Source organism: Melanaphis sacchari, unplaced genomic scaffold (genome assembly GCF_002803265.2).
Source record: "Melanaphis sacchari strain LSU unplaced genomic scaffold, SCAv2.0 Contig21_pilon_pilon, whole genome shotgun sequence".
Lineage (NCBI taxonomy): Eukaryota > Metazoa > Arthropoda > Insecta > Hemiptera > Aphididae > Melanaphis > Melanaphis sacchari.
Genome location: NW_020271096.1, coordinates 1,451,539 through 1,595,717, shown reverse-complemented (window position 1 = coordinate 1,595,717; position 144,179 = coordinate 1,451,539). Strand labels below are relative to the sequence as shown.

At 25.5% G+C, this 144,179-nt stretch overlaps 5 protein-coding genes across 7 annotated transcripts; 1 reads left to right on the top strand and 4 right to left on the bottom strand.

Moving 5' to 3' along the window:
- Positions 1-37,191: 37,191 nt before the first annotated feature.
- On the bottom strand, positions 37,192-52,883 carry LOC112594024 (delta-1-pyrroline-5-carboxylate synthase). Of its 3 annotated transcripts, none has more exons than XM_025338613.1 (14): positions 52,793-52,883; positions 50,100-50,234; positions 49,840-50,028; positions 48,602-49,018; positions 48,201-48,416; positions 47,754-47,919; positions 46,593-46,802; positions 46,371-46,522; positions 44,704-44,841; positions 43,445-43,640; positions 43,253-43,374; positions 42,038-42,224; positions 41,872-41,967; positions 37,325-37,494 (listed from the first exon to the last, which is right to left on the bottom strand). In XM_025338613.1, exons 2-14 carry the CDS (start codon positions 50,226-50,228, stop codon positions 37,325-37,327), a joined length of 2,388 nt encoding a protein of 795 aa, XP_025194398.1. In that variant the 5' UTR covers positions 50,229-50,234; positions 52,793-52,883. The 3 variants fall into 3 exon arrangements, with proteins under 3 accessions (XP_025194399.1, XP_025194398.1, XP_025194397.1); XM_025338612.1 differs by lacking the exon at positions 52,793-52,883 and adding an exon at positions 52,651-52,759; XM_025338614.1 differs by lacking the exon at positions 52,793-52,883 and having other exon boundaries at positions 37,192-37,494; positions 50,100-50,228.
- Positions 52,884-73,067: 20,184 nt separating this feature from the next.
- Positions 73,068-74,828, bottom strand: LOC112594000 (tubulin alpha-2 chain-like). Its single transcript, XM_025338588.1, has 6 exons — positions 74,819-74,828; positions 74,446-74,761; positions 74,071-74,372; positions 73,828-73,998; positions 73,420-73,773; positions 73,068-73,352 (listed from the first exon to the last, which is right to left on the bottom strand). The coding sequence occupies exons 1-6, from the start codon at positions 74,825-74,827 to the stop codon at positions 73,068-73,070; spliced, it is 1,437 nt and encodes a 478-aa protein (XP_025194373.1). The 5' UTR covers position 74,828.
- A 490-nt stretch (positions 74,829-75,318) lies between these two features.
- On the bottom strand, positions 75,319-79,857 carry LOC112594025 (cytochrome c oxidase assembly protein COX15 homolog). The gene is made up of 8 exons (XM_025338615.1): positions 79,598-79,857; positions 79,438-79,518; positions 78,986-79,233; positions 78,743-78,929; positions 76,152-76,398; positions 75,756-75,910; positions 75,572-75,685; positions 75,319-75,495 (listed from the first exon to the last, which is right to left on the bottom strand). The coding sequence occupies exons 1-8, from the start codon at positions 79,664-79,666 to the stop codon at positions 75,361-75,363; spliced, it is 1,236 nt and encodes a 411-aa protein (XP_025194400.1). The 5' UTR covers positions 79,667-79,857; the 3' UTR covers positions 75,319-75,360.
- Positions 79,858-80,000: 143 nt separating this feature from the next.
- Positions 80,001-88,180, top strand: LOC112594018 (RAB6A-GEF complex partner protein 2). The gene is made up of 7 exons (XM_025338608.1): positions 80,001-80,287; positions 80,548-80,780; positions 81,694-81,843; positions 81,914-82,026; positions 82,158-82,310; positions 87,066-87,255; positions 87,826-88,180. Exons 1-7 carry the CDS (start codon positions 80,166-80,168, stop codon positions 88,038-88,040), a joined length of 1,176 nt encoding a protein of 391 aa, XP_025194393.1. The 5' UTR covers positions 80,001-80,165; the 3' UTR covers positions 88,041-88,180.
- A 23,097-nt stretch (positions 88,181-111,277) lies between these two features.
- Positions 111,278-122,663, bottom strand: LOC112594040 (homeobox protein engrailed-like ceh-16). The gene is given in 4 exon segments (XM_025338642.1): positions 111,278-111,500; positions 111,987-112,162; positions 121,628-121,643; positions 121,645-122,663. Coding segments are annotated over 4 exon segments (828 nt in total). The 5' UTR covers positions 122,110-122,663; the 3' UTR covers positions 111,278-111,329.
- Between the last annotated feature and the right edge of the window lie 21,516 nt (positions 122,664-144,179).

Below are 144,179 nucleotides of genomic sequence, written 5' to 3'. Positions count from 1 at the left end.
TGATCTTTTACTTGTTGTTCCATTTTAATTTGTCATTATTTATTTTGTATAAGTACATTTGTGTTATAAAAACATGTTTTTTTATGATATAAAGTACTAAACAAATAAAAATGATATTATTACTAAATGTTCGGTAATTATTTTAATACCTACATTATAGTAATTTTTAAATACACATGTGCCTATATTGGGTGCTATTGGTAATTTTTTAGATATTATATAGTATAATTATAAATATAAATATCACTGATATCATTTTTATTCTTATGATACTGTATATGAATATGATTATTTACTTAAGCATTAAGATAAATGATGAATAATATGATATTTAATTATGAAGCTTTGTGGCGTAATAATGTGAATATTATTACACAATAGTTCAATATTTTTAGATCTCTAGTCAAATAGTTTTATACGTTATTTTTCCTCATTTCTATATAAAATTAATATCTAAGATAGGATACAATATTATTTTTCAATCAAAATATGATTCACGAAATTGTTAAATCATATAAAGTAATATTACTCTCCAAATCTGAAATTTTACTTTTTAAAACCATATCGTGTTCCTTAAGTTTACGAAATTTGTCTTTTAAGTTCACTACGTTACCTGGTGGTACTCAATCTCACTCTATCAGTCATTGAAAGTCTACGACTACTGTATTCTTAGAAATATCATCTTAATTTTTCTAAAGTCTAAAAAAAAAGTAAATTATATTATTATTTATAACACTGTATGTGTCAATGCATAATAATCATATTAAACATAAAATTATACTAGCCTTTTAATTTGTTCAAATTATAACACTATACTTCTCCATTGATTAAAACCTGCAATCTGTATCCTCGAAATAAAGTTTTGAAAAATATCATAATATTGCATAGTATAGTTTAAACGAAATTAGAAAATGTATATAATTATAACTGTAATTGAAACCCTAATGATAAGACTGACACGCATATTCATAATTTAATTTACGCAATGTATAGGTATAACATTATAATTGCAATAAATCGTGTACTAAAAAAAAAAAACGTTTCATAGTGATTAATGTGTATATTATATTTGTTTTTAGCTACTAATTATATTGTTATGATTTTTTTTTTTTTTATTCAAAACGGAAAACTAAAAATTTTCATAAACATTATTATTGTGATGGTATAATTATGAATGGGATTATTATGTTTGGATCCTTTTGTTAACAGTTTACTCATTTGACAATAATTACCAACATGTTTTGGTATAATTACATTATTCCATTCACGTGTACGTATGAGAAACAACAGAATTTCCAAGAATAATATAACTTAATCTTATATTTACTGCCTTCGTCTCCACTGCACACTCTAAAATTGAATCGAATCACAGCTTTTTTGTCCGAAAATATTTTGTTTGTGTTTCTGTAACTTTGTTCTGAAATTTAAGCTCCTGTTACTTGAACCGGAATAGCTATTATTATTCGTTCACCTTCACACCAACAAAACTAGTTGAACTCTTCTACTATGTCTGTTTAGTATTTATTTATACATGGCTTGCAAATAAATGTAATATAATGTCGTATTGTGCCTTTTTTCCCATGTGAATTTTCACAGTTAGATGAACTATATCGTACTTTGTGCGAAAAATTGGACTTCAACAATCGAATGTTATTATCGTAAGTTTCATCGAATCTGTGATGTGCGCATATACTTAAACTGTTATAGGTGCTTGAATTATGCCTACTTCACAAATATACTCAAAATAGTGCATTTGCAAATTTTTTCCAATCATTTATTTAAATTATTCAATTATATTATACATTTACACAAACTTTTTTTTATTTTTTTTCTGTTATTTTAAATATATTGCATAGTAATATAGTTCCACTTGAGACAATTTTTTTAGTCGTGTTGTCGATATATATTTCCAGGACATATTTTGTTTTTATAATTTTTATAATACAATACTTATCGATTATCGTGACTGTTTATAATATTTTTAAGTTAACTCAGTTCTGTTATTGTCACTACTAAAGGTTAAAAATGCCTTACCTATATTTTTTTTTTAAAACACTTTGTACTCAGTGAAAAATAATAATATAAAATATATTTCTGCCTAGCAAAATTGAATGTTTATAGCGAGTTAAAGACTCTAGTAAAAGCATACTTTTTTCTATCTCTTCGATAAAATATTATGGTCAAAACAAAAATATGTATAAAATTATAACCACCTTTTGTCAATCTTAAATTTATTTGCATATAATATATAAATATATTTTTTCTTTGTGATGGAAGTTTCATTTTTTTTTTAAGACATTGCTTATAGTCTACCTATTTCATCTTATTTTTCATGAATTTTGAATTATCTTATATAATATACTTATTATATTTATTTTTTAGTTATTTTGTACTACATTGTTTTTTTTCTTTGTAAACATCAACAGGTATTTTATAAACGCGTATCTACGCATGTAACATTGAAACTTATATTATAACATCGCAGAATAAGAAACCACAAAGTGTTATTCATTTCATTAAGTATCTTTTGACGAACAAAAATAATTTTATAAAACGTCTTAAAGTCTTAAAGTGTTGGAAAATAGACGTTTTATTTGCAGAAGTAATTTTCTGATTTTTAGGATGATGGATTTTTCAAGTGCAAACAAAACAATAATAATACAACCCATCAAAAACTATTGAAGAAATGCAAGCAAATGTAATTTGGCTTCGCTTAAATTCTGTTTACAACACATTAATTTATTATCGATCACTAATTAATCGTCACAACACACTAAACAAATAATATGTTATCCTACACTGTGAGCAAAGTATGACGAGAACCTTATATGTCCTATGTTATCCTTATTCGTTCAGTTTTTCATCACATTACCTTAAATTTTTCGAGCATTATAATATTTACATTGTTAGAAATCTTACACTGTTAGACTGTTTTTCCTTAAAAACTAAGCTAGAATATATTTAAAAAATTCTGCGCGGTAATTATATAAAACATATATATATATATATTATAAGTTAAAATTTTTTGTCCCAAGAGATATTTTCAAATCATTTAATAAATCACAACACAAAATAATATATTGGTAGTTAAAATTGCACTTAGTTACACATGATATAATCAAACTGGTGCACATTATGTACAAAAAGTATATTCTTGCAATATATGATAAATGTATATTATAATTGCGTTTTAAAATATCCACTTATAAAAATCGGTAAGTATGTAATTATAAAAAAATGAATGCGTTAATAAAAAACTTAAATTATAATGTTAGCGCTCAATACACAGACTTTAATTATTGACAGCCATTATTTTAACATTAAAAAAAAATGAGTAGAACACATTTAACTCAACTGCTAACAGTAATAATAGTACAAGCATATTATAGTTTTTGGGGCAGTTGAGTAAAAAAAAAAACAACCTCTCATAAAATAGATGGGATGAATTGGTGATAATTAAAAATTAGTTAGGTACATAAATATTTTATTAAAATTAAATAATTATTTATTAATTTTAAACGGCTCAGATAAATATAAAACGAATAATAAACTAAAAAAGCTGTGGTTTACGGTCAATTCACTATATTATATATAATTATTCGTTAAAATTAGCTTCAAGCTTGTATAAAAAAAGTTAATTTTTGTTATACATACCGAAGCATATGTAAATATTTAAAATGTATCAACAAAAAAAATAGGTCATTTAAAATACAAAACTTTATTTTATTTTTTTTTATCGAGATTCATATTTTTTATTTCATATATTAAAAAAAAAAAAAACAACACAGCGCTCAAGAATAAGAAATACTATATACATTAGTACATGTAAAACATTTGTATCAATTAGTTTTGTTAAATAGTTAAAATTCAACTAAAAAACCATATTATTTCATTTTTGTGATTTATTTATACAATTAAAATGAGCATGAGACTTTATATTATTTTATTTTAATTTAAATTTAAATTTATAATATAAAATTTAATTAATTCCATTTCAAAATAGAGATAATTTTAATTATTTTTTCTCCTTCTGCAAATTTTAAATAATTTTAAAAATGTTTTGTTTATAAAATTCATCACATTTCATCAAAGCAGCAAGATGGTTAAGAATGTGCTTTGTTTCGTCTATAATTGATGTGAATTTTTTACTTAAAAAAGATGAATGATACTGATGACTGATGGTATAACACAGACAATGCCAAATAAACTATAATTAAATATTAACTAAATACTAAATTGAAGTTTTTACTAATTTTTGCAATAATTATTTCAAGTTATTTTTATGTTAATTAAAAATTTTAATATAAATTTAAAGATTCATAATTTCTATGTATATTATAGATTTATATTTATATTTATGATTGATACTCTACTATAATTATCTAAACATTTTCGTCCCGTAAGTTTAAATATATAAAATTGTGACCTGTTAAAATAAATAACTTTATTTTCTGTATTATAACCAGTGTATGAAAACTGGTTCTATAATAAAATACCAGTTTTATCAAATGTTGTTTTGTATTGGTTATAATAATTAATTATCATTACAAAAGCAAAAGAGTAACTTTACTTTTAAATGTGCTCTTTGAATAACTTATAGTAAAATAATACCCAAATATATAAAATTATTCATCAAATCAAAACTCGCTTGTTTTATGCAACTACATTCAACATTTCGAAATGTATGACATTATGATGCAAGGTTTTGGTAAAATTATAGCTAATTCAGTTTAAGTCACTTCATTATATCGATTAATATCCAAATCATAATTAACTTTAATAACAAAATACATTTTTTTACTCATATTTTCAACAAAACTACAATGATACTTCCTTGTTCTAAACAGAAGTACACTATGATTAAATATATGATTGAATATATTTTTTGCAATATATGTACGAGAACTAAACAATTTAGGAGAATATTAAAAATAAATTTCGTTTGTCATGAGCGTAAGAATAAACTCCATTTTATTAAACCTTTGAAATTCCTGAACAAGGTATAAATATTAACTTCAGTCATAACGACAGTACTTAGGTATACATTTTATGTGAGCGTGAAATATGAATATTATTCTATTACCAGCATACTTACTTTTAACCTTTTATTTTTACTTTGTTGTTTTATTAGTTTGACTTTTTTTCTACGTTTTAATATGATACTAAAACTGTTAAATTACATTCAAAAACTGTACAGTGATTATATTCAATAATAAATTTAAATTAAATACTTTAAAAGTAACTACAAAATTTAAATGTTAACTTAATATTATTAGAGATTACAAAGACCTGAAAATATTTAAATACCTAAAACATTAAAATTTGTAATTATTTTTCTTAAAGCATAAATTATTTTATGGTTGTTAAACATTTATGCAATTCCGTCACCATAATCGAGCCAAACAATTAAATAATAATATGTGTAATAAAAATAGACTACTTTAATATGCGTATTTATATTATATTATATTTTAATAAATTAAAACAAATAGGACTATTGAATACCCAAACATAGATATCAACTAGTTTAAAAGTTAAAAGTAATTTGCACAATTATATACTTTTTAACTTTATTGATTTGTATTTGTATTTATTATTTTTTTTTTTTTTTTAAATAACTTAATAACTTTACTAGATTAGGTAAGTATCTCAATATTTAAATAATGTAAAAAAACTACGAGTACACGTTAAATTAAAATCATAATTAAAATTTATTCATGTCCTTAATTTAAAATTAATTAAATTATTATTTTCTAGTGTTATCCAAACTTTATACGATAAAGTTCAATACAATTAATAGACAAATTAATTGTCCTAGATCTACTAATTTATTTTACATAGATGTGTAATTATTTAAACCTACTACAACTAATAAACAATAAATAAAAATAGTAAAATGAAATATTGACGAAATAATTAGTTGTTGTTTTAATATTTTAAAGATGCATAAATGACCTAGGTAGTTGATATTTGAGAAATAAAACTAATTTTTTTAAGTAAAAATTATTAAGTTTATACATTTATCAACATAATTTAATATTTTGAAGTTAAATCTATTGTTTGTTAACTATTAACTTACAACTTAACTTAATTAACTACTATAATTTTGTTCAATTAATTTATCTACCTTTGAGAAGATAAATTATTTAATGTATTTAGATATCTTCAGTAGGTATAATTGTAGCTAAGGAATTGTACATAGTACGCTATGTTATTAAAAACTTCATAAAGTTAGATATTATAAAAGTATAAACATAATATTATGTTTTCGATGTTATAATGGGATCCATAGATTACATAACAATTATTTTTAAATCAAGTTATTTATGTGTGCTTAAAAATTATTAACTTGACAAACTTGTAAAGTGAATTCGTGATAATTTTATCAACAGCATAAACCTACATCGTAATGATTCTTACGATCGATATCTACAGAAAGTAAGTTTCATAGGTAGTAATACTAAAATTTATATTGTACACATCATTCTGGTAAAATTATATTATGTTAGAACTAGATGTTTAAATCAAAAAGTTTTGACAATACTTTTTTAATGGTTCTCGCATCACGTGCTAAATAAGTGTGAAACTCCGTACCTGTTCTTTTTTTTTTTTTAAATAGTCAACGCATTTTCAGCAAGTAATTTAAAAGTGAGTGTTTAAGGCTCCCGTGAGTATTCTAATAATTTTAATTCAAAAAATCGATTTTCTCTTCCGCAGTTACGCGCATTCAATATTCATTTTTATTTTTCAACTCTATTTTTCTCAACTACTATGTATGAAATAATATATTAATAATTTTAAAGGCATTTTCAATCGATAATAATTAAGATACCACAGTATCTATTTAATATTTGCAATAGTCAATGGAAAACGTGATCTTTGTAAAACCTTGTTCTTGCACTATACGTAATCGCTTGAATAGCTATACTGTATAATTACTTTATTTACTAAGTTTAGAAAAAATCGATGACCAATATAACAATAATATATTGTATTTATATAAAATAAGATAAAAGCTAAATTATTAAAAATAAAAATAAATGATGGTACAAATATTTATAAATTCAAATTAATCACATTAATCACAAGAGGATAAGAATTTTACAAAAATGTGAGTAAAGAACAGTTTTTAAATACATATTTTTAATTAAAAATGAAGGATTATCTCTTAACAGCATATTATTGAGATTAATTTCAGAAAAAAATGTATGTTATTATTTTAAAATAACAAAAATTAATTTTAGACATCACACCGTTGTGTTTTTACGGTATATAGATATATTTATTGTTTATAATTATAGACTTATTTACTTAATAAAGAAAAAATATCTTAAATGCCCTGAAAAAAATAATTATCTTATCCTATTTTTATAAAAAGAAAGTACAACAGACAAAAAATAAGCAGATTTTGTTTTACGACGATTTACTTCAATAAAATCCTTTAAAAAAAAAAAAACACTAACGCTATGAATTACCAGTTTAGATATATCGGTATAGATGTGCCTAATAGTATATCGTGGCGAGTATATTATTTATCTGATTAGTTTCCCCGATTAGTGCACTTGAATCGAATTTATCTGAAAAATCTTCGTTTTTCATGTAAAGAGTAAAAAAACGGATTAAAGGAATTAATGGTTTCAAGCTTTTTCCGAATTGTCGATTTAAGGCATTTAAGTTGTGTAGAAGTCGTAGTAATTCCGTTAAAGTTTCTTTATCAGACATGGCTATAAAATTATTACATTTGATGATTTTAATTGGATATTCAGTATTAAAATATCAATATAAGCATCAGCTGATGTGCGCATAGTAATAGTATGATAAACTAATATGTCTACCTAAAGTTACTGCTATCTGCTGATAATGTACAATGATTATTGTACCTAACCATTTTAATATAGTCTGGTAAAATCAAAGTAAATAAATAAATAGAATTGGATATTTTAACGCAGTTTTTATGTACAGGCACTAATTCAAGAAAGAAAAAATTATCTGTGAGGCGTCCATAAAAATAACTATAAATAATTTGATTATCTTAAACATTTTTTTCTGAAATTCAAAACAAATTGGTTATATTATTATAGTGAAGTATTCGTAGAATTTAAAAAATTCGTCACCAAATATTTATTTCTACTTTTCTTATAGTATATAAGACCTTTTATTCGGTTTCTTAAAAATTTTCATAGCGTACATAGATTTCGGGCCAAATGTAAAAGCCGTATTAAAAATCAACGTTACCGCCTTGGACGGTGACAAACATTGCAACAGCGATTGACAAGAAACGAGAATACTGCTATAATACACACTATATTATATTATACCTATAGCACTGGCATCTGAAATTTGTAATTTGACGTTACGCTATTTTGCTTTTACTCGGTGACTGTTACAACTGGACTTATTTTCCAATTCTGGTTGACGATGGTTATCGAACTTGACGTGTAATAGTAGAAGGCACATAGCGAACAATGTGTCACGATATCCATAATTCACGAACCACCTACTTAAAAAAAAATAAAAATTATAATTGTTGTTATTATTTCAATTCCCAACTCATGACGTTAATTTTTACTGCAAGTCTATGATTTAATATATTCGTTAACGGATACCGGCGAATAATTAAAATAATAATATGAAAACAAAACACGCATAATGGTTTAGAACCGTTCTTTCAACTATATAATAAATACTATTATTTGTATACGTGAAAACAAATGGATTTTCTTTTGCGATTTTTAGCAATTTCCTACTAAATGTAAAATCTCATTTTATTATCTTAATCTCAATATAAAAGTGCTGAATTCTGTTGCCATTTGTTTTCCGAATTAGCTTTAAAGGCATTATTTTCGTTATAGCCCGAGAACTATTATTTTCTGTGGAAATAAAAATATATTTTAGTATTCACTCCGTAATTGTGAAAACAGTACTTGAATTGTGTGAAAGAGCGCAATATGGTTGCCATTCAACATTTTTAATTTTAGTTTGTAAGACACCAAAACTAATTCAATTTATTTTGATATAGAGACAGTAAATACTACCGTTAGATAACTATCGTTTATTTTAAGAAAAACTCAGAGAGGTCTACAAATATAATTCATAAAATTTGTAAATAATATAATAAAATATATTTATTTTTAGTATAATAATAGTGTTTTAAAAAAAGTTTTTTTGAACTGGTCAACTCTTGACGCTAATCGCAATTTATTTTAACTGTGTAGCATACAAGGTGTGCAAAATATTCCATATGCACATTGTGTCAAAAAATGTAGTGAAATGGCACATTACTTAGGTTTGTTATTTAATAAATATTAAGAAATTGAAATATTTTATTTTAGCGGTATCCGATCATATTTTTTTTTTATATTTATAAGTTCGTCAATATTTTCGAGGATATTAAACTTTTGTTGAACTCGAACACGTTTACCAAAGTTTCAAAGCGTGTGACGATTATATCGGTCTCTTTATGATAATATAATAATATTATTATAGTACCTGTATAACTATTGTAGTTGTTCCTACACCGCAGCAGCGTGTTTTGCGCCAGTGGACAAAAACCAATTTTGGTAGACTTCCGATAATATATATATATATATTATATACACGTTATACACTATCAACTAACTCGTTCGACGTTATATCTATATACTATTATATTATTCTATAAGCACTTCTGAAACTTACATCGACGATGATTTATTTAGTGACCCTGTCATTTAGAACATGATGCAAACCACCGTCTACTTTCTTTCTATTAAAACACACTTTGATACCATAAACTATATTAGGTATAAATATTTATCAGAAATTATTTTACCAAATAACGATGTCGTACTATAAAATAATAATGTACTGTGTTATACCATAATAATTTTGACCATATCGGCTGCACCGGCCAGTATATGATATAAATACCGTTATTTAAAAACTTAATACTATTTAAAATGCCCATCATTTGCATTTATACACTCCTTCAAACGATTAAGCCACTCGTCTATAATAGCACGTACAATTTTAACGGTACTGAGGCAGCTGATTTTACCAAATCCGCTTTTAATGATTCAATAACTCGATGGCGCTTAGAGTAGACCTTTTCTTCTAAAATACTCCACAGTCTGTAGTTCAACGTATTGAAGTCTGGACTTCCTGAGGGCTAATCTTGAGCGGCACCAAATCCAGGTAAGTTGACCTCCAACCAGCATTATGTCGTTTTTGTTTTGTGTGCAAACGCTGAATCCTACTAAAAAGTCCAGTTCTTTCATACAAACAAAATATTACTTAAATGCTTCACAAATTGCTCTAAAATAACTTTTTGACAATTAATCGCGCGTGTTTTAATTTTTTGCTCAATGAAATTCAGTTGAGTAATGTCCTTATAGCTACTCATCAAACCATAACTAAGGCTGGATGATGACATATTTCTACTCTTTAAATTTTTTCAGCAGCTTCCTGAGAGTTGCAAATATAAACTCTATCATTTTGATGACTTAATTTTTCTTCAACAGTAAATATTTTTTCGCCTGTAAACAGTATCTGTCTGTGATCATTTTTCGCGTATCTAGTTATTTTTCCTAAGTGCTTTTTCAATAAGCACCAAGGCCAAGGTCTTTTTTAATTATACGTGGCGTAGTTTTTGGTGGTATTTTCATTACTTTAGCCATGATTTTTTGCTTGCGGAGTAGATTTCTGCAACAACTTTGAATCTTTGTTTCACTTGAACGTCTACTTCCTAATTTGCCATATTTATTCTTCAACTCTTCAAACCGTTAAATGGTCTAATAAACAGATTTTTGGGCTATTTTCAATAATTTTGATAAATTTAAAATCTCTAATAGTGTTTTATTACACTTAAATACAATTTTTTACCCTTTTCCGTGCTTGCTTAATACATTATGTGAACTATCGCACTAATCAAAATTAGTAAATATAACACTTATTGAAAATCATATTATAAAACAAAAACATTAGTGTTATTATAAAATATTTATAGAACAACTGATAATAGGGATAGAAATTTATTATAGTTCTTGAACAGCTAATAGATGCAATTAACACATAGTATTATTACATTATATTATTATTAATATCACATAATCCGTATAAGAAAAATATTTTAAGTGACAATTTCGTGTGATATTTTTGCTGTATCTGCAGAATTTTCAAGGGAATTTACGAAATGTGACAAAATATTTATAAACATATTGTCTGACTGGATTAAACACCCAACAACTAATCAAAATCGAACGTGGTGTAATTTGAAATTTTAATAAGCAATATATATGCATAATAAATTAAAGTTTTGTGTATCAAATTTTTAAATTTAAAACAACACAACCTCCCATTCGAAAAAAAGTTGATAAAAATCGCTATTACGAACGATTACGATACATAAGTGTACTTAAATCAGCGATAAATAACAGAAAACCTCACGGACGGACTAATAGTTGAATTAAAACAACTACGGTTGACAATTTCAATTAAACATGTTTCAAAAAATAAAAATAAAAAATAAAAAAATATCCATTTATTATAATATCTTAGTACACGTAAACACACACATGGTTGTCCTCTTTTAGTCGCAAACGCGAATATAAAGCACTCGAGAAGCCAATGCGGACGGTGATTTATTAAAGATAAACGTATAGGCAATTCGTCTTATTCGTTATCTAGCGACGGATCTTCCAGCGAAAAGTAAATTAATGTCGACGTGCGCCTTTAGTCGTATCCAAACTATATACAGAGCAATTCAATTAACTTAGCACGATCACGTTTTAATATTCAATTAACATTTAATATTGATTTATTTTAATAGTTTTTAATTTTAGGTTATTAATTTTTTAAACTAAATGGGTACTTGTATTTTAATTTAAACATTCAACTCGTTATCTCATTTAGTCATTATTCTATATGAAATGACAGTTACAAGATGTCTAATAAAACATCACATCTTAAATATGTAAAACATTTAATTTACCATCGTAATTCCTTGATTTTCGAACTATCCACCAACTTTATTCTTGGTGAATCCAAAAGGCGACTTAAACGTATCTGATGTCGTGACCTACTAAATTAAAATATGATTGTATCATTGTTTCACACTAACGTCCGAAAAATAAATTCTTGCCAATAAGTACCTCCAATGGATGGCTTCTTATCTCTTGTGACTCAAGCCATGTTACTTCCATCACATAGGCTTATTGTAAAATATAATTACAAATTGTGTATTTAATAATAAATGTTAAAAAAAAAAAATTAATTTTAAAACCATGCTTCTTTCAAACCACTCACAATCAGAAAATTGTTTTATTAACCAATATCTTTTATTCAACAAAATCCATGCATTATAATCATACAATAATCAACTTATTCAGAATACTTAAATTTAAGATTACAAATTTTAATTTAAATAATTACAAAACCAATATAATAACTAGGTATAACAAACAAATATAAAAATTTATTTTATTTTGAAAAATATAAAGGACTTCTAAGACGCATGAATACCTAATTCATATAAATTAAAAATAAATTCAAGTAAAAACAATTTTGAAATAACAAAAAAATGATTAAAATAAGCGAAGTTATTACACCATATTAAAAACATTATTTTATAATTTGAATAGATATAAAATAAATTATGTATTTTTATTGTTTATATTTTTTCCATTCTTGCTATTATTTTTTCAGGCCACCACTTTTTAAAACAATAAAAATGTTTAAATTATCAACTTTAAAAATAGATTTTAGTAGTAAATTGATTTTAGTTAAAAATTTGACAAATCGAAAATTCTCTAATAAATTTTTAAATAACAGGAAATTAAAAAAGAAATAATAATAATAAAAGACCTGAATTGATTTGTATTTTTGCTATTTTATGTATTTTTAAGCATTTCAATTTCAATGTTTCATGTAATTTCTCAAAATCGAGTAAATGTTCATAGAAACTTGAGAGACTTCATTGTCACTTACATTATTGTTTACTAAATTACTTAATGAAATTTATTAAAATATTTGGTTTCATTTTAACTATTTATTGGTATTTTATAATTTTTTTCAAAATGTTAATAAAAATGTATATGCTAAGTAAAAAAACATTAAAATTATAAACAAGTGTCCACATAAGTTGTTCTTAAAGCTTTATAAAAAATATTATACTTAAGCACATTTTTTTTTTTTGTTACATCTTTAAAGTTGAAATGTTTACAAGATTAAATATTTAAGCTATGGATAACAATTTTAATTATTTATTTGTAATTAAAAAATATTGTTTGATAGTGACTACTAACTTTTATTTATAATAGTATTATATTCTATATACGAGTATACAAATACACAGTGAGTTTCTTTTAAATATTTAAATTAATTTTGTAGTTATTACTTACTTATACTACGGGCTTATTTACTTTATTCTATGATAAGCTAATGTTGACTCAAAATGTAATAACGATGATATTCATACATAATAAGGATATTACAAATATGATAATTAGAAATAAAATAAACTTGAAGTTTTTGACACGAATACCGTATAACTAAATAAATAAATGGCTGCAATATTAGTTTGTTTTTTTTTATTATTATTATTATTTATTTATTCGTTTTTTTTTTTAGAGATGTTACATTGTACATGTGAATCTTGTTTATGACGTTTTAAATCAATAACTTTAAAACTATATTTTCATTTTCCCCAAACTATAAACTACGACAAATCCTATATCAAAAAAGTAAAAACAAGACATACGAATGACTGTCATGATTATTTAGGAAGAATGTACAGTCAAAGAAATTGAATCAATAAAAGCTTTTTTACTTTTGAAAACTACACTGCAAATTTAATACAAAAAGCTCAATAAATGTTTCATTACTTTATAAACGTTTTTAGAGCTGTACATAGTTATATCAAATATTTAAAAAAAAACCCAATATGTCATGATAAACAGTTCAAATAACAACTTAGTACGCCCAATACTGCTATCTATATTTTATTTTATCACTCAATACTGAGGTAATATTCTTAGTTAAAATATTTTTAGCTTTTTTATACTTTAAGAAAAATTCGATCTTAATAAATTTATAACATATTTAGTATACGTTATTAGTTAAATTTTTTCTTTTGTAAATCTACAATAACTATACAACAAAAAAACAATAACTACGGTATACAATAAATGGTATAGGTAATTGTTAAATTTATTTAAAATTGTGGTTTTAGAAAGTAAATTGACTCGTTTCAATTCTCATTAAGTGTTTTCTCCTAAATTTTACAATTCGAATAATTTTGAAATTAAAAAATATATATATATGTTACGGTAAATGATGTTAAATGGAAATTAACGTTATTCACCGGTTATTAACGTTATTTACCAAATATACAGGTAATTATCGTTATAAACTGGATAATCACGTTAATGACCAAATACACAGGTAATTGATGTTATAAATCAGATAATCGCATGAATCTCAAATACTACAATTTGAAAAATTATGTAAGTACCCAGATATTTTTAAAAATAGAATAAATGCATTATTATTTTTTATTTATTTTTACAAGTTTTACTCCCATGACATTTAATATAACATAATTTTTCAGCCCCAAGGTAGGCACAATGCTTATTATTATTACAACTAGTCTTGCAATGACAACGCTGGTACCTTCGAGGGCTCGCAACCGAATTATTACTAGCTACTTCCCTCAGTGTCAACTGTCTACCATCTGCTAATTTTATCACATTGTCCATGTCTAATAGATTTTATTTGCAAACAGCTATTTTTGGCACGTGAAATAATATTTAAGAAAACTATATTCCGTACTTATAAAATAATAAAACAAATTTTAATTTTAATAGCATATTTTTTCATTAAGAATTAACTTACAGAGTTTGTATAAATCATGTTCAACTTGAGTGACAACTGATAGTATATTTTGCATAGAACCACGAGCTCTATCAACGTTTGGTATAAATACACATACAGTTAAGCCTATTTCAAGCTGAGGAAACTTTTCTTTAGAAAATTTCATCATTTCCTCTCCTTGTTTTTCTAAATTTTTTTTTGAATTTTTACATGCAATACAAATATTTTCTTGACAATCATCAAAAAAATATTTAAAATAATTTTCAAATATTTATATTTTAGTTTTATTTTTGTTATATTTAAAATTCGGAAATTTATCGTTAAATAATTAAAAAATATTTAAGTACCAAGTTCCGAATTTTTTTCTGCGATTTCTATGATTTAATTTCCGATTTTGTCTTCTTTGATGATTGGTTCTTTGGTTATTTTTTTAAATCTTTCGCAATAACCTCTTTTATTTTATAATCAGATCAAAATTTCCCAAATCATACGGTTATTAACGTTATTCACTAGAAAATAACGATAATTCCCACATTCGTAGGTAAATAACGTTAATAACCGGCGAATAACGTTAATTTCTGATATAACATCATTTACCGTAACATATATATATATAATTTATTACATATCTACTTTTATTAAACAGAGTTATTCTATACGTAAGAAGTTAAAGTAATTTTTATTTCCAACGTTAAAATAATATACTTCAATATCTATAAAATTAAATAATTGAATAAATTGTCTACTCACGTAATAGAACGTTATTGATTTAATTTGTAAGTCCGTGGTAAGTAGTTCAGTATACATTAAATTCAACTTAAATTACAAGGTTCGTAATTTTCTATTTTTAGAAGATACTCATTTTGAATAACCCAGATATAGTCAAAACGCAAATATTCAACATAACATTTTACAATGATCTGTGACTCCTATTGTTATGTAAAGTAGGCTCCACGAGCAAGAATTCCGGCATTTTTCTACAGCAGAATGTAAAAATTGATCAAAATAGAGGCATACAAATAAATAATTCATTTGTATTTACATATTCCATTACTGTCAAGTCCGCCCAATGTGTTTTTATTTTATGACATTCAGCCAAGTGAAAAATTGTTCCAGGTGTTATTTGTCACAGTTCAAAATTGACTATAATTTTTTTATTGTTGTAAAACAATGACTATTTCCATTAGCTGATCTTTTTTCTTGATTTGTTCATTCATATATCATTATCAATATTCGATTCCTGCAAACTGTCATACTTAATTTAATGTTAAATACAATAATTAATATTATCAATAAGAATACAGAAAAATAAGAAACTACAATAATAATAATAATAACTACAATAAATAACTGTATTAATAATAAAAAAAAAATCGGTTTCGTAGAAAAATAGGTATTAATCCTGTAAATCTTGAAAATTATGTTCGCATTATTATTTGTGTGATATATTACAAGGAATTTATTTACAGTCATAATTTTTTTAACATTTTTTTATTTTTTATTAATCTTTTTTGAGCTTGGCAACTAAGACCATTAGCTGTGGATAAGAACAGTAAGTTTTTTTGTAGAGGTTTTTTGTAAGGTTGGAAAACGTATATGCATGTGTGTGCGCTATGGATTTGTCACAAAGAACCCTGGTGGTCACCCATCCGAAAACTAGCGACGCCAGCCTTTAGTCGACCTCAGAACACATTTGTAACTGAGGCCAACTACCGCGCCCTATCAGACCACTAATAATTTTTATTCAACACTATTATAAGTAAAATTAGTCTTAAAAATAGTCTTATTGTGTAGCATACCTACAAATCAGAAATTTATATGTTATTACTTATTAATTACATAGTGTATTTTTTTTTATTTTCTTAATTTTTCAATTTTATCGATTAATAATCTATAATCGTAAGAAAAATTACGGATTAATCTAAAAAAATGACATAATAACCTGTGATATCATCCGATCTTTAAACAAAATTGTTTTATATAAACGCTGTAATTTTAGGATTTAAGTGTGATATCACAACTCAGTCGTTTGGTAAAACTAACATACAAGAATACCTTCAAATATTAACACTTATAGATCTTTATATTGAGCATGATCACCTACAATTTTACATTTAGTAATGAATTAAATCCAATTTTGATTTTTAAAATTTAAAGATATCCTTATAGTCCATGTTTTCAAATTCTTAAGATCTTTTTGAACTTAAAAAATGTTTTAAACTTTTGTTTTTTGAAGTATGAATTTTTCTTTTTTATTGTAAGTTATTTAATACCTGTTTTTATTTTTTAAAAATGTTGTTATAAATACTCAATCCAAAATTCGAAGACTAAAAATGTCTTTAAATACGTTTAAAAATTCTAAAAATTGTGTTTTTACGTAGGCACAGTTTAAAAATAAAAGGGAAGAGGTTTGATCATACTTGATGATTTATTTTATTTATTGTTTATATTTGATTTACCATAAGTTGAAAGAAACAATTAAATCATTGTTATGTCTGCGATAAGCCGATTTTAATTTTCTACTATAATATAAAAGCAAATCATATTATAATCAAAATGATAAATATACGTTATCTTATAATAAACAAACAAAGCTCTTCATAAAACATTGATAGCATATTAATGATATTACTTTTGGAACAATTTTTTGTTTAATTTTTATTTTTGTGGGTAACTATACAACTGTTTACAGGCGCGTGGTTATAATAGCACCGTTGAAACCTTGTAGATTCCGGCAAATCCATTTCAATATGTATTATTATCATTTAGTGTTCTGTGCAATAAATGTAGTGGACGTTTTACTTTCCATTTCTTGAAAACTAATTAAAAAAAGTCAACTCTAAGTAAATAAGAAAGGCTGCAATTCAATTATTTTTTACCCCTATATAAATTAATTTAAAAAAAAAAAAAAATTTGGTTTTAATTAACAAATTCTTTAACTAAAATATGAAAACTTTATCGAGGATAATTCAAATAAAATTGTAGATTATACTACTCATGTTGTTGTCATAAAAAGCACAAGAATTCGTTATTATTTATGTATTAAAACTTATAACTTAATATTCTAAATGAATAATATTATTTATTAGAATAATAAGTTGCAATCACAAAAGATCCTAACACATCATACGCTAAAAAATATATGTATGTAAATTTTGAAATAAAATAAGTTGATGAAACTAAAAAATATTTATTGTAAAGCTTGATTATAAAAAGTGTTTTTTTTTCTTAATATATAATTCTATTTATTTATATTTTAATTCTATAGCTTATGTCTTGATAATTAAACTATTATCAAAAATGATTAAAAATATTTTTATAACGCCTTCAAGTCATTTTTTATATTAAAAAAAAAAATAACTATATATAAAACACAGATGTAAATAGATTTTTTTTTTTTGATTTTTTGATATTCTATTTAATACTATATGTTGTATAAAATATTAACTACGATATAATAATATATCTATGATATTTTTAATTTAATTTTTTTTTTTTTTTTTTTAATATACCTAATAAAAAAAATAATCAAAGTTTTTCTTCGTGATAAAGCAACTTAAATAATTAAAGACACATAATTGTAGGTATCATATTTCATTAGCCAATAAAAATAGAGAGCAATTTCCACAAATATAAATATATGTTATTAAAAATTAATATATGACTTATTTAATGTAATAAACAATATTAAAATTATATAGTAATAATATTTAAAAATGTATTAATATTTTGAACAGAAAGTTGTTTAAAATATATATGTATAATAAATGATACATACAGGATTTAGAATAATTATAAATTATTATTAATGAAGGAAGAAAAACTATGTAAAGCTAATAAATTAAGATAGTCATTAATAATTTAATTATTTTATTCTAATATCAATATAAATGCCATCACTAATAAACATAATTACACTAGCTCTAAGAAATTATAAGAGTTGTAACATTAAGCTAATTTTTAATATATTAAGTAGATAAATCATCAGAATTATTTAAATTATCTAATAAATACGTCTTTTTTTCTTCTGTAAACGTTTAAATTTTAAAATTAAAAGGCATTTTTGTCTAAAATTAATATATCATTTAAAACAACTAAGACTAAATCTATACTGAATCATTTCTAATATTCCTAATAAATTGTTAAAATTATAAACTATTTAATATTAATTGTAGAAATTGAAAGGCTATTATTAGAAATTATGTTATTTTCCAACCCCTCTATTTAAATTATATTCATAATACTTATATAATTTATATTATTCATAATATTACTAAATATATTTTCCATACATATTGACGAAACAATAAACATTCTGTAAAAAGTTATAAAATTGATGTAGTTTAATTAAGCCAATTAATTTATATTTTTTTTTAATTTCTTAAACTTCCAAAGTCATTCGATAATTTATATTTTAATTGGTTTGACTGTATCATCTTCTTTGATAAAAAAATCCCAAACTATTTGCCCGTAAGTATTAAAAATTATATTCCTTAGTTGAATGTTTAGATATTCACAGTATTTTTTTAATTTTATTTTGTGACCATGGAATTTATATAGACAACAATATTTTTGAGATACTAGTATAAATTTTATTAGTCATAAGGTAACATTTATCCTTAAACAATTATTCAATATTATAAATAAATCCAAGCTTTTATTAAATAGTTATGCAAAAGTTTTATGATCAAATTTATTCTTAATCAATTTTTTTAATTAACTTATTTTTAAATATAACATATATTGAAATCAACTTTAAATTTTTATTGGTACGATTAATAATTATCGATAGTTTTTCATCGGTTTTTAATAAAAGTATTTAGTATGTATTACATTTCTATAAAGTATTAAAGTCTATCTAGCATATCAACACTTCTTTGATAGTACAGTATCAGCTATTTACAAAACATTATTTTAACTTCTAAATCATTATTCAAACTTTTATCAAAACACGCAAATCAGTAAAAGTTTTTAGTATATTTTATTATATTTTCTAATATTAAATTAAATTATGAATAAATAGGTAAATTAGTATTAAATTGGTAGATTATAATTACATTTATAAAACACCATCAAATATTAATTGCTTATATCTTAATTTGTTCTATAACTTATAAGTACCAACAGGGGCAGACTGGGTATCGAGGGATCCGGAGGGTTAATCAACTGGACCTATTATTATCACATTTTAATTAATAAATATTTTTAGTTAATAGTACTCAAGTAATTTTTATTCATTTGAAAATAAATGGTGTTTTACTATTATATTTTATACTTAAATATGTATAATTTTTATTAATTGACACTATCAAGAATCCGGGAGATGATTGCTCCTTTGCCTCCTTAGCCATTCCACCCCTGAGTACTAGCTATTACATACTAGATTACCGAGAAGAAATTTTTATCTTTTTTCAATGTGCAAAATGACAAGACAAAATGTATAACCTTTTAAATGTTCATATTTTGCAATCAATATAATTAAACTTTTAAATTTAAACTACAAAATAATATAAATATTTGTGCAATGGAGCATAAGGTATTATATTCTGTTAAAATATACATTATAATATTAATTATTCGTTTCTTAAATGTTTGAGTTATTAAATTGTATAGTATATTATAAAGCGAAATTTTTAGAAAGTATACTATATATTTTATATATATATATATATATATATATATATATATATATATATATTTACATATATACACATAAAATATCATTGTATTTTTATATTTTAAGAGAAAAGTACTACATGAGTCCAATTCACTTTCGACAAAGAATATTTAAGTAACTTTTGAAAGAACAAAAGGCTACTATTAGTGCACTGTAGCTTAATTAGAAAGACCCATTCTTCAATCCACATAGAGCCGTAGCTATAGAGCTTAGCGAGACTAGCTTAAACCAGGAGCACAGAAAAATAGAAACATAAAGATTAAGAAAATAAATCGTGATTTAGGTTTTAATAAAATAATTTTATATGAAAATTAAAATATCCGTAGATATTTAAAATGTCGCTATTACCATTTTTTTAATTTTTATTGGCCAAATTTGAATTCAAATAATATAAAATTATTAGTTTGTAAGCACATTTAAAAAAACAATAATTAAAAAAAAAAACTTAATTTAATATTCAAACATCAATATATTATTCGAAACCAGACAAAAATGAGTTGTGGAAAGAGGAGGGGTTAAAATATAAAAGGTTGCGAATATTTTAAATGACTTCTAGTCATTTAAACTAACCTAACACTGATGGACCTCACTAAAACTATGTCCACCATCTATCAATTTATTATTTTATTATTATACTAAGGAATTTACTTAAAATAAAAATCAAGTAGATGAATTACGAAACAATGTATTTACGTGTTACATGTATAAGCGGTAAAAACATAATTTTTTTTCTATTGTAGGTTGTTTATTTTTTTGTACGCATATGGATATCGTGTTGATCTTAAGAGTTACAGTCGCAATTAAATATACCCATTAGGTAATCTGAAGAAAACTCGGTAAAGTTCACCATCATGATATTCACGGGTCATTAAAAATGGGAGTGTTTAAGATTTCTGTAAATACATTATTTTATTTGATACACATAATAGCGCAATCCGTATACAAAATGTATAATCTGATACACAAACTATTTAAAAGATAAAGTTTAGAAATCTAACAAAATCTATGCATTATAAATGCATACATACATACATACATGCATACATATACAAGCATAACACACATTTAATACAACTAATTTCTTAATTAAAAAAATAAATAAAATATAGGCAATATTGTAAGTTATTCATTTAAACAAAATTTTACATTAGAATATAAATTATAAAAATACAATATTGTTAGTAAAATAATCTTAACGACTACAAGCCTTCTATTACTAATAAAAAATATAATCAATTATGATCAACACTTATTTCTTCAAAAAAAAAAAACTATAGCAAAACATTGGTAATCAACTTAAAATCATACTTAAAAATTTAAAAAAAAAACCTTGTTCATTTAAAAAAATTCTTCTTAATATACATTAAAGCCAATTTTTTTTTTAGAAATATAACGTAATTAATTCTATTAAGTCTTTTTGAATAAGTTAAAATAATTATAAACATAATATGATATTTATAATATTCTTTTAGTTAATATATATTAGGGTGGTCCTAAAATTTCAACTGTAAAAATTTGATGCTAGGACCCCCCTATTTTGTTTGATATCACATAAAAATAATTTAGGTTAAATTTGGTGATGGTGACTCACCCCCTTCCCGTGCCTCAAGAGGGTTGGAAATGGCTAAATAGGGTAGTTTTACGGTTTTCTGTATTTTACTCTAAAACAGTTACAGTTATAATAAAATTACAAAAGAGCTTTATTAAAAAAAAAACAATTTTCTATAAATAACTATATCACAACATTTTACCGAAATATATCGTTTTCTCTGAAAATAAAAATAAAACAAAATAATTTAATTAATAGGCAAAAATATCTGATTTACGATTTTTTTAATTTATTTTATGAACGGTTGAAGATATGAAAAAAGTGTTTGATATACTAATTAAATAAAATCGAATTTTCTACAAATAATGTTATGAGTAAGAATACTATATAAATTATAATTAATAAAATTAATATTCAAAATTTTTTTTTAAAACTTCACGACTGCAGCCGGAAAATGTTTGCGATATTCTTGAACGACCTGAAAAATATATTAAATTATGAGCATTTTTGATTGAAGATTCGATTGATTTTTTATATTTACTTGTAAAGTAAATTGTTTCTGTTCTTCATTTTTGAAAATTTTTGATTATATTCCTCCATCAACTTAACACCTCTCTCTGCTGCATCGTTAACAATTTTTAATTATAAAAAATTATATTATATATATATATAATTAACTTTATGTAATTCATGAACAGATATTAAATGATCTTATATTTAAACTTGTACAAGAGCCAAGGGGACTTGAGTTACAGTTATGATCAATACATAATGGGACGCAACCTGAGAATATACGTACGTCTTTTGATTTTTTTCTGCAAGTACTTCTTCCAAATTTCTGTACATTTTAAATTAATATCTAGAAAATCAATCGAAAATCACAAGTTTTAATCAATACAAAATTTATAATTATCGGCTAAAAATAATTATCTATCATAGAACAAAATAAAGTGCATATTTTTTGTTTAATATTGATTAAATAAAACTCAATTTATGACAAAATCATCGATTATACTATACTTTCAATAAATGAAAATATTGTTTTATATATTCCTCTTTAATAAAATAATGTAACTGGATTTGAATTTTAAAGTGAATATTAAAGATTTATTTAAAATTCAGTATCACTCTTGAAAAATAAAATTGATATCAAAATAAATATTATATTATGATGTATGACGTGCATTCACATTTTATATCACAGTTCGAAAAATAGCATTTAGAAAAAATATACGTATATGAGTAAATATATGCAAATATTTCGTAAACCGTGGTGATAATATATTGTTGAATTCAAAGTCGTATGACAAAAAAAAAACTAATTTCCATAAGTGTACCGTGTACCTTTTATCCAAAAATATGCTAACACCAGATTTCAACGAATATTTTCTTCATTATTCTGTACTTGTGCTGTCGGCTGTCATATGATAGCGTCGTATTTATTCAACATTTTAGGATTTCATTTCATCAAGTATCATGAATCGAGAAATTCTCTTTTTTTTCTAGTTATATAGAGTCATAACCTTTTTTCGGATAAGAACAATTTTTGTGCACCTCCATATAATAATGATAATATTATATTAATACATCATTATATAATAATAAATATAAAACATAATTATATATAATATTGAATCTAATGTTAATAATACCACAAGGATAATTTTTAAAAATTATAAAAGTCGATATTTTAATATTAATTCATACAATTTTCAACTTACTATTTTCCCTATATCTTCCAAATCCAATGCCGTCATGGACCTATTTTTTTAGTACTACTTGTTTAAATTTTTATTTTGACACGCCAAAATTTTGTAAAAAATTATCCATAAATAATTTAAAGTAGAAAAAAAAAGTTCTTAAAAAGTGTAAAAAACTTAAGAATTTAAAATATGGTTTAAAAGTATTTTCATAAATTCCAAAAATCATATTTTTAATAATTAACGTTATTAAAGAAAAATGGGGTGTGAATGAGCTTGGTGAGTAATTCTGTATATATAATTCATAAATAAATAAATAAAATATAACCTTTTTGGTTTTAATATATCATTACCATATTCACACATACCATGATTAATTAACGCATATTATACATACACAAATATGTATGTGTTATAAATATAACAGTCAAAGCAATATTTTATTAACACCCAATGGCCTGTGTTGCCAAGGATTTATTTAATAATAACCAAAAAAATAATTTACAGTGTTATTTTGTCATTATAAAATAAAATAATAAATATATCATTCCATATACAACAAAATAAATGTTAACAAGTTGCAATTATAAAAAAAACTACCCCGTTTAGTATCGTTGTTTTTTTCCCAATCTAAATCAAGTTTTGCATACTTAAGTTATAAGCAATTAAAGACAGTAAAGCTATTTAACATAAACGTACATTTCTAAAAACAATTATGTTGCTTTAAAAGGACCCTTGGAGAGTGATAAATATTGTTACTCAACAAAAACTCTCTAAATTGTCAGTGGCCACATTAACTCTATGTAGCGTATTTCAACCAGATAATCTGTAAAATATACAAACTTTAACTTCAGTATAACTGTATAAGTAATATATATCGTTTTAAGTTTTTAGAGAAATGAATGTTTTATAAAACAGTATGATCGTTTCATTTTTAATGACACGTATCTATGTTAAAAATATGATTTTTTAAATACTTGAAAAAATTATTTTGTGAAACATAATATTATTCAAACTTCTATGTGCAACACTGCTGCGAGGTATAAATGTGTTATATGAATTAAAATTACATTCTCCACTTTTGGACCAAAATACTTTTTAAATAATAGCGTGAAATTAAATTTATCAGACAAAGAATAAAATAAATTGCGTTCGACTTTTAAAGTATACTATTAATACTCATTACATTTAATGTATTAATCTGCAAATGTAGTGCAAATGACATTTTTTGACCCGTTATATTACACGTATTAATAATAGCGAAATATTTTATAGATCGCAGATACAATGTGTAATGACTTGATGTGTATTGATACGTTTTTTATATAAATGCATTACACGAAGCTGTGTTAAATATTTTGTGTAGTTAGCTTTATTATACAAAGATAATATGTCAAACAATTAATACTATTAAGTAGTTGATTGAATGTAAGATTTGTATTGTTTTAAAATATTTTGTATTTTACTCCTTAGTAATTATTTGTTTAATTTTTTAAAATTTAAAATAAATAATTTATGATTCAAAATTCACTATGTAAGAAAAAAACTCTCATAAGAATTTAAGGTTTAAGTTATAAACCTAAATTTAATTTGACTTATATAAAAATAATAATAATAACCATTGAATTTTTAAAGTGTTTTATATTATGTATTTTTATCTGAATATTGCATTTTTTATTTAGTTTATGGCAGTTTATATAGAACGAAAAAAAGACGAAATCTACTTAGAAAAATAATAGGTATCAATTATAAAAAATTAATATTCACAACATTTATGATAAATATTATTTTGTTACCTAATCTAAAACATAACAGTAAACAAAAAAAAAAAAAAAAACAAAAGAAATTAATTATTAATTGAATAATATATAAAATTATAAATATACTTCATTCATTTTATTGTTCTTAAAGTTTTTGAAATGATAATAAATTAGTCAAAACAACACAGTTAGGTATATGAAATTATTCATAATCAGAAGAAATAACTTTGATGTTTTGTGAAGGAATTTTTTGACTGAATAACAAAGATGCCTTTAAATAAAGTAGAATTCCTTCAAGTGTTTTATTTTCAACTTGCCTTTGATAAAATGCATGTACCATTATACCAACCACAACTCATTCAATAAATTAATCATCATGTAACTCATAACAAGACTTTTGACTTTGTTATAACTAGTGGATTTGTATGTGTATAATAATTTAATTATTCAAATAATAATATTTTCAAAATATTTGTATATATAGACTATTTTTATCCATATGCATTTTATTACAAACATTTATTTTAACACGAAATATTTAAATTATATTGAATTGATATATTATGATAGAATTTGAATTATTTTATTACATGGTTATACAATATGATAAATTATTGGTTAATAATAAATAAAGTTAACTCATGACAAATGATCGATCGATTGTCTCCGTATTGACTTAATCATCGGGACTAATAATTACATTAAGTTTAAAAAATAAATAAAACTATCTCCGTCAGTGAAAAATTATTTCATATTTATTTTTATAACTAACTCTATATTGGTACATAATTAATTCTTTAAAATAAAAAAAAAAAAATGTTTAGACCCATAATAGGACTGTTTTATCATAATCTTTAAAGTAAAACTTAAAATATGGATTAAAAATTATTTAAAAATAAACATTATAAGTTTGATTTAATATACAAATTAATTTTTTTTTTTTATGTTAATTACGTAACAACATTTTGTTAAAAATAAAGAAAAATAGCAATTTAAAATTCATTAAATCATTACGAGATAAAAATATTTTATTAATCTTAGAGATTAAATATTAAAACCATGCAAATTCGTTTAAAATGTCTATCAATTTAATTTATTTCACTAAATTTACTACTTAAGCTATTTATAAATCTCTTTACTCTGTAATTATTACCATCCAATATAAATAGGATTTGTGCCTAATACATTAAAAAAAAAAAAACAACTTTTCGAGATTTTTATATTTTATATCAAAATTAAACCCAAATCAAACAGTATACATTTCAATAATTTTAATCAATGTATATCATTCATTGGTTGAAAATTCATTAATACGAATCAAAACTAAAAAGAATTTATCGAATCAAAATACGTTTTCTACATTCATCAATAATAATGGTTTTAAAATAACGAACTAATTCAATCATAAATGCTTTGAAAAATTAAGCCTTTGGAGATCAAAATGTTCATTTGCACAGTAATTAAACTGTGTGATGTTATATTAAAGTGCAATAATCTCACATACACATGACGCATCCACCGCAGTACAATAATTTAAGTATCTTAAATATTTTCTTTTTAACTGCACATTGAGAAAGAGAAAAATATTAAACGGTTTATTTCATTCAAATAAACACTTTAATGAGAAGGTTTGTAAAATTTCTAAATTAAAATCATGTTATAAAATATCAGCTATAATATAAAAGGGTACTTAATGAGTATATTCAAAATATTTTATTGAAAAATTTTATTTTGAATACAGTGGATGCTTGGTTGTTTTGTGGATCAGAATAATAGTTGCTCTTCATATAATTATTAGTCGATAAACTATATTTTACTTTCAATAAATTTACAGGCATAAATTATTTGGCCATGTGTTTTAATACAAAAATTATACAATTTTTGTGATTTTAGTTTTTATTTATTCTACAGACTTTAAATATATTTCACAAGTTATAATAATATTTATTTATTTTTTTATTAATTCATATTGACTTTAAGCTTAAAATAATTTTTAATGTTGATTATTCGTTAACTTTTTGGTTGGCATTTAATTATATAACATTTAGAATAATAATAAAAAAACAAAATAAATAATAGTTAATTAAGTATAAAACTAAACTTTGAAAAAATATTTATGGGGAAACAAAGAATGAAAAGTAGTAAAACAACAGTGTATATAGAAAATGTTAAATATATATTTATTCGAAAAATATATATTATCTATCTTAAAAAAATATTTATGAATAATTAAGAAATTTTGATACAATTTTACAATAAATTGAAGTACTAACTATTAATAAATTATAAAATATGATAGACAAAACAGCTAATTTAATATAGCGAATTATATTAAACAAATAATTTTTAAATGAAAATAATATAAACATATTATTGAGGTACCTACTAATTATTACAAAATAAAATTTATAGTTATAGTGTAAATATAAATTGTATAATCTTACTCACACTTTTAATTACAATTTATATTTAAACAATATAATCAATAATATAATTTACCTTAGTAAAATATATTATTTTGATTAAGTATTAAATGAAAAATACATAACTAAATTGAGATAGAATATAAACATTTTAAAGACTTAAATATAATAGTAGGTCGTAAAGTAAGTTGAAAGTTATCAATATTAATGTAAATTATTCTTCTCTACTTAATTAAATATTAAAACAATATTTGCGAATAATGTAATGAATCGAAAATAAACTTGGCCAGAGTTATGGATAAAACTTTAACTTATAACAATATATTTACTTTTTAGATGTTTATAGTCAGATTCTTTCAAATATAAACAATGGAGCTAAGAGTGTTCACGTTCTTTTGCTTCTTCAATAATCATTTGTTAAAGCCAATAATATATTATTACAATTTTATTCGGAATCGTAAATACAGATTTATTAATATAGATTATTTATACCTTCTTATTCGTACACCGAAGTCTACGTGTATTATTTTTACTTCTAATGATAATGTTATTTTTTCCCTTGATGTATTAAAATATATTAATATATTTTATTACCTGATAGGCGTCGATAACCGGGTGATAATAGGATTAAAACGTGAATTTAATATACATTAAATGAATACAATTAAAGCAATAGTTCAAATACGGTTTATAACATTAATTTAAAACTTTTCAACTAGTAAAAATCAACTGAACTGTTAAATTATTATTTTCTTGCTTTTGAGAATAAGACGGTGTACTTTTTCTGAAGACAGGCTGATATAGACTACTCAGTAGAGAAAGAATTCTTGATGGAGACTTGACTAAATGTCAGAATGGGGGTTCTATTTATAAACTTGATCTTTTGCTTCTTGTTTGTTCTGTTTTAATTTTTTATTGTTTATTTTGTATAAATACATTATAAAATTGTATTATAAAAACATGTTTTTTTTTATGATATAAATTACTTAACAAATAAATATTATATTATTACTAATTATTTGGTAATTATTTTAATAAAGTATTGTAGTTTGTAAGTACACGTGTTTATTGGGTATTATTGGTAATTTGTTAGATATTGTAATACATTTATAGTATAATTAATATAAATATTAATGATATAATTTTGATTATTATAATATTGTTTGTGGATATGGTTATTCACTCAAGCATTAAGATGAAATAATAAGTAATATTATGATAATATTTAATTATTAAGCTATTTGGCTTGATAATGTAAATATCATTACAATAAATTATAATTGCATTTAATGTTTTAAACATATAGTTACATGTAGTTACCTACATAGGTAATATTTAATATTAATAATCATGATCTATTACAATTATTTCATAAGTTATGACATTATGTATATGAGTAAATAATAATGATAACCTTTACGTGATGACAAATAGTTTCAGATTAACAAATAATAATTTAACTCATTACTCTTATTTATTTCATTGTGTATGTAATTATAATATTTTTATAGCACTCACATTTTAAAACATTCTTATTACTATACTCAACATATTTTACATCAACCCATAAATTTAAATGAATGTAGCATTGTAAAATTGTTATTACAATTATGGCATTTATTTATAAAAAAAAATGTAATGCTATATTTATAAATATAAAAACTAAAACAAGTATAAACATATTTAAATACAATTTCAATGTATAAATAAAGATTATTTTGAATAGTAATTGAAAATCCTGAAGAATTAAAACGAATTGGCCGTTTAGTGATGAATTAGGTATACAAAATTAATTTATACTTCAAGTTCATCAATAAAATATACATTATAATGGGGATGAAATAATTTTAATTTATAAAAATATGTTGAATGGAAAACTAATGGATATCTGAAACTGAATACTACATCAAACTAACAACGTAGATAATCATCACGAATTTATTATATTATAAACCAACGCAGATGATTACAATTTTAATTGATATTTTTCGTAATTATTTAAATTAAAGTGTAAATATTTTTTTAATTTAAATATATTTCATGTATTTAATTAGTTTCTGAAATATCTTTGGAATAATCAATTATTAACTATGAAATATAAATGGATATTTTTTTTTTTTTGTTTATTTAAATTTTAATCATTTACCCTTAGGTAGGTCAGTATATCAGTTCCTTGAGGCTTCTTAGAGAATTCCCAGAAATTGTGAGATTAATAAGATTAGAAATGAGGCGAAATTTGAAGTAGAATATTTAATAAAAATGCATTCTTCATAGACGGTTTTAATTTTTAAATCGGTATTTAAAGTTAGGTTTAAGATTTAAGGTGGTAAATTGGTTATTTTACAAAAGATATAATTTTGGAAGGTTTAAATTTTGTTAGTGATCATTTCAGCACTTTCTCAGAGCTGAAGACTATAAGACAAGTCTAAATTGGCTTAAAGGGGTTATGTATATTAGGAGTTTTGTATTTAATTATTGTGGTTTTCGTTAATTATGTGAGTTTCAAATAAACAAAAGCGTACATTTAAAGCAAATTTTTGGTTTTTATATGGTATAATCAAGTGAACCGATGGCCAATACCTAAATAGATCTAAATATTTAGTCGATCAAGATGTCAGATTGGAATATCATCTAGAAACGCCTCAGGGAAGGGAGAAATGCAAAGAGTGAATGTAACGTGTAATGATTTAGATTGATTCATATTGAAAAACCAATTTTTATATCAAACAGCCATACGATCGAGGTAATTTTGGAGATTAAGGGAGGCAGAGTAAGAAGTTTTATGAATAGAAGTAATAACCCTGTTGTTTGCAAACTCAGCAACAGTTGTATTTGAAGAGGTGAGTTGATCGGAAACGTAGATATTGTTCAATATAAGAAAAAAAGACACTCTCCTGCGGAATACTTATACTAATCTTAGCTATAGTCGAGTATAAAGAACCAACTTTGACCTGAAAATAACGGTCGAAGAGATAAGATTTGAATATACAAAAGTAGTGGACAGAAAATCACCTATCCGACGATCCTGCGCCCGATGGACGCAAGCCCCTTACAAGTCAGGAATTATTTTAAAAAATATATAAGTATCGAGTTGGCGTATAATACCGTCATCGGGTCCATTATTAAAAGTGGTGTTCAGCTGTGGGTCTCATCCCGGAGAGCGAGACTGAAACAGGGATTATTGGGGATATTTAGTAGATTTATCGTCCTAAAAAGGTAATTTTATAGTTTACCTGTAACACACAAATATTTAAATATATAAAACTTTATATTAACATAGATAGCTCCATAAGAACTTTAACTGGGAGAAATCAGAAAAATATCATGCCATAAAGACGTGTACAATCATACATATTAAGATAAAAATACAAAGTGATTTATCGTAAAAAATAATTTTTATTTTTTTGTATTTGGTGGCGAATTTTGTTTGAAAGAAAAAAACGGTTTCTTTTATTTTTTGGCGGAGTCCAACAGTCGGAGTCCAACTGTCTGACAGAATTTTTCACGACAATATTGACTTAATACCAATTTAGCGACTGCTATTGATAAAGTTGAAAACTGTTTAGACGAGCTGATTGTATAATTATGTTTTGTTTTTATGGTTAAATTTAAATTATATTTTTGGACATAGAGTGCGTATATTTGTTATGCATAACAAACGTAAACAACTGCTGAAACGGCATGCGATAAGAAAGGCCAAAGCGAGTTGACGTGAGATAACGAAATAGTAAGTAACGACTACGTCAAAATAATAAATGATATTTTTATAAAGAAAATAGTTAGAAAAAAAAAAAAGAAAATTTACACATAACGTAAGTATGATATCCTAATTTAAATAATAACGCAGACGGTGTAATAACTATAAGTATAATAATGGACATTTTAATCTAAAATTATACAGAATAAAATAAAATCGGACGGAGCACGACAAACAGCGTGTATACGCACAACGGAAAAGCAATAATTAATAAAAAATATATTTCAGATTTAATAAACTAAAATATTTCTACTCGTTAATTCACCATTATATTTTTGTGCTATACAGTTCATCAATATCTTTTTAAATATCATTATTATTATTTGACAGGTAAGGATGTAAAGTATATTTTGTTCAAACACTGACGAAAACGTAAAAATTATGAACTGTTATTGATATTAATAATAATATTGTTTATTAACTTATCAATAGCATATATAATATATCTAATGTGAAATGAAAGTCGATCTCTCTGTTTTTAATTTGTGGGCTTATGTATAAATTTATGTCACATAGAATAAACAATAATTTCTAACACGTGATTATTTTGTTTAAAAAGTCATTAAAAGACGACCCATAATACTAGAGACTATAAAAATGGATCATTTTTCCTAATAAAGACACTAATGGAAATATATTGATGAAAGCTGGCAATCTCAAGAGCCATCATTAAAATTCGATAAAGTTAATGAGGCGTCAAATGTATTAGAAAGACAGGTCCAAGAAAAATTATTATATACATTTTTCCAGCAAATAACGTAACTTAAAATATCCATGACATACATTGATAAATTATATAAAAGAGCTTAAACCTTGTCAAAATGAACAATTTATAATAAATTAATAAACTATACACTATAAAAATATAAAATGATTTGTATTTGTTTGATTAACGACATTGTTCGTGAAAAAAAAAAAACATAGAAACGAATAAACGATTGAGAGATCTGTGCAACGCATATTATAATATTATAATATCTGTTCGATTATTATATTAAAATATAATGCATAATATAATGCATTGAAGACGTTGTATAAATACTTAGTGGAAAAAATGAAAATGAAAATAAGCTTAAAATATACGTAGCATACATCACAGTTTCAAAGAAACGTGTTCGATGTTGAGTAAACAGGTATCGCTGATCCCGAAAGTGGTAATTTGCACATAATACGAGTATATCATTACGTATTATTAGTAGGTTTAGCGTTTTCACAATTCGATTTTGAAACGCCAATGATTGAAGTTAAACGTAAAATAGACTGAAGTCATAAAGTGTAACAAACGACTATCCGCTAACCAGTTATTATAGAAATATACATTCGTGTAGATTAAATAATAATGTAATCGCACTTCCGAGGACTTAGCGAGGGTTGAGTCGAAACTATGTGCAGAGAGGCAAAGTAGACGACACTAATGATGCACGTTTCACCAACTAAATTGTTCTATATGCGCATAGCGAGAATGTTAAATAAGTTTGTACACATTACTCCCGATGTCTAATTGTCAATTGTTATAGAGTTTAGTCGATTTGGATTAATAAATTTTTACTGGTGTAATTAACCAAATTATTAGAGCGAGTAAAAAAATAAATATATCATAACTAAAGTGGAACGCACAAATTTAGTGTTCGAAAAATTTGTGTAATATAAAATTATGACATACCTTAATTTTAATAATTTTTTTTCCTTCGTATATTCATGTTCATCTATTATCAATCATTGCTTCCTTTATAATATTATTAAAGTACTTACAATTTTCTATGCGATCAACAAACACACCAAAAATGATACAATATCATACAGAAATATAGAATACTCACATTCCAATAGCATCGTATACTTTTAAATTATTTAAATATAATAATAATAAGTCAACTGTAGCCATAAATACATTTATATCATAAATATTTCTATTAAAAAATTTAATGTTCACGTTTTCGTAACTCCAAACACTACATACAGATATTCAATAGATATTGTCATTATGACAAGTTAAACTGTGTTCTGTGCATAAGACAAGGTTTGCCGTTACGTCTTCAATTTAAAGACGTAATTATAAACTCAAAATATTTAAAAAAAAAAAAGACTTTTTGATCTGCAGATAATCTGGCTCCGCTATGTTTTATAAATGTATGATACAAACTTGGCGTTTTAGTCCCTTGTTTAACTGTTGTATAAATTTCTTCCAGTAATGCGTAAAGGAATAATAATATCAAATTAATCATTTTTGTTTTATGGCTATTGAATTGGAGTAGTTAGGGATAATATACAAGAAGACTAGAAAAAAATTTACGAGACTCATAACCACACAGCAAAGACTATATTATAATATAAAATCTATCATATTGTACTATGTAAACAATTATTGATTTTTTTTTCTTGAATAAAAACTACTATTCCCGTAATATTAGGTATTTAGATATGCGATGCATAATTAATGGATATATTGATTACTAGTTAATTTTAGTTATTCCATACTGCTTTGTATCCATTGACGTATCATAAATACATATTTATATTTTAATAATTTTACACACATATATTTCTGACTGCCATTTCTGCAGAAAGTTTTAGTGTACAGTTATTATAGATTTTGTTTTGGAAGCGCATGTAATAAACATGATTTATTAATACTGTAAAATGTAACAGTATAATTTTATTTTTGTTTAAACTCCATGAGAAAAAACTCCAAAAGTATATTTATGATATGGACAAACATAAAAAATTCTTGTAGACAGTCACATTTTTAAAAATCCGGTTATTTAACTTGCATGAACTTACGTGGTGTATTAATGTATACAAATAAATATATAAATGCATTTAAAAATTGTTTGAATTTATGAGGAAATTCCACTTTTACATGAAGTTATATATAATAATTACATAAAGTTTGGTTGAAACTAATGAGACAAAGGTTATTGGTTCCCGCTTTTACTCGTAAATAAACTTCAAATACTTATTGAAATTAGTGAAATCTAAAAAATAAAATTTATTTTTAATAACTATTAAGTAACCAATTATAATGGTTTATTTAATATTTTTTACAATACAATTGTTATTATCATACAACTTAGAGTAATTTATTATTTTAACATAAAACCACAGAAAAAAAAATAAAAAACAGGTCAATTGCTGACAATTTAAGGATTTAGATACGTATAATCGTATAATAGGACATAACACAAAAAAAACTATCAATATTGACGTAATTTAATCTCTTATTTTTTAATTTTAATATGATATAAAATTATCCGTAAATAATAGTATCATTTGTTGTTAAAAATATATAGATACTGATTGTGCATAAATAATATTTAATTTATAAATTATAATAATTTATCTATTACAATTGCGTCATGGATTAATTATTGTTACTTATGGTTTTATTTAATTGTTATTAATATTATTATATTATAAATTTAATTTATTGTTATTGTTATTATTATAATAATAATGATGTAACCATCAAATCAAATCAATTATTGTAAAAATATGTATTTGTATTTTGTTACTTTAAATAATATAAAAGAGCTATATATATTATATTAAAAATAAAATGATTAGGTTAAGTTATGTAGATTATTATTTTAAAGAAAACATGTTATATTACGTATATTACTACCTCAATAAAAATGCTCTCTTATCAAGTAAAACAATAGCCATTATTTAATTGTGTGGAATAATTATTTTAACAATTTAATTGAGAAATATTATCAAAAAATAATGACATAATACACAGAACATTTAAACTATTAACAAAATGTTATTTATAAATTTATTTCAAGTATAGAATATTCTATCGATAACTTGAAAATTTTTTTTTTTTTGAAAGATTATTATTTTATTCATCACTATTATTCATATTTAGTGTAGTTAAAAAAAATATTAACAACTAAGAAAAAAAATATCTTTATTTTAGTATAATATGACATTGTTAATAAATTCGTAATCAGAATTTAACTTTAGACTTTCTTCGAATGATTTACGCTCAGGGCTGATAAAATCTAAAGTTATTTAAAGTATCTTAAAGCCTTAAGATTAAAATTTTAAAAAACATTTCTGTTATCTTAAAATATCAAATTATCCAGGAGAGCAATATAAAGTTGAAACAGTAATATTGAATGATTTAATGATTATTTAAAAACGAATAACAGTTTTCTCGAAATTTGTTTTTTTTATCAGAATAAAATAAAACTTAAATAAACAATTACAATAACTAAATCTATATTAGTATAAAAAAGATTTTCAAAAAAAAAAAAATCGATTGAGCCCCTTTTTCTTCTGAGTTCACGATTATTTATTGAAAAAATTCTATTATAATTCTATGTAAAACTTATATCGGTAAATACTATATCATCCATAATATATCAATGGCACACCAAAAAGAAAAGTAAAGACCCAAGGAAAGTGGTGGAAGTAAAACCACTACGTAAATAAAAAATTTATTTTATTTTATCTGAGCAAAATAATTCATATTATAATAATTAAACTTTGTACCTATGTCAATAAAAAAATATAATGAAAAAATTAAGTTTCTTGATTGAACTATAATATACGAGTAGACGGAGGTTGTCCAAAAATATCCTGAAAGTGACAGTGATACTTGTAAGATTAAAAGTATTTCTAATATTGTATTTAAGATGTTCATATTTTTTTAATTGATTTAAATTATTCATTTTGTCTATTTAATTTGACAGTTTATTAATGACATTTATTTTTATCATCATAACTAAATTTCATTTATTATTTTTCTGAATATTTTAATTATTAAAATTGTTGTGTGTTATTTTACTAGAGATATACAAAATATAACTTTTCAGTACTTGGACTATGCTAATTGATTTTGAAAACTATAAAGTTTTAAAATATATATTTATAAACGCTCACCATTGGAGTAAAAAAAAAAATAACCGATCTACAAAAAATTAAAATTTCTATGAATAAACTAATAATATACCACGTATAAAAACCAACTTTTTTCTCAAAAACTTCATAGAATTTTAAATCTAAGGTATGATATTATAATACTAAATTAGCAATCGTCTTAAAAGTTAATAATTCTATTACGTATTTATGATTCCGTAAAATACAAAAGTAGATAAAAATCTCAGATTACTAAAAACAATTAAAGAAACTTGAATAAAAACGCTCAAGGTTAAATAAAAAACACCACTGCTGTATGAAATAAATTCATAAGATAACGATTTGGAGAAAAAACGATATTTAACTTTACTTTTTACCTAAAAATTATAATAATTTAATGATAAAATTAATATAGAAATTGCATTATGAAAAAAAATCGTAACAATACAATTAAAAAAGTTGATGCTACATTATTATATACATATTATGCAAACATTTAAAAATCTAGTTTCTAACAAAAATAATAGTAATTTAAACTACCATACACAACAATATCATATCATATGATGTTTAAAATAGTAAAACAAAATAATAATTTATCGGAAAACCATTCCATTTGCAGTGAAATAATTATAATTGATTAATCATCTGGTTTTCAAAGTTTTCGGACAAAAAACATTTTATCCACCTTTGTGACAATAGCGTTGAAAAGCTCACAACATTTGCGCATCGTGCTTACATGTGATAGCTAGTTATCGACGGGCAAGTGTTCGTGCACATATGTCCGGCTGCCACCTTCTGCAAATTGGGCTGCTGCGTGACCGTCGCCGTTCAGTATCCATTTGGTTGTCAGTAGTCCTTCGACTCCCACAGGACCACGTGCGTGTATTCTTGCCGTGCTAATGCCCACCTCGGCGCCTAAAATTAAAAAGAAAAATCACATACATCAATATTGTTTTAATATATTAAAATTATCGCGAAAAATCCACCTACTATGACGTAAAATCGAATTCACCTAACTATAATTTACTTAATAAGAAAATCCATTCCCGGCTGTGATTTCTACCAAAATAGACCTATAACATGCTAATTATATGAACTATCCTGACAATTTTATTTATCGGAATAATTCTAAAAACAATATTTGAATTCGTCATGCAGTTTACTTGAAAAATTACTTTTATTTTAATTTTTTTTTTTTTTTGCAAATTTAACTCAGAATCCCTTCATAATTATATTTTTAAATTTTATACAACTACTATGAATTTTAAAATGTTAATAATATTTATCTAATTGTAAGATAATCGATTTGAAATAAATTTCATGAATTATGCGAGTTATGGCGAATTAAAATATTTTTTTTAACACATTTAACTCGATAACTAGATTACTTTACAGAAAAAACAAAAGATTAATACTTTAAATGAAAAAATAAAAAAATAAAGTGAAACGCGTTTGATAACACGTGAAACGAGTAGAAGTGGTCAATATAATTACGATACGTCCGTTATTTAATTCCCTTAGCTCTTAGGTTACAGAAATTAAATTTTAGTGACGTTTAACGTCTGGTCATAAGAAAAACATGTTAGGAAGTGGACAAATCGATTTTTTTGATAGTTTCACAAACTTTTAGAAAAATAAATGTTGACGTTAATATTTTAATTTAAAATGATTAAATACTAATGGTAAAACACGTTTTCTTTTAGAAAATATGAAATATAAATAAAAATAATAAGTATGTATTAGGTATACCTACAAATAATTTAAAAAAAAATCAATTTTTTTTATTCACAAAATATGCTAATCTAACCTATAGAATAGATTCTCAACTTAATCTGCTATAAATCTAGTGCGTATTTATAGTATTTAACTGTTACAACTTTTGAGCACTAATCATAACATTGTTTATTTCTAAGAAAATTTATTGTTTAAACAACAGTAACTACGCTTACATACAAGATACAACTACTATTTGAGGGATTAGATAATTTACTATGTTTTACTTTCTTGAACGAAATAATGAAAAAAAGTCTTCCAGTTTTATAAAATGGCAATGTAATAAATTAAAAAGTCATTCCATATCAGTATCATTCTTGGTTATTGCACGTGATTACAAAATTATTTAGAAAAGTGACATCGGTAAAAGATTTCGAACACCGGAGGTGAGGTGGTTGAAACAGTGAAATACCAAATGTTAACACGAATTGATGGAAACCTTGTTTGAATGTCAGAGATATATTTTTTTTTTTCAATATTTTAACACAAAATACTTGTGTTATAATATTTTATTTAATGAAATTCCAATAAAAGCATTTTTCTTAATAATATTAAATGTATAATATTTGAAATGTTATTTTAAAAATTCTGATGCTTCGCAAATAAAGTATTCATCTATCTATTGAACTGTAATTCTTTTAAATGTGTTGCATTATAAGTACATTTGTAACTTCTGGATTTTTTTCCCATGCGAAAAGATTTTTTCTCAAAGAAAATAACTTTATAGACTGTCTTATAAATTGTTTTAGAATAATTATTTTTATGAACATATACCTTTTTTCTTGACTGATTTTAATATGAAATTAATGAATAACAATATTTTAAAATTAATAGATATTGTTTAAATTCATAGTATAAAAATTAAAAAATATAATATTTTAATTAAATAATGTTTGAGTCTGTATAATATTTATTTTTTTAAATTTTTATAGCTAAACAACATCGAAACACTTCACACAACCTGTAACCTATCGCCAATGAACTTAAAGCATGTGATAGATTTACGTAACACGTTATTTATTGTTTATATGTTTACAAAATATCTCTAAACTACAAGCATCGTATACAAATATACAACTCTACGATACATATGCGATGCATAAATTAACGTGCTTAATACATTTACATTTGAAAACTTTAGCTTTTTATACATTTTGTGGAATTGTTAATAATTCTTAACCCCGTAGTCCGTGGGGGGTTCAAAAATCTAAAAATGAAATACAAAATAAATATTGAAAACGGACAATGAGATAAAAAATAAAATAAAAACTTAATAACTTCACGAAAAGTAAAATATTCCAATTTTATACATGCAATATTAAATTCAATTTTCTCGAGGGACTTTTATCGGTCCCAGGGTATATCCTCCATACAGTGTATTTTATTTTTTTAAATCTTCCAAAATACTATAAATACGAAATCCTGATTTTCAAGATGACTGCAATTCACAAACATTTATTTTATCAAACGAATACTTAATTTTATTTGTTTTTTTTTTTTTTAAATTTCCGATAACTTTTGAATAGAGTTGCGTAGTATCAAAAATAACCTAATTAATTTACATTATTATACTTGAGATTATTATATTGAATACATTTAAGAATAGTTTTTTTTTTTTTTTTTTAACTTTTTATTCCATATTCAACGTAATTTAAGACGTATATTAATTATTTGTGACTAATATTTAAAATCCTAAGCGGAGTGATAAATGTAACATTTCTTAACTACATTTTATATCAAGTAGATTAATTATAAATAACTTAAATTTATAATATATGTATAAGTTTTAGAAACGTTTAAAAACTAAAATTAGGATATTTTAACGCAAAAGAAGTTTTTGAAAAATGTTCTAATTTTCATATTTTTATCAAGGAATAAACGTATATATTTGAAATTTTCATTAAATGTTTATAATAGTACTGTTTATACATAATATGATTAAAAAAATATTTTAAATTTATTGTTACACTTTCTAGCTATTTATAGGCATTTAAAAATTTGTGAAATTCACGAACATTTTCGATTTTTATGGTTTGAAAAAGTTATTTTTTATAGGTCCCTCATAAAATGTTTTAGTTATTTTATAATTACCTATTCAAAACTACTTGCCGTTTTTACACATGTTATTTTATTATACGCAATTTTATTTTCAAAGAATTTAGATAAATAAAATTTTAAAATATTGTCTATTTTTAGTTAATAGGTATAGTTTTAATAATAGTTAGTTAAATTACTTTAATAGTAATTTAAACGTATAATAAAATAAACTTAGTAACATAAGTTGCTAAACTCAGTTCAGAATTATTTTTTTATCAGCAATTATTTATGAATGAATTAAAATTTAGCATACGTTAAAGTAACCTATTCAATAAAAAGGGATACACTAAGAATCTACTACATAGCAGAGCGGTTACCTACTTGCCCACATTTTCATTTTGTCTGTTATCTTGACTTATAATTTCTACTCGTGGTATTTATTATTAACATACCTATTTTTTTTCATTCCTGACTCGTGGGTTTCAAAATAGTTTAAGTCACCAGTTAGGTTAAAATGTCAACAACTTAGGAACTTTCTATAGTTGTTATTAATGATTTAACCATTAACAGAAGAAATACTTCGGTAAATCATTTTTATTAGATGTTTTAAAGTATGCTGATTAAAAATACCATACTTAATATAAATAATAAGACAGACAAATAAAATATTTAAATATTCAAAATATGGAATTATTAAGATTTTACTAAAAAATCGATTTAAAAGTTCTAATAAGTTAAACATACGGTAAAATCTAAATCACGAGTTTTGAAATTTTTGAATTTAATTTACCCCGACGTTATACTTATTGAAACCATGCGCTTAATTGTTTCTGATAATATTCCTTTGGCACTAGTAAACTGAATAAACTGTTTTAAGATATGTCATCGTACCAACGGTATATTTAAAGGATTAACTCTACTTCAGAATTCTTAACACGTCCTAGACTTTTATCTTTTGTACCTACTTAAAATGTTTTTCAAACGTGAGTTTTTTCTTACTAGATCTTTTTACACGCTCGTTTTTAAAAATATAAAGAAATCCTTTTTTAACAAAGTTACTGTTTGAAAAATTTTCATTAACGGAATATTATTTGAAATACCAAAACCCTTTTTAATTTATTATGCTATAGCTATACCATCACTTCAATGCTCATCAATGTTGTTTTCATTAAATTAAACAAACGCCATATAAATTAATGATACAATTTGTTAGTCACCACATCATTGTTAAATAAATGGCTTCGAGCTTTAAGTTAATTGAGTTATTATTAAATTTTATTTATATAAAATAAAACAAATTTTACTATATTTATATTACCTCAACAGTAGATACACAATACTATACTTAAATTTCAATTAAACTAGTATAATAAAAATGTATACTTTAAAATTTAAATTTAAAAATAGTTTTTTCTGGGTTCTTAATATTATATTTATTTTAATAAATCTTCAAAAAATAATGAAATTAACAACAACACTTACCCAGACCAAATCTAAATCCATCTGCAAACCTTGAGCTAGCATTATGGAATACACAGGCGCTATCAACATCTCTTTGGAATTTTGTAGCGGCATCACCTAATTATAAAATAATAATTTGTTGTCATTACTATTTACAGTTAATAAATATCAATATTCTAAATCATACTGTTTTCAGTAATGATAACTTCTGTATGACCACTTCCATATGTATGTATGTGATTGATAGCAGAGTCCAGTCCAGAGACCAATTCAATAGCACAAGCTAATTCACCGTATTCGTGTTTAAGAGATTTAGCTTGAGGAGGCCCAAAAGTTAAACGAGATGATAATTTTGGACCAGAAAATAATTGAACCTATAAAATAAAAAAATATGTACGATATAATAAAACTCTAAAATAAATTTTATAAATATTTATCATTTTTTAATTTACCTAAAAAAAATATTTAGTGCAATGATAATTTATAAAATGTGAATAGGTATCTGGTATATACAATTCAATGCAAAAATATATTTTTGATCACATTGAATTGCATTTTCTGTACTAATTAGTTGTTAATAGTTCATACAAAAATAAATAATTATTTTAATGAATATTTAACTTATTAAATTATTAAATATATGCTGAATATTACTTCATAAATTATATTAGTTTTAAGTTCATGGAATACGATGTTAAAAAAAAAAAAATCATTAATTTGCTTAATATATAAAATAATCTAAAAACTATAAATAATAACAAGTAGATAATACTAAAGGAAATAAATAACACTAAATAGACAAAAAATTTGAAAAATTAATAAATAGGTAATTATACAAATTAACTATAGTAAATAAATTAGTTTATTTTTGTTTAAATAATGAATATACAATTATCACTTGAAATTAAAAAAAAAAAACGATTTACTAAAATATGTTTAAATAATAAAAAAATTAATAATTAAAAATTACGACTAGTTCTTGTTAGAGAAATTAGTCAAAGTAAATATATGTGCAAAAATGCAATTATCTGTTCATGTTATAAACACAAATTATACAACACTGCGTATAATTTACTATTTTAATATCAAAAAAAAAAAATCGAATTTGAAAAGTGTAAGAAATTTTCCAACACTTAATACAAATTATATAAATTAGAACATTAATATTTTAATTGTTGTAAAATATATTAATTTTTTTTCAATTATCATATTATAATATTAATACTTTTTAAGATATTTTTCAAACATATTATTTTTTATAATGTTATCATTATATTTTATAATCGTGTTAAGTTTAATATAATAAAAACAATTTATAAAAAATGTATACAATTTTAATATACGTCTATTATATACCATAATAATTTAAACTATATGGATTTAATTATTATTTTACACTCACGTTTTCTCTCTTCAACATATCACAGACTTCATTAAAGAACGACGATTCAAACAAATCTTCATGAATTAGGAGAGTTTCCATGGCGTTACATGCGGCTGGGTAATCACACTTGGAATCACGAACTATGTATAAATTTAATTTTACATATTTATGTTAATTTAAAAAAAAAAAACATTAAAAAAAATTACTTACTAATAGTCAAAGCTTTATCCAGGTTGGCATCCTTGTCCACGTATACGTGACATATTCCTTCAGCATGCCCTAAAACGGGTATGTGTGCACTTTGATCTTGAATACTACGGACCAAGTCACTAGATCCACGAGGAATAATAAGATCAATGTGGTTCTCCATAGACAATAAATCGCTGATTTCTTCTCGAGTCGATACCTATTTAATATAAATAATTAGCTAAATGATATGAGTAAAGTTAGTTATATACTATTGTGACAGTTCATTTGCGACGCAAAAGTTATAAAAAAATATGTTGAAAAATATAACGAAACGTGTTGACTTATAATTGTTGAAAAATAATAAATAATTAATGTACGTATAAAATAATCTTAATTATTCTAAGGAATAATACATTAGTAATTACTTGTATTCAACTTTATTCATTATTAGTATGCACAACTTTTTTATTCACACTTGTCGATTTAAAATCTTATTAAAAGTTTTTATTTAGCTGACCCACTAAATATAATATTTTTACAAGTTGCGACTTTTTCACTATCTACATTTTATTATAAAAATATACTACAAAATATTATTTGCCATGTTTAGAATATTGAAAAATGTCAATGTCAAAATATTGCTTGAGTAATTGGAATTTCAATTCCATAAATCCCAAATAAGCTTTCGTAAACTTTCATGTTTGACTAATTTGTTTAAGGTTATTAATTATTAATACCTAAGTGTTTACCAAATACTTCAAATGAATTTTGTGATTATTGTGACTCGTTAAAAAACTATAGATTATTTTATATTCTAAGTACAGTGTGTTTATTAGTTTAATATGATGTACCTACTATTAAAAAATAATAAGTGTATTTAGTATCAAACAAATAAAATTAATTACAAATTATATACGTAACGTATATTTTTATTATTTGTTTATAAATATCAATACATTATCATTCATTTTTTAATGTCATATTTTGTGTATTTATACGAACTCAATAATTTTATTCGTAAAATAAACGTGGTAAAAATATTAATATGTATATTATGATAATTATAAAATAATAATAAATTCCAAGTGCATTGGAAAAAATTATCTCAACCATAAACAACCCATTAAAACGATCGAATAATTGCCCCACACTATCATTTGCCAATAATTCCCTTGATGCTATTAGGTTTTACTAGTGAATCCGCATAAGTCCATTTCGATACACTATTAGTCATATTTTCCATAGTGGCATGTCAAGAAACACAACTGTGAATAATTTACCAACGATATAGCGTCCTGGGCACCGACTGTGGCCAATGCCTCTTTGACTACATCCATGAGTGCTTTGTTACTATGCGACGCCTCTTTGCCTCCTTTCAATAAAAGTCCATTTGCCGAGCTCAACGCCAAAGCAGCTACCTGTGGGCCCACAAAAGTCATTCATAATAACATTTTACATTATTCGAGTGTGTAACACAGGAATGATGTAGCAACATTATATAATATATTATTATTATTGTTCAGTGCTCTAAAATTTACACATTAGCCATTAAACGCAAGACACTCATACACCGTTCTACTCAGTGTGTATAAGAGAAGAAGATTATTAATGTATTTTCAATAACACGTTTTATTCAGCCATTCATAATGTACCTACGGTAAAATGTTTAATGAGATCATATTTTAAGAGAATTCATTATTTTAACTTAACCTTGTAACTAATTTCGTAAAATCCAATATTAAACATTTAAAAAAAAAACTTATGTATAATGTAACATGTACGTGGTTTGTAAATTTAAATTATATATTGTATGAAAAAAAGATGTCATTGATTTCAATAAAGATTCAAAAACAAAAGAATGTCTAATACATAAATACATTATGAATAAATTCATTCTATGTGAAATATGAACAATTTTTAATTCAAAATTCAAAATACAAACTAATGTAAATAATACATATATATTATGCATCGATGTATGACCTTTTTCATTGGGACTTTTTATTAATTAATCTTCCTCTGTTGTTTAAATCTGTCATATTTTATTTTATTTTATGAGAAAAATATTTTTTACAAAATATAATACTCGAATAATCTTATTGTTGTGTTGGTAATATACAGTGATGTCAAACTCGCCTTTGAGTAATAACTAAATCATTTTTTTTTTTTTTTTTTAATGTTTAAATTGATTTTGTATCACTAACAGAAATTTTAAAAGCTTTCTAAAAAAAAAAATACATGGAGACGAATTGTATAATATAACTTTTTCTCTTCAATCCTAGTGTTACATCTATTGACCTAAATATTGCTTGTATTAAATAACCATGTTAAAACGTATAGTTAACATAAATATCGTAAAGCAAATAATTTGTCTAATAAATCAATTCATACTGTATGACGTATATATAAGACATAAATAACAAATATTAATAAATATGTTTCTCAAAAGCTGATTTGAATATAATATGGCAACTTATAAAAAGTAAAAATCAAATAAGATTTCTTTACTTAGCTGAACTTATGTTCAATCTAATTTACATGGATTTTTATGAGACTTTTTTTTTTTTTTTATCATCAACATTTGTTATAAATAATGTATCATAGCAACTCGCATTTATTCTTTAACTTATTCAATAAGTTTATAAAGCTGTATTTGATAACGCTAAAAGCAACTTACAAGTAATTAATCTTTTTCTTTACTCTACGTTTGTACTTTGTATACTTTCTCTATAAAATGTCCTTATTATATCCTTTTATGCCGATTATATCTACTTTATTTATCGTGCATACTTAAGCATATCACAATATTTTTATATAGTTTCTATTTTTCTTAAATAAAAATAAACAAAAATGACATATATAATATTTCTTTCTCTCTCCCTCTCTCTCTCTCTTTCTTTCTCTCGCATTGGAAAATTTGTTATTCTTAAACTTAAAATATATTTACCTGAGGCAAACAATCAGGTCGAGATTCAAAAATGACAAGAAGAACACCAATGGGAACTGTGACTTGAGTTAAATTTAAATTTTCAGAAATCTTAGTCCTCTTTAAGACCTTACCAACATTTGTATGACTAGTTTCGGCAATTTGTTTAAGACCTGCAATAAGATTTATTAATTTAAATAATTTATATTATATTATTATATTTTACTATAAAATAAATCTTACCTATGGCCAAGCTTTTGAGTTTAGCCGGTGTCAAGGATAATCGGCTGATCAAAGGAGCAGCGGTTCCTTCCTTGGTAGCTATTGCTATATCTTTTTCATTTGCGTCTAAAATAGCTGCTTGTTTGGTTATTAACAATTCAGCTAATGCATATATGGCACTTGCACGATCTACAGCTGGTAATTTTTGCAAGATACGACTTCCATAACGTGCTATATAATCAATAAATAGTGTAAATTTTTTTTTTATTGTGATATAATTTAATTGTGTAATATTTAAAAACAAAATAAATATTTATGTTTTACAATTTCATTCCAACATTTAAATATATATTTAATACCCCAAACATCACTTATTTTGATTACTCGATCACTTTTATAGAAATCCGCAGTCAAGGATATTAAATATTTAGTGTATAATACTATTCAAATAAGATAACATTGTTTTTATACCACATTATACAAAATAATAATATACAATATTCCAAACTAAAATTTAAGCATTTTAATTAAATAATTAGATTTTTTTTGCGACCGTTGATATATAACAGCTCGAATAGCGCCTAATTAATTAAATTAATATTTTTGAATACAAAACTATTACGTATTAACTTATTATCTACTACTGAAAAATAACGAAGATTTAAATTAATCTATCATATACTTTTTATGTCTATCGAAGCAAATTCAAAATTGATAGGTGATAAGTGATTCTCCTAAATATAAGTATAGTCAATATATTTACTATTTATTTAATAAAATGCATAGATACAAAAATATTCACTCAATGATTGGTAGATAATTAGTGAGGCCAATACTTGTATGCATTTGCATATTTTTATTGATTGGTCAAAAACTAATAATAATAATTAGATAAAACTTAATATTAGAACAGAGAGTAATTAAATTTAGACCATTTTATTGATCTGATAACTATATATTATAAAAAAATAATGAAGGTAAGTTAACTTAATAAATAATATAACGTGTAGTTAATTCTGCAACTTTATTCAACAAAATTACTGCAACTTAACGATCAGCTATTATTCGTCTGAACACCTTATGTAGTTTGTTTATATTCGAATATATAGTTTAATATCGTATAAATTCAACTAATAATATTGTTTTTGATCTTTATGCTATTCGAAAAAAAAATCAATATACCATTTTCAGCTAGTGTTTCAACTGGAGTGGTATTAGCAGTTGGAGCATTGGTGAAAAATGTTCCAAGTTTTCTACCAGCCATGATAGACTTAATGGCTTTTTCTTGCATACCATTACAGATAACAACAGAAACTCCTCTATTTAACGCCCACGTGGCCGCTTGTACCTAAAATTATAATTCATGTGACTCATTATGTACAAATATCTAGACTATTTAAATTTAATAGGCAGATAAATGGTTTCCCCCTGAAATAGTGTAAATTGCAAATACATCATAAATTCCGTGTACAATTAATATTATAATAAATATGGTAACCCCTCGACTATAAACAAATGGAACCAATTAAACTAATAATAATTAGCGTTACCTATACAATCAAATATTGTAATAATTGGTCTATATCATTATTAAATATTTTTAATGTGATTTAAATGAAATCAATTCACCTTGGAATCCATGCCCCCTGTACCAACAGTTGACTTTTTACCAAACTGTATTATGTCTGCCATATCACTATTGTATGTCCAAATCATTTTTGCCCCTTCCTGTTTTGGTGGCCGTGTAAAGATACCGTCCACGTCCGACATTAAAATTAGTAAGTCTGCTTTAACTTCGGCAGCTAACATAGCCGCCAAACTGTCATTATCCTTGATGCTGATAACCTGTAAAAAAAATAAAGAAAAATTGCTAAACATAAATAGCTTTTATTTTATCAAGTCTAATAATAGCTTGGATAATGCAAATTAAAACAGCGATGATAACTGTTTGATTTTCTGAACACGAGAATTATAATTAATATATCTACTGTATTAAAATATAGTCATTTAAACATTTAAAATTCACTGACCTTCTTTCCATTAGAATTAATGAGGTCGTCGTCCTGTGGCGGCGGTGTCACTGCGTCATTTGTGTTGATAATAGGCACAATATTCATACTGATTAGTTCTGACAACGTGCTAAATAAATTTTTCCTTGTCTCGTCGTTATAGAAATCAGGCTTAGTAACTAAAACCTGAGCGATCTTAACGCCGTATTGTGAAAACATGGCATCATACAAAGACATAAGACCAGATTGACCCACAGCCGCAGCTGCTCTAGCCTTAAGTAATGTTCTGACATCTTTTCTAGCATGGTCGTTAGCCGACAGTGTCTCTCGCATACTCAAAGACATTAATAATTCGTGAGTTAACTTTTGTTTCCCAAATGCCACTGCTCCACTGGTAACCATAATGCATTCGCGACCCTCGTGGTGACATTCGGCTACCTATAAATGTATTTTATAATTTTGTACTTATTATACAAAAATTATTTTATAAAAAACAATAATTTTACTGAAAATACGAATAGCTATTCCAATTTTTTGATGAAATCGAAAGTATTTAAGTTCTTTTTTGGACTTTCTTATAATAATATTGTTTATGTTTTAATAGGTCTATTCAAAAAACTTAATAAATAAATGAAAATTCCCCACATTATTATTTTTGATTTATTAAAATTTTAAAATTTTAATAACATATATTTTAAAGAATATTTAAAAAAATTGTTGAATAAATTTAAAACTAAATCATAAACATCTTGAATTTTAAAACATTTTTAAGGAAACAAAATTCTATAAAATATAAAATGTCATAAAATAAACCAAAAGACTAGAAATTTAACGTACTGTAGTTGTAGTTGTCAAAATAGTTAGTTATCAAAATTAATAACTAAATTAGCTTTTCTTGATAGAATACAATCACAATTAACAATAATAATTGTGTATATTATAATACACAATACAAAACGTCTTGTAAATCGTTTTAATTAATACCGCGATGCTATTTGTATTTTAAGTACCTACCTCATAACTACTTGCATTAAATTTAACCCAACCATAACTAATATTTTATGTTAATTTCCAAAATTTTTCGTTATTAAAAATCACTTTTTTTTTTAATTATATACTTGCTAATTTTTAAAATCGATATAGCATAAATTAAAAAAATGCATCACTAAGTATTGTTTATAAAACGATATATCAACTAATAAAATAAGCTCAACTAAATTATCATTGACTACATTAGACGATCATTCTGCAGTACGTACTTGTTCAACAATTGATGCTAATCGGCCAAGGGCAATTCCGTGTTCGTCTTCTCTCGTGATTACGGCACTACCCAATTTTACTACCAGTCGTCGTGCATACTTCAGTTGTGATCTGTCCACAAACGAGGAACCATTTACTAATTGCGAATCAGCTGATTGCAGTGCTCGTTTTAGGTCCAATTGCATACTCTGAAATCACCAAATATCAATAAATGAAATATAACAGTACTTTTCGGCACATTTGTCATCAAACTATTTACAGATAGCTGGCTATAAGACCTTCTAGCACCACATTGTCGAATGGTGGATGGGTATGCTTTCAAGCATCTACAAATCCGAATACTATTATACATGACTGCCAGCCTACGATGTTGACGTCCCAAAATCATGTTGATCTATACAAAAAAAATTTAAAAAAATATTTTACGTCTTATCAATTACGCGCTAAAATACATTGTAAATAACTATCAAGTACATCTTATTGTTAAGGTAAATTTACATAAAATGTATAGATATTATTTTTTTTTTTTTACTTTTGTTGAAATTAAATTTCTCAATTATTTTAACTTAATATATTTTAAAAACTTAAATGTTTATATTGCATATTTTTCACATTGTTTGTATTATTTATACAGTAATATTGAATAACTGAAGATTAAATTTATCAATTACAACATGATAACATTTAATAGTAACAATTACCCATATTTTATTTATTTAAAGTGTTATATAATGAAATAAATGTATTATAATATAATCTTTAAAAATTATCAAATCAAACAACGCATCTAAGTTTAAGATCAATTATGAAACAAAATTGATTTATTTGCCATAAAAATTTAGGTTTACAATAAATAAAAACCATATTAAATATAATAAAAAACAAGTATATCGTAGTCGTTTATATTCAAGCATAACAGTTAAATCTCTACCTATGCAGAATTATTTTAAAAAAATTTTGAAGGGCAATAAAATATAGTTAAGTTTTCAAGAAGACATCATATTCGTCAACTCATTGGATAAATAAACAACATAATGCTATTTCTGGTTTTCAAAATCTGTCTTTATAGATTATAACATAATATTATGTCCTCTATAGATTTACTTGAAAGACTAACAAATTGTTCGCTTCAACATGTAATTAAATTTATGGGAGTAAGAATAAATTCAACTAAAGTAATTTCCTGAATAGTATTCCAACAATTTTCAGTTAATTGTAAACAAAAAGTTTTAATTTCTTTAAATTTTTTTTTTTTTTTAAATCGTACACAGTAATAAATAACAAACATAATCGGATCTAATTGATATTAAATAGAAACTTTAAGTATCAAGATTGTTGTCAAATACGACAATATAAGACACATTTACGTAAAATATATTTTTCTTGGATACAGATATAATATTTGTATATTATATAAAAGATATTTTCAAATAAAAATTAATTTCAGTACCTAAAAAAATGCGTACATAATATCATCAATTATCAATTATTTACATTTTTAAAATTATTTTATAGATACTTAATTAATTATTGTAATAACGTATGAATAATTAATATTTAAAATATTATTCACCGTAAACATTTTTTTTTAAATTAAATAATAATAAATAATTGCTTAGTTATAAAATAAACTCATATACAATTTATAAAAAAATAATCATTAAAACAATTAATTACAGCAATAATATCTTATGGGTAACGATTATATTATATTTTAAATTTAAAATCAACACTCATAAAATTTAATGAGACAATAAAATTATGTCTGCGTCAATTTATTATGTTTAAGCTTATTTATGATATAAATTATTAAATAATGAACATTGTACAATTGTAGACATATAATAGTAGCGTTTGAGTATTAAATTAATTTACCTACCTACTAGTTAATATATAAACTATTTGCAGTTAACTAGGAAATTAATTTATGAGCTATTGCAATAAACGTCAATTTTTATATGAAATATAATATGGTTGATTAACTTTAATTATAAATCATGGATTTGTAAACAATTTAAATTCAGTGTTATACTGTAACGAAATAATGTCTATCGTTGATTTATTCACGTATTGTTGAGTTTGTAATGTATAAATGTATATTGCATAAACTATTATATATTATTGATTCAAAATATAACTACAAAATAGAATTTACATAGTTAAGTGTTCACAGATCTGAACACTTTTAGTTTTAACTAAACAGAATATCTATTGTCATTATAAAAAGTATTACCTCATAAAATCGTGGTAATATTAATTAATAAGCAACAGTTTTTATTAATAATATGACATTAGGCAATTTGTAATAGTTTCTATTTTTTTAAATCATGTTTTTAGTCAATAGTATTTTAAACTGCATTTTTCCAAGAAAAATATAATTGTAAATCATATTATCAATTTAATGAAAAGTAAAATAGAAATTATGAAAGGCAATAAGTTACAACTCAAAGACATACGTTTCTATGTTAGTGATGGCCAACTCGATTAAGAGTCCGTTAATGCTGTACTATGGCTCAAGTAGGATATTAAATGTAACGATAGCAGTTGTAGCGAATGGAAATAAAAAATAAATATATATCATCTTTTAATAACATTGATGATATTACATGCTTTCTTTTAAGACTTAAAGTCATATGTACTCATACGATTTGTGTGTAATTTTTACTTAAAATTACCTATTATTACATCCATGACCAAAATAAAAACAGTTGAATATTATGATTTTCAAACTTTTTATATGCGTTATAAAATACTATAATTCATAAAATAGCAAAACGTATATTATAATAAGTATATTTATGCGAACTAACCTGAGCGAGACGTTTGAAGTAGCCGGAATGGTAGTAACGTAACTGATTTGCCTACTCTAATGTGAGTCTAACTAATGTTTATAATTGAACCCTGGACACTTTGTTATCAGAATTACAGATAATAACAACAATTCTTCCTCACCTTTGCCGTATTTCCTGCTCCTTATCGTTTCTTGTTTTGGTTGGACTTTATTTTCTCATTTGAGCGAATTTGGTAAGAAATCAATATAAATACATAATGTCGACTAACATATACTAATAGATACGATTAATAATATAATATACACGTACTTTTGTTTGAAACAGGCCACTTAATGCAAGGTCGGCGCTCCGATGTTGCAAAATTATATGGCTACTCCTTCTCTGGATTACACATTTCACAACACGATTCAGGTTCAAAACTTCGTTTCCTCTAAAGATAATAATTGCTTCTTATCAAACATCATGTATTATTGTACACGCGAATTTTACTCTTCAATATTTAATACTTTAAAAAAGTTATTATTAACTACTTGACTACACAAAATATAAATTATATGTTAAAAATTAATCTCCTGGGAAATATTTTAAATGAACTATATCACATTATTTCGATATTTTTTCCATTATTTTATTTATTTCCAATCAAATTGCTTGTTACTCAATAATTTTTTTTCAAAATATTTGTAAATTATATCAATAAATTATTATTTAAAATGCTTTACCTTATTGTTTTTTATTTTTTTTATCATAAAGTAATATTCTGTTGTGCGAAAAAAATATACCTATTATACTTTTTTATAACACTAAGCATTTTAAGTAAAATTTAAACAAATATTTTAATTTTTACATGAATATTGTAATTGATCGTTATATATATTATTTTATTATTATAAACAGGAAAATATATTATAATAAATATGTAACTATATGTTTTTATTCGTGTTATGGTATTATGGTATATATCAATGACCTATCGACACATTTTCATAACATTTTCACAACACAAACATATTTTTAAAATATTTTAATCAATAGGTAATGTAAAAAACATTGACCTGTAGTTAATGAAAAATTATGATAATCCATCTTTAAATAAAAGAATCATATCTAACCCACAGATTCCGAATGATCAAAAAAAAACCTCCTTATTATGCATTGTACGAAGTTAACCCATTTATTAAACACTTATACTAGTCTAACCAAGTGTCACTAACAATACCAAACCAAAACATTAAGCATAAACATATGAGTGAACCTCGGTACATCTCTTGGCCCGAACCCGACGAATAACAAAACAATCTATATTTAAACCCAAAAAAAAAAAAAAATAAATATAATACTATTTTATTTGTATTAAAGAATGTCGTAATAAAATAAAAGATAAAATTACTAAACTATTTTTGATATAACCATATCTGTTATGCAATCCACGCCTTTAGTGGTTAGTTGCCTTGGTTTGTTAATATGTTTTTCTATTAGTACTTTTCTTTTTTCTTTTTTTTTATGCATGTTTTAATTTTAAAAATAAATGCTAAATATTTCATAATTTTTACATATTTTGACTGAAATAACAACATAAAAATTTACATATTTTGACTTTTTAATTTAATTAAAACTTGCTCCCTAAACCCTAGTCATTATACTTAAGTAATATTTACATTAAATTTAATAATGCACATAATTAATAATGAATTTTTATAAAGCTTAGTTAAATTTTTAAATAATAATAATGTATAATAAGTTATATCATTAATTAGTTACTCATAATAGATAAAATGTATAATTATTAATCAATGGTAATATAAATAATATTACTTATTAACTGTGATTAGCATTGAGTCAAATTATAAAGCTACTTATACGAAATACGAGTATGTGTATACCAATGTGAACAATATTACAGTGAAACTTCCCCTAGCGGATATCTTTTGATAAAAGATATTTTTTTTAAACGAGAACATTTTTACTACTTTTCAATAGAAAAACCTCCGAAAAGTTAACACTTATTTTAATCTTAATTTAAAAATAATGAAAAAAAATGTGTAAAAACACTTACACACACTAGTATACAACTTGTTCAAAAACCGATTTTTTCACACCACATTGAATAAAATTGTATTCATGGATGCAAACATTTCTTTTTTCATATTTTTTATATTTATTTAAACATTTATTGTTAAAATATTAAAATTATTACATTAATAAATTATAATATCTTAATATTTACACATGTATCGTTCTTTTAAAACATTAAACAATAATATTATAATTTAATTTATTCTAATGCATATTTTTTCTTTTTACATATTTAGATACTCTTTATGAATTTTAAAAATTTACCCCATCTGAGTAGCGGACATTTTTAAATATTGAAAAAAATTTCTGTGACCGAAACTATTCACTATTTAAAGGTTTCGCAGCATAATGTTCTAATAATAAAAATAGGTATGTACTTTCCCATATCTTTCAACCAAGTTTCGGCCCCTAATTCCGTAGATTTGTTAATCCAAGTTATTTATTTGTCCTAAATCAATAAACTATATTAGACAATCAAAACTGCCGAAAAAAACATAAATATAATTTAAAATATGGTATAATATAAATAAATAATAATAATATCTATTGTATGTTTGAAAATACCGTTTTGAAATCAAGTGCCTGAAATATAATTTTAATTTTTTATAACAAAAAATTATAATGGATTAAAGTAAAATATTATCCAACACATCAAAAGTAATTCAATATTAGTATATCATCTACATACATTTAAACATTTAAATATTTGATGATATAATTCTTAAATACATATTTATTAATTTATACTTACCTTCAATTTTTTTAACTTAATGAATTATAGATTTTATTTATTTATTGTCTTAATAACTATATTAAACAAGATTTAATTTTTAAATGTTAAACTATATTACTTATTTATATTATGAAAGTAAAACTATAAGACGTATCAAAGCAATCAAAAAAATTCAACTTGACGTTAAATACGATTGTATCGTCTTTTCTGACTCCTAAAGTCATTACATATCTACCAAACGTCAATAATATTAACCACTTCCTTTTTCTTATTTCATAAATAATACTAGGTTTATTTTGAGTGTATGATTAAGAAAATAAATTTATTATTGTATATACTTCTTGATAAAACAACATATTGACTATCTAGCTATTTATTCAAAATTTAAAATCAAAACACATTAAATTCCTATAAAAACAATAAGAGTTATTAATTCGTCACTTTGATAAAATAACATTAAAACGTATGTATAATAATAACAGTAATAATAATAATAGCAATTATAGGTATTTACATTTCTTACAATGAAAAAAATTACTTTAGCGTTAGTATGTTGTGAACAAAATGTTGATTCCCTCTATTTTAATACTGAGGTAGAATACTAACGTCATTATTTTATTGTTTATTTAATGAATTTACACCCATTAATCATTCTATAATATCATAGTATGAAACATGGATTAAAATAATCTTACTCTTTATAATACTATCGTCTACCATATAATAAGTTTAAAAAAAAATACTTAAGTTGATGATATTATATTATATTAAGAGGTACTAAGATTATCAATCAAAACATTTTATAAGTATGTGGTGATATCTTAGTCACAAAAAAATCAAAAATTTACTTTTGTGACATATTCAATGATAAAAATACAAAAAATCAAATGCTCAACATTTAAAATAATGATATTGGTTTTTAATAACAGATATCTTTTATGTTTTAATTTATATTAAAATAACAAATTAAGGATATATGATAATACCAATTTATACGATTAGTATTTAGATAAATTATTCTGTTGTTTACATATCACATTTTTTATAGTAATAAAAAAACTCTTTAAAACTATAGTTGTTCATAAAAAAAATCGATCAACATTTGTACATATTTCAATAAATCTTAAATTTACTGCATATGGAAAGTGTTAATGTAATATTATGTACAATATAACATTATTAAATTAGTTGATTCATTATTTATTGCATTTTACTTCTCACATTTCTCAAAATAATAAGACCATATTAAAAAACAATTTATTTATTCATAGTTAATTAACTAATTGGAAGTTACTGGTACCTACTTTAATATATTTACTAGTAACGTTTTGCTCATAATAAATGTCTTATGTGTTCTTTCATGGGCATTTAATTTTGTTATTCTAAATTTTTTCTAATATTATTATTTTGATATCATTCAGAGCTCCATAAACAAAATTGGGTGTAATCTTACTATTTTAATCACAGCAATACGTGCCTACTTAAAACTTAAGAAATTTGGATTAACTTCCGAATTCACTTAAATTAGAAAATTAAACTAAAATATATTTATAAAAAACTTAATTTTTAACACAATTAAACCTATAAACATACGAATATTAAGAAATGAACTGCGCGTTCTTTCAGAAGTCAGAACCAATGAGTTTGACGATCTGAAGATGGAATGATAGAAACAAGCTATAACTTACCCCAAATTTACAAGAAATAATAAAATAGTTTACTTTACCAATGCTTGATAAAAAAAATATTTTAACTAATAACGGTAATAAATAAATAGTCAAATTTAATTTACCGCTTGTAAAATTGTAATTTATAGTAAAATGTTTTGGTTTGGCTGTCCATTTATTTGAAAAGTTTAAGGTATATATAGTTTTTCTTTAAATTTAATTATTTTTTAAAAGGTAACAACATTTATTTTAACTTATCGAGGTTTAAATGTATCAAATATGTATTAATAGTTTATGTTGTAACTCATTTAATGAGTAGTTCAAAAGAAAAAAAATTAACTATTATCTTATATTTGTTTTATGGGAATTTGTGAATTTTTTTTATGGACATATAAAATTAGCCACAACATTTTAAAACGTTAAAATGTATTTTTCATTCATTTTAGATACAGGTAACATTACCTAACACTGAAAATATGTTGATTAAACGACAATTACATCATGGTACATATCAATATTCTCCAGATTTGCACAGTTTCGTATTAAAACTACATTTTTTTTCTTATGCGTATTACTATGTACGAAATACATTTAACAAAGCCCTTTTTTATACAAGTTCAATACATAAATGGTATACTTCTATTCATGATCAACCTGATTTTACTTAAAAACCCCTGAATACTTTTTGTTTAAAATATGAAATGAAACAAAACGGTAAACAAAAATATATTTATGGGTTGTTAATGGACGAAATATACATAAAAGAAAATATTTCTTATAATAGCCAATCATCACAATGGTATATATAGACTATGGCTCAGGTACTGATGGAAATAATAATTTTCCTACAGCTTCATATTGGTAACAATAAATTATGTGTAAGTTTTCTCAATATCACTAAAAATTAGTTTTTAAAATTAATACAATTATTTTAAATTATGATAGTACAATACTCGTATTATAAGAATAATTCCCTAAAATAAATTATTAATTGTTAATTTTTCTTCCGTATACGGGGTTAGGTTAATCCCTCTTAGTTAATAATCAAACTGGTTTTTTCTCTCAATGCACATTCCATTTTTTTGATGTGTCATTAATTAAAGCACGCCAATACATTATTTTATTATTAAAATGATTAAATGACATATAAACTATAAATTATTATAAAAATATGAATATGAACTACGATTTAACAAAATTTGCCACAGAATAACAGTATAGTATACTTTTTATTACTAAAAATTATCAGCACTTTAACACTTACACATTTAGATTGAATTTTAACGCAGAATTAGGTATGTTTTAGTTTAAATTGCAAGCACTTTGGCAGTGTAAAAATTAAATATCTACAAAGAAAAAAAATATTAAATTTCAATTCTATACTAATTGAGTTGAGAAATTGTATGATGAGACAGAATATTTATAATAAATTTTATTTAAATTATAAATATATACTCTATTCGTGTGATATGTATTAGTTATACATTTTATATAGTGTGGATCTTAATTAAATTGACTTTAGTGAACATTAATGCAATTAATTAAAACGATTAATTTAGTAATAGACGTATAAAATTGTTCAGTGATCCAATATTAAAGTGCAATACCTTCTAATGGTTAAATAATTACATAAATTTGGCAAAATTATACAAAAAAAATAATGAAATATTTTGAATTAGTGTGGTTAAATGTTAAATAGTAATTAACAAACTTCTTAGAAGTGTTACTTCGTTTTTACAAAACTATTATGTATTTAAGCATATTTGTTAATAAGCTAGAATAATAGAACTTTTCATTGAATGAAATAAAAAATACAGTCATCAGTGAATATTAAATAACAAACACTAATACTTATAGAAAACTGCACGATGACTTTTGTAATGATATGTAAAAAAATATATATATACAAAATATTTAATTGGGTAATTTTTTTTTGTTTTAATGAATAATTATTAATAATTTAAACACACTAATACATTCATTTATTTTTAGATAAAAATAAAAGGCTTGTATTAATATTAAATCTATTTACTGTACTTTAAACAATTTTTTTTAATTTAGTTTTATGCTAAATTCATCGTTCTATATTAGACAACATACTTCATACGATATTAATTTAATTAAAATAATAGTTTAAACAATGTATATCTAAATCACTAAACTAGGTACTCATAGTATCATTAATCTAAAATTTAAATGTAGTATTAAAATTTAAGATACGTAAATTGAAAATTGCAATTCACAACTATCATAAATGTGTAATTATAATTTTAAATTTGACCAGTATATATACAACTAATTACACTAATACTATCTATACATCTATATATAATTAAAAATTTAAATCTAATTCTAAATAAACATATAATCAGCTAATTTATAGTACCTAACTAATAATTATTAATTATTATGTTATAGTGATTATACCTACAATTGGTAAGATTATCAATCCAGAACAGAATAAATATTACATAATTTCAACTTTCAAGTGACCTATTAAAATAAGATAACACAATTATTATTACATTTTATTATCTTTATTCGGTAGTTACTTATACAATATACACTAATATATAGGTAGATGTTATGTTAAAATTATATGTACATTGTATCCATAGTCCATATATTTAAAGTAGATGGTAAAACTTCGGTTGTACTTATCACCCATTAGAAATTTGGTTCACCAGAAATAATATAATATGCATATATTTAGTAATACAAGTAAACAATAAACTATATAATATATTATATAGGTTCTATATCATTTCTACGAGGGTATGGTAACACAGAAAGAATAAAACTAATGTAACCTTCAAAGTTTCGATTTCCTATCTATAAAAGGGTTGAAGGATCTTTTAAGCATTATTACTATCTTCTCTATTTGTGGTTACAATCTGCACTATTCATTATAGTATTGGGTACTTTTACCTTTGAGTGTAGATAATATAAACCCGAGGAAGAGATAACTAGGTAGGTAATAACGATAATATCCCATAAAACAAAATAATATTATTTATAATCTTACAATAATAATATTACCACACGTAATTAGCTCTTTACTTATAGATTCCACTCCCTACCAATAATATATCCTATATCGTATTAAGATATATTATCACTTATTACTGAACTTTATCTCCACCATCATCAAATTTGTCGTTGCCATCAATCTATTCAACTAAATTGAATAACTCCGCAAATATATTAAACTGTCAAAATTGTTAATTATTTATCGATTATTGTGCAATTTGCATCAATATTAATGCAAATAAAATATATAATATGTAAATATATTATCTTAATGGCTATACTATTGCCAAACTTTATGACTCATGTGAATAAAAACAATAAATATTTACTATATACGTATATATTTACAATAACTTTATAAAACTGCTTTTCTTATTTTTAAAATCTAACCTTAACGATTGATTTAATATTCTTATATATCATATTACCATAAATAAAATAAGTTCAAACAGCATAGTCTACCTTGTCTATCCCCTGTGCATACTTATCCTTTCACCTAAAAATCTGTTCAAAGAAAATCAAATAAACATTTATAAACAAAAATAACTTAACAACTAAAACATTCCTTGTATTTCACATAGAATTTTAAATTCTAAGTAAGATACTGACAGCAGTTCTATGCAGGGTTTGAATCACTTTAAACATTTTAAAATTGAAACCCAATCGAAAAAAAAACTAAACCTTTAATGTGCGCAAACTATTATGGCATATAAATAAATAATTTTTCACACGCACACAAATATTTATGTAGCCATTCTTGTAATATTCATTGGTTAATATATATAAATATTTAGTGGTTAAAATTTATAGTAAATGTTACAGATATTTACTGATGACCGTTAAAGATATTGCTATTTAATAATTTGAAACGAACAAAAAAAATGTATCTAGTATCTACCAATCATAGATTAAATAGGTATACTATTATATTTAATCTATGCTACCTATACAGTAAAATATAATATGCTATATTTGATTTAATATTAAAATTTATTTTATGAGTTAAACTATTTCTTTTTGGCACAAATAATATTTATATTATTATAGATTATAGAAAATATAAGACAATTTTATAAGATTTTGAAAGTTTTAACTAATAAAATTGGAAATTATTAATATTTATTAAAATCTATAAATTTAATACAAAATTTTTTATTTTACATAATTCTATAGTATTTAAAGTTGCGACTATTTCTGAATAATTTGATAAATTTATATGTATTAAACTTTGAAACTATGTAAAACTCATTTACAATTCACTAATCTTATTTTCAATCATAAAAATTGCAAAACATTCTGTGATCTAGTTTGTTTCTTAACAAAAGAATCCCAGGTTTCCTCAACCTAGATCCAGCTTAACCTATACAATATTGACAATATTTAATGTAGGTGGTATTTTTGTTTCTTTCTATAACCAACTTCAATATTACAAAAGTTACCAAAGTCTTGTGTGTATAGCCGTGTAGGTAAATTTAAAATGATTCATAGTTTAAAATGTACTTAAGACACACACTGAAATGTGAAATAGGATTGTCATCACTAATATTATAGAATGTGAATGAATAAAAAACAAACACATATTTATTACTTTCGTATCTAAATTATACGTTAATAATAAACTAATATTTGAATACTTATATTACTGTTTAAATTGAATTTTAGGAATGAAAATAGTTCGTAAAATAGAACATAGGTATTTGCTGTTTCGCGTACTATTAGAATGTCGACTGTTGGTAGTGCAAAATAATTTAGTTGCAGATGACAGCGACATGGTAAAATATATGTAGGTACATACTGCAGTGTATTCGTGCAGATCAAATAAAAAATGTTAATAATTTACGACGTGAGAACATAAAATAAGAAAAAAATGATTTAGATATGAACGCCTGACCGGAGAATTCGAAATTAAATCGAAAAGCCATGTTCAACTAATTTTTAATTGTAAACTGCCCTATTCATATTATTTACCTAACCAAGTAGTATTTTTGAACAGTACAATTGAACGTAACAACCTATTTATAATAACCTTTTTCGACTGATTCAGTAGTTATACCTAACTAAAAGTAATAAACCTATTTATCGTATTCAATATCGGTTACTATAGACAGGTCATTGAACTGTTTTTATCGGTTAATAACTATGTATAATATAATAGTCATATAAACAAGATTTTCTCAATTCATTACATTCACGGTAATTCATTAGTTATGATAATTGGAGTTTAGAATTACATGTATTAATATATTTACATTATCAATTCATATTACAATTTGTGTACAATAGGTTCTTTCAGCTTTTTAAAAAAATTGAAGCAACTTTTATTCATTTATTTACATGGAATGTTAAAGAATATATAACTTAATAATAAATCATAACTACACAATGTGTATTGTTACACACTAATATAAAAACCAAATTTATTACAAACAAATTGAATATGTTATTTCACGATACGAATTTCTATGGAATGTTAGCAAGGATATAAACAGATACGTTGTACTATTTTAAACTAAATATATTTAAACTATAGTTGACCAAAGGATCATGGACTGTATTCTCTTTATCTATCACATTATCTATGTCTGGTTTAGGAATTTTCAATTCTACAAAAACAAAATGTTATTGTAATCAGGTCAACGATTAGATTGGTTAGATACTAAGAAATATATTAAAAAATTGTATATCGTTGAAACATTACAAGTTCTCTTGCAATTTTCAGTGAAATTCCCAATGTACTGTGAATAGTGCACATCAAACATTTCTGACATATCTATTCACAGATACTAAAACAACATTTACATATGATAAAGATTAAAGGGTAGGGTCATTAGTAGAACTTTTAATCTAGGAAAATAGTAACAAAAATAACATGTATTAGGATCGAGGATGTATACTCGATGTTATACTTCAATGTAACATTTTCAAATATAAATATCTACCTACTACCAACCATAGTTGTTTAATCCAAAGCATCTACTTTCATACAAATGATTTGTATGATAACATTTTAAACTTTTGTTTTGATTAATAAACAACTATTTTGATTTCAACAGAAATAAATAAATAAAGTTAATAAATTAGTTTACTACACCATACAATATAATCTAGATCACTAGCAATTCCGCTCACTACAAAACGTTATATCTTTCATGTTGGTTTTTAAAACTCATTAAATAAAAGTAAATATACCTACCTATTTTCTATCGTTAGAACATTTATATTTAAATATTTTTAAGTAACTTATTATGATGTTAAAATAGTAACAAAAAATCTTAATACCTATGTTACAACTTTTGAATTATATACATGAACTTCAACATCTTAATTGAAAAGAATACGTACATCTGTATGTTACAGCAAAGTGATCCTGTATAGGCAATATGAACCAATAAAACATTTTTATAGAATAATTCTCATAAATTATTTCTAATAATTATATAATATTAACGGAAATAATATTCATTATTACATAATATTAATGGAAAAACAAAAAATAAGTTTACTAATATCATTTATTTTTATTATTAATAATGTTTAGTACAATTGTGATTATTTAAAATTTTATAATTAACTGTGGGAAAAACGCTATACCTACTTATAAATTTATTTTTATTATTAAACTATTAATTAACTATAGATTCCCCATTATTAGAACGATAAAAATAGTAGCTATAATCGAATATCATTTATATTATTATTATACAATTTTTTGTAATAATAAATTGAATAAAAAATATTACATGAAAATGTATTTGTGATTCAAATTTCTTGAGTAGGACCCCATTACTAAGTATTCCCTAATGTCTGTAACATATATATGTTTATTTACTTACCTACTTTACTTACTATAGCCACTGATACCGTGCTCAGATAGGGACCAAATATAATCGCTAGTCTCTTTTACTCTTAAATAGATCGAATGGGCTCTAATCAGATTAGTCAGATGGTGTACAGGTAAAATACTCCTAATACAAAGCCATTAAAAAGTTTCATTTCCGTATTTACTAAAATTGATTTTTGATTAATAATTACTTAATACAAGAAAAAAACAAACATTAAATATTTTGATAATCAACACTGCGTACTATTTTTTATACGAATACCATATAGGTAGTTATGTAATAATTGAAAAATAAGTAAGTTTTAACTTATTTAAGTATCTATAATATTAGACACAGGCCGTCCATTTAATAACTTCTCGTGAATAAGTATGACTGCTAATACTTAATTGTACAATACGTAGAATTAAAAATAATGTACAATAAATTTCAAAAATTACTAAAATAAAACAATAGTGAAGTGGGTAAATAATGATAATAATAATTTGGAGTAAAAAAAATTATATTATATCAAAAATTTAAAATCAAGTTATTTATTTATTTATTTATTTTGATTTTGGTGTAAAATTATTTCACACAATATTAATGACAAGGAAATAAATTAAAACTCTTAAAAGTTTTAAAAACAATTACATTAATATAATATGACGTAATAATCTATGAAGTATTAATGCTTACTTATAATAAATATTAAAATATACGAAATAAGATAATTAATTTAATTTCCTTTGTTTTTTTATACGCACCACCCTAGTTTGCTGGTTGAAACGAATCTTTGCACTATAATTATTACTATTGTATCCATTTTCAAGGTAAAAAATATGCTAATATGTGAATACGCTATCTACTATATTTGTACAAGCTAATGGATCAAAATTCTTAATTTAATGTCACCTGACGGCGGTGCGACCCAAATCCACATATTATAATGGTCACTATATTGTCGATAATATTGTAATAGATATTACACATTTTATACCATAATAATATATTATACGAGTATAACTTAAAAATTAAATAACTAAGTTTGGAAAACAACATAATGTACTTATAGGACTACATTCTTGATAATATACTCAAATCATACAGAGATATAAAAAAAAACCAAAATAAATCACTTGACTTAAAGAAAAACAAAAAAAAAACTATTATTATTATTATATTTCCAAGTGGCAGTTTGTCGGTTCGTGTTGGCTTTGTTTACAAAATATCATGATAATAAGAAAAGTTCAAGACAATTTAAACATTAGAATCAAATTCGTTACTAATGCATTTTATTATAAAAATAAATTACGCATAAAAGTATAAATAAGTAAAAAATATCCTTAGAAATAAAGCTTGACACAGTATCTCCGCTCAGAATATTTTTCATCTAGGTAAGTATGATTTATTATTGAATTCAAATATAAAAGATCAATTCAATGGTGTGGTACTCACTCCATAATAAGCAGTAGCTTATTACATTACATACCCACTTTTGAGAGACTACTTCATCCGATTTTTTTTAAATTGATATTATGATTTATGTTATCTTTTTTAATATATTGTTAAAATTTGTTTTTAATAATATGCATTCATAAAAAATAAAATTATGTAATTGCGAAAGATTTTGTTCATACTTATTCATAATATTATCTTATACTTTATTGAATATGTATCAAAAAATAAATTCATTTATAAATAAATAAAAAAAGTTTAAACAAATTAATTTCAATACAATATACTAAATTTGGATTCAATTTAATCATAAAAATAAAGTAAATAGTGTCACCTCCAAAATACACAAAAAACCACAAAATCTAAAATAATAAAATTTAAATAATTTTCTTTTTTTTAGCTTAGGTCATTCAGAAAAAAAATATTAAATTTCAAAAAGTAGAATATTTTAAAATTCTTGTTCTCAAAAATCATGTTTTTAAACTTATAATGTTTAAATGCTGAACGGAAACAATAAACAAATTAAAAATTGAACTCATGTGGCACTATTAAATAATATAAAACTTTTTTTTAATTTATTAAAACCGCCAAATGTAGATAGATATCATAGGTATGTAAAAATAAGTCGATTTTAGCTATCTTAATTTTGTTTTAGATAATTAAGAAAATTATAAATTATAATTATATCTATTATAATCATGATATTTTTTAACTTTATTTATATACTAATGCATATTTTATGTTACACAGAAATACTTATCTAGAAAATCGTTTAATTATCTGATATCAATAGTCAACGCTAATTATGTATAAGTGTATAACATTGCACGAATATTGCAAATAAATTGGACTCTGTCTCGCCCAGATGTATTTAGAGGAATTCAAAGGTCAGCTTATGAAAGAAGTAAAACAGATTTTCATAAAATAAACAATAGATAACAAGGAGGTATTGTAATACTTTTGTATAAAATCCTCCTTTCGTTAATTTTGGAGAGTAAGTTCATAGAACGATGAACAATGGTTCACAATTTTTTTTTTTTGGAAATATGTACAATAACTGCTATATGTGCTTTTATTAGTTACAAATATTTGTACTTTATACCGTCATATTGTTTAATAAATTTTGAAAACTACTCAACAAAAATATATGGACAATCTTATAAGGATCTATTCTCTGTATTATATTATGTGATAAACTTGTTGAAATTTAAAAGCTCATGCGATAATTTTTAATCAACAATGGCTGAAGAGAAACTCAATGGGCTAACATTAATAAATATAAACAAATTCGAAAAAAAATTCCAGAATCAAACAATAATTATGCTTAATGTTTTGCGCAGGAAAAATCCTATACTCATATACCTAGGCATTATCTGCAGCTATTGGATTGAGAAAAATAATTATTAAAAACCTAGAAACTCAATCTGCTGCAAAGTAAATTTCAAGATTTTAAGTATACATATCCAGTTGTGTGCTCAAAAGCATTCAATAAGAAAGAGGAAATTGATAAAATATTTTATTAAATACTTGAAAGATGCATAATGGAGTCATTGCAGTTTTAAAGAGACAAACAAAAACTTTGGCCAGCCCATTTAACTAAAAAAAAAAGCCATTTACTTTGCTTGTAAAATCCTTCCCAAGTAAATTTAACTTAGTAACATTTATATTTCAATAGCATTATGTTTGTTATAAAATGTTCAGAATTCTTAAGGAAAACTTTGACAAAAAAAATGCCGAAAACTAAAACATAAATGCATTCATACATTTTTTGTATAGAGAATGTACAGAATTCGTAATAATTTATAATTTTGTAATATTAATTGTTGAAGTATAATGTCCATTTTACAAGGTTTTTTGGTAAGTGTATTGTAAAAACTTTCACAAGTTTATTATAATTAAGTAGGTGGTACATTTATTATTTAGTATTTCCACCAAAAATTATTTCAATGATAATAATAACTGCCTAATTATCACTAGATGTTTGAATTTATCAGTTAAAAATGATATCAAAAATTAAATTTCATAGATAATTAAAATAAGAGAATTCATTATTTATCTAAAAAATATAAAATGACATCATATTGTGAATTACCATCAGTTACTGTTAAAGGAGCAAAGGGTTTAACCACATTAGTCCCTCCCTCGTGCATGCTCAGCTTAATATAATATCTTGTCATTGAATAAAGTTAAATGCAATAATAATTATGTTAGGTAACTCATTTAAATTTAAAAAAAATATTAAAAGTCAATATCCGCGATCAAATCTAACTTTATAGGTTCTTTAGATATTCTATTCATTTAGATATATTTCGAAAATCTCATTGTACAATATTTATCTCTACGTATTATAGGTGAAAAGTAATGCATATAATAGCTACAGAATTCTTCACAGTAAAATAAATAATATCGTTATTTTTGTTTTAATTATTAATAGTATTGTCAAAATTAAAATGTTTAACTCCAAACGCTTATATATATAAAAAAAAAAATGCTCATACTACACTCATATGTGTATATGTGTGTTGTGTAAATAAGTATTTAATAATTTTTAATTGCTGTAAATAAAGTTTTAGAAGAAGCTTGTATTAAATTTAAAGTCTTAAGTATTGAAATTAAAAATATCATTGATACCTAGGTATACCTACAAAATAATTTGCACATTTTCGTGTTCTTTAAAATTTCAAGTTCAAACGTTTATAAAAAAATGTCTATGTATTTTCTATTATTTTAAATTACCTACTTTATAAGAATAAGTAATTTATGATGAATCTTGTTTTACATTTTAAAGCGTTTTACCGAGATAAACATTGTTCACACACAATCCAAGACTATAGTCATACATTTCAAGTAGAAACAGATTATGAAGTTTCAGTGCTAAGTTACAAAGATTAGAGACTACATATATCTAACTAGAGCAATGATGTTTATGACCTTACAAACTCTAAAAAATATATATACCCGTAGGCCACGATTTTTAGATATTAGCAGTTAGCACGGGAGCAAAAAAAAAAAACTTAAACTACTGTAAAAGGATATTATTTTAATTATTTTTATTAACTGCTTCAGTTGAAACTAAAAAAAAAAAAAATTTTTATATGAAAATACAATTTTTTTAACTAAATTTTATTTAAAAAAATATTATTTAAAATTATAGTCACTTCAGTTCAAAACTATTTTTTCTTGTCCAACACTTATTTTTAAACATATTTCCTATCTTGCATAAGTCCAAAGGTATACAAAAGCTTAAAGCAACATACATTTTTACGTTTTACCTTCGCTATAATTGAAGTACGGGGGGGATACTCCCCTTTAAATCTAAGTACGGGGGCAATTGCACCCATGAAGTCGACGCCTATGCATGTATCTAGTAAATATCAAAGTATGTCTTGAAAACAATCAAATACGTACCACAGTTTTTCTCAACAAGTGTATCGCGACACACTAGTGCGTCGCCAAATAAGCAAAATATGTAGCAAAGTATATCAAATGACACAAAATGTACATTTTTGTCACGATTTACAAAAATTAATAAGTAAATTTAATATAACTTCTGTGATAATTAAAAAGAAGTTATCTGTATCATCGACACTTATCATTGTTTTTTATGTTGTAATTTTTCTTTTTTACTTTTAAGTTAACATTAATAATTAAAATTAAATATTAACCATTATTCTTTTTTTTTAATTATGTGTTGCAAAGAAATATTTTAATACCCAAGTAGTGTATTTTCATAACACAAAGGTTGAAAAACACTGTAGGGTTAGGCTAGGTGACGTGTATACCTACTATATTCATTCAAAATATGGTACCATACATTTTTAATAGATTAGGTAAATGCCAATTAATATAAACCTGTAGGTTACATAATTATACATTCACTGGAGTTTGTCACGCAAAAATCTTATTGTAAGGTACTTAAGTACCCACCTTCTGGACTTGTGGGCTACTTGCTGCCTACTATGCTTGGTTGGGCGCATACAAATTCTACTGATTGTGACCTTTTTAAACCTTTTTTAATATAAATTCCACCGGTAGGTACCTACTCATTTAACATCAAAAAAAAATGTAAATTCCACAGATTTTCTTTTTTTTTTTTTTTACCTTAAATAAAATTAATATTCCGAGAGCGGGCTTATAAGTAATTCCTCTTAACGTGTAGCTTTAAAACTATTATATATAGAATAATAAATTTAATATATGAATATAAATGCAATGATCTTTTTTATAGGTACATATTATTTTTCAATATAGGTAACTACCTGCTACGGCAATACATTTCATATTTGTCAACGCTTTATTAATCAACAAATTCCGTTCAAATAAAATTCATCAGTTTGAGCGTTGAATCGTCGTTTCACTTCAGCTTTAACTTTTTCATCAGAGTTGAATATTTTACCCTTGAGATGTTCTTTAAGCTTAGGAAACAAAATAAAAACTGCATGAGGCCAAATCTGGGCTATAGGGTAAACGTGGAATAACTTGAAATCCCAGCGATTCAATCATAGCTGGCTGCAATGAGGTCTTACGTTTTCGTTATTTGAAACAAAAGATGGGTTAAATTTAGTCTGATACGCTTAATCATTTTTTTTTTTTTTTTTTTTTTTGACTTTGTGATGTCTACACGACTATACATCGTATAGAATTCACACAATGCTACAAGTTTAAATAAATATAACGATCTCAATAACGATTAACTAGTGATTACTAACAAGTTAAAATTTAATATATAAAAAAATATCAATATAAGATTAGCAAAAAAACTATATTATAATAATCAATAATTAACATTACCTATGTAATTACCTAAAAGTCAAAATGTGCCTGTGTATGTAAATACATATTTTATTTAACACGTTCGTACAGCGATATGACATTTATCAGTTGTTGAGATGTTTAGATAATACAGTCAATAGTTGATGGACGTGATCTATAGGTAATTACTAAAAATAGTTGTAATCTGTGAATTTTGCCATCGGTGAAATCTACATATGCGCCCGTTTTTTAGATCCAAACTACGTAGGTACCATTAGAATTTAAATATTTTTAAAGTAAAAAAATAAAGTACCTAGATATCGGTGGGATTTACATATTTAAATTCATGGAATTTACTTTATCCACTTGGTTACCTACCTACCTATTTGCTACTATTATAACTTACCATCCGTAAAATGTCAGTGTAGAGTAATAACTAATAATAATTGTGCATCTATACGCGGTAAATCTAATAATAAAAATGGTGTATTAACCTATCAAGATAGGTACCTAATAGTTATTTCAAATATTACACAATTTGATTTACTTAATACTTACCAATAAAAATATATTTTAATATACAATATATTACCACAAAAAAGATTAATATTGTAATATATTCTGTGATATTACAATACACATTTTAATAAATCATAATTAGATACTCATCAGTCATTAGTTATTACTTATTAGTAAATTGAATTTTATAATACCTATGAATTTCGATCCAGATTAACATCATAGTGTTGATCTAATTCTATGTATCTAACATTTAATGGAATTCCATACAGTACAAATTCAAATAAATACATAATTATAAATTATAATCAAATAGGTAGGTATTATAAAAAAAAAACCAATACTTTACTTAATATATATATAGTACCTACCTACTAATAAAACATATTACGTAGGTACCTAATAATTAAGTTAAGCTAATCTCAACCAAACAGATAAATAAATATGTACTGACCAAGGACATGTCCAATAAAGCCGAAATATTTGATAATAAATTTTCAATTTTCCTTGGACCTCTTAAAAATAAAAACAAAACAATTATACTAAAGATGGAGTGAAACAACCCTATTACAACTAAGAATCAATTAGGTTGTAGTTTCATTTAATTATTTGAAATTAGTTATTGTAATAATTAGATAGACTACCTCTACTCATTAGATAATAATTTATTACTTATCATAATTACAAATTATTAACATAAATCACTAATATATGCTTCTTATGATGGTAAATAAAATTTAAGTAAGTAGGTACTTGCCCCGTACACTACCTACTATTATAGTTGCACATGCATATAGAAAATTAGACAGGTAAGATATCCATTTACATTATTTACAATAATTATATAAACGAAGCGTAATTTGATTACTCATATTATCATGTAATACACAACTGTCGAAACACAATTATATATAGTCATATAGGTGTTTAATATAATTTAATAAAATTAATTTAAATAGTATTATCTCAAGTAATTTATCTACTAAATAGGTACCTAGTAGTTATCATTACAAATACACTAATAGTATACGAGTATTGTAATCAGTCAGAAATATCTGTCAAGTACATACCTATTGTTTAAAAACAGCTATAGATAGAATACTCATAAAAATCTAATCCAATTAAAATAGTTTTTTTTTTTTTTTTTAAATAAATTTATGTTGTAAATAGGTAGGTACCTACCTAGAAAATAATACTTTACCAAAAATCTTATTATACATTATTTTTTTCGATTCATTTTAGGAAACTAGAAATTCATAATATTTAATTTATTGAATAATATTTACCAGGTTAAATACTTATATGAACCATCTGCATAAAATATTAACCTTTCAAAAATGTAAGTGTTTACAAACAATAACCGTGATTAGATATCATCATATTTTCATAAAAATAATAAACTTGGCTTTATTAAGTCTAGAATGAGACATAAAACATTTTTTTTAAGTATCTATGGTTTAAATTCATATTAGGTAATATTTATTGTTTTTATGAAACCATAAAAAAATACATCCATCATATTATTTTAATCATTAGAATATAAATTGATTAAATAATATTATTTACCTTTCATAATATGAAAAATATACTATACTTTTTTTTTAATTTCGATTATTTTCATAAATTTACCATTGATATGTAGAATTTTGATCTTTTAAGCCAAGATACATTAGGTAATTTTACAGATAAATACCTTAAATACTTGCAATAATTAAACATTAATTGAACTAATAAATAAGTAAATAATATAATCATTTGTGTAATAAAACATTTAAAAGAATTAAGAAAATCTGAAAACCAATACACATAATTTTTACTTAATGGCAATACATTATTATGTTCAAGTGTAAACTAATAGTTATCATATTGCAAATATAACTACTCATTTAATATGAAATAATATTCACAACATCAAATGAATGTCATCACACTATTATTTTTATTTTTTCTCACGCTATGACAATTTCAATAATATTATTCCTATGTATTGAGTACCTACTCAATCCAATGACAGAACATGCTGATTCTGCATATTGGATATCCCCACGGAATAACCAGCCATTAGATTAGTTCACAATGGTAGGGTATCACTTAGAGAAGTATTTTAGAACACATTTTTGTTGAATTATAGCATATTCTTTTACTAGACAAAGTATAGTTCACTTTAGTATTAGAATTAATTGACTTATTAAAATCTGTACTAGTATGTTGGCTGATTTATGATATTATTAAACTATTAACTACAATTAAAAATATTTATACGCATATCAAAAATATACTTGATGATGAATGATAAATAAAATTCATCTAAATTATAATAAATACAAATAATAATTAATACATTTAATGTATTATTTACAACATATTATACAAACATTGAATTTACAAAGCAACTTTATTCAAATATTGAGAATTTTCAATTTCTTCATATTCTGCTATTAATTTTAAAATATTTCCATTGGTTATATCAAAAGTTGCTTCATCCATGCCCTCTACCGTATAATGATGTAAAAATACTCTTTTGGTCAACAATTTACTATAATTCTTCATTGTGTTCATCCAATACTGCTTAATAACTGTATTGTTACACAATGTTGTTGTTGCTGTAGAGGCCGCCAATATTCCACTATCTGGCACAGTAATAGGAAGTAGATTGCATAGCCCAAACTAAAATAAAAAAGAACAATTTATTCAAAAAAAAAACTCAATTAATATTGAAATTTTTCATATTCACCTTGAACAGTGGAGAGTTCAGATTCGGTGTCACAGGAATAGAATGATCTCTTTGAAGAAAAGCAATGGTTGTATTGATGTTAGTTGGTCTTAAATTCCCCCGGAACATCATACAGATTGACAAATATTTGCCTAGTGTAGGATCAATTTTGATCATTTGATAATCACTGTCAAAGCTCATTACAGCTGATTGTGTACAAGATGATGAAATACTTCCGACACAGTTTGTGATGGGAGCATATGAAATTAATGGAAAATGCAATCGGGGCTGAGGTATTAGATCGCTTAACAACTTAGAAATATTACTTGTCATTGAACCCTCAAAACGGAGTGATGAAGTAATTCCTGATGTAACCTAATATTGTAATATTTAGTAATCAAGTCTCACGTACATCATTATAATACATACTAGTGCTACAATACTATTTATGTTTGTATAAGTAGGTGTAAGTACATCTAATTTAGAACCACATATATCATAGATTGACTTGTTATCAAAGAGTAAAGAACAATTGACTAAATCTAAGACATGATGAGTTGCTAAGGCAGTGTTATATGGTTCCACAATAATATTTGAAAACTGTAAAAATTTAATTAAGTGAGTAATAATGTTTACAAAACTATTTTGTTGTAAATGATAATGAAAACAAACCTCTGATGAAGAGCAAATGTTTAAGTCAATAATTGTTTTGTTGGGATATGTGTTTTTAATAGTTTCAATGATCCTTGAACCCATTCCAGAGCCAGTACCACCACTTATTGATCTAATTACAGCAATACCCTGTAATGAGTTACAATCTTCTGCTAAACGCGCCAGTTGATCCATAACTTTTGATGCAAGTATCTTGCCAACTCCATAAAAACCAACAGCATAGTTACTCGCTGCACTTTCTTTCCCAGATATCATATTCTCATCAGAAAACAACTTTTGGAAACGTTCACGTTTCAAAACATCTGAAAATTAACAATTTATTAGCAAGCAACTTTATTAAAACTGCACCAGAATTCTCTATGATTAATTACCAACCTATAACTGAAGGTTCAGTGTCTACAATCAAAGCCCTAGGTACATAGGAATTTTCTTGGGATAAAGAAAACATTGATGTAGAATTTGTAGTTAGTTCTCTAACTGTTCCATCTAGATTGATTCCATGTTCAAGACAAAACAATTCCCAGCATGCTAATCCTACTTGAACACCAGTTTGTCCAATATGAATCCATATGAACTCACCTTGTGATGGTGGTGGTGATGGAGGTGGTGGTGGAGGTGGTAAAGGCAGTTTTGGTTTAACTACTTTTGATTTCACACGTGTTTTTTTAGACTTCTTTTTTATATCTTTTTTCTAAAGGTTATTTTTTAATAAACACTATTAATATTTTTAAAAGTTATATTTTCTTACCTTTCCCATTTTATTTCCTTTTGTTCTCTAAAGTTGGAAAATTATTTTTATGCATTGAAAATGTTTATTATTATTTAAGTTATTGATATTTCCAACGTTACATGATATAAATAAATATTTGTTTGACTACTATTTATTTTTAATATTTAACTGACTTAATTTTATCTATCACCTACCAAATTAATTATATCAAATTATATAAACTATTTTATTTTACAATTTAACCATGTGTACAAATTTACACATTTTTTAATTCTTAATAATTGATTGATTTCTCTTCTCTGTATTCATATCACTGTTACACAATCAATTTTTAATATTTAAAAAAAAAGCAATGGTGTACTACTATTCATACTATTTTTGAAGATTAAATAACATAGAAAAAAAAAAATAATAATAATAATATTTCTATAAACAAACACAACAATGTTTTTAAATAAATAACATAAGTATAAATAATTTTATAAAAACAAAGATTTATTCAATTATAAATACTTACTCTTAATTTTAATCTAATATTACACAAAAAATAATATAATAATCTATACTTTAGGTAATGTTTTAAGTTCATGTACAAGCCATAGTGCAAGTGAAAGTAATGTAAGTGAACCTGACTGATGAGCAGCAGCTAAGGAAACCGGAACATAAGTAAGAAGTGTAGAAATTCCTAACCCCATCTAAAATAAGAAAATTTTAATTAACAGTTATAATAATATTTTTTCATAATTTTATAAATTTTAAATTAATTATTACTTGACACCATGAAAATACTGCTAAAGCAGTAGCAGCTGTCTTAGCTCTTGGCGGCAGCTTACTTTTACGAGACATAACATATAAAGCTGACAGAATTGAAACAGTACTTATTCCCTACAATATGACATCAAAATAACAAGTTAATTTTTTTTTTATATATATATATAAATATGTTATAATTTACCAATATTCTGTGGTCAAATTGCACTGTGGTAGGATTCTCTGTAAAGTTACTAAGTACGGGTTCTATTTGTAATATATCATCTGGTATCCATTTGTCACCCATTTTTGGAAAAGAATTGTAAACTAATCCAGCATCTAATCCAGCAACAAATGCACCTAAACGTTAAATGGATAGGATAATTAATATATAAATTTATTATTTTAGTTTAGAGATTTATTACAATCAGTGTATTGGGTAAATTTTTATATAAAATTGTATTAATAAAATACACTATTTATAAGCTTAAAATATATACATTTTACAATTATTTGATTATAAAGTAGTATAAATAATCTCTATTTAATATGCACACTCCAATTTAATAATAAATAAGTTTAAATTACTTATTTTACATACCAGACATAGCAGTTAAAAAAACTAATCCTTTAGCTGCCATTGCCAGTCCCACAAACTTTTTAGTAACAAATCCAGTTACTGTAACTGGTAGAAGGATACGTAATGAGTTTGTTAGAAGAAATGAATACAACACAAATGCTAAACCCAAATGGGAAGCCAATCTATACTGCGATACTCGTGGAACATCTGTAGGCTTGTCAAATCTATTTTCTAGACCAGATTTAACCATATACCATCCCATCAAACCCTAAAATAAAAGTAGAAATAAACAACAACTATATTTAGTTAATCAATAAAAAAAAATTAAAACCAGCTTATAAATATAGTAAATATAATTAAATGATTTTATAAATGACTTATTTTATTACAGGTTTATAACTTTAAATCAGCAATTATAAAATCACTTTTAATGGTTATATTTAAACACTAAGTACCTATGTTCTTGCAGAATAATATTATGTATTCTAATAACAACAATTTATACATGTTTATTGTTTAATCTTCTTATAGATTTGATTTATTTTTTATTGTTGTAATAGTTATATTAAAGTAATAATACTTAGATTATTATTTTTTATACATCAAAACAGTTTTAAATTAGTTGAACTACTATTTTTATCATACTTGTTATTAATGAATATGATGGACTACCAAATTTTAAGAACTATGTATAATGAAAAAATACAATATTTCATAATAGTTGTGAATCCTCGGGCTTATTGCAAATCTTAATGCATTAAATATGTAAACACGAGTTCAATAGCAAGCCATGACCAAATCATTGACTTAAGGTCTGGGAGAAGCAGAATAGGTACGTCACATATAAGGAAGCCCCTAGCACAGCATAGACAGAAATATTAGAGCTATTGAAGTACTTACATGCCACACGTCATCATCACAAGCACTTTTATACTTAAATTAAATTAATAAACAATTGTTTTAAAAGTATAATTGACTCAACAATCATTTCGAACTTATGAATGAAACAACAGAAACTAGGCACGCTACACTTGGGTTTATAAACAATGTATACATATAACTATATAAGTATATTTATATATTAATTTCGAGGGCTCATGCAATGCAAGTCCAACTGCAGCTGCTAATCTTTTCTCTAAAAATTGTTCTTTGGTTTTATACCATACACAAATCTCCACCTTCCTCATCACTAAAATTCTCCATTATTAACTACTCTCTTTTTAGTAATATTCAGTTCTTAATTGATGATGTAAGCAATTCTCAATCTTCACAATGACAAATCTGTAGGCCCCAATGAAAATACATGAAAATGTATTTATTTTTCAAAATATCACTTATTGCAGGGATTTTACTTGCAGCACTATTGATTTTATTACATATTTTTAAAAAAGGGTCTCTGATTCTTTATCATCTTTCAAAAGTATTTAAACAAATCATACTTAACTCTATCTGACATCTGCCCAACTTTCAATCACATCTTCAATGTAGAACAACATGAGTTTTATTCAGATTGTTCTACTTCTATACCCAATCTTGTAAAAATCATTACATAAGTTCTTCATTCATGCAAAATGACCAAGTTGATACAATTTATACTGACTTTTCTAAAGCATTTTATCAATTAAATTAATCCTTACAAATAAAAATTTTCAATTTTTTGGCATATGTGTTAAATAACCAACAGTTCTACATCATAAATAGATATATTTATGTGTTGGACCTTGATTTATCATTACAATGTTTATCCAGACATTAGGTGTTCCTCAAGATGCTTGGCTATCTTTTCCTATTTGTTTTATACATAAATTGTATTCCTTTAATGCTCCATCATGCCGAAATTCCTAATGTTTGTCGATAATATGAATCTTTATTTGCATAGCAACTTAATCTCCCACTGTTACCTTCTTCAAGAGAATCTGACAGATTGATTGCCTGGGGCATGTCATTTAAGATTTTCTTAAAAATTTCAAAATGCTCTATAATTACTTTCACTTGTTTACACTCTTCTGTGTCTTTTGATTATAAAAATAATAATACATCCATCACATACAACAATAATAATCAATAATCTTGATTTTATTTTAAAAATCCTTTTACCTATAAGGAATGTAGAAATATTATATGAGGTTTTCAAACTGCTAAGTCTTATATTTTACATATCTTGTAACTTCAAACATTATACATCGCTTAAAAACTTTATAACACACATTTGAATGATCTATCTTAAAATACGATTATTTTATAAGATTTTTCTACCACATATTATGTCTGCAAAATAGATGAAAAAATTCAAAGACTATTTCTTATTCTAAATTGTATATATATTTTTATAATAATCCTGTTATATATTAAATATTTAAAAAATTACAACATAGTTATTGGGTTTGTTCTTGAATTTTTGAACACAGTGTGAGCAACTATTTGAATAAGTTTCCAGTATACAACTAAGATTTTTAATGAAAAACTTCAATATTTTTGTTATTTTTTGCAATTTTAAATATAAGACTAAACTCAATAGTTTTAATATTATTATGATAAATACATTTAAATCTCAACTCTAATTGAAATTTAATAAAGTTAAATATTTATAGAATAATGTAATAATGTCATACTTGTCCTGCTAACAATACGGAACAAATCATAGAATGTATTTTAGTAGTGCGACTGAATTTCCGAGTTAACCAGAAGCCAGCCATAGGAATAAAAAATGCTGCACCTATGCATCGTCCCCAAGTCCTATGTGCATACTCCATCCACCATATCCATTTAAACTCTTCTATAGTCATAGAAGAATTTTTCCTAAAATAAATTTCACAGTTAATTTCTTTTCAAATAGTTTAGATGATTTCACTGACATTTTGAATTCAGGATATTGTTGATATTTATTAAATTCTTCCAACCACTGAGTCTGAGTAGTAGGCAGTTTTTCACCCAAAAGTTTCCAACTAACCATAGATAGTCCAGACTCTGTTAGCCTGGTGATTCCACCCAAAGCAACAGCTACAAAAACCATTCCACTGCAACCAAGAAACCAATAACCAACATATTTTGGATCGGTTTCTACTTTATGAACGTTACTAAATGATTTCTTCCACAAACTCAACTGTAATAGAATTAATCATGATAAAAGATTTAGTATATTCTCTAGTATAACAATATCACATTAATATAGTTCACAATTAAAATATTTTTGTAATACAACTCATACAATTATTAATAAAAAATAAAAATTTATCTTTATCCATCTCAAAGTTTATTAAGCTTTATAAAATAAATGAAATAGTTACCATAATAGTGTTTTACTTACATTTAAATTTGACGATATGGATGTTTTGTGAATGGATGGTTGGTGAGTAATAGATAGTTGTTTGGATTTCAATAGCAACGTCTACAGCATAGGTAATAAATGAAAATATTTCTTAAACTAAACACTATAAATTATAACAAATTTAACGTGGTAATATTACTTTGCCAATTGTAAAATTGGGACTCAACTTTGTGCCTATACCACATAAACATTTACTAAAACTTAACATACTTGAAATTGTATAATATAAAATTTAAAAATATTCTAATAAATTGCACTTTAATTAAATTAATAAAAACCGAGATTCAAATACTACTTTGTAATCGAATTTTAAAATATAGAATCAAAAAGTCAATAGAATTCAAATTTAAATTAAAGAACAGGATATTTGTCAGTTCTCTAGCATCCCCGGTTACACCATTCGAGGTAATTCTGATTTCTGATAACTCGTATCAACAAAAATGAAAGATTGATAAAATATAAAATGATAAATATGTGATAGTAAATTAGTGACAAGAAAATGTGTATAATTTAATATTTAAATTTTTTTGAATATTGTTCAATAAATTATTATAATCATGATTTTTTTTAAGTATTTTTAAAATATATTTTTTAATATTTACAAATGATCTTTTATACATTCATATGTCATAAAAACAGTAATCATCTAAAGTCTTGATACAACTTTAATTTATTTAAGCTTATTCAATCCAGTAAAAAGCAGTGAAATGATTGAGGTATCAGCTAAACTTATTGGTGGCCCTATATTTATGCCAGGAAGTAAAATTGGATGTTGTATAACATTTACCCATCCACCGTTACCATCAGATTCTCGAAGCCAAAGTAATAGGTAAGAATTTATGACTGTTATGGTTTTGCTTAATCTATAACTAGGTCAATGTAAGATACCTACCTAAATATTAATATTTAATAAATTATTGTTTTATGATTAAAACTAATTTTGACACATTTATAGGTAAATACTAATATTTATTAAGTATTTACTTTAAAAAAATAATATGATAAATTTGTTTGTTTTCCTCTTCAGTCATAATATTATATATAACACATTTTTTTTTAATGTTTTTATTAATAATATTACATTTTCAGTGATGTTTTGGAAAACTTAGCATGGGCCAGTGTGCAAATCAATTGTTTGTGTTTAACCAATGACAACATTAATTTTCCATCGGTAATGTGTGTTACTAAAGATGAGAAATATTTAGGAAATTCCGAAACTTCATTTGCTCCCTGTTTAACAGATAATGGTCATGTTGTTTTATCTACAAAACCAAAAATTTTATTTTGTGATGTTGGATTGTCTCCTGGTGAAAATAAATCATGTAAGTAATAAAATAATATATAAATTTAATTATTGAATCAATAGTTTGATATTATATTTCTTAACTTTCAATTGAAATAATTAAAGAACTATGACCTATTTTCTAAATTACTAATATTAGTTTATTTAACTAATATTTTTTTATCTAACTATTATAAATATATTATAAAAATACTAATTAATTATAATCTTATTCGAGTGAGTAAAAAGTTTATAGTCCTACCACTCAGGTTTGTTATCTCCTCACCATCCATAATAATAAAGACATCATATAAATATAAAATAATGAGTTTATTTAACACTTTAATATTAACTAAAAATGTTAAGCTTTTTTTAAATAATTGATAATAATAAAAATAATAGTTATAAAATTATTTTATACATATCATTTCACCATGTACAAATATAAAATATTTCTATCTGTTATTCCATGTTTTTTGTTACCTAATTCGGCTAAACCCCTTATTCTCTCGTCATTTTGTGAATAAGCTCCTGAATTTAAAAAAAAAAAGTAAACATTTCTTAAATAATATTATATCGTATGAATGGTGGGGAGATAAAATATCAGTACTCTTATAAATACCATTGTTAAATTTAATATATTAATAATATAATATTATATAATATAGTGTTAATATCTGTTTTATTTTATTTTTGACAATTACTACAAAAATATTTATTCATTGTCTATTATTTGTATAGGCATACATCAAAATTTTTAGAAAAATATTTTTCTTCAGATTAAGAAATGATATAAAGATAGTTTTTTAATTTAAAAATTAAGTGGATCACCTTATATTGGTGAAAAAATTTAAGGCAATATAAAATTAAAAACATTTTTTTAAAGTTAACCCTATTTTGTATAATTACTTTTAAACAATTATTCTGTTTAATACGTAATTATTTTTTTTTAGATTTATATAGTGACACATTGCCTAATGATGCACCACCATCATATAAAGGACATTTAGTTAAATATGCTTACAAAATTACCGTTGGTATGCAACGTTTAAATAGTCCAATTAAATTATTGAGAGTACCAATACGTGTTGTAGTCATACATGGTAATTTTTATAAAATAAACAAATATTTATTCATGACTTATTCATTAATTTATCTATGTTGGTGTTATAGGACTTACGGAAGGAGTGACATGTGAGAATAGTATTGATTTATCTCCAAGTAATCCATTTTTAGAATCTCAATATAAACACGAAGAATGTGACATGGCTCTACAAGTTCTCCAAGTATGTATTTAAGACTAAATATAAAAATAACAATTCAATCTTAAAATTGATAATAATTAAATTCAAATACAAAACTGAAATAAGTGAATTGCTTTTTTTAATATTTGTATTGTTTATTTAAATTTTTATAGAATATAACTGCTAAACGAAGTCCTAATTTTTACAATATAACTAACTCTCGAGGGAAAGTTGCTCGATTTTGTTTATTCAAACAAGCTTACAGACTTGGTGAAGATATAGTTGGAACTTTTGATTTTGAACAAACTGATGTATCTTGTATTGAGGTAGGTATTTATTATTATTTTATTGAAAAATATAATATTTTTATTTATTCTTTAGGTGTGTGCTAAATATTTTTACTTAACTAAATCTATGTACTATAAATGTTTTAGTTAACTATTTTTATTAGGGTTATAAAATCAATAATATTTTGAAATGATTATGATTAACTTTAAAGAAAATAAAGCTTGATAATAGTTTTTTTTTTTAATTTTCCATCATTAAATCTAAAAGTTTATAAAACCAATCAATAATTTAATGCCTTGTATATATATATATATATAAATTATCTTAGGAAAGTAGGAGAATTTCATTAAATTTTGATTGAAGACAAACTTAATGTTAGCTCAAGCATTTACATTTATAATTTTTCTCAGAAAGTAAGTATCTATAAAACTAATTGTTAATCATATACAATTTTTTCTTTGCAAGAACATATTATTATTTGCTTAAATGGTGCAACCCATTCTTAGATATTATAAACAATTATTCAAAAAACATTAACTTAAATTAATTAAAAATAAAAAATAAAAAATAGGCATTAAATAATATGGAATATAGTTATATATGTTAAGTGAGTTTTTGACACGATAGTTCAGGAAAATGTTACTATTTTAAAGTCTAAAAAATGTGATGCCTTACAATTATAAAATTATAAAATTATTTTCTGTATTACATAAGGTATATCAATTAAAAAAAAAAAAAATTTTCTAATGAATTAAATTAAAATGTTCTTCTTGCAAATCTAAGCTTATAAGTTATAAGTATTAATAAGAAATTAAATAAATCAATATTGTATACATAATATAATAGTCCTCGTGTAGTATGTTACCTGCTGTTGGTATAATGCTACTGGTTAATTTTAACTAGAAAATATGACATACTTGTCATATTCTTATATTATATTGTATTTTGTTTTTGAAAGTGCTTGGGACTTGAGTCATTAATATTAATAACATAAATGGTTATACCATACCTACTATAATATTGGCCTGGTGTGGCGTGGTGGTTGATCTCAGTCAAGCATCGGCTGGTATTGCTAGATCTCGAATAGGTGACCAACTGATTTCTTAGTGACATATCTATGGCAGGCACATATTCCATAATCCCCTACAAAAACTCTCAAACCTTCCATATCCTCCTCTCACAACTAATGACCTTAGTTGCCGAAATTTAAGATAAAAAAAAAATACTCTAATACCTATTATAGTAACTAGTAAAAATCTACCAAGACAACAATACCTAACTTACTTTTTCTGAGATGTCATAAAACCTACATATTATATGTATTATGTCAAACAATTATATAATTTTAACATACTTGATAATAATGATTTTTAGCAATACATACAGTAAATTTTAGTTTAATAAATTGTTATTAATATTTAATTAGTAAATAGAATACAATACAAATTTTGATAGGTAGCATACTACAACATGAGTACCAATATAACTAATTGGTTGAAATATAAGTAGATCAGTATATTTTTACATTGCTTTCTTGATGTTAGATTAAAGTGGTTTTTAAACGGTATACTGAAAGTTTAGAATTTGTTTAATTTTTTAGTTTAACTAAACATTATACATTGGTAAGACTTGTTGTATACTAAACATTTAGTGAAAGATAACATGTGGCATCTTTTTAAAAAGGTTGAAATCCACTATGCTTGACTTATCAATTAGTTCTAAAGTCTTGCAAATACTTACTTAATATTTATTTATTTATTTATGTTTGTTATATTTATAAGGTTAATAATAGTGTAGTTAAATATTATAAATATTTGAAAGCTTCAATAAACAAGATAAAAAAATTATTATGAGAATGTATCTTCATGCCCAGAGAAAAAAATACTTACCACTAGATAAAGTAAGTAGATTATTTATCTACACCCATTTACATATAATTATTTAAAAGTATAGTTACAGATTCAATTTAATATATATTTATAAGCACTCAAATGTGCCAAACATTTAGTAATAATTGCAAAAAAATTTTTAAATGCTTTTATTTATAATTTATTTCAAATTTATAGTTATAATACAATAGAGTTTTTACCAGGAATTAAGTATTTCTTTTTTGCGTATTGTACGTTTTGTACCCTTTTTATATATTTTTTTTAAATTAATTTTAAATTTTTCTTTAAATTAGCTACAAGAAAAAATTAAATATAAACCTAAAATAATTTTTGATTAAATTAGTGTATACCGTGTATTTTCCTTGTCTGCAATACTATTTATAGTATAAATTATGTACTTACCCTTAATATTATTTTATCTATTCACACGATATATAAACGACAAAAAATCGGTGATATCAGTGATTTTAATTGAGAAATCAATATTGTTTCGTAGTCTTTGTTAAGTTAAAGTTGGTTGAAAGTCATACTAGGTAACCTTAATGATAAGTTAAATATCAGCACGCATCATTAATTTTTTTATATTGCATACATGTATCTATATTTTTTAAATTTTAACAAAATACATAAATTAATATTTTTACTAATGAAAATATTTTTCTAATACATACCGTAATTAAAATGTTTAATGTATATTTAAGTAATTGTGCAGCATATTCTAAAGGCATATTTAGTACACAAATATATACATATTTTAAGAATTTTTAAGATATGAAGTCCCTAGCCTTAATTATAACTAGTACCAAATGTCTGTATTTTATATTTCTATTTATAATATTTTTAATTTTAAACTGAATATATAAATATTACGTTATCATAAATAGAGATTCCACACTAATGACATTCACTAATTAGGTTGACTTTAAAGCAAACTATATACATATAATAGGATTTGTTGAACTTTTGGTTTCAATGCGATCAAACGCGTATTATGTGGTTTATCTGGTTCGTGATTAAATATCTATAATAATGTAAAATGATTATAATAGTTAAATAAAAGCCATTAATTTTGGGTACATTGCTTTACATTTTGGTTATAATTATGTACATTATTGATTTTCAATTTTCAACAACCTCCATATATTCACTAAAACCATAAAATAATTTTATTATTTAATTTGGTTCTTGACAGTTTTGTAAATGGCTCGTTTATGAATGCAGCCGTATTATTATTCCCCTTACAACAATTTTTCATCTCCTAAACCCTATTTAAACACATTTTTGACAAGTAATGCCGTGGTCATTATTTTTGTAACAAATACAACAAAATATTTACAAAATCATGAAAATATTTAAATTTAGTAGAGCGTATTATGCTAAGAATCAAACATCAACATTATTTCATGATTAATATTAAGTAATTCAATTATAAATTTCAATATTTTTTCTATATTAAAACTTAATTTAAGTTTAATAAAAATATGAAATTATAATATACCTATAAATAAATGCATTTTACATAATTTAAAATTACTAAATTAACTATATTATGATTAATACATGATAGTCTTTTATTAGGCCGTATCCTTGCGATTATCTGAGCATAAGACCTATTTTACCTATTAATAAAATGTTTTAAAAAATTTTAAAATACAAGCAAATCCGAAGAATCAAATATTTTAGCATTTGTACTTAAGTTTACTTGAATGATTTTTAATAAGAGTATAATATTCTGAAATATAAAATTTTTTATCAATAGCTTATTATTTATAAACTATTAATATTTAAACAGTAGATGACTAAAAATATACTTTACTGGAAAATAATATAATTATTAACTTAGTTCTAACAACCAACGACGAATGTCTAATAGTCTGAAAACAATATATTTAGTAAGAAAACTAATATATTATAATTTAAATTGTGTCAGTTTGATAGTTTTTACAGCCTTCAAAAAAATTATTGGAAATTAATTAAAATTACGTATCATATTATAATAAATATCTACCTACTTAATTTCGTATATATATATATATATATATATATATAAATTAAACTAAGTATGGATTATTTCCTTCTTTTCAAAAAAGCACTCACTAAAATACTAACTATAAAAAAAGAAGACCCACATAATTATAAAACCAATAAATTTCTTATTAACTTGTTCATGATTTTTTAATTTTTTTAGTTATTAGCAATAATGTAGTTATTAATTTTATTAAGTATTATCTTTGTAATTTATTAAATTAATTTACAAGATATGACACTAATAGCTTTTTTAAAAAAAAAAACATTGTTTATTTTACTACTTAATCATATTGTAAGTATAAAAAAATCTAGTTTGCAATATTAATCATCAAAATGTTGACGTAATTATCATAATTTTTAAGAGTAATTAAGAGTTGTTTTGTGGATATAAAAAATATATGTATGTTTAATGTTAATCTTGACTCTCATCATTAAATTTCCTGTATTTGTCTAGATGTCGTTTAAAATATATGTTATAAGTATGGAAATGTATCATAAACCTTTTATGTTATAATACGTAGGTAGATATAAAAAAATAAAATTTTTTTATCAAATATGTATAACGTGTGTGCATATACTCCGTGTGTGCATATACTCGTATATACAGGTATATTTTAATCGCCTCACTTTGCTCAAGATCGAATCATTCTAAGAATGATATTACTCACCCCTGCTCATATCTATTATTTTTCCTAATATTAGATAAATTTAATATAAATGCCTACATTACCCGCTTTAATATAACGAGCGTTCATATTTTTAATTCATGCAACATACATTAGTTACGTGGCGATCTCTAAATAAAAAAATATTATCACAATTAAAATCTTTTAAACAACCATAATAATATTATATGATTTAATTTTGTTCATACAGTTCACTGTGAGCTTGCAATGCGAAGAAGCCGTCAATAAAGACTTTATAGCAGCCAGTCCGAGGCCTAGAAAGGACAACGTATCTATCGTTTCATACAACACACAACATCAGTTTTGTGCCAATACTTTGAAATCGTTTTTACAGCTGGCTATACCACTGAACGTAACCCCGGCCTTTAGTACACTCCTGGGTAATTAAATATTTAATGATTACGTAATATCCGTATTTTTCGAGGCGCATATTGTTAACTCGAGTTATTAAGTAGGAAAAGCTAAGAGGCAAGAGCCAACCCCACCTAAACCTCGGAAAAAACAGTTTCGAGATAAATTATAGTTCCAAAAGCTAACAAATAATGATTTAAGTTCGTTTATATCTACACAGCCAATCCTCTCTGTATAATATGTTTTAGAAAATATTCCAATGGGAAAATATTTTTATACCCTCCCTTGTAAAGCTAATTACAACTTTACAGTTAAAAGATATATAGATAGTCGTGTAATAGTGGACGTTCATTCTCGCATACACCTATAATTATATCCAATATTATTATCATAGATATATACATACATTTAATTATTGGTAAGGGTAAGTTTTTATTTTTAATATTGGTTATGTTTATATATGCGGTAAGCAAACACTATCCAAAATATAATCACGCAGCTTTTGATTAAGTCTTTAGAATATGGGTATAGAAATTGATTAATTACGCGCGTTGTTTATTAAATAATTATTATGTCATGATATAAAATATATTGTTTAGTATGCGTGAAATGGAGGCTTCACTTTGAATTCGTAACCAGTACGAAAACTTCCGGCGAACGATTGGACGAAACCAAGGAGGGCACTTGCTGGACAGGCCCGGAACACGTAGACATCGAGACAATGGTGTGGGATTTGCCCATACAGATATATCCGTCCGTGCCATCCATAGCGAATGACCCACATGCCCAAACGAGGATAACAATCGTGATATGATTTTTTTTTCTCCATCGTACCTATATACCTATATAGACACTAGGTACACCGTACACAATGTTTTGCAAGTTTTATAAAAATAATAATGTGTATTATTATACATTTTTTTTTTTTTTACATGAATTATCAATCAAAACATTTTTTACACCTATTATTATTTTTTTGTTTATTATTGGTATCTTGATAAATTACTTTTATTCTGTTATTAAAAATCGAAAGGGACATTTTCTAGTGTTTTTTTTTTCCTACACCGCTACCGTAAACCATCAGAAAAGCCCTTTTACAAATGTCAACTCTTACGCGAATACAATAATGTCGTCCTATCCTCCGCGTGACGTGTTATTAAAAGGATAGCCGAAAAGACATTAATCACTGTAGCACACACCGTATACACACGCATACATATTATATTATTATTATATAGTCGTTGTCCGTCCGCCGCTGATGACCAGTGACGGCTGTGGCGGCGGTCCACTGCGATTGTGTACATAAACTTTTGGTTAGCCTTCATACTCAGCGAAATAATAATATTATTACAACAGTATAATAATAATAATAATAATAATAATAATACATAACAATACGCAGCAGAACTGCAGCGGTTATGATACAATTTGACAAACAAGGAACCGAATCGCGTGTAATTCCGTGCGGTACAAAGGCATTCCTGAGCGATACTGAATATTAAAATAACTTCCGGTCGGTCAAACATCATAAATGGCAAAGGCGTGCACTGTAGTAGATACGCCGCACACGTAAAATAATAATAATAATTCGAATAATATAATATAGGAATCAGTCGTACGGGGTAAATTTTGAATTCCTTACCAGAGAAAATTCGCTTTATGGTTTTTGTATAATATAATATTATCATGTTCTCGGGTATCTACACGTGAACCTATGTACCTCGCGTTGTTTTTAGATTTTCATTTTTATTTGTCTCTGTGACTCTGTCTAGTATCAATATTATATATTGTCGTGTTGCCTAGAATCATAAACGGAAGGCACTTACGGGGCTTAGCCTTTTCGAGTGTTTTTCAATACCCCCAAAATAATATTTTTTAAGTTGGTTTTCTTATTTACCATATTATGTATAATTTTTTTTTATTCTAAACCGAAATATATTTTTACAAATTACTATCAATTACTGATTGTTGAATAATAATTTTTTTACGTTCAACTTTAATCCTAATGATTATATCTACTTAAAAGACTAGGTTTAAATTACTATACTACTATAAGTAATAGCAGCAAACTATCGGAGCAAATTTGAGGGATTAGTCTACCTACTTATAAAACATAACATTTTCACTACAAAATATTTCAAAGTAATATTTTTTTACGCTATAACTATACTTAAGAGAATGTCAGCATTACTATATTTGTTTTATATCACTGATCCACGTGCAACATAGTGAATTTGCGTTCAGCAGTATCAATTTCATACAATTGGCTTTAGTATTTGATTGATTTATCTATGATGAAACTTAAAGTTAGGAATATTTTATGTGTTTGAAAGTTGCCTTTTCTATAAAATTTTAAAGTGAGATATGAGTATAAACTTTTATAATTTATAAGCTCATGACCCTCATAAAAATTGGAATGTCTTAAAAAAGTCAACGTGCAAACACGAATAATATTTTTAACTCTATGTTGCATAATAGGTTTACCTATAATTAATATAGTAGAAGGATGGCATAATAAAATTTTAAATTATTTTTCTTTAATATTACATCAATTTCGTCCAAGTATTTGGAATTTATACTGCGTCGAAGAAAGTAGAAAATATAAATAAAATAAAATTTGAACAATATATATATACATAGGTATAGCTAGCAAATGTCAATACCTGTGAAAAAATGCTCGGAAAAAGCACAGAATTTGTAAAATATTTGCTTTAATTTTAAATGTAGAAGGATTTGTAAATCATTAAAAGGATTGATGAATAGCTCACAATTTCCAATCACAAATGTAATATTTTATATTTATACAATTCTTACGATAAATTATTTGAATTTAAATACTTATAAAAACGATTTTTTTAGAAAAAAAATATAGCATTTCTAATCATACTTATATCAAAAATAAATGCGTAAACAATCTTCAGTCTGTGTTGAAATGAAAAGAAAAATTTAGAATTTAAATATATATATTTATATGCGACGGCTCCAATGCATAACGTATATAGTATATACTGAAATAGTATTAATATAAATTAAAAATTATAAAATTGTGTTTTATAAATTTCTTGATAAATACGTAGTGTTTTTCTGTAGAAAATATTTTTTGAAATACTAAATTTATTGAGAATATGGAGGCTTAGAAATGGAAAATCTTGACTTAGGGTAGATTCACAATATATTTTTAGGGTTGAAAATGTTCTTTCCACTGATGTTTTTATCCTTAGAATAATTTCAGTTAATTTAGTTAGTTTATATATTTCTTTCAGCCCTAAGTCTAGTTAATTTAATCTTATGAATTTGATTATTTCGAAAATTGATTTCTCTTTAAAATCTGCTGAACTGTACAGAACATGTAACTCATTTTTTTTACTATAAAATATCAAAGAAACTTCCGTACTGCTTCTCTAAACGCTTAAAATTTCGTTATCAAAAATTAATACTTTATTATGTTTTTCATAGAACTCGGAATTAGATAATGAAAAATACTCCAATTTTCCCATAGATTCAAATCTACTTTTGATTTGATTCAAAATGTTATCTAATATTTCACTAAATAAACATCTATAATTATTTAAGTTAACATTAATTCGGTTTGTCCCTATTCAGTTTCTTGCAGAAGGCTCATTGTAGTTTCAGACATCTGCATAAGGTCATTATTTTTTTTTTTAAATAGTTTTCGCGTAATTCTTGCAGTTTAATTATATTTTCATCAATTTTTTTCATATAAATTGCTATATCTATAGTTTTAGTTTGAAGTATATCAAAAAGAAAATCGGTAAATAAAAATATTGTTGTAAATATAATTAGTAAAAACTGTGCTGAAAACTTCTTTAAAAAAAAAAAAAAAAAAACGAAAAAAACCATGAGCCTTCAAAATTGACTTGCTATTCCAATTGTCAGAGGTTTTATGTAGGTATGTACTCAAAAAATAATAATAAATAATTTTCTTTTATGGTATTCACGAGTCTTGAAGTACAATTTCACCTAATTGGTAGATACTTCTAAAAGCAACTTTATTTTAACGAATTCTGAAGAACATACCTCCGTTTTTAAAATTTAGAAAAATAAGTTGCTAGACCAGACAATATTTGGAAAATAATCCTGCACTCTTTGATATTTGAAGCTAACTGTTAAAATGTTAAACTTAGCATACTGCTATAACAATAAGCAAAAGATGCGCAATGATTTAATTCTTGAACTTTAACATTTAAACCGTTATTCTGCCCAAAAATAACAGCAGCACAATCACGTTTGAGGTACAATTTTTTTGCTAATATAAAAATGTTTACATGTTCTACGACAGCCATAATATTATATAAAATAATTTTTTACTTTTTATTATAGTACTAAACACTGAACAATATTAAAAAATAGCACAACTAAACAAAACGAATACAAATTGTCATACGCTTATACACGTACATTTTTTAAACCATTGACGAAACGCAACAGAACGAGCACAGGTCTGTCAGTAAATATTACGATCAAGATTAACACACAGAAAGTATATCAGAAACAGATGAAATTTTTGTCAATACCTACGTAATGTAATATTGATGATAGAATAATTTTTGTTATTTTTTTCAATCACGTTTTTATTGTCAAGCATGCTCGGAAAATCCGCCACTGCGCACAATATAAGTAAATGCAGAAAACCACGCGCTATTTGGCGATAAATCAATGTTGGTTTTTAGTAGACCATGAAACTTAATTCGTTTTCTCGATCTGTTTTGCATGAAAAAACACTATTTACCGTCGCCACGAATCACGTTCTTTTATTCCGTGATTAACGGCTACCGAATTCAGTTTTAGATAGGCGAGTACAGGGTGATTTACATTAGCTCATTAAAACAGTCAATTTATTTGTATATTATATATATTTCTGTGGAGTTTGAATGGTATTTTTGAAAAAATAAATCTTCTATTCCAATGACTTATAATGTTTTATTACTTTTTTTTCGTTGACAACTTATATGGTAATATTTGTGCAGATTGGTTGTATATTGATAAGATAAACCGAAATTGAAATTTAACATTTCTTTTTTTTTTTTTTTGTAATGTTATGAGTATTTAAATTTTAGATAAGTACCTATGATTAAAGAACAGTATTGAGTAGTGACAGAAACGGATACCTCGCGAAAAGACAGCAACTTTCTTCTCGCTTATTTAAACTTTAAAAGTCGGTAAGCAATTTTATAACTAATATGGTTCAATATTTGTCCACTGGATGTAAATCCAAACTAATACATCTATATCTACGTATGTACGTATATTAATAATATGGTATGTTACGCGACATGCGTACGATACAGACGGAGATAATAAAATGTCGGTGATGCCGCGGCCGTTTGCGGCACTTTATTATAACAAAGTATATTAAACATCAGTAGCTTATTTACGAGGGGTATCTAGGGATATGAGGGATGGGTTTCATTTTACAATCAAATATTTAACATCTCAGGTAACGGGTTTGGTATGCACAATAGTTTTAACGATATATACGTTGTGTTCATAATAATATTACAAGCTATCTGCAAGTTCTCTGTTCTCACATCAGCTTTGGAAGTGAGGGAGTGGAGCGCCCCTTGGATTAACGAGCTCTGGATAAATACATAGGTATTTCCAACATTCCTCAACACAAAGTCGTTAATATGCCACTACACATCATTATGTATTTTATTGATACTATCAGGAACGTTGCTCCAGCTATCTTGCTCCCTAACACGCAGCCGCAACATTTAATCGTTCCGACGGTGTGATTTATGTACATTGACTTTTAATTTTTGAATATACGAGTACGTATTGGCGTATACACGGATGAGCAGGGGGAGGGTTTGATGTATCGTTTCAATATCTTTTGAAAACTGCTGTGACGATAGTGTGTGGTGTGAGTAGAGTATATATTATATAATAATAATAATATAAGTATGATGTACGCAGGAAGTAGAACATTCAACAACATTAACAATATCACACGCTGGACTACACGTGCTCTAAGTTCCAAGTCCTAAATGTGTCCTAAGGTTCATAATAATATTATATCTACGAATAGCAAATTACGCGATCATTTGCAAACAATACTTTGGTATATGCATTTAGGGTGATACATATTATATTAAGTGGAAAACGTCGGCAATGATCATTATCTAGTTAAAAAATTAAATTCAAATTTAAATAACATCCATTAAAATAATTTAATTTTTTCCAGTTAAATTTAAAATTAATAGTTATACGTTTAGTTAAATTATATTTATATGTGTGTATTCCCATAATAACTATAGATACGGTTACAACTTTTCATCAATTTTTTTTTTTTTTTTTTGTTTAATTTTACTGTACCTATTCAATTATTTTAAATGACTTAAAATAATAAATAAATCAATATTCTTGATTTAATCATTTTGTTTGCACAAGCGTGTTATTCATAGGTGTATTTTTTTTTTATAATATGAATATATATATATTATATATTATGAACAAAAAAACATTTCTTAAAAAATTCTTGTGAACACCGTTTGTTATATTACTATTTTGCAGATATTTCTTATTATTTTCAGACCGTCAAAAATTCATAACCGGGACGAAACAAAACACCTTGGAGTTATCTATAAATAAAAAAATTTTCCGCTACAATCTCCAATTATTATCATAGCTTATTAACTTATCATATGGTGATATCGATATATGTATTTATAATATAAGTATTATAGAAGTCTGAAGTTTTTATATTATAATATGTATACATTGTATATTAAGATCCCTGTCTTTACGTATATTTTCCTGCCACCCTCACTTAAAAAGTATTGCGATTCTTCGTACGAATAATAATTAGCATGAAATATGCACATTTATTTTCACAATTTGCACGTTTTTAGATTTTGCAGAAAAACAAAAAATTACAGCGGGAGCTGGAAAAACGTTTCTTCCCCCCCCCCACCTTGCCAATTAAAAAAATTGTATTTGTTTTGAAATGAATTTGTAAATAATTTCCAAACCTATTATAAAAGATTATGTTGTGGGAGGCAACTTCACAATCCTACCGTTTTCAAAATGGTAACAACAATATTTACAAATTAATTGAAAAAATTAATTCATACTTTTCAATTAAATTGGTTATGGTGAGCACGTATATTGAATGATTCATTAAACATGCTCACGGTGTATCAACATTTTCTGAAAAATATTCACAAAATAATTTACAGTGGAAAAGGCAGGTTCTCGTTTGAAAAATAGAAATTATAAAAATCTAGTTTTAAATATTACTGCAATAGTAAACAAAAATAATGGGGAATTAGTTGGCGAATCAGTGTGTATAATAAAAATTAATATACGATATGACCAGACCGTGTACATATTATAATAATGTGTACGATAACTATTATGATGATATTATTATACAAAACTAATGTGCATAACTACTAAACACGCGTTTGCATGTACGTTTCACCGCTTGGCCCGCGCTCGGCCGGTCAAAAGCTAATGAAATTCCCGCCTGGCGTAACGTTTATTATTATTTTTAATAAAAAAATCCTCACCCACCCGCCCGTCACGGGGTCATACGCCGGCGGCTTTTGAACAGTGTTCATTTTTTTCCACATTTTTTTTTTTTTTTGTCGTCACATTATTATTATTATTATTCTTTTTAATGACGAGCGTTTATTCCCGTTGACTTCGCGCGCGCCCGATAAAGGGGTGAACGGTAGCAGTGCGCGGGGACGGCTTCGAGTGGCGGCGACGACGACGACTACGACTACGACGATTAGATCCGCGTGTTCAACAGATTAAAGACTTTCGAGCGCACCCCACCAAACCCTCCCCATCAGGGGATAGTGCGCGATATTGCGCGCGTAACGAGCTGTAGGAATTTTTATGCGCTGTCCGCGGAGAGGGCGCGGCGGCGCATGTCATCGTCCTCGCGTACATAATACATATTATAGTATAAAAGGCCAATCCGCCCCCGCTTGTATACACTGCCGTGCTGGTCGCAGGTTTCGAGAGCACCGTATTGTTTGTCGTCGTCGTCGTTTGTTATTTAATAATATAATAACGCACAACAATAATATAATGGTAGTAATGATTTTTTTTTTTTTTTTACTGGCCGTTGCTAATCTCTGCGCCTCTTCTTGTCCCCCTGCTACTTTGAGGGTATAGATATTATTTTATATGCTCGCGACATCCGCACACCCATAACCCATGTTTTCGAATTTTTGCGTGCACCCAGAACGAAAATGTATATTATTTTATGGGTTCCTCTCTTTAATAATATCCCGAAAACATTGGCCATTTGAGGGCGGTTAGTGTTAATTCCCTTGAAACGTCAAAGTATAAGCAATGGCATTCGAAAAAATCTACTCGACGAAAGGTAATGCAGCTCGTGTGTCACGGAAAAATTTGCTATCGTGAAAGATTGAAACAAATAAAAACATTGTCGGAAGTTTGCAATACATTTCGCGACGGTGCTAAAGGGAGGGAAAAACTCGCGTATATACACCCACTCCTCAAACCACGTTTGCTTTCTCATCGTCAGCACCGATGTGCGTTAATTGTATACGGTGCAAGCAATGTATATAGGTGCACCATGTCAGTGTAAGCTTTCGCTAACAATATTACAGTGTATGACACTAATACGCGTAATGTTATACAACACGACGACACGCCACCAATGCATTTATACATGCATGCATGTACAATATACACTAATGCATCAATGGGGTAGGCTAGTAGCGAAGGGATCGCGTATTATAAGGGCTCGGAAGGCCGGGTGGCCGTGAAGTGGCCACTTGGGTGCAGCGCGTTTTAGGGGTGGTTTTGACGTACGCCCTCCGCCGCTGACGTATAGACAACGGGGGATGATCGTTATTAAATGTCACAAATTACCCGACGACAGAGTGGTGTAGGTATAACATCGGTTTTTTTTTTTTTTTTTTTATCTTTTCTCCCTTTTCTTTTGAACTCAGCAGTATCATAAAAATTCCAATCCCGGTGCACTGATAGACCTCGGGCACCGTGAGCGTACGTATAATGTAATAATATGCGTTTGACCGACCGTTTTAGACGGGATTTACGTGTATTTAAAATGCAAGTGCAAACTTCAAAGGACATATTATTAGTGTATAATAATATACATGTTCATGCACAATCTTTGAATCTTCAAAACAACAGATTAAATATAGTAAATACCTCGACTATTTTGATGATCTCGGTCCTGCGGCAACAGAATTCAAGCCTGTAGATGAAACATATTAAATTAAAACAGTACGCGAGTAGGTACTAAATTTTAACAGTTGTTCATTAGTGTTCACAATTATTTTTATTTAATCTCTTGGTATTTTAAACGTTTCACATTGAATTTCTTTACGGATGGGTATCAGATAACTGAACTTTGTAATAACTTAAACTTTTCAGTTATTCACATCATCACTTTAAATATCTTTAGTCTTAAATTAAGTTTGTAAAGTGTTATAATATTTATGAAATAAAATAAATGTCTGTCCTTATAGGTACATTATATTAAATAGTTATATATAGTATAGTTAAAATTTAAAATACGACATTTAGGAGTAATTACAACATTTAAAATTTTTAAATAAAACCAACTTATTATATTTATGGTGGATAAACATATCAAAATATTAAATTATACTTAGTGTAAAAATAAAATAAATATAAATGTATAAACTATAAATATAATTATTTAACTACATAAAATTCGAAATAATCACATTATTATTTATTTTTAATCATATAAAAACGATTTGCTTAGGTATTTATTATTAATTGTAATTAATAGTTTCTAAACGTCAGACAATTTAATTTATAAATAATGATATGATAATTAGAAATTCTAAATAAACTAATTAATCAGTTAAGTTAAAAATCTTGTCTGGTTATTGTTAAAATTATTATTTTAGCATCATTATATTATTATCTTAGCTGCCATATACCATATTATAGTTTATATGTATAAAGTACAAACGGACTAAACTAATATACCACTTGTTTCTCAGAAGTTCCTATATAATTGAGAAGTAATTACGATGTTGATTATACTTCGGTCTTGGAATGTATTAAATTGGTGCATAATAGAGATTGTTATAATAGAAATTATACGCGATGGTAGTAAGTATATCGTAAACGATGGTAGTATTTAATTTCGAATAATTTTCATAGACTGAAATATTAATATTTAGGAATTCTAAATTTTTAGTAATATTTCTAAACAATAAATTGAGAAAAAAAAACAAATATGGAAAATAAATAAAAATAAAAAAAATAATGTATAAATTATTATATTATGTTATAAAATATTTATGTGTAACCAATTTTGAACATTATATTATTTGTTTTTTTTTCATTGAAATGTAAAAATAAATAACCCTTTGAAGCTTAATGTGTTTACCAAGTGTTTATAAATGTATCTTCTCGAGATGGTATAAATTTTCGATTTATGCACAATACATTACTAACAAATATTGCTGATACTGTTTATAAAAAAAAAATCTTTTAAATTTAATACCTATAACATTAGTCAGAAATTATTCTTAGAACAATTAAAAAATATTTATAAGATATTACGAGAATAATTTTTTTTATAAGCGTTTAAAGTTTAAAATGTTCAAATATTTACAAAATTGTAAGGATCCCGAAATGTTGCAAATTATCTTGAGGATATAAATAAAACAAATTTTTCATATTTTATACGAGTAGGTAGCTAGTTCTTGAATATTCGGTGACTTATTTAATAAAATAACGATTTGAGGTGCCCACATAAATTTAAAAGAAGATTTCTCAATAGTGATCCATTTATTTCTCTTTGTACTTAAATCAAAATTAGTCTTCTACATTAAAATCGTAATATTCAAATTCCTATCAAGATATTTTTAGGACTATGATCCAATTAAAATTTGAAGATATGCTAATAAGCTCCAAATTTGTACCTTTTAAGTCTTCCAATCTACCACTTTCCGTATTATATCTTATCCACCACGATATGTAGGTATATAATTTAACATTTTAAAATAACTTTAATTTTAAAAGTATAATTAGAAAATCACTTAACTACGAAAAATAAAACATCATTTCTAATTGTAGTTTCATTCAAACCCTTTAATTAATTAATTTATATTAATATTGCTAACGTTGTGTTCTATTATCGAATACCCTGCATTTGTCATTAAATATTCTTTTTATTAAAAAAAAAAATATTCAAAATTTAATTCAAAATTCTTCATAAGTTTTTTCTTATGGTTAGTTCAAAATATAAAAAATCCATAGTCACTATTATATAAAGAGTAAAAAAAATATGATTTTTTTAAAAGAAATTGAATAATTAAACAAAAAAATAACGATTTTATTTATTTTTTACCTGATAATTCAAAAAATATTTATTGATTTTAAAATAATTTTTATCTATTTATTATACCACGAGGATATTCATACTATTCATCAACGATATTTTGAACAAGTATTGACATTTGGTTTATAAATTATATCTAATATTTTTGATAAATGTATTCAACTAACTAAACTAAGTAAATACTGAATATAATATTATAAATAAACATAAACTACTCATATTAATATATGATGATCCCCCGTTATTTTGCTCAGAATTGTTTTTTATTTTTTATTGAGTTCATATCAACATATCAGTGCTCTGTATAGTAATCTCAATCATGAGGTACCTACATTCAAAATATAATATTATACAATAGCATAGCGATATCCCCCTGTTTTGTTGAATTCATTCAATTCAATTGTAACTATTTTCAAATGATTCAAATATGGCATCAAAAAAATATTGTATTGTTTTATTGTTTAACTAATTTAACACTAACATAAAACTGCTATACAAACTGACAGTTTAATTAATGTCGAGGTAGATAAACTTATAATTAAATACGTGCATATTTAAAACAGGGACGTAACAAAAACTATGAATTCTACACCACAAATGACACTGAAACATAAAGTATGAATTCATAACTTTATTTCAATTTTTAATATGAAAATATTTAGTAGCAATATATATAAGTTTTGTTTTCAAACAATATTTTGTTTTTTCACAGTATTACCTATTGTTAAATTTAAATATTGTAAATTTATCTATAAGCCCTTTTCACCTTAAATAAATGTTATAATGTAAATGTATACATTATCTAATAAAAATATAAATTTGATGTTACTTCGGATTTTGTTTGTATAAAAAGTAATGTTCAAATTTATAAAGTTTACAATATTATTTTAAATATTTTGTATTTGAATGATACAAATTGTAGGTAATACGGCTCTTTAGGTAGTCTATTTAGTTACACTCCTATACTACTTTAATGATGAAAACAATTATGATCAAAAGGTTAATTTCTTGATTTTTATTAGGTAGTATAGTTTATTAAAATATATTAAAGTACGGTATAATAATGAATAAGTATAAGTAAGGTGACATTAAAAATGCGTTTTTAAATATTTTTATTTTTTTTTTATAAAAAAAATTGAATATGATTTGAAATAATTTGTAAATAAATAATTATTAATTAGTTCTTAATCTTATTAGTTGAATATTTAGAAGACTAAGTTTAACTCTTTCTTAAAAAAAAAAAAACTGTTAGTATAAAAGCCGCACCGCATAGAACATTATTCGAAGTATAAGAGTCGTAATGATAATATAATTCTACTAAAATTTACACACATGACAGTATAATAAATAAAATACTTCTTAATTTTTTACCACCAATATACCTCACTGTTAATCAGATATTCAGAAGTATGAAGTTTTCTTTATCTACTTCGACAATGTATTGCATATAATATGTATATAGTATAATATGTGTAAATGACCTCCTAAATAACGAAATGCCAACATCAATACTGTTCCGGGAAAGTGTTTTATTAGTATTTATCGCTTTCCTCGAATAAATAAATAAACAAATAAATAAATAAAAGCATTGAATCGGATCATTTGGCCATTTTCCAAATTCGCTGTAAGCGAAAGAAAATTAATACAATATGGAAATATATATACACAAACACCAACCGGTGACCGTCTTCTTTATACGTCATGTAATCGGAACTGCAGAGACCCGGACGTACTCGTACAAATATTTATAGGTACACACTGTCATCCAAACATTTTTGGGATTTTTTTTTCATTTTATCGATTACGGTCGTGAATAGATACGATACGGTCGGTCGGTAAATATCGTCAGTAGGACATTTAAACGAGCGCACTTTCACGAGGAGTGGCGGTATTGGAGTGGTGTAGCAGCATGGGTTAACGGTGGTAGTGCGGTGATGGAAAAAAAGGACCACCGCATGAGGACAGAATGTGCAGCGGTGGCCGGTTTCGGGCGGCGGTAACGGGAAAGAACGATACGTATAGAGGACACGATATTATTAGCTACAATAATACACATCCACGGGGATCGGGGTGAGGACGGTACGGGTATGTGGTGGATGGGGAGGGTGGGGGCCCGCAAGAAGGAAATCCAATAAACCCCTCGGTCGCCAAGCCCCGCGCTAACTCGATGCCACACAGTAGTGTGCGCGATCTCCGCGGATGATGTAATAAAAACCAGGAATGCCTTTTAAAACGGGCCTTTAGCGTAAAAGGGATGACGATTTTGGTTTGCTCGGCTATAGATATACAGTTGCAGTGTATATATACTTACTATATATAATAAATATATATATATATATATTATATATATATTGTACGTAAATGCGCGCGCTTATACTGCAGGAATCCCGATGGTACAGCCGCCGCTCATCCGATGCCCGTCCGCCCATAGACTGAAGAGACAACTCACCCCCTCTATTCCTCTCCTAAAAACCACCCCACGGTGTAGACTCTTCCAGTCGTGTATTTGTTAACTTGACAAATTTAATTAGCCCGACGTCCTCGCGCACGCGGAAGCTCGTTTTCAGTCTCGTTTTTGCTGCGATAAAATCTCCCGTGTAATTAAAACACTTAACCCGTTCTCCGGGACGTCGCGCAGATTTTTAAAACTCAGCCAACCGTACATGTTATACAATATAAGTTTATATAATACAACGCGTTCCCTATTGTATTCCGATTTACCGTGGCCGAAACATTTTGGACATTGTTGACACTTAAAGTCGGTCGTAAGCTATTGTAACGTTATATAATTTGTATATAAATGTACCAGATCTTCACCGGTGCTGTTCGCAGTTAATGTTTGTTGATAAATAATTATTCGATTATTCACCAAACTTTTGTCGGATAAGAAATGCAGTACCACTATGCTATTTAAATAATACGTATATTAAATCGACGTGATTCATTTTTATTTTGTATTTAAAGAGGGAAATGATTTAAATTTAATAAACATACCTGTATTTTATATTTTTTAATGCTTTTTTTTATATTTGTATTTATTGATCAGGACACGGGTTTCTAGACGAAAAATTCAGTGAAATCAGTAAAATTCTTATAACAAAGTTACTTCCCAAAATCAAAAAAAAAAAAAAAAAATTATAAAAAACTATTGAATTGAAGAAAGAAAAATAAATTGTAAAATTATGAAACGACTATTTACATAAATGTTGATTATTCTACTGTTACGTTTAGAAAATAACTATCCTAAATATTTTAAAATTTTAATCAAAAATAATTTAATTTAGTTTAATTGAAATCTATCTTATATAATATAGTACACACATAAAATATTTTTAAAAGTAATAATCATTTTAGACTTAGTAAATAACTGTATAGTTTTTAAAAAGTAAAAACAAAATATAAATTATAAATGAACATTCTTAATACGCCTAATCTACTTTTTTAACGCTACCCATCTTAAATCCATTAAAATGCGTGATTTTAGAGAATTCATACTTATACTGATAATTTAAACGTGTTATGCATCATTGCATCAATAGTCAAATGGTTTTAGACAATACACTTAGTATTTCGTTATAATTCATTTATAGAATATAAATAGTTGACTGAACCTCGGGAGACATTTAATTTTCAAATTATGAAAAGAAATGTCGATTCCTAGTATTAAGAAATACTATAATAGTTTTAAATAATTACTCTATAAATTTCTCTATTGCTTTCGGGATTTTGTATAAAAATTGATTTAGAAATAGTATTTAAACTGAATACAATATAAATTAAATATATTTAGTTGCGTATAGTTTCACAAAAGTAAAGCTTTATAAATTGTGCGAAGAATTTATACACTATACTCAGATATTATGTATAATAAAGCATTTATAATAGCTCTAAAGTATATTCATTATTCATAAATGTTTTAATCATAACATGACTAATTAATCATATTATGCACTTTTAACAAATAATACAAAAAAAATTCTTAAAATTTACAGGAAACATTTTTTTAGTAAAATAACATATTTTTGCTAAGTACAAAATCAATGTAATTGAAAATAACAAATAAAACGTTACATGATAAACTAAAAACCATTTCATACTATTAAAAGATAGGATTTCTTTACCTAAGCAATAAAATATTTTTCTTACCTACTTTAAACTTAATTACATATATCAATAATTTGTATTGAATATAAATTAAAAATAATTGGTAATAGAATTTAAGGCCTTGGGTTGACACTCTCGGGAATTCCCGGGAACATTCCTTACCAGGGATGTGATCGTTCCAATATTGTATAATTTAACTGTTATTATTAACTGAGTGGTATTTTGCATTTTCATATTTAATTTTTATGACAGGCAGTAACTACAGTCTACATCACCACAAAAAAGCTATTATTGTGTGGTAAACCGCTATTACCATTTACCACTATGATAAGTGTCATATTTATGTTATAATTTAACAGTGTTATCAATAATTAACTACAAAATTTTAATTTCTGATCATTTTCGTGGATTCCCACACTATAATTTATATTCCCGGAAATTGGCCAATAATTTTAAGACTTTTAAGTACATCTATTAAATTAATTTAATATTTTATATTATAAAGTTAATGAAAAACTATGTTATTTTAATATTAAAAATAAAAAATAGTCGTAATCGTTTATAACTAAGGTCTAAACCATCCCCTAACAGTTACTAAGTTTATTTATTCTCAAAATAATAATATTCATAAATTGCATTTTTAAATACTTTATTGGTATTAAAGGAAATTAAATTAAACTTCTAAAGAAATTATTTTCTTTAAGAAAATAAAATTCTTGGAATGCCTTTGAATATAATAGGTATATGATATATATGTTAGTAAATTACATATTATCATCGATATGATTATTCTATACTAACATAATAAATTAAATATGATGGTGTGTAAGAAAGTTATCAATACTCAAAAAAAGAAAAACATGAGATAGAAAATATATAAATACTTTTATTTGACTAAGAAATATAGACAAGAAATTTTGTAATTATATACCTACTTAATAGTTAATAGGTTGACGTCTAAACATATACGTATTTGAAAATACCAGGATATACGAATAACAACAACATTAACCACACTTTGATGCTAGTTCGGAAATATTTTTATTATAGATATTATAATACACACATTAAACAAGTTATAAAATGTACCGTTCACGCCTATTTAGTGTAAATCTTGTTGGGTTATTTTAATCGAGAAAGAAAAAAATCGACAAAACATGAATATTTTCTTATACTTTGTTGTTATAATGCATTATATAGGAGGTACATATTTAATATTTATCATAAACTATATGTATAAGTGTTGTATAACAGTATAAGTGTATTAATACAACTACTGGATTTTTAGTGACTATAGAATATTATAATTTTACTATTTTTCGATCAAAATATATTATAATATTCTAACTTAAGAATAATTTTTTTCAAAAAAATTAATTTTGAATTTAAGATGTTTTGCATACCTATTAATTGATTATATATTAGCATGTGTAAAAAGTTTAATATTTTATTATATAATTTAATTTTAATTTTAACTCTTTTTTATCATGTAATAAATAATAATATACATTATACACCAATGTTTGTTTTGGCATGCTGTATAAAACAAAATTAAGTTATTAAAATGTAATAATAATATATTTATAAATTATTGTATCATATAATACGTGTTTGTTTCGGTTTATTTAATATTAATTGACCTTATAAATCAATCTCTAGTGCAGTCAATCTATAATAGCCAAAAATGTTCTTATTTTTATCCAATATTTTGAAATCAAGTAGTATTAAATCTGAAATGTAATTTAAAGTAATTATATAGTTATTTATAGTAATTATATGTTTATTATTATTATTAGAACAGTTTTTTTTTTCAATAACATCAAAAAATAATAATTATTGTTTGAAATTTATTGACGTTTTTGTAGATAATTTATTATTTTATTCATTGTACATTTTTTTTCAAAGTCAAATCTCAATCGTAAAACAGAAATTTCAGCATTTTTTTCATCTATTATAAATAAGCTATCTGTAAATCTCAGATGTGCTGCATCATAAATATATTTATTATTCGAACTTGAAAAATAAAAAAAAATTTCATTTAACTCTTATAAAAATCTAATGTAAATTAGTGACAACCATACTTATATAAGTTATAATATACACACCTTGTTTGAATTATACATAATGTTTCACCAAGCATACTCATCCCCTTTTTCATAATACAGTTATTTACAATCTAATTTTTGGAAGCTTTAAATACACTTAAAACCTGTATTTTAAAATACATGAGTGTTTTTTCACTAGATACTTAAGAAATGTCCTGTGGCGATGCAAACAAGAATGACAATGTCTCTTTTCGCTGTAAATTTTTTAGACATTTAGCAATCATTTACTGAACATTTTAACGTGCAAAGTCAATATTCAAACAGTCAGTTTTTGAATTATTCGACTTGAGATAAATGGTATTGGATTTTGAACACATAGGAGCTATAGTGATTTGAACATTTTAATGGTTAATGTTTGTATAGTGCCCTCTTTAAGAATATTAGGTATACTTAAAACATTTGAAAACATTTGAAAATATGATCTAAAAGAGTGTTTAAAAATTCTAAAAATCGACTTTTGAGTAAAATTGTGATATTAAATGAAAAAATGGGGTTGAGCATGTTTGCTGAATAATACTGTATATTAATTATAATCGTGGTTTGAATTTGATAGGGTTTATGTTGCGGGCCGTTACGGGTATATTATTCAGAGAACATATACTACATAAAATTACATTGTCGGCGTCGTCGTCGTCGTCGTCGTCGTCGTATACATAGCGACGAGGCAAAAACGCAAAATACAGTGCATGCGCCATGCATGTATAATATATAATATACGTAGCGAACGCAGACATACACACACGTCTTAACTTGAAAGATTATAGACTTTTAAGGATGCGGTACGGAGCGTTTTTCATTTTTCTACTCCCAGCCCCCGACCGGCGGACGACCCCGCGCAGAAATCCTCTGCCTCCGTTTTCGCCCGACCCCGTCTGAAATCACTGGCGGTGGCTTGCGCGCGCGCGCGCGCTACCGTGCGTTCCGGCATCAGCGGAATATAACGACAGCGGTCGCCGTGAAATATGGCGGCTAAAAGCTGCGGTTGGGTGTTCGGCGGCAGTGATTTAATAACATAAACGATGTAATAATGGCGGCTGTATAACGGTCGCGGGGTTAGAGGTTTCGGAGGGGTATAATAGTTTTCCCGCCATCACCCTCCCCACTCGACACTTCGCGTCGTATGCGCGTGTATCCAGCACGTGTACGGCGCATATTATTATTATACACTGCGTGCGATACGGTTTTATAATATTATGTGTATATATTTGTGTGTAATATGTGCGTTTCATGTAGATTATGAACAACGTACAGGGTGGTTCTTTTGACGCATTTATTTTTCAATTACGTACCGTTGTTTGCAAGCGTTGGACGTACATTCGTCGAGGTTTAGACCATTCAACGTGAAAATCATTAAATCGATAGCTTTTTTTTAATCGACGCAAATGGTGGACACGGACCACTGCTGCAGTATATAGTGTTGTCGGCTAGTTATATACCTATATTCAGTTAAGAATTTCATTAACCGCCTGGGACAAATCACCGAGATCGGTGGTTAATAATTTTCAAAGTTTAAACGCGCAAAGTAGGTAGTCTACCGTACTGTCGATGGGATATTCTACTCCCCGCACATAAAAACTTTATAAATTCTTATTGAATATACCAGTCGTTCTAAAATCAATATTGTTTTAAAGAACGAATCTTGTAAAGAAAATCATATTATACTTCACAGTATAATATTTAAATGAAATTAAAGCTATCGTTTAAAAACTCTTCAAGGAATATAAAATGTTTAAACTATATTATGTATAAATTTGTATATGGGTGAATATTATGAATATTGGAGAAAATATTTAAATTACTAAAATAAATCTAAAATCGGATTAACCTAATCGTTCGATTCGCATCAAAATAACCATCCTGTATCTACGTGAAAAATCTATGTAACATTGTATAATATACCTGTATATTCATATATATATATATAAATATTTGAAGAGTCGTATTTCTCCGAGAATAAAAAAAAGTATATAAAAAAACTCGTTCGTGGAAAAATAGTAAAAAAAGTCCCCTCTTCAGATGAGAACGTGTAGAAAGACGAGAAAAAAGTAAAAACCGAGGTCTTTTCCCGCAGACGACCACTTAAACGACGAAACGTCTTCTTTATGCGAACGTTATACGGAGAAAATTGCCTCTTTTCACCCCGTCGCGCACACTTAGTTTTGCACGCCTTCCAGACATGACTTTTATACACCTAAATATAAACAATATATAAATATAAATGATAAAATTCAAAATTGCCTTTTATTGCGACTCATAGGTAAGATTACATTTAGACAAACGACAACCATGGTTTCCGGTGAAATGATTAAAGTTTAACGAATAATAAAATAATAATATATACCTTACACAGTATATATTATATTATATAATATACGCGATTACAGGTACACTACGGCAATACTTTTCTCTTTGATCCCGAGGGTAAACACTTGTGAAATTTTTTATTGCGTTATAAACATTCATATTGTTTTGTAACCATAAAATAATATTGAATTCAGTACATAGTAACCGCATACTGTAGGGTTTTCATTTATTTTGTCACCGGCACGACTACTGTACTGTGAATTGTACTGGGTAAGTAATAAGCATAATATTTAACATACATGGGCTTATTTATTTATATATCATATCTACACGCTTATCAAATATTATTCGACTATAAAGTTGTAAAATACGACCGTTTCATATGTGTTCAAAATAAGATGATGTAGGTAATAATAAAATATTTTGTAAAATTAAATTCGATTTTAATTTCATGAAATTTTAAACAGCATATGTAGATTTATTATTGTAGTTCTTCAACATTTCGTTACTGTATACTATAACAATTATTTTTTCATAAAAAATTGTTACTGAATACGTTAATACGCACAATTGGGTGCGTAATCAACGTGCGAAATTTTCATTTTTCTTAACATACTTATTATTCCGTTATATTTTTAACTACTATTAATTCAATATGGAATAACAATTTAATCAAAAAAAAGCAAGTTCCACTTTAAATTTAAAATAATGTAAAAATATATGTAGATAGTGTAGATGAAAGGTCTTGGACGTCAACAACACTTCTCTTTTTAACATAATATGTAATACTGTGATATGGATAGTATGTAAATGATGGAAATTCTATTTTTTTACATTTTAAATCGCAAGAAAATCTACGTTTCAGAACAACGATTATAAAATGTTAATGTTTAGTTTATTTTTGCTTGACAATATCAAAAATAACTTTTTCACATGAAACAATAATTCATTTTATTATTTCAAAATGAGTCGTTGTTATTATCTATGAAAGAATAATCAATAGTTTTTAAATTTAACTTATAATTATATAGTATTACCATTAACTTAAAATTTTTCAAAAAAGCTTCTAGTAAATAAGTCTTATTATGTTATTTAAGCCGTTGCCCAAGTGTGTCCGGTTATCTATGTATAACGCACTTTTTTAATAGCCCAAGTGCGTCCGTGATAAAATTGATGGTAATTTTGGTATATTCCGAAAGTGTCCATAATATTTTTCTTAATAATACGTATACTTAAATGAAATCAATAATATTATATCATGTTAGTTTGGATTTACACTATAATCCATATGCTATACGTAGGTATCTACTACTCGTAAATAATATTATCTTTTTAAAAATATTTAAAAAAAAATTAACATAGAAACAACAATTTTGATTCAAACTCCTAATTATATACCTACGTATGTATTTAAAATTCAAGTCGGATAATGAGAAAAAAGTGAGTATAAAACTAACCAAATTTAACAAATTTCTATATTCAGTTATGTGAACATTTTAGAATTGAAATTTGAAAAATTACTCAAAAATAAATAAAAAGTATAAAATATAAATATTAAATTATGAATATTTTAAAATATTAAAACGCTCGCCCAACATTTTAAAACTAGTTGTAGGTTAAATTAATCAAATAAATAAATGATAAGCATTTATTTTTGGGGTGTAAGTCTTCTCGTAGTGCTCTGAGTTATCTAAATAAACTGGAACACACCCAGTAACTCGCCTTACTTTACAAATGTAACGTTTTACACTACTGAAATAACTTCTAATAAATGTTAAATCATTCAGCAAAACATTACGATATACAAATACCTGCAGTTTGTTATTTATAATAATATTTATCTAATATTGAAAACAATGATAAGTCTATATTTTAAGGACCGTAGATAAAGTAACATCGTAAGATATTATGTAGGTATATAATATGTACAATGTACATTGTACATTAATACCTATATTTTTTTGAAAAATTCAAAAATAATAGGATAATATCAAAAATATCATTTAATTATAAATTATAATATATGTATATTATATATATTGTATACACTTCCCAATCGCTTTATACTTAGCAGTGGCAACCAAACTTACTGCTGCTTTGATTCATAATATACTACTTAATATACTATATCTTATAAAGGTACTCTATCTATATTTAAGTATAATAATAAAATAACCAAAATCTCCCTAGATGGATAATTCATTTTAGATAATTAATGATAATAATCTATCAACAACTTTATATTCTGTGAACAATTTCTAGTACATAACAATTTCAATAAACAAATAACTAAAACTGAAATATCATTATTATAAATTTTTCTATAGTACTAAAATTAAATAATAAAATTGAAACGTCAACGAAAAATATTGAATAAATCTCAAAAATGTAAAATTTTTAATTAGATTCATTTAAATCTAATCTAAATTTAAAACCATTATAATAATACTTACTATTATCTTGCGTTAAGTTGAGTAAGCACACTGAACTTACTGGTATATATGCGTACACATTTTATCTGTAAATTGTACAATGATCGGGAGATATAAAAAATATAAAAGTTATTTTAATTATAATACTGATAAGGTAACTATCTTGTTGCCGATTACTATTTTATTAATTTATAACTAACAAAAAAATAAAAATTTAGCTTGCATCGTTTTCGGCTCAAAAAATGTTCCACCGAGTATAAATGTATAAAATATTATATTAGTTAGAAATACATTTTTAATATAATATTCAGTAAGTAGATATCGTTTTTAAACACAAGTTTATTTTGTTTTGTTTTATTTTTGGAAGCTATTTTAAACAAAATTCTTGTACTACCAGTGGTTTTTAAACATTCCTTAAAGTTCTTTTTTAACTTTTTTTTTTTTTTGGTTTTCCATTCTTACCTTTTTTTGTTTACACTTTTGTGTAATCTTTATTAGTATTTCCGTTCTTGTATATAACATTAAAATACTTAAACAGCTGAACACACAACAATTTACTTGCAAATAAATACATATAAAATAATTTTACATTTCTTTAAAACTTTGAACTTAAGTATTTCTAAGTAATTTTACCCAATTAGTAATAAATATTATTCAGCTGTTTAAATTTTAAATATTAATTATTTATAAGTTTATGAGTACCTACTCGAATTGAATGGTCGTGAAATGTCACCTACATGAAATTAAATTATATATTTCTATCAAAAATATGTGTGAACTTACATATAATTATGGTATTTTCATCGTAAATTATTTGTTTTAATCCCTTCACTACTTATATACATACAAACATGTAATACATTATATTTAAGGTAATGATTTGCTTACCAAACTATCATCAAAATTTTAATAAAGAAAGGTAAAGTAATTTTTCAAAAAACTAAAAAAAATGTATTACAATTAATGTTTATATTTAAATTGTATTATTGATTTTCAATAACGCAAATAAAAATAAAAATTTCATACAACTTTTTTTTTTAATAATATTTATTAAACACGTTTTATTATTTATTTACAACATTATAGAATATATATTATATATATTTACATTTCATCAACATAGGTAATATTTAATCAATAATAATAATGGAACATCTAACCTATATAATATATTCTAAAATTCTAATTTATTAACAATCTTGCAGTATATTAAACACACCAGCATAGGCGCAAATAGTAGGGGGCTAGGGAGGATAATCCCCCCAAATTCTGTATAGTCCCCCCCCAAATATTAATGACTATCGTCTGTCAGTCAATATTGTTATATATTATAATTTTAAGATTTTTGGGATGGATTTTGACTTCAGCCCTTCTCCCCCCCCCCAAAACTTCAAACATTATTTGCACCTATGCACACCAGCTTAAGTGTATATAGACTTTCATCAATTTATAAAGGTTCATTCTATTATCAAAATTCCATTCGATCTTTATTGGTTTAAGTTTTAAAGCAATTTTGATGATTCTCCATAATTTTGTACAATACTATAGTTATTCAAGCATATTAATATGAATGTCTTGTAAAACGACAAATAACGGGAAAAATTCTCTCTAAAAAAAAAAATTTCCATTTTTAATTTACCCGATTTTATAGCAATACAGTCGTTTTTTGTGAAAAATTAAATTTTATAATATTATAATAATTTTCATGTATTTCTTAAAAAATGACGATGGATGGATTTGCTACATTTTAATATCAAACACACGAGTTATGAGAAACTACCTACATATTATTTTCCTTAAAAGTTTTATGAGTAATATGAACAATTATTCGTTTCTGTTTCCGAATCCTCGTCTTCTTCACACTCCTGAACCATTCCCTGTGTACTCCGTTGGTGTATATTAGCCAACCTCTGTTGTTGTATTTCCAGGTGTTGTTTCCGCCATTTTATTCTACGATTTTGAAACCAAACTTTAACCTAAATCAAATAGAATTTTATTATATTATTTGTTTTAAAAAATAATAAATTTACCAAAATATATGTCCAAAATTGGCATTTTATGAAAACATTTTAAAGTATATGACATTATGACCAATAATACGTAGAAAACAGTTTATTTTTGATTACAAGTAAATATTTTATCTTTAAAAAGTTCCTATAATGTTGTGTAAAGTTTTCAAAATACTAAAAGCTCATCCGAATATCACCCTATCATATTATATATATGTCGGATTTATCTTAAAACATCTATAATTATTTATGAATTTTAATATTTATACCTACATGTATTTCAATGGATATTTGCATAGTGTGTATGTATAATAGAACATTAATTCTTAAAACTCTTACTACAATTAAAATAAAGTAGAACGAGTAATCCCAAATTTTAACAATATACTACATTAATACCTTAAATGATATCAACGTTGGATATTTAGTCAATACTTTTAGTTTCATACTCACTTGTGCTTCTGTCAGCTGTAAAGTGTGAGCCAAGTATAGTCTTTCAGGACCCACCATGTATTGTTGACGTTCGAATTCCATCTCTAACCTTTCTAATTGTTCCGGAGTGAATATTGTTCGTACTCTTTTAGATTTACCAGAACAACCGTGTTTTTTACTGGAACCTTCAATTTTGTCTGAAAAAAAAAAATTAAAATCAATATTTTAATCAAACCCATATCTATATGACTCTATATATATGTAATGTGTATAAATATTTTTCAAAACTACGATTCACAACTTTAATAAAATACAACTCTTTAAGTCCAAAGAAAAATCTCAATAGGAATATATAATTTTAATTTATTTATTTGACGTTAAATAGTTATGTTTAAGATCAGTTTCTTTGAAATATTATCAAAGTTAATTTTACAATAGTAACGAAGAACTGTTCTAACGTCATAAAACAAGATTTGAAAAGTAAATAAGTGTTTTTGAAACAATCATTTGAAGTATCACAGAAATATATATTCATAATCGGAAATCATAATTTATTAGGTATATTGATATTAGTGTATGCTAATTTGCATGAACCATAAAATAAATTCTGATTGAAATAATTACATTACACATTTTAACCAATAAATTATATATTATAAATGGTGCAAGTGATTATATTTAAAATTATAATATTCAAATCACTTGGATAACTTTTAGTCTATATACTTTAGAGGTATTTATAGAGTAAAGGTTCAGTTAAAATATTAATTAATTAATTTTGTATCGAGAAAATTAATTAATTATGTACATCCCTAATCACATAGTTTTAATTAATGAAAATAATTTAAGTCATGCGTAGAGGATGTTAATTACATATTGCTGTTATGTACACTAGCTCTATAATTTAAATTTTTAGACAGCGTATTAACTTTATGTGCTTGTATTATGGCAAAACGATCGTTGTATAATATTATGTTAAATTTATATTGGTAATTAAAATATATAAACGTATGTTTTGAGAAATTGAGCATGCAATTTCAAAATAGAAATAAATAAACTAAAAACAAGACGAAACCGTTACTTTTAGTATTACAAGTAGATTACGAACTGAAAATAAATACATTTGAAAGTATAATACAATAATTGTATTTCATTATGAATCGAGCGCCTGTTATACAATAGCAATATTACGGTTATCAATCGTGTTCAATTATTTATATCTATATCATAGACATACATAATTCACGGCACGTGGATTTTATTTTGCGAACATTTCGTGTTCAACTTATAACATTGATCATTATTATTATTACAATGGGCTCCCACCCTCTCGGTGTAATTATACAACTATTATTGTAATCTATAACAATCGAATTAGCATGACGGCAATCCACTGACGCTCGTAACATTCAATAAATTTGCTCTTCAACGTCGAATCACTGAAGCATTAATAACATACATATGTATCATAATAATTAGAACAATAATTTGTCCTGCCAAACCCATACTGGACTCGGTCACAAATAAATAAATTCACACTTGCTGAATGAAAAAAAAAAAAAAAAAATTAAAAACCGCAACTATTTATATCCATACATATATGTATAATATGCATAATAACCGGTCCTCCTCTGGTGATTTATGGTTGATAGGGAATGTATTAAAAAATATGTAATACGCATATACACATATGAAAAAATTGCAAAGGGCACTGAGTGAACCCTTTGACAAAAAAAAAAAAAAAAGGGTGAGCAAACTATCCGTGGAATTATTGTTGTTAAGCTGCAGGGAGCGTACGCGGCTTTATACATATATAACATTATACTTTTGTCTAAATAAAAACGATGCACCCTCTGAGAAACCAATACAAAACGCATCGTAATTAATATATATATGTAAGCTTTATGGGTCATATTTTTTTTTTTTAAACTTGCCACTCGTTCAACCAACTGGAAACATAATTGTCGGTCGATTTAAAGTCATCGTTATCCGCTACCCCATATGCACTGCCACAACGCAATATTATGATATTTTAAGCACCCACACCACTCGGGAAATATTCGCGACGATAAAACGATTTCCCGATCCCGTTGTGATCAATTCTTCGCGGATTTTCACGCACCGAAAGCTACCGAAAATCACTGCGTTTCGTAAAATTATAATTATCGTGTGCTCATACGCATCCATATGTATATTATGTACGCAGGTATATTTATGATTTATTATTCGCGGTCGTAAGCATTTTGCGGCGCGATGCTCGCGAGAACTGAAGATCACTACGACCGCGCGCGGTTCTTTCGGGAAATCCATCACGGAAAATTATTATTGTTACGACCCTGCCGTGTATATTACACGCTAAGGACGTAGGTACCTACTATACCTATATTTCATAGGACCCTCTCGACCGTCGTGCGCCACTGCGCCATGTGGCTCAGCAAGGAGGTTTTCGGCGAGGACTCGGGGGCACGTAGGATATTATATTATAATATTATTGTATACGAAATTATTACGACATCATTATAATAACCCGGGACACCGAGGCAGCTCCATTATTGTTGTCGTTGTTGTTGTCGTCGTCGTTGTTGCCGCCGCTCTGTTTGTGTATATATACTGTGCAATGTGTATATATACACGCGGGACGTCAAGAGTAATTAACAACTTTGCTGCCCCGATGCCCACCAACAGCACTCGACGCCCCCCCCCCCCCCGCCAACGACCGCTCGTATACCCCGTTTGACTTTGTCCTTTAAGTTTACGACCGCATAATAATAATATGAGATACGACTAAACTCGTGCGTGGAGGACGACGTACAATGGACCGGCGACGGGCCGTGGCAGGGTGATGAGGTAAAAACAAGATCAGCAGCTGTGTGCGTGTGCGTTTATGCGGTGACGCAGATTCCTGGCATATTCTTTGCACTCGACACGTCGAAAAGTTGCTTACATATAATTATTTTAATAACACGTGTGACAAACTTTTACGCGCTTAAAATTTACACACATGATGTTATTATGTATTAATAATATACATTATATATATATATATATATATTTACAAATTTGCATTGTGTAATGATGGGATTATCCATCAAAACCGTATGAAAATGCACATCAAAGATATAATATAGCGACTTCTAACATACGCTTCGTAATTATTTAATGATGATGATATAATATTGCGTGTATTGTGATAGTTTTCACAAAAGGATTAAATCGTTGTGTACATCATCAAACCGTAAAAATACACTGTATCACACATAATTACATAATAATCAGTAAATAATTCTAGTAGTGCCTATACAGGACACGATATAACCTACGCGTATTTAATACGTATTAGAAATATTAGTTTGAAAAATCTCACTATAAGGATGCACACTCTATGCATAATATTATAATACTAGATACCTACTACGTGTATTATGTCGTATAAGTGTGATATCGAAAAAATGATATGAACTTTTGTGTCGAACCAAATGATAGGATTTCATATGTAATTAATTGAATATTCGCATGAACACGCGTGGCTTATAACCGATTAAGCACCTAAATAAAATGTATTATAAGTATACCGTGATACTTAAATGGCTTTCTTTAGTTAATTAAGTGTTAAAATTTAATATTTCAATATTTTTATAAAAATATGTAGTCGTTTTACTAGTCAGATAATATACCACGTCATTACACGACTTACTCATTTTTAGGATTGTGTACAATAAAATCGTTTTAAACAAAAATTTTCATAAATATTGCAGACACTAAGGATACAATATTAAATAAATCACCCTCCAAAATTTGACAAACAGGTGCCTTTGTCAACAACTAACAAGGATAGTTTTTCAACAAGGGCGTGTATCCCTTTCCCTCATACTCGATTCGCTATGCTCGTCTGGCTTTTGTTGTCCCCGACTTTATCAACTATAATTGATTATACAACTTTAATTGATTATAATAACAAATTTTAAACCGCAAAAATAAATCATATTAATTAAAACATAAAAAATTAATCAACATAAAGTTAAAAAGTAATTTGTACTTTAAATATATTATTTAAAAATGTATCTAATAATTTTATTAATGTAAATAATAAACAGAGATATTCGATTAAAATATTTATAAAATTATCATTTCGTATAATAATTTAATTACATCATTAAAATAAATTTATTCAACACAATTCAAATATCATTTAATGTATTATACATAATACTATATTTATTAGTAATTCGTTTAATTTGTGAATGAGTAACAACTAACATGATATAAAAACCCGTACCGGGTAAAACTAATTTTTTTATTCACAGAGAATAATAGTTATTTTTTTACATGATCTTTAAATTAAAATAATTTTTAAACTTTTATAATTAATTTAAAACATTTTAAATGTATGTTTTATTTTATTAAAAGTAGCTTATTTAATTAAATTTATAAAAATATTGTTTTTAAATTTAATAAATAATAGTTATAGAAATATAATTTATAGACTATGATATGTCCTCTGAATATAATAATATTATTTCTATATGCTCGAATATATCTATACAGAAAATCATGTTCTTTAATGTTAATAAATAATAATGTATATGTATAATGATGTACCATGAATTAAGATGATTATGGGTAAGTTGTCATTCTGTAACCGAGTAGTTAATGGTATTTGGTCGAGAGGAATTTGTGAACATTTTGTGGTGTCCTTTGGAATGGAGATGCGGTATTTTAAGTCATCATTCCAGATTTACCCATTTGAAGAGTTTAACACCATAGAATTAATATTATAGCGTCATTGAGTTTTGGAGGAATGTAAGCCATTAAACTTCAAATACCCAATATAATTATAGAAGTAAACCATGAAATTTGAATTGAGAAATTATTACCTACTACAGTGATCGGAATGTCGTATGGTGTACACGGATATTTTAATAAACTAATTAATGATAATTAATTGACATGCATATTTTAATAATCAAGATTTTAGTATACAAAATGCATGAGCATTTAATCAAACTAAATTACACTGTATTATAAGAAGTGAAGGTATTTGACAACAATTGAGAAAACAATATCAAAGTAACGTGTTCATTTTGGCATAGTATAGATAGCTATGATACCTATCTACCTACTTTATAGGGCAAAGCCGTTTAATGGAGAACTGAATACCGTAAATAGTGTGAGTATGTTAGTAAAATGTTTTCTCATAACTTCCAAAATTTATAATAGCGTTATATCAAAGGTTAAAATATTTAGATTTAGGTTAACATAATTAGTATCAAATAAAACCATGAGTTGTAATAATTAAATACATGGATGTTTAATAAATTCTTACGTAAATAACTACTATAACACTGTATATTTTATAAACATCAATAATTTAGTTTAAAAAAAAATACTTTTAATACTTCCTATAAAGGGATACCTATGATTTATTAACATATTAAGTTATTTTATTATTTAATATGTTAAATACAAATAATTTTACTTAAAAATTATATGCATTGCAGTATTTTTCATCAAAATTGTCTTGTAACTTTAATCTTGACTAAATAAATAATACACTTAATTATGACAGCCTTTTTTGTTATAATAACTAAGAGCAAACTGTTATCCTTTTATATTATTTAAATCCTATTAACTTTATTTTAAATCTACATTGTAAATTTAATATTATAATGAATGTCAAATATTTTTTTTAACTTATATAGTTATACAATACAAAAAATATACACATAATATATTATTCAACAAGATATTTGTTATTATTAACAGAATTTATATCCCCCACCACTCAATTTGAGTCATTTTATCCACTGCAATTCAAAAAATCATTGTTTAAATAAATCCTGTTCATTATATATTAGCTAATAAACAAATAATTATTAATTAGCCTCTTAAGAAAAAAATTTCTAAATTGTTTAATTTAAAATTTTCAATTAATCCATGTAGGTATTAGTGTTCTAATATCAAAATGTTAAAAATTACAAATCTGTATACCTAAATTTATATGATTTCATAACAGGAGAAACTTTAAAATTAAAAAAGATAATCCCAGTGTAAATAGCTTATTATAAATCGTTTAAAATAATAGTTGTTTTTTGTTATCAATTTAATTTAAATTTATAGACTTATCCTTTCTCTTTGTTATTATAGTTTAATGGAGTAAATAATAAAAAGAAACTAAATGACGGGTGGGTTTTAAGTAGGTAGACCAACATAATGCTATAAAAAATATAGTACACGCCTAGAACGAAATATGATTACCATGTTTAAAAACATTTTGAAGTAGGTATATTTATTATATTATTAAAAACTACAGATGAATGATTTAAAATTAATTATTTAATATATAATACTATATCTATGTTAAAAATATAATGTAAAATTTCAAATAATTTACAACTTTTATGTCATAAATATGAATATTCTAAATAATGGTATTATCACATATTAATTATGTTTTCTTTAGTTTCAATACATTTTGTATAGTGAAATAAAGAATATTAAAATATATTATAACCAACCCAACGACAAAGGAAGTACTTATTTCTTTGTTTATTTATGTTTATTTTTATTTGTTGTAAATTTAAATAATAATATATGATATAATTATTTATTTATAACAATCAAGAAAAACCCCAATTTAGCCTTAAAATCCTTAAATACAATAATGTTTGAAAAGAATCATACATTTTATATTTTTATGTTCTTTATCAATTATGACATGTAATATTAATGTGATCAGGAAAGAGTTAATAGTCAAAATAACATTAATTTATTTTGAGTTTTAATAAAAGTCGATTTCACAAGTTTCAAATTATATTATTATTTTATTTTATACAATTATTATAATATAAATTCAGCGTGCATTTATAATTTACATAGATTTCAATCTATACATGTAAAAACATTAAAAATTTGTTATAACATTTTAGTGTAAAAATGTATATTTATATTGAAACGAAGGAATATCTTTGAAAATATTTCAAATAATAATGTTTAAGTATTAACCTATACATATTATATTATATTAAATACGTATATTAGTTAGAAATAGTCTTAAGAGTGTTTAATGTTCTCGTTTGTTAAAATTACGAATAGTTTCGTACTATGGTGAATCTATTCTATATAATTTGTATACTATGAAAAACTTCACTCAACGTTGTGTTGCTATTAAAATTTATTATAACTGACTACTGTACAAATTTTATCGATGTTAAACGATATTTTTATGTAAATTATGCAGATATTATAGTTTTTTATAATTTATTAAACAATGTCAGCTGATTTTAGTTGGAATATTATGATAATAACAAATATCTACATAAATATAAAAGAGCTAATGTACATTCGTTGAAATATATATTAAAAATTATTAAAATAAAAATGTCGTATAGAAATTTAATTGTTTTTATGTTACCTATTCGTTCGAGTAAAATATAATCAATCTTAATATAATTATATGTATGTACCTACTTATAATTATATATTTATATAGTATAGATATAAAAAAAATTACTCACTTGAAATAAATAGTATTGGAGCAGTTAATAGTTAACTTAATTGTATTAAATAAAATATAGGTATCAATAAACTATATATATATACCGATAAAGCCATAGTTTACCCGTATTATAGGTATAATTATTTCAACAATAATTAACGAGTTTACTGAAAAAACATAGACAATTTTTATTTAATAAATTGCGTTATTAATTACTGTTTATGAATAAATAAAGTATAATATAAATTATGTATTATATTGTACTGTGTAGTAACAGTTTTCCATTCATTGTCATTGTTAATTAATTATCTCAGCGTTTATAAATAATTAAAAAAAAAATCATTTTTATAACTACAAATAACCAACCATCGCGTGTATCATAATGATCATTTATAAAGTATATAGCATAATCATAAAATAAGCAAAATGTTATTTTTAAAATCTAAATATTATAATAATTAATATTAAATTATTATAATTTAAAGCAAACTATATTGCTTTAATGCCTATAACACAACACAAATAACTATAAATTTTGCAACCATGACGAAGTGTAAAAATACCTTTTTAACGCGTACTTATTTCAATTTTAATAATAATAATAAAAATATTGTATATTTTAATAAAATTTGATGAAAAATAATACGAAAAAGGAATCCTCCACCACACTTATGTATCTATTTTATAACATAAAAAAATAGTATTATTTATATTTACGTCGAGATTCACAATAATATTTCATTACCTAGTTTATAATTTATAACATTTTTATGTATGAAATAATTTTATTATTTATAAATAATATCGAATACACCAAACGCACATTATACACGTTTTATGTTCATAAATAGAAATGGATCAATAAAAGCATTTAGTGTTGAATCGATAAGATCAAAGGACACTAAATTTTAACTGATTCAGTAGCGCGTAATTATGTTATTCGCAAGATATGTTGCCATGTCGGTATCGTATTATAACGTTTATTTGTTATTTTTTTTTTTTTTCATTAATGATACTTCATATTAATTATAAAATATTGTTATTACCATAGAACGTGTACCTATCTGTTGAACGAATATTCATTCTACTCTTACAAGAGTCTAAACATGATTTAGGTTTTGCCTACTTAATACAATCATTCTTGTACAAAACAACTCATCGAATATTTTAGAATAATCATTATAAAATTATAGTACTATTGTTGCTTTGTATAACTGTAGTGTCGGTTATATAAATATATAAAATATAATTGACATTAACATTTGGATATTTGTTTAGGGTGAATCCACACAAAGACAACAAAATTAAAACAAAATAGTTTTTGAGTTATTAAATACAATTAAGATAGTTCCTTCTGCGATGGAAAATATAAGTTATCGTAAATTTTATGCATCATTCTATGCGCATAGAACTGGTAGTGGTATATGTATATAATATGTATATGTAATGCGTATTTTTATAATACTGAGGTCTAAGGATCAGAAGTTATAGGAGCTAAAATATACAAAATACGCAAAAAACACTAAAATTAAAACTAATTATTATTAACTAACGATGCTATATTGTTAGTTATTATCACTATATTTAAAATTTCTTAAAAACATTAAAAACTTAAATAAAAGAACTAGTTCCAGATTAGCGATGTTAATAATAATTATTAAACAGAAAAAATATTATCGGTATCTAAATAATATTAATAAAAGTATAAATTCAGTATTTGTGAAGATGTATATCAAAATACGTAAATCATATAATCAAAGTATTGATTTTATTTTAGAAAACATACCATAATGCATTAAAATACCCACTTTCTTTTTTAATTTGACGAAATATAAATATATAATGCGTGTTTTTGGCTTTTAGTTTTCAAGCTGGTCGTATAATGAATATTTTGCTCGGTCTGCTAATATAAATCGAGATCATATTATATTGTATAGAAAACATGTGCCTATACTCCTACAACTTTCGAGCCCTACTAATAACACAATATATATACATATAGTTATAGTTTAGTAACTATATATACACAGACATAAGTGCGTAGACCATAATATATAATATAATCATAATTAAAGTCAACCCAATACGTAATTCGCCACAAAACAATTACAGTGTGGTCTCGACCATGTGATATATTATATAATAACTGTATAATATTCGGTATTACCTTCGCGGAGTTTTTTTTCCGTGAGCCGCCGCCGCCGCCGAACCGGTGGAAAAGTCGAGCGCGGTGACCGGGCCCGCGTTCGACGGGTCCATGGCGGTCACGGAGGCAGACTGGCCCACGGCGCCAGCTTGAAGCCCGAGTATCGCGTCGATGGTGAACGGCTTGGACGGTCTGGGCGACGAGGAGCTCAGCCCGTCCGACTCGGCGCTGTCCCGGCTGGCCGTCCTCACGCCGCCCGCGTAACTCTGGAAAACTCCAGCGGCCGTGGCGGCGACGGCTGCTGCCGCGGCGGCGGACGATCCGTTTCCGGGCGCGCGGTGCAGCTGCAGTTGTCTGTTGGTGTGGTGCTGTTGGTGTTGCTGATGGTGGTTGTGGTGGTGATGGTGGTGGTTGTGGTACCGGTGTTGCTGTTGGTGCAGCTCGAGCAACTGCGACAGAGCGGTGTTGTACTCCTGGAACAGCGGGTTCTGCAACATCATCATAGTATACCCCTGTCCGAGGTAGGCCTATATGTACCGTGTACGGTGTGTTATTGGATAAATCGAGTTCCGGTACACCGTCGACGCGCCGCGGCCAACGGTATAGCTGCCAAGTTATAATATCACGGACGGACGGGGGGGGGGGGGGGGGGGGGGGCGAAAAACCGTTTTCCGAGCGAAGTTTTCCAAACGGGTTGCAGTAACGCACGCGAAACGATTGATGCGGTGTGTGTTTACACCACCGTAAGATAATGCGACGACGGCTTTATGATATCTTCATCGTTCTACACACACACACACACACACACACACACACAAACACAAAAAACACACGCAAAACGAGCGTAGCGGATCGCGATTACCGGAACGACGTCCTGACGGTATAATAATAATAATATGATAATAATATCATGCGATAGGTACAGTGTGTTGTGGTATCGCGCCGTCAGAACATTATGATAATAATAATAATAATAATAATATTAAATTGCGGAGACGTGTGTGCATCGGGATCCGCCGTCGTCAACCGGACGTGTTGCGCGCGATCGACTGGTCGACACGACGACGTTGTCCTGCGGAAGAAGGCTCTGCCGCGGGTCCTGTATAGTTCGCCGAACGGGCGTGTACGCGGCGGACTGCCCGCGGGCCACGCCCCCCGATCCGCCGCCAGGCCCGCGCCATTGGGTGAGTGACGGCGGCACGTCGCCTCTCTCGTCCTTCGCTCCCTGCGTTTCCGCTCCGGGGTGGTTGGCGAGACGGAAGCGGCGAGTGCGGGGAGGACTGGCTTTCTGGCGGCCGAACCCTTCGCCGCCCCCGCCCCCCCCTTGCACGCCGTCCGACTATCACTATATACTTACCCACAGAATACACATGCGCGTTTCGCATATCGCCGCGATATACATTATGATATTATTATTATCTGAGTATTAAGCAGCCACGATTTATAAATATATATGTATATGTATATATATATATACACGCAACGATAGCGAAGTCTTCGTCGTCTCTGCCGGCGGTCTTTGGCACGTGTATATTAACTATATATATGTAGATGTACACGATAATAATATACGACGTACTTTAATGACGAACCGCGGAACGTAGCTATGTAAACATAATATAATGTATCATGCTTTTAATGATTGTATGCGGTGTACATAATTTTATTACCTAACCTACTAATATATAGGTATATATATATATACATATATTTAATAATATTAGAAATAATACAATATTATCTTATATATTATCCTATACTTCAGTAGCCGTTTTGAAGTGACTTCGAGTGGGGAGGGAGTGAATTGAGTACCACGGAACAAGAAAAACTGTTTTTTAACCGTTTTTCCGAAAAACGAAGACTGTCTACAATGGCTTATCACAGATTATATAATTTTTTAATACATATTATGAATTATTAAAATAAATATAGGTACACGGCCCTAGGGGAACAGTTGTCCTGATCGACCGGTATTCTATCTAAAAGTCCGGTAAAAAAAAGTTCGATAAATATTCAATATTATTGGTTTTTAAATATACATACTTATTATAAAAAAATCAATAATTATTAACCATAATATATAATAGTATATAAATAATCAATGCATTTATAAGTAAAAAAAATTGTATATCTACAAAAATATTAAACAATAAACAAAAAAAAAATATTACATTGCAAACATATTAAAAATATAATGACTCAAAATGAAAAATATATCCTTAACCTCATAACTTTTACCGTGTAAACCCTATATTATTTCTTACTTAAGTTAAAAACTTTTCAACACTTAATTCCGAACTATTAAAACGTTCACATAATGTTTGGAGTCTAATATGTTTTTGAATGACTTTTAATATTTTTCCCTAATTATTTTAGCCCTATTTTTCAAAAATAGTTTTAAACATATACATGCTTCGTAAATTGAAGTTATCTTACGTTTTAACAAACAATATAAAGCAGTAATAAAACTGTTTGTTCAATTTTATAAAGAAAATTTTAATTATAAGTAAAATTTAGATTGTATTTAAGAGTTTAATTTAATACAAGGTTTTTAAAGTTGCCTTCAATTAAATTTTATATGTATACTGTACAGCTATATATTATTATTATTATTATTATTCAAAAAAATCTATTATATTTATCTTCAATTTTCAAATGTTCTAAGCATGTAAATTTAGAAAGGTTAAAATTACTATATGTTGATTTTGTATAACAAATTTAACTGGATTTTTATTTGATATGCTGATTAAAACTTCAACCAAAAGATCACTAACTGCCTTAAAAAAACTCTGACTTGGCTTATTGTTGTAGATATTTTAGCATGATTTTTTAGTTGTATTTAAAGTTTTTATATTTCCAATGTATATTTTAATAGGGGATATGATTATGTTGTCTTACTAATTTTGCATAAGAAATATCTTTCAATTATAAACATAATACTGCATGACGCTTGTCATTCTTTATGCTGTATTTACATCGTAAACTATTACAAAGTTTATATTGAATCGTTTTTACGTACAGTAAAATAGAAAATATATACAAAATTGTTTAATTACGATAAAATCAACTAAAACATATGACATTCATTCAAAAGAACGTGGAAGTACAATATATTGTTACAATACTCTAAGTGCCTATTAATAAAATTAGTTAATATAAAATATTGATTAATTACAACAAAACTTCAACTTATTTCTCCGTATCTATAGATTTACGAGAAGAAAACCATAAATTTCTTACTACCTTATTTTATATTATATTGAATCTCTCTTATTTTCATTCCATATATTTTCTGTACAACATGTCTTATAAACTATTATTTATTATCAGTGCAGTTAAATAAATAAATTGTTGTCTAATCTTTTTTTAACTAATGTTTTCTAGATATTTATACTTATTAATTTCGATAGTTAATCATGTTCACTTGTTCAATAAATGTCAAGTTCTAATTATCAAGGTCTCTGTAACAAAAACAAAAATTTGAATTATTTTATTAAAGATCCTGATTGTACATATAAATGGGTGCTAATCTTTTTTTTAATTAAAAACTAATTATGAACTTAGTAATAAAATACCTCTGAAGCATTTAAAAAACATTTAAGTAAATATCATATGCACAATGTACCTACCTACCTAGTGGCTAGTTTACACTTCTTTATTCTAAAACTATTATAATTAATACACCTTGGTAGATATCGATTTTACATTATATTAAATATCAATGCAACAATAATGACATGAAACAATATTTTAATGTAAAAAAACGCTATAAAAAAAAATGTTTAACTTAAAAAGATCTTAGCTTATACTAAGTAAACATTTAAATTTCAAATAGCCTCAATAATTGCTAACGACACGTCTTTTTCATACTATAAATTTAACAAATAATATTTGAATGCATGTACTGAATTATACAATCACATTATTTAAATGTATATAATATATTAGAACTTTTACAGTTCATATATGTGTACTGTTCAATATATGTATACATACACAATGTACTACTTTGTACAGATTATTCACATTGATATACATATACATATTTTACATACATTTTATAAACCACGTTTTTTATATTCAATAGAGACTGCCTATATAGGGATTATATTTATTTTTTATTCTTACGAAAATAATACAACGGTTATAATGTACACCGGTCACATTCAAGTGTTTTGTAGTATTGCATATGATATAAACACGCGGCAGTTAACACAGCATTGATGCGCTTTCACCGGAAAATTGTCATTTAAATTCCACACCACACAATAAATGTTGTTTTTTCTCACTCTTCTTTTATCACACATACATCCAATTTCCTTGTTCGCAGCCCAGTATACCTCTATATACAGAGGTCTCCAGGCGCGATGAGCCCACCGAGTGCCGAGTATATAGAGGCTTATCACGGTCTGACGGCTTCAAATTAAAAGTCAATTTCAGTGGAAAAGTGGCACCCCAAAATATTCAAGCCCGTTCAGTCGTTCAGACCACCGGTCCGTCGATACACATCGTTGTTGTTGCTTGTTAGTACTGTTATTATTATTTTTATTGTATAGGTACCGTGTATATACCACTTCTGTATATATGTATACATTATATACATTGCACACGCGTAATCTCGGCATTGTCTGCAGAACGGGGGCCAACTACGTATTTTGACGGTGTGCAATCGACCACGGGTTCGCTGCACGGCCGTCAGGGGATAATAATATTCTATAGTCCAATAATAACGTCACGTCAGTTGATTATCAAAACGCGCGTGTTTAATTCGATTCTGGACCGACCGGTTTTCAAAGATTTTTAATATCACCGCTACCGCAGCCTCGGTGACCAGCGAGAGAGTGTGAAAACAATAAACTGTTCAAAAAATTAATTACAACTACATAAATATAATAAAAATTACTAATAAGATAAAGCGCGTTATTCGACCGGTTGGTAAAAATTGTATAGAAAAATTGTAATACGTTTAAACATCGAACCATTCAATTATATTTTATTGGAGTACAGGAAAATCAACGTTTTCATAAAATTAATAGTATTTAATTATCTATTCATAAACATATTATTTTATATACATAAATAATGTTTTTTTTTTTTTTCATATCAAATACTATTGTTATTCAGTGTTTAAGTGCAATAAAATGTAGGAGTATTTTATTACAATTAATAAAATCTTCGTTTATGCCAAATTTTTGTTTTCCTGATCATTAAGAAAGTACAAGGATTTTTTACTTTTAGCTCTCGAAATACCTACTAGATTTACTTTCTTACCAGAAAAAAATCCTAAGTTGAAAATCTGTACGTTTTTGTTGCTCCAAAAGGTGTTGATTAGTATAAAAATAAAACAGACGTCATTTTCACCGCTCCATTCAGCCACTAAAATGATGGTAACAAGTTATCAGCTACAAGTGGAATATCATGAGCATTAAATTCTAAACGACACGGTGTATAATTATTATCATTACGGGTCCGATTTTAACACTATAACCATGCCGGAATTACTATAACGTTTGTGACTTCCCCTCTTCACCGGCCGTTACAATTCGACGTGTTCCCTGTGACAAAGTTTGTTTATTTATTTATTTATAATTACCTATCTCGGGGACTCGACATCGATGTATAATATTAACGAATTTAAGATCAAGGTTATCTTATTTGAGTAAAGCACTCGGTCCTTGATGTGTATAAATGTATCACATATTTGTAAAATACAAGACAGATGATGTAGGTTGTAGGTATAATATAATATAATGGGATCGGGTGGCAGTATTATGCTTAACAGTTCCCACCCGTTCCCGGTTTTTAAAAGAAAAAAAAAAGGTTATTATATTATGAATTATAATAGGTATAAAATGTATATAAAAATATACTAATAAATTATAATTGCAAGTGATAATCCTATAATATCTAATCAAATAACGAGTAATAAATAAAATAAATAAAAGTGCACTTCACTTCTACACAATTCAAAAATAATACAAAATTTATATAAAGTACCTATTTCTACTGTGTTCACAAATCGGATCCAAGAAAATGGTAAATATAATACTTATATTATTATGTATACCATATTATTATTATTATTATTATTATTATTATTATGTACAGTCGTCTTCGTCGGTATCGATTTCAACGCACTGACACGCGGTAACAACCGAATAAAAAACCTGTCTGCCTATTGTTTCGTAGCGGTAACACAATCAGCCATATTATTATAATAACAATAATACAATATTGTCTTATGTTAATCGCACGTTAGCTACAGTTTGGAGGAGCAAAACGCGCGAGGACGGTCTCAGCAGCAACTGTACGCGGACTGCGGCACAGAGGATGTGGTCGAAGAATCCGTCGACCGAGACGCGAGTTATCCAATAATAGTATAATATTATGTGTGTAAGTCTGTGCGCGTTTCCGAGTCGCACGACACTCGTATGTCTATCCTGCCGGAACTTTGTATTATGGTTTTTACACGGCTACCTATGACCATCGTGTGTACTTGGAGTATTATTTGATTGTTGTAGTCTATTTTTGACCGGATAATACACATCGTATGTCGTACGTGTCGTCAGCTAGTGTGTCGACGACGCAATTCGATATTGCAACATTGCGTAATATAAAAAATTAGATAATGTGTTTGAAACCCCGCGGATTATAATATCGTGAATTATGTATTAATTATTTTTTTTTTTTATTTTTTACGAATTACGAATTATTTGGCTGTAGATTTTCGGAGACATTGAAAATATAGTACAAATAAGTGTGTGCACAAATGTTTCAAACATCCCTGTATCCTGTAGGTACGGCGTTGTATAATAGTTCGATAATCGAATCACCTATTTTAGATGTAAATAAAATAAAGTGTATAATAATAATTAATAACATTATCAAATTATTAAGTTATATTTAGTTGATATGTGAGACAATGCTGAGCAATTATCACGCATTACCCGATTTATGCGTTGAAGAAACATTTTGAAAATTGACATAAATCCCCGAGGCTTGTTCAATCGTCTGTTTACCGCATTACCATAATTTTATTACCATCAATCTCGTCGTTCATAATATATGTCGATATATTTGTTTAATTTACTTTTATTTGCAGTTGTGCCCTATAGACGATTGGTAACGAGTAATTTTTCTCTAGATAACTGTATTCGGGGCCGACGCAAGGGCAGTGCAACCGACACGACTGCATAGGGCCCGGCCGGCGCAAATGTTGGGTCCCGCAGAAGCGAAGCTCACTCTAGAAAAACAAATCATTTGTGACCAAATATTATAGTTTAGAAAAGACAACATTATTTACGATAATATTATGTTTTTCAAACTACAGCTGAAATAATAGGTTTTATAATATTATCATGTATGGAACAGTACTAATTTACTGTATTTATATTATTAATATACTGATTATTGACATAATGAACATACAAAATTTATAATATTATAATTATTGATAATATCCTTTATTGTTATCAACAATTATGGCCATTTTCGTGGTATCGGTTGTGAAGTGATCAACCGAAGAGTATAAGTAGACTACGTCGAATGTCGTCATATCGATAACATTATTTTGGGATCCTAATATCTTATTTACTCGTGCCTACTAATATTATTTTTTCGTTAATGATTTTTTTTTTTTTTTATCCGTTATTTTCATACACGCGTTACGAGAGTGCAAGACACGTGAATATTATAATATTCATACAGTCGACAGCGCCATGGTAAATACATTTTTTATTATATATATTATGATTCCATTTGTTTAATTTATATAACAATTTATAGTGTTTATACTACAATGTAATACATTTTAAATTATCAATAACAAAACTAACTGGACTTTCGACGATATCCATTGAAAAAGATGTGGCTGAAACTATTTAATACGATACACGCATAAATGATTTTGCAAGCTAAAATACAAGAAAAAAATTCTTCTAAAATATCTTTTATTTTGTATAAATTTATTTAATTTGTTTGAATTAAAAAATAAATTGTAAACATTCAATATTAATTGTTGTATATTATTTTATTTAAATTATTTTGCCCCGCAATTTGTAGCACCGGTCCAATAACTACTACATTAACTGTAAGACCATTTTCACAAACAATTGATAAACTTTTCTGAAATATTTCAAATATTATCCGTTTTAATATTTTAAAATTAAAAAATATCATATAAATATGAAAGTATGAGTAAAAAAAAAAAAAAGTTGTAGCTTAAAAATAATAAATAGAGGTAACGAGCAGGTATCACACTAATTATATTACGTTACATAAATAATTTGAAATTTAACTAATGTCTTACTTGTTAATTATTAAATTGAAAAAAAATGAGCGATAAATAAATATAAGTATTTATTACTAGAGAAACTTTAATCATTTTTTGCTTTACGTATTTGGTTACGGTCAAAACAGGAAATATTTAATTATATTATACATTTATACGGTATTCGTGAGATTATAATATCATATTGTAATTTATAAGTAAGCCCAAGCTAAGGATAAGTACAAATGAAAAAGTGCATTATTCTAAGTCATTATCAATAAAATAATAATAATAATAAGATTAAAAACAATAAGGATGCTGCGAGGTTTTATACGTGCTAGACAAGAATGTCAGTATTAAACAGGTATTTAATATCATACAGATCGTCCACCCTACACCCGATGAAATGTACTTCTAGACATCGTGGGTTTTATAATATTACCATTTACGTGGTAGATAGTAGGTATTTACCAATTTATAATATTGTGCATATATTGAGCGGAAGGGATAATAGAAAAAAATTGTAATAATATGCAACTATGTAGGAGGTCTATACGTCTATATGTCCATATACAGTGATATGTCTACAGTGTTTTCATTATTATTATTAAATCATAAAAAGGGTCGGGTGTGCTCAACGAGTCACTCTGTATACAATATAATATGTCATGTAGTTGTATTACAGTTGCTTAATCGGATTTATTGACGACAACACCGAGCCTACCTGGACCGGATATCATTTATAGTTCTCGTCGACGTTCGTCGCGGCGATGAGACTCTGCGGGCGGACACTGCGACTGCAGAATATATACCGACTTACCTACGTAGTTTGTCGTTAGGTATTATAATATTATCATTACTCGTATTACCTCCTATAATATATTCTGCCCCTTTTGTTCATTACACGGCAGTTCCGTTTTTCTCTGCTACTACCGTATCGCTTTCGCCGACCCGATTATTACTAAAAGTGTTATTATTACAGCGACGACACGCAAAACCGAACGTCGTGTAAAATAATAATACTACCTGTGGCATAGGCACATAGATGCGTGTACATATTTATTGGTGTGTGAGCGGGTTTTTTCTCATCCTTTGACTACGGAGGTGTCACGTTACCATCGACCAAGCATATATGTATACTATATACACTGATATCAACAGTATAGGCTCTGTAGGTAGGTACGCGTATCTACTTATACTCATTTATATAATATAAGCATCGTGGCATATCCAGCTACAGCTATAGATATTAAATTATAATACGCGTTCTCCCGTAACTATTTACCGGCCGTGGACATATTAAATCCCTTGACCGATTGCGTTGATCGCGTTTCCTGCCGTTGTCGGAAATAACCGTCCTTAGTTGTATATATTTTTATAGACGTAAATTGACTTATATGCGCTCAATCGTTATTGTAGCATATAAATAATATTAATGAAAAAATAAGTTTTGGAATACGAACATATCTTACGGCATGTGATGTGAGTATACTGAGTATATAGGAATAATACGAAAAGAAATACTGACTGAATATAGTAAATTTATGTAAGCTGCAGATGTGTTACGAATTATGATAACATGACGTGATATCATAAAAAAGTTCATATTTTATTGCATGCAGTAATTACATAGTAGTAAATTTATACAGAGTCCGCGATTACCTTTTTTGTTGTAAACTCGGGCCTATAATTTTGACCAATAAAATAAAATAAACGCGACATGATTTAATCTGAAAACAATAAATAACGTAGGTACCTTATCTTATCGTGAACAATTCATTGTTAACGAATGTTAAAACACTCGTAAAATTAAATATTGAGACAAAGAATTTCATTTTCGACGTTACTGCAGTATAGTGTTAACACAACCGTGACGAAGGCACACGTAGTCCTAACTTGAACAACCACATTTATTTTAAAAAAAAATTTAATATTCTAAAGTAAATCGTACGTTAGTTTCAGGTTAAATTAAATAGCGATGTATAAGCTGCAAATGTATAACATTTTAAAAAGCGTTAAGAGTAATTAATAAATAATATTAGCAAGAAATATTATGATCATGACCACGAACCTATCAAGAACAAAGTATCTGAACTCAATATTTTTGTAAGTTGAGCATAATACTATGGAATTGGTCTTAGCCTTAAACACGTCATGTTATGATTTTTTCAAGACAGCGGACTCCTATTAACCACAACTCTTATTTTAATACCACTATTCTTGATCGTGTTTTCCTTTACAAGGATCTCGGTATTCATTAAACTCCGTAATTAAACTTTAAGCATCACATAAATGTCATCGTAGATAAAACTTTAAGAGTCTTAATATTTTTTAAACGCGCAATACTAAACAGTTTTATTTTGTTCGTTGTTTCCAGACATTATACATCGAAGTAGTACGTTCAATATTATAAATATAGATTATGGTATCCTTACTTGGCTAAAAATGAAGCTCGTTTTTTTTTTTTTTTTTACATTACTTATATTTTTAAAATAATATATCCTACACATAATTATAATAAATCTTAATACACAGTACATTGGCTATATCACTGATATCATTTCGTCGCAAGATGCTGACGAGCATTTTATAACCCCACTCCAAGGAGGCACCATAGATGCTCCAGATCTTCTTGACAACATAAATTTTCGTATACTTATTTTCTTCTCTCGAAATCACTCCCTTTCCCAAGTAATTGTTTTGATTTTAATATGTAAATAAATATATCAGTTATAAGTCGTTGTAGAATAGTATTGTATTATCATTTCATTTATATTAAGTTACCCTTGTTATTTGTTCTGTATTTAAGAACATTATTTATTACTATTACTATAAACTAAATTTAAACTGTCTTGGGGCTTAAAAATAAATAAATATGAATCATTTTATGTGCATTTTAATTCAAGTATCAATTCAACTCACCACGATGTATATTCCGTAGAGATATAAAATTTACGTAAATTCTGTAAATTTGGTAAATTTTGATAATTTTTTGTATGTCACCATAAGAACACCCTTAGAAACTCTTCACTTCCACTTTTTCATGAACTTATAACTATTACAACGCTTATTTTCAACTTCTATAAAATACTTCTTTTTAATTTCTTGCGGCCTCATTTTAACTTTTTTAATGACATAAATTAAATAAAAATTAAACTGTTAAGCAAACGTAAAATTAATAAGTTTTAAATAATAAAAGTTGATAATAGTATCTACAACCATGAATTATGATAGGTACTGTCAAAGTTCATAGATTGCAATGACAATAAAATCAAATTTATTAATAGCACAGTTGTAAATAAATATTATAATATAATAATATTATGTCTAAAACCGTACTAGTTGTGGGCATGTTGAACGTTTGACGTTTTGAGCTATATAATATAAATTATAAACTATGTCATTCCATTAATATGTTAAGAATATTCATCTCGACAAGACGTCTAATTTAAGGTGACACATGCTAACTTTTTCGGTAAAATAATATTTACCTGTAAAAATATAATTGGTAAATTTACCAGTAAATTTACGCGGTAAAAATTTACCAAACTTACATCTCTAATATTCCATCACTAAAAATTAAAAGATATACAAACAGAAACGTACTTTAAAATTAACACCCTAAATCCATTATTTTTATTTAAATATTCAAAAACTAAAAAAAAAAAAAATTTAGAATAACACTTAAAAAGTATAAAAATACAAAAATATTGGTGAATAAATACATCAAGCTCATGACTTTTTACTTAAAAAAATTAATTTTACTTATATCATTACATTACAGTTGTACTTATAATTTTACATTTATATAACAAATTTCATATTATATGAATAATAATATGAAAATGAAAATAAAATAAATTAATTTTTCGAAGGTAGTGATATCGCCTTCTTATAATATTCTCTGATAATGCTAAATGGTTCTATTCGGGCTGAATTTACACGTCAATAATTTTAATCTGAAATAAAACCGGGGCAAGTTATAATCACTCTGTTAATCAGATGGTTTTTTTAATGTTAATATACTTATCTAAATTTAAATTAAAACGAGTAAATTTTGGATAATTTAATTTTGAGTATAAAGGATAATAGGTTCATGATAATGGGTTTAGAAAATAAGGGAACTATAATGATTTTAAAATGTTAGTAATTATTATTAATCTATCAACATATTTGTATAGTTTGTAAAACCATTTTAAAAGACAATTATTCATAGACCTGAGTATATGTATTATAATTACCCAGAAACCATTCGTTCACATTTAAATTTTAATATATATATATATATATATATAAATATACAAATCAACATTTTAAATAGAATTATCTGTTTAACAATTTACAGTAAAATAGTTTGTTCTCTTTTGAAAAAAATTAAAGCACGTATAGTTTGCAAATACGTCATAAAACATTCCTTAAATAGAATAAAAAATCTAAATAATTGAAAGTATAGTTTTTAAGTAAGTAAACAAACATAAATTTAAAAAATTATAATATGCTTGGTAAATATACATTTTGTGTAAAACAAAAAATAACAACCTTAAAAAAAAAATTAAAATAAATCCTATAATATAATAAATACAATATACATTTGCATTTTGCACTATACACTAATCATATAGTTAGAGACTTTTTTAATAATTATTGAGAGAAAAAAACTATAATTATTGGATTAAATTTCAAGAAATTCTATGCTGTAAAAATCGATTTTTTGTGCTATAATATAATGTCGTATTAAGTATAAATATAATATTTATACTTATATTATAGTTTAAGAATTATACTGCATATTATACTCTGTGTGCATATATAAGTAAAATTGAATTTTTCAAATTTGTAGATTCTATCAAAAAGTTTGAATAAGTACTATTTTATGTCCGTTAAACGTAGTATAATATCAATATATAAATAGCCAACGAGAAACTTATATGCTTTAAAATTCACATAACTTAAATGTTAAAGTTCGTTATAATTAAATTTAATTTAATTTAATCAACATATATATAATAACATATTGATCAACTGTGTTTAAATAAAGGAGGTGATATGTTTTCAAAAGGTTAATATTGAAATAGTTTCATTGTTTTAATCTATAATTTTACGATGACTAAATAACGAAGTAACCAGTCTTTCATAAACGGACAGGAAAATAATGTTCATTGACCTCAACTAAATTTAATCATTATTCTATCAAATGAAATGGATAGAGATACTTTTAGATAGAAATAAAAAAAAAGTAGTGAAACATGATTTGCATTACACCGTAGGTACATAGGTATAACAAAGTGCAATAAATGATATTAAATTACATCGAATATCTGAAAAATTTACCGATTTTGGTATCTATTAGTATATAATATATATATCAAATAATTATAAACATAAATAATTGTACATGTAAATATAGATTTAAATATATTTATAAGTACCTACAGTAGATATTTTGATATATAACATTCAACAGTTGTTTTAATTAAGCCACTTAGATAGTTGTACTATTAATTTTAAACAAAATTATAACTTAATGGTTTAGTAAAACGTATCATAATATTATAATATTGAATAATTATACTATTTTTTTAGCAAAATATATACAATATCACAATTATAATTTTTAACCAATTTAAGATTTGAAATAATTATCACAGTGTATAATGATAACTGTATATTATATTTAATTGTTTATATTTATGAATTCAATATATTATATATATTAGAAAATACCACAATATTAAAATCAATAAACTCTGAAAAAATCTTACAAACTTTACTATAGCAGTATAGTATATTAGTATAGATAATAGATATACTTATTATATAAACTATTATTATTAAATAATATAGTTAAATTTAAGTCATTACATCTGTTTTCTTTCTAGAATTATTTCAAAGAAGCAATTTTAACAAGTCTTTAAACATTTAGTATTTATATCTAAAATACTATAATAGAATTTCATTAAAGGTTAAAATCGTTTTAATGAATCATATAGTAATTTATCATGCATTAACTATATCCTAGGTTGCAAAATTTTTGGAAGCTACTAATATTGTTTGTTTAATACATACATGCTAGCAGTAGAAAACTATGTTTTTAAATATTCCTTAAAAATAAACAAGTACTTAAAGAAAAATATTTTTCAATATGAAACTTATATTTTATATACTACTTTAAATAATAATATGTAGTTCATTATGTCTATAGTTTTTATACGTTGTCCGTAGTTAATGTGCCACAAATTAATTATGTAGGCAACCTTTAATGATAATATTATTCCTTTACGTTTTATAGCGGCTATTTAGTAATAGATTCCGAAGATAACTTACAAATAATATATATATATATATATATATATATAATTTATAATATTATTTTAATCAAATAGGAATTACTCTACAGTGTAGACGGTAAATATGTCAAACTAACATGTACTACCATGTAATCTTTTTTAAATAGAATGTATAGCAAAAAATAATAAACCAACACCTATTATCAAGAAACTATAATTTAAATGTTATTTCATTGAAGTTTTTTAAAATTAACAATACAATGTACGCATAGCTTACATATATTTAAATTTTTTTTATTTATATATTATTTATTTATTGTAGTTTTTTTTTTTTTGTGTGTGACCTCTATTAAGATACTATTATACTGCCACTTTTTTCCATGTAAGCCATGTGGTTAATACGTTACCATGATATACCAAATAGATACAAATATTCAGTTGCTTCACGCCTCATGGTATGGTTACGTGATTATTAAATGTAGTTATTAATTAGGTACTAATTATTTATACCCAAATAATATTATTTAATTTTTTAAAAAACGAAAAAATTCTAACACGGACCACACTATCTACAAAGAACAATATGACAGTTGAGAGATAACTTTAACTTCCTGTATAGGAATGTTAAAAAAAAAAATGTGATTGAATATTTTTTTTATAAAACCAACATTAGGTTTTAACTCTAATAACAAATAAAATGATGGAAAAATGCAACGGGGATGCAAGGTGTTTAATTATTTAACTATTAAGTATGTAAACTAAAACACGGAAATAGTTCAAATTAAATTGATAATTAAACCATAAATAATAATTATTATAACATATATTTTATAAAAATAAAACACTTAAGACTGGCTTATCGTCACGACAGGTGCAAATTTAACAAATTTTTTCTTTGTGTTTAATTCTTTAGTTACTCATAAAAGCTACGAAAATTGGTTTAATAATTTTTACATTATAGTTACATTTATTACTTTTAGCGTCTTTCACAACGTACTATAATAATGATTTTAAATTTACAATTTTTATTTTAATAGATACATATTACATAGCCACCATAGGTATTTATATTTTAGAATAACTTAAATTTACTTATATTACTTATATAGATTAATTTATAAAAATAATTATACAAACTATAAGCATTAAAATTTTTAATAGCATATTTTCACATCTATTCAAAAATCCATCGTACCTAGATATTGATATTTGAATTTAAGGCTAGTTTTATTGAAAAAAATAAAAAATTTATGAGAGTTATATAAATTATAGATTCTGAGTAGAGTATTACCAATATTGATTTTATAATGATGTATGTTCTGTTTTATTTATTTTTCTGCAATCATACGTTTACGAAACAGTAAAAATTCTTCAAAATTCAACTTTGGGGGTATTTTATAGTAGAAAATTGAATCTAGTTTGTATTTTATAAGGTCTAATTTTTTTAAATAATCAATAAATCTAAAAATAATATGGAAAAACGAAACTATTTTCGACAAATCAATTTCGTTATTTTGTTGTAATTCAAAAATGATCCACTTAATCGAAAATTTATTCTTATCAAATATATTAGATATTATCATTTTCTAGAAATGCATAATTTCCTTAATTTATCAAAAATATTATTTTAAAACGTGGGCAAGTAATTAACCATTCTACTATACAATATATTTATATATGTCGATACTAAAACTATGATGGATATATTTATAATTTCAAATTTAAATTCAATGATAAATCGTTATAGGCAAAAATTCTAAGGGATAATATTTTGTCAGCCTAAATTAATCAGTATTATATGTATTATGTATATATTTAAATAATATTTTTATTCAAGTTATTTATTTTATTATCAGTAATATGACAAGTTATTTATATTATTTATAAATAAACAAATTTATTTTAAATATTTGATTTTGTCAAAATTTAAATTTTATATTCTTATAAAAGAGAAATAAACTCAACATTTTTTTTAACTTGTTTACAAAACATTTGTAAAATATTTAAATATATTTTCAATAGATACGAATTTTAACAACTTTAAACGAATTTTTAATTTCAAAATAATTTTTATATTCTTCTAATTTTGATTCATTAAAAGCTCATCAAATATTATTGTAGATTTCTACTCAGAGATTATTTTTAAACTTTTGTATAAGAAACTAACGAAGAGCTTTATTTAAAATGTTCAAGTTTTTTGAACAAGCATATACTTTTTTACCAACATTTATAGAAAAAAAAATATATATAAATATTAAATATGTATATCTGTAAATAAATACACATGATTGATCACTCCACTCAGAATTCAAAATAACATCATAATTTCATATACAATCAACTTAATGTTAATTACAATATTATAATATTTTAAATTATTAGTCAATAAGGAAGTACTGTATGAGAGACGTTTTTATTTTTTGTTACTCTGTTCTTCATTTAAACTTCGATCAAATCATCTATGTGTAGTTGTTTGAAATATGAAATATCTTCTAAAACACATCAAGCACATAATATATTGTGCCTTTCAAATGATTTTAATGTAATTATTTAAAGCATACTTAAAATTTAAAATTTATTTATGTTTTATAAAAATAAAACACGGTACCTCTAATAATTTTTTATTTTTTATTTTTTTTTTTTTGAATTAATTTATATGTAATTAATATGATCATTGCATTGTAAATATATTAATATATAAGGGAAGTTCCTTTATAGTTAATAAGTTTTTATTTTTGAAATTTAAACGTATAAAATGTTCTCTAGTATAATATTATATTGTTTCTCTGCGTGTAAAAAAAAAAAATAAATATTAAATAACTGAGCGATTTTTGTGAGAATTATGTCATGCACTTCATCCAATTTATAAAATGTATGGATTAAAATTTAGAAGGTACCATGTTTTCATGAAATATCGTACCTACGTATTTGAGTAGATGTATAGGGATATCTATTAGGCACTTAGAATTTATGGCTATGCAAATTACCTACAGCTGCTAGATTAGTATTGAAAAATATTATGTTCGAACTGGTTTTAAAACATTTCTTATAGTGAAACATTTCACGACTTTCGAGTTTGTAATGACTTTAAATTACAAGTACCTACGTGTTATTTAATATTTTAGATACCAAAAAAAAAATAAAAATAAAAATAAACCACCGTATATATCACAGTAAAAACTATTTCATGTATGATGTATACTACATTATTACACAATAAATATTAGATATACATTGTAGTTGTCCATGAAATATGAATAACATCATACTTATTATAATAGCTAAAAATACAATTACCCAAAAACTATTATATGATAAAAACTATAAAACTATTTTTTCGATTTAAAATATTACAGTGTTATACATTATATTATTTTAATAAATAGCACAATATGCATAATATGAATATTGAACAAAGAACGTTTTTTGTGATTTTAAATAATTTGATTGATAACAATTTATTAATAAGGTATTTAATACTAATACCATTGTAAAACAAAACTACAAATAAATTAAAACGCGAATTACTGATGCAATGAACCTTGTATTAATAGGTACATTGTTTAATAATTATAGGTACGTTATAATTTATAATTGACGTAGTTGTACAGGGCACACTACATATATGATGCACCTATGTAATACATAGGTATAATACGTAAAATATATACTTTATATAAATTAATTACAATACGCTTTACGTTAATATCTTTATCGGATATTGTTTGTACATTAACATGAAAAAATAAAAATCTCTTAATACGAGTAATATAATGATGCAATTAAGTGTTTTACTACATCCATGTCAAAGTATAGGTTTATATTTAATACATAATAGTCTCATTCAGAATATAAGGTAAGTATAAAATAATACGAAGGTTGCTTCATGGCGGAAACTTGTTATGACTTATGCTCAATAAATAATAATAATAAATAAATAATGTTGTATTAATAATAATTTCCATTTAACTTAACTCGTTTCAAGTGTACTATATTATTCCGTGGCGTCATTTTAATAGGTTACGCTGTGTACCATTAAAGTACCGACTCCCCGATCTGTAATAACAAGCGAGATCCGATTTTCATTATAAGCACCCCACATTTCCTTGATTTTAGATAATCCTATTGTTACGTTTGCTATACCTACTGCATTAATAATAAGAAACTAAATTATTTGATTTCAATTAATAAAGATCTATCTATATGATAAATATGTACTTGCACATATTTAACATATTTAATTTAATTATGGAACCTATAATAGGCACGTCAACACATTTTTTATGTATTATACATTTTTATTTGCTAAAATTTAATAAGCAAGTTATTAAAATTGATTTTAAATTCGTTAAAACTGTCATATTGAATAACATTTGTTCTTCAAATTTTTGTCCAACAATCCATACATAACCGAGCTGACTATATGAATTTTGAAGTTTTTCTCTTCACTCTATTCATATAATAGAATAGTGGTATGTTGAGTTTTTTAATTTTAAATTAATAACGATGAATTCACACTAAAGAATGATTCATGTTAAAACTCGGTCAGACTTGTCCTTAATTTCTTTTAATTTTCCAGCAAATAGTTCTTGATAAGCGAAAAGATCCGACTGGATTCGATTTCCAAGATAAATTAAAAAAAAAAAAAAAAAAATTAGATCAAACAAAAAAGTAAGTAAAAAGATTCCACTATGCTGTACATTAGCCATTAAGTGCCGAATTAAGGTCACTATTTTAGGTGATTTAAAATAATTTAAAATAATTTAAATGAAGGGTTTCTTACAAGTAGCTCATACTGTAACCGACATAAAAATGTACATACATAATTTTTTTTTTTTTTTTTTTATGAACATTTTAAATTCAATGTGGGCGAAATCGGATATTTAAACGAATAATTATGATTTTAATTATATCGTTGTAATTTAAAAATATTATTCGTGGGTGTTTACAGTTTTAAAAATGCAATGTTTTCAGCAAAAATTAATTCAGCCTACAAATTACAATAATACTAAACTAATAGCAAATTAAATTACTACAGTGTAGCAATACAAGTGTATCATAAAATATACTTAGTAAATGTAGACTGACAAAACGTCTTTGTTCAGAATCATATTTCGTATGTCATAGAAATAAATATTTAACACACATGACGTATTACAGTAGTTACTTACTCGATGACGAGATAAACACCAGATTCGACATGTACAACCGTACATCAGCTGGCCATACAGCAGAGCAGTACATCTACTTTTCCATTCTCCCCCCCCCCCCCCCCCTCACCGTATAATCAGTTTATACGTCTTTATACTGCATCATAATGATAATATATTCAAACGTAATAATATTGTATCTTATGCGCTACACGCATAATACACAATATTATTCATACGTGATACGTATATTACACGGTTTAATAATACGCTATATTGTTGTGAATATAGAAGTTTGAAACGAGATATTTTGTGTGTCGGTAGTTGTTCCCCGTTGGAAATCGGCACCTATAATATAGAAATAGAACAATATATTATACCACGTATACACGACTTGCGTTCTTAAGTAGTGTTGCAACTGCAATAAACAACGCGCTTCCCGCGCAGATTATCCGACGAATAGTCATCGGGCCGGTGTCGCCGCCTGCAGTGTGGCGGCGTTTAATTATGATTATTTATCATCTTTATTCCGCGGGCGACCATCGAAAACTTTCGACCATTGTACGCAATAATGGCAATAACACACAATACACAATATTATATTACGCATTATACTGGTAGGTATATAAGTATAACGCGTATAGGTGCACAATCATGTGTATCGGAAAATTTTGAACCAAATCCCGTGCCCTCGCCGCCACACACCTATATACCACTACTTGCGACATAGTACGTGGAAAATATTGTGCACACACAGCGACATGGGAGAAGGGTCGCGCATATTATAATATGTTTATAGTGTTATAACAAGTATCGAGCTTACATCATAAATCGTCCGGTTCACACTCTCCTCTTCGCTTTTACTTCTCTCTCGCCACCATTCTCGGTAACACACACGCGCACGCATGCCTTATATATCTGCAATGTGCGATGTCTGCGCGCCACCCTCGCGCATTATAATTACACGGAATATACCGAACCCCTGAAATCATGTTCGAGTAGGTCAACAACTACAATATCGGCATATTGATACTTTAATTTAATACAGTGGACGAGTGGCGTGCGTATTTATTTTCAAACGCCTCTTGTCCGACCGAATACGCAGAAAATCCCTACATTATACGTATCATGTATGATCGAAAGAGGAGCGCGCGTGCGCTGTTATTGTTATTATTATTATTATTATTATTATTATTATTATTATTATTATTATTACAGCTACTCCATCAACAGCCCTGACCACCCACCCCCTCAAAATCGTCAACAATTTTCACGCATATATATTTCATTATTTATATTATTATATTATTCACGTATATTATAACATTCAATAATATAATATATATATACACAAGGTGGTGGTGTGGCTTTATTATTGTTATTTCGAGTGTTTTCAATTTCCCCACGAAGACCTTTATTATGTTAACGTCGCCGACACGGTATGTGTTTTGTGTGTGCCCTATGTGATTCAATAGAATTACGAAACTACTGCGTGACGTTTTTGTATATATTGTTATTATTATTATTGTACCTATATTTATATCGGCAATATAATATTGTAAACTCGTATGGTATTATGCTGTAAAAATACACACACAAACACGTCAACATGATGGGGACATATATGTGTTGTGTGTTAGTATTATGTTAGTAAATATTATACATATTATACAATGCATAAATTTTGCCGAGTGATACCGTGTAGTTATACCATCGTATTGTAAGTGGGTTTCATTATGTTGTACTATTTTTTAGTGTTTTTGAAAAATATTTTTATTTTGTTTTTACGATGAAACCCGTGGTCCGTGACGATTAATGACAAGAGTCTCGACAAATAAATATTATCATAATATTATAATATTATAGGTAATAGTTCCGAAATTACACTTATTCTCCTTAAGCCATCTAACTCGATAATATTTTAGTACAAGTTATGGGTTATGGTTACAGTAGTCTATTAATGGATAATTTTAAATTTACTAGAAACCTCTAATTTTTTACGGGAGAGTAGATTATTGTGAAATATAGTGGACACGTTAATACAAATATTAATAAACAATATAGACAAATACATTAATAAAAATATTGGCAGTAGCCAGTAGGTAACAAATTGTTATACATTATTAGGCGTATGAATCATTGTTATGGGTTGTGTTCAATTTGAATTCAACCATATATCATTGTAGGTACTCGAAAAATGATTCAGAACGAAGACAGTATGTCAGTCTATGGAACTTAGTACATTTCATGAAATGTTTTTTATAAAGATGTTAAAGTCATATATTTTAATTTTAATATTTATAATAAGCTGATATAATTTTATAAAAAATATTGGATTTATTAGATTATTAATAATAAAGTTATTTTAATAATATATATTTATACTTTACAATATCAACTAAGAGAATTCAAAATTCAATAACAAATTCTCAGTAAAAATAAGTATACAATTAATAAGTAGATTTTCCCCTTCATTGAAGAATAACTCGATTTAATTTATACATAAAAATTTATTTTAAACTTTAGATGACTTATAAAATATAAAAACCATGATTATATTTGTTGATTGTCTTTAAAAAAATGTGATAACAACTTAAAATACCTACCAACTATAAAAAAAAAACTATGAAATTGATGGGATAATAATATATTTTTCATTTTTATAATTGGCTAGTTAATATTAAAATTGACTAGCTATACTAAACGGCGTCTCCGAAAGTTTAATTACACCTCTGGTTATACCTGCAAATTATTTATTAAAAGAATGATAATGAAAAAAATTATATTAAAAATCTAGGTCATTTCAAGGTAAAATTAGATTGATAAGCAGACAAGTAAATTATAGTTATATAACAATAATATTAATT

Excerpts from the sequence above, each read along its gene's own strand:
- LOC112594000 (XM_025338588.1), bottom strand. Across the intron at positions 73,774-73,827 it reads TAAATAGTATTGTAGCACTA|GTTACATCAGGAATTACTTC; the intron begins GTATGTATTATA and ends TTACAATATTAG. Across the intron at positions 73,353-73,419 it reads TGAACTCTCCACTGTTCAAG|TTTGGGCTATGCAATCTACT; the intron begins GTGAATATGAAA and ends TTTTTATTTTAG.
- LOC112594024 (XM_025338613.1), bottom strand. The coding sequence starts at position 50,228 with ATGATTTTGGGACGTCAACATCGTAGGCTGGCAGTCATGTATAATAGT. Across the intron at positions 43,375-43,444 it reads GGATAAAGCTTTGACTATTA|TTCGTGATTCCAAGTGTGAT; the intron begins GTAAGTAATTTT and ends ATTTATACATAG. Across the intron at positions 41,968-42,037 it reads AGTTATCATTACTGAAAACA|GTGATGCCGCTACAAAATTC; the intron begins GTATGATTTAGA and ends TTTTATAATTAG.
- LOC112594025 (XM_025338615.1), bottom strand. The coding sequence starts at position 79,666 with ATGTTAAGTTTTAGTAAATGTTTATGTGGTATAGGCACAAAGTTGAGT. Across the intron at positions 79,234-79,437 it reads CCATATCGTCAAATTTAAAT|TTGAGTTTGTGGAAGAAATC; the intron begins GTAAGTAAAACA and ends ATTCTATTACAG. Across the intron at positions 75,911-76,151 it reads TTTTTTAACTGCTATGTCTG|GTGCATTTGTTGCTGGATTA; the intron begins GTATGTAAAATA and ends TTTAACGTTTAG.
- LOC112594018 (XM_025338608.1), top strand. The coding sequence starts at position 80,166 with ATGATTGAGGTATCAGCTAAACTTATTGGTGGCCCTATATTTATGCCA. Across the intron at positions 80,781-81,693 it reads TCCTGGTGAAAATAAATCAT|ATTTATATAGTGACACATTG; the intron begins GTAAGTAATAAA and ends ATTTTTTTTTAG. Across the intron at positions 82,027-82,157 it reads TGGCTCTACAAGTTCTCCAA|AATATAACTGCTAAACGAAG; the intron begins GTATGTATTTAA and ends AAATTTTTATAG.